The 121896-nt window shown below is 64.8% G+C and overlaps 7 protein-coding genes, 1 long non-coding RNA gene and 1 pseudogene across 9 annotated transcripts; 5 read left to right on the forward strand and 4 right to left on the reverse strand.

The window, feature by feature from the left end:
- Window positions 1–883: 883 nt before the first annotated feature.
- Window positions 884–3580, forward strand: ATP6V1G2 (ATPase H+ transporting V1 subunit G2). 2 transcript variants are annotated; one of them, XM_065415674.1, is made up of 3 exons: window positions 884–965; window positions 2722–2822; window positions 3407–3580. In XM_065415674.1, exons 1-3 carry the CDS (start codon window positions 884–886, stop codon window positions 3578–3580), a joined length of 357 nt encoding a protein of 118 aa, XP_065271746.1. The 2 variants fall into 2 exon arrangements, with proteins under 2 accessions (XP_065271746.1, XP_065271747.1); XM_065415675.1 differs by having other exon boundaries at window positions 2722–2756; window positions 3452–3580.
- An 8335-nt stretch (window positions 3581–11915) lies between these two features.
- On the forward strand, window positions 11916–21915 carry DDX39B (DExD-box helicase 39B). The gene is made up of 11 exons (XM_065415671.1): window positions 11916–11968; window positions 14503–14740; window positions 15690–15817; window positions 16036–16128; window positions 16445–16628; window positions 16818–16936; window positions 18286–18417; window positions 18517–18626; window positions 19303–19447; window positions 20642–20789; window positions 21029–21915. Exons 2-11 carry the CDS (start codon window positions 14530–14532, stop codon window positions 21043–21045), a joined length of 1287 nt encoding a protein of 428 aa, XP_065271743.1. The 5' UTR covers window positions 11916–11968; window positions 14503–14529; the 3' UTR covers window positions 21046–21915.
- A 7061-nt stretch (window positions 21916–28976) lies between these two features.
- On the forward strand, window positions 28977–31830 carry LOC135887890 (uncharacterized). The gene is made up of 6 exons (XR_010561829.1): window positions 28977–29078; window positions 29449–29495; window positions 30213–30259; window positions 30456–30559; window positions 31103–31147; window positions 31592–31830. It is a non-coding gene; the product is annotated as an uncharacterized LOC135887890 (long non-coding RNA).
- Window positions 31831–38846: 7016 nt separating this feature from the next.
- APOM (apolipoprotein M) lies at window positions 38847–42148 on the reverse strand. The gene is made up of 6 exons (XM_065415673.1): window positions 42035–42148; window positions 41602–41756; window positions 40988–41061; window positions 39515–39613; window positions 39211–39309; window positions 38847–38872 (listed from the first exon to the last, which is right to left on the reverse strand). Exons 1-6 carry the CDS (start codon window positions 42146–42148, stop codon window positions 38847–38849), a joined length of 567 nt encoding a protein of 188 aa, XP_065271745.1.
- Window positions 42149–45230: 3082 nt separating this feature from the next.
- Window positions 45231–58980, forward strand: BAG6 (BAG cochaperone 6). The gene is made up of 25 exons (XM_065415925.1): window positions 45231–45308; window positions 46817–46934; window positions 47257–47447; window positions 48133–48186; window positions 48618–48692; window positions 48860–49050; window positions 49128–49257; window positions 49917–50114; window positions 50303–50570; window positions 51010–51096; window positions 51435–51539; window positions 51644–51756; window positions 51968–52076; window positions 52569–52858; window positions 52969–53269; window positions 53854–54023; window positions 55847–55900; window positions 56158–56260; window positions 56477–56601; window positions 57487–57633; window positions 57716–57775; window positions 57931–58065; window positions 58149–58256; window positions 58514–58660; window positions 58818–58980. The coding sequence occupies exons 1-25, from the start codon at window positions 45231–45233 to the stop codon at window positions 58911–58913; spliced, it is 3453 nt and encodes a 1150-aa protein (XP_065271997.1). The 3' UTR covers window positions 58914–58980.
- Window positions 58981–59948: 968 nt separating this feature from the next.
- On the reverse strand, window positions 59949–85722 carry PRRC2A (proline rich coiled-coil 2A). Its single transcript, XM_065415926.1, has 32 exons — window positions 85572–85722; window positions 76941–77113; window positions 76643–76820; window positions 76392–76491; window positions 75577–75649; window positions 74775–74918; window positions 74205–74356; window positions 73867–73946; window positions 73512–73651; window positions 73280–73370; window positions 72755–72959; window positions 72057–72492; window positions 71186–71397; window positions 70654–70990; window positions 68593–68788; window positions 66357–68411; window positions 65781–66016; window positions 64886–65001; window positions 64649–64784; window positions 64447–64532; window positions 63826–64053; window positions 63302–63352; window positions 63040–63117; window positions 62634–62757; window positions 62488–62555; window positions 62324–62400; window positions 61306–61549; window positions 61109–61207; window positions 60828–61022; window positions 60575–60654; window positions 60397–60490; window positions 59949–60083 (listed from the first exon to the last, which is right to left on the reverse strand). Exons 2-32 carry the CDS (start codon window positions 77050–77052, stop codon window positions 59949–59951), a joined length of 6558 nt encoding a protein of 2185 aa, XP_065271998.1. The 5' UTR covers window positions 77053–77113; window positions 85572–85722.
- Window positions 85723–91339: 5617 nt separating this feature from the next.
- AIF1 (allograft inflammatory factor 1) lies at window positions 91340–95719 on the reverse strand. The gene is made up of 6 exons (XM_065416079.1): window positions 95695–95719; window positions 94603–94664; window positions 93797–93863; window positions 93555–93596; window positions 93073–93235; window positions 91340–91427 (listed from the first exon to the last, which is right to left on the reverse strand). The coding sequence occupies exons 1-6, from the start codon at window positions 95717–95719 to the stop codon at window positions 91340–91342; spliced, it is 447 nt and encodes a 148-aa protein (XP_065272151.1).
- A 1037-nt stretch (window positions 95720–96756) lies between these two features.
- On the reverse strand, window positions 96757–109840 carry LOC135887663 (von Willebrand factor A domain-containing protein 7-like; annotated as a pseudogene).
- Window positions 109841–112130: 2290 nt separating this feature from the next.
- Window positions 112131–119612, forward strand: NCR3 (natural cytotoxicity triggering receptor 3). The gene is made up of 5 exons (XM_065415927.1): window positions 112131–112173; window positions 115389–115739; window positions 116678–116800; window positions 118277–118317; window positions 119505–119612. Exons 1-5 carry the CDS (start codon window positions 112131–112133, stop codon window positions 119610–119612), a joined length of 666 nt encoding a protein of 221 aa, XP_065271999.1.
- The last annotated feature ends 2284 nt before the right edge of the window (window positions 119613–121896 follow it).

Consider the following 121896-nt stretch of genomic DNA (forward strand, 5'->3'; position numbering starts at 1 on the left):
CGCAGGGGGGCTGGGCTGGCAGAGGCTGCGGGGGCACGGAGGGGGGGCAGGGCTGGCAGAGGGTTGGGGGGCACGCAGGGGGGCTGGGCTGGCAGAGGCTGGGGGGCACGGAGTGGGGGCAGGGCTGGCAGAGGGTTGGGGGGCACGCAGGGGGGCTGGGCTGGCAGAGGCTGGGGGGCACGGAGGGGGGGCAGGGCTGGCAGAGGGTGGGGGGGCACGCAGGGGGGCTGGGCTGGCAGAGGCTGGGGGGCACGGAGGGGGGGCAGGGCTGGCAGAGGGTGGGGGGGCACGCAGGGGGGCAGGGCTGGCAGAGGCTGGGGGGCACGGAGGGGGGCTGGGCTGGCAGAGGCTGGGGGGCACGGAGGGGGGGCAGGGCTGGCAGAGGCTGGGGGGGACATGCAGGGGGGCTGGGCTGGCAGAGGCTGGGGGGCACGGAGGGGGGGCAGGGCTGGCAGAGGGTGGGGGGCACGCAGGGGGGCTGGGCTGGCAGAGGCTGTGAGGGGGACACGCGGGGGGCAGGGCTGGCAGAGGCTGGGGGGCACGGAGGGGGGGCAGGGCTGGCAGAGGCTGTGAGGGGGACACGCGGGGGCAGGGCTGGCAGAGGCTGGGGGGGGACATGCGGGGGGGCTGGGCTGGCAGAGGCTGGGGGGGGCACGCAGGGGGGCTGGGCTGGCAGAGGCTGGGGGGGGCACGCAGGGGGGCTGGGCTGGCAGAGGCTGGGGGGGGCACGCAGGGGGGCTGGGCTGGCAGAGGCTGGGGGGGGCACGCAGGGAGGCTGGGCTGGCAGAGGCTGGGGGGGGACACGCGGGGGGGCAGGGCTGGCAGAGGCTGGGGGGGCACGCAGGGGGGGCGCTAGGACCCGCCCCCCAGCCCAGGCCCGGCCATGGCGAGCCAGTCGCAGGGGATCCAGCAGCTGCTGCAGGCGGAGAAGCGGGCGGCCGAGAAGGTGACAGAGGCCCGGAAACGTGAGAGCGGGGCCGGGGGGGGGGGGGGGGGGATGCGGGCTGTGGGGGGGGCGGAGGGGGAGGGGAGGGAATGGGGATGGGGGGGAGCGATGGGGTGATGGGGGCAGTGGGGGGGAAGGGGGAGGGATGGGGTGATGGGGGCAGTGGGGGGGAAGGGGGAGGGATGGGGTGGTGGGGTCTGGAGGGGAAGGGGAGGGAATGGGGATGGGGGGAGCGATGGGGTGATGGGGGCAGTGGGGGGGAAGGGGGAGGGATGGGGTGATGGGGGCAGTGGGGGGGGCGGAGGGGGAGGGATGGGGTGGTGGAGTCTGGAGGGGAAGGGGAGGGAATGGGGATGGGGGGAGCGATGGGGTGATGGGGGCAGTGGTTGGGAGGGGGAGGGATGGGGTGGTGGGGTCTGGAGGGGAAGGGGAGGGAATGGGGATGGGGGGAGCGATGGGGTGATGGGGGCAGTGGGGGGGAAGGGGGAGGGATGGGGTGGTGGGGTCTGGAGGGGAAGGGGAGGGAATGGGGATGGGGGGGAGCGATGGGGTGATGGGGGCAGTGGGGGGGAAGGGGGAGGGATGGGGTGATGGGGGCAGTGGGGGGGGCGGAGGGGGAGGGATGGGGTGGTGGGGTCTGGAGGGGAAGGGGAGGGAATGGGGATGGGGGGGAGCGATGGGGTGATGGGGGCAGTGGGGGGGAAGGGGGAGGGATGGGGTGATGGGGGCAGTGGGGGGGAAGAGGGAGGGATGGGGTGATGGGGTCTGGAGGGGAAGGGGAGGGAATGGGGATGGGGGGAGCGATGGGGTGATGGGGGCAGTGGGGGGGGCGGAGGGGGAGGGATGGGGTGGTGGGGTCTGGAGGGGAAGGGGAGGGAATGGGGATGGGGGGAGCGATGGGGTGATGGGGGCAGTGGTTGGGAGGGGGAGGGATGGGGTGGTGGGGTCTGGAGGGGAAGGGGAGGGAATGGGGATGGGGGGAGCGATGGGGTGATGGGGGCAGTGGGGGGGAGGGGGAGCGATGGGGTGATGGGGTCTGGAGGGGAAGGGGAGGGATAGGGGCGGGGAGGGATGGGGTGATGGGAGCTGGATGGGGAGTGGAGGGATGGGGGCTGTGGGGGGGTGATGGGGGCTGGAGGGATGTGGTGGTGGGGGGAGTGATGGGGTGATGAGGTCTGGACGGGGGGAGGGGAGGGGATGAGGCTGTGGGGTGCGGTGGGGGGCTGGGGGGCAGGGAGAGGATGGGGATTATGGCCACGGGGGGGGGGGGCTGATCTGATGAGGCGGGGGGGCTGGGGGCCTAGGGATGGAAAGGGAGGGGCGCTTTGTGGGGTCTGACTGGGGGGGATACGGGGGGCAGGCAGTCAGGCCTGTTGAGGGCCGAAGGGGAGAAGTGATACTTGGGGGGAGGGGAGGGGTTTGGTAGTAGGGAGGGGGGAGGTCCTGGCGCAGGGGTCACAGCTGTGGGGGCGCAGACATGGGGGGTGGGAGACCCCATGAACAGATTCCCCCCACAGAATCCTCCAGGGGCTCGGGGGCATCGGGAAGGGCCACCCCATACCAAGGAGGGGGCCTGGGAGCCTGGTGGGGTGGGGGTGGAGCGCCCGGACTCCTGGGTTCTCTCCAGGCTCTGGGAGGATGGGGGGGTCTAGTGGCTGGATGTGGGGGGCAGCCCAGACTCCTGGGTTCTCTCCCGGCTCGGGGAGGACAGGGGGGCGGGATCTGGGGTCTGGGTGGGGGCTGGCAACCCGGACTCCTGGGTTCTCTCCCCCCAGGGAAGGCCCGGCGGCTGAGGCAGGCGAAGGAGGAGGCGCAGGCGGAGATCGAGGGGTACCGGCTGGAGCGGGAGCGGGATTTCCAGCAGAAGCAGCAGGCGGTGAGGGGGGCTGCGGAGAAGTGTGGGGGGGTTGGCTGTTGGGGGGCAGGTTTGGGGGCAGGATCAGGGCTGAGATTGGGGGGATCGGAGCTATGGGAGGGGAGGTTGGAGGAGCAGTGGTGGCAGTTGGGGGGCAGTTGGAGGGTGGGGGGCATTGGGGGGTCACCACCCCCATCTCAGCCCCATCTCCCGCAGGCTTTGGGCTCCCGGGGGCAGTGGAGGAGGTCGGGGGGCTGGAGAGGGTCGGGGCAGTGGGGGAGGTCGGGGGGCTGGAGGGGGGCAGGGGATATTGGGGGGTCCCTGCCCCGGTCTCACCCCCGTCTCCCGTAGGCACTGGGCTCCTGGGGGCAGTGGGGGACGTTGGAGGGCTGGAGGGGGTCGGGGGAGAGGGCAGGGGGCTGGAGGGCAGGGGGATATTGGGGGGTCCCCGCCCCAGTCTCACCCCCGTCTCCCGCAGGCGCTGGGCTCCCGGGGGCAGTGGGGGACGTTGGGGGGCTGGAGGGGGTCGGGGGAGAGGGCAGGGGGCTGGAGGGCAGGCGGATATTGGGGGGTCCCCGCCCCAGTCTCACCCCCGTCTCCCACAGGCGCTGGGCTCCCGGGGCCACGTGTGCGCAGAGGTGGAGTCGCAGACGCGCCGGCAGGTCCAGGCCATGCAGGGGGGCCAGGCCCAGGGCAAGGAGCGGGTCCTGCGCCAGCTGCTGCGCCTGGTGTGCGCCCCCCACCCCCAGCTGCACCCCAACTACCGCCTGGGCGCCTAGGGCTGCCCCGGCTCCGCCCCCTGACTGCTGGCTCCGCCCCCTGGTTCCTGGCTCTGCCCCGCCCCCTGCCTGCCGGCTACGCCCCCTGCCCCCAGCTGCACCCCAACTACCGCCTGGCCGCCTAGGGGCTGCCCCCTCCTCTGGCTCCACCCCCAGCCCCTGGCTCCACCTCCTGTTCCCAGTTCCACCCCCTGCCCCCCAGCTGCTCCCCAACTGGGGGGGCAGACCTCCCAGCCCCATGCCCCCCCGTGACCTCTTGTGGGTGTGCCCTGATCCTAATGGGCTGATTGCCCCCTGAACCTCCAAACTGCCCCCTCCAGCTGTACCCCAAATATTGCAGCTGTCCCCCCAGCCCCCCCACCAGCCCCCCAGTGTACCCCAACCCCGCATGTCTCTTGCACTGATTGTGCCTGTGAAATGTGGTGAATAAACAGTGACCAGTGGAGAGAGCCTCTTTATTTCACGGGGGGGGGGGGGGGCGGGGCAGGACGCCTGGGTTCTATCCCAGCTCTGGGAGGGACATGGGGTCTATAGTATTGGAGCAACTGGCTCTGGGGCGGGGCGCGGGGGCTGGTTATAGGTTGAGCCCTCGCCCGGGGCTGAGCTGCGGCTGGCTCTGGGGCGGGGCACGGGGGCTGGTTATAGGTTGAGCCCTCGCCCGGCGCTGAGCTGCGGCTGGCTCTGGGGCGGGGCGCGGGGGCTGGTTATAGGGGGAGCCCTCGCCCGGCGCTGAGCTGCGGCTGGCTCTGGGGCGGGGCGCGGGGGCTGGTTATAGGGGGAGCCCTCGCCCGGCGCTGAGCTGCGGCTGGCTCTGGGGCGGGGCGCGGGGGCTGGTTATAGGGGGAGCCCTCGCCCGGCGCTGAGCTGCGGCTGGCTCTGGGGCGGGGCGCGGGGGCTGGTTATAGGGGAAGCCCTCGCCCGGCGCTGAGCTGCGGCTGGCTCTGGGGCGGGGCGTGGGGGCTGGTCATAGCCCTCGCCCGGCGCTGAGCTGCGGCTGGCTCTGGGGCGGGGCGCGGAGGCTGGTTATAGGTTGAGCCCTCGCCCGGCGCTGAGCTGCGGCTGGCTCTGGGGCGGGGCGCGGGGGCTGGTTATAGGTTGAGCCCTCGCCCGGGGCTGAGCTGCGGCTGGCTCTGGGGCGGGGCGCGGGGGCTGGTTATAGGGGGAGCCCTCGCCCGGCGCTGAGCTGCGGCTGGCTCTGGGGTGGGGCACGGGGGCTGGTTATAGGGGGAGCCCTCGCCCGGCGCTGAGCTGCGGCTGGCTCTGGGGCGGGGCGTGGGGGCTGGTTATAGGGGGAGCCCTCGCCCGGCGCTGAGCTGCGGCTGGCTCTGGGGCGGGGCGCGGGGGCTGGTTATAGGGGGAGCCCTCGCCCGGGGCTGAGCTGCGGCTGGCTCTGGGGCGGGGCCCGGGGGCTGGTTATAGGGGGAGCCCTCGCCCGGCGCTGAGCTGCGGCTGGCTCTGGGGTGCAGTGGAGGGGGTTCGCTTTGACCATAGCAACCATCGTTTCTCCCCTCTCGTTCTCCTGTCCCCCCCCGTCCCCATGTTTCCGGGCCCTTTTCGCCAACCCCGCCCGTCGCACTGCGGTTTGACGGGCTGCGCCGCGTGGGCAGGAGGCGGCTGGGCTCTGGGCACCCCAACTTCTGCCGCCTCCCATTGAGCTTGGGGTGGCACGGGTCCGGGGGTGCAGCCGCGGGTGGCGTCCTTCCCTGGCACGGCGTTTGCCGTCGCTTTGCCCCTGTGCCTCTCCACGCGGGCAGTGCCCGACCTGGCACCCAGGTTCTGCTCCGTGCCCACCAGCTGCCGTGTTTGCACGACTGTCCGTACGACCGCCCCCTTGCACTGGGCAGGCTTTGGGGGGCTCTGGGCCAGGCCTCTCTCTCACCAACGCACAAACCACTCCCAGCTCCTCGGCACGACCGGGGCCTTTCTCCACCACCGTCTCTGAGAGAACCCCAGGAATCTGGGGGGACACTGCAAGAAGCAGCTCCAGCACGCACTGAGTAGTAGATACCGGCTCAAAATGTCCCCGCAAACAGGGACTCCCCGCCGAGCCCAGGGTGTCCAGCGGGTCCCTCATGGATCCGTTCTTGGCCCTCCGCAAATTCATATTTTTCTCAACAACTTGGGAGAAAACATCAAACCGTGACGGATAAAACGGGCCGACGACACAAACCCCGGAGAGCGGGACCAGCAAAGAGGCAGGGCCCGGATCCCGAGGGTCCGGTGGGGCGCAGGGGATCTGGGCCAGAGCCAACAATCTGCGTGTCAATCCGGCTCCGTGTGAACGTCTCCATCGAGGAGCAGAGCGTGGCGGCCGCAGGGCCAGGCTGGGGGCCGCAGGGCTGCCGACCCAGGCTGTGGGCGATGGTGGAGAATCAGCCGACGGGAGCTGCCGGGGCGGCGCTGGGGCGAAGGGCGAACGCCGGCCTGGGCCGTGGCCGGGGGGATCTCGGGTAGGAGCCGGGAGGGGGTTTTCCCGCGGCTGGGTCCTGGCTCCCGTTCCGGTGCCCGCGATTCGAGGAGGACGTGGGTCAATCAGGGAGGAGCCCCCAGGACGATGAAAGGGTTAGAAAACCGGCCTCCGAGCGAGACGCCCAGCTCGGTCCATGAGCTGAGCACGGCCGGCAAAGGGGGAGGGGGGGGGGGCGTGTCTGTCGGGTTATGTTGTACGTGAGACTTACAGCTGAGCCTGTGTGAGTTTTACTCTTTGGCATGAAGACTGTGTGCCTCAGTTTCCCTGTGTGCTGCACCAATGCCGGGGTGGTGGGAACGGGGGTGTGGGCAGGTGAGGCGGCTCCAGCTGCCTGCACAGATGCTGTGGCCGGTGCCCTTCGTCCCCTGAGACCCAGGAGGGGGATGCGAACAGATGACACCTTTGCCTGGGAAGGGAGACAAAGAGCAGGAGCAAAGGGGGGTGTGGGAGGCCGGGTGGCTGGAGGCTGGGGGTCTGCGTGGGGGGACTGGAGGGGGGAGTCCAGGGCGTCTGGCCCAGGACTCCCCAAGGTGGACTTGGCTGAAAGTCCCTGATTTCTGTGCTAATGAGCTCTGCCCTACGCCGTGATCCTGTCACCTGATAAACCTGCTGTGTCCCCGGCTGGCTGAGTCACGTCTGACTGCGAAGTGGGGATGCAGGACACTCTGGCTTCCCCAGGACCCCGCCTGGGCGGACTCACTGTGGGGAGCGCACGGAGGGGCAGGGGAAGCTGGATGCTCCGAGGTCAGACCCAGGAGGTGAAGCCGTGTGAGCTTCTTGCCCTGAAGACAGTCTGCTCCCAGAGAGGAGACTTCCCCAGAGTCCTGGCCGGCTTCGCAGGGAGCAGTTCCAGAGCATCACCCGGGGACTCCCTGACGGTGTCCCCAGCTGGAGGCACCGACCGGGGGAACCAAACACCCCCTGGGGTCCTCAGGCCGGCAGGGGATCGAACCCCAGCCCGGCCGGGAGCTGGAGCTGGAGCTGGAGCTGGGCAGAGCCAGCCTGGGAACGAGGCGTCAGCTTGTGCCAGGAGGGGAATTATCCAGGGGGTGATTTCCCCAGGGCCGGCTCCAGGCACCAGCGAAGGAAGGGGGCGGCACGTCCGGGTGTTTGGTGGCAATTCGGCGGCGGGTCCCTCAGTCCCTCTCGGCGGGAAGGACCGGACGCCGAATTGCCGCCGAGGAACGAAGCGGCGCGGTGGAGCTGCTGCCGAAGTGCCGCCAATCGTGGCTTTTAATTATTTTTTTTTTCCCTTCGATGCTTGGGGCGGCAAAAAAGCCTGAGCCAGCCCTGGATTTCCCCGGGGCCGTGGGGAGGCTCCCGCCCCGGCCAGGGTCACATCCCGCCGGGCTGGCTTTCAGAGGGATCTGCGGAGGCTCAGCCGGGGCTCTGGCCCGCGTTAGCCGGGAGCTCGGACTAGCTGGGCCCAGGGGTCCCGTCTGGCCTCGAGATGCAGGAATCTGGCCCCAAAGCCCTGGCCTGGAGCCCGTTGCTAAGACTAAGTGGAGGGGAAGTGGGACGTCGTGGTCCGAGGGGGCGCAGGGCTGGGCTGACGGATCGCACGGTTAATGCACTGGGGACTGAAACGGGCCCAGGACTCCTGGGTTCTCTCCTGGCGCTGGGAACAACTGAAGGCCAGGACTCCTGGGTTCTCTCCCTGGCTCTGGGAGGGGAGTGGGGTCTAGTGGTTAGAGCAGGGGGGCTGGGAGCCAGGACTCCTGGGTTCTCTCCCCGGCTCTGGGAGGGGAGTGGGGGCTGGTGGGTTAGAGCGGGGGGGGGGGGGCTGGGAGCCAGGACTCCTGGGTTCTCTCCCCGGCTCTGGGAGGGGAGTGGGGTCTAGTGGTTAGAGCAGGGGGGCCTTGGAGCCAGGACTCCTGGGTTTCTCTCTTCAGCTCCAGGAAGGAGCCACAAGGGAGGTGGTGCTGGGTTGTGGCCAGAGGGAGACGTGGCATCACAGGCCCGTGGCCCCCTGGTGCCGTGAACCCAGGACAGGGGTTCAGAGGCAAAGCGAAGGGTGAACAGAGAGACCGCGGTTCCCTAATCTGAAAGTGGGACACCGGGCAAGAGAGGGTCAGTGCTCAGGTGAGAAAAAGCTACGGCGGTTTCATATATTGTATATCTGCATTCACCTATTTCACAGTTTCATATATTATACTTCAAATCCAGCCCCTACGGGCCTTGTTCCTCGTCCTGCCGTTCCTGAGGGCGTGAAGGGGCTTGGCACCACTTGTAGTTCTCGGACGGGTTTGCTTGTCTTTCAGCAACTTGTCCTAGAACGCTGGACAGGCGAGAGCAAAGCTGACTCGACGCACGAGACAGCCCGCACGGTGGAGACGTTCCAATGGGATTTCTCAGGAGACCGCACCTCACTCCTCATTGGAAAGACACGTTCGAAGGGGGCCGTGGTCCCAGGCGGACACAGCGCCAATTCCACAGCCTCGGCTCGATCTGCGTAGCGGGCTGTGACGGGCGTTCTCTGAAAGACAGCTGGAGACAATTGATTTTGCACTGGACCACTGGTCAAAGAGACGATTCTCACCCAACGTATTCAAGGTGGGGATTCCGGTGTGGCACTGCTCTAAGTAGGCCTGGCATGGGTTGTAAACATTGCCGACTACATCACAAAACTCCCTTCGTTTGCCCGCGTTCACCAAGAGCGCGCAGTTGTCTCTTCACGTCCATCGGGACAAAGCTTTCCCCGAGCCTCTCCGAGAAGTTAACAGTCAGGGAGCGTATCTGCAGCACAACGCCTGTCACCCACAAACCGTTTTTCTCTCTCGTCTCCGTGACGTTTCGGACCGTGGCAGTGTGTTGGCTGGCAAAGAGAAGCCACAGCTGAGTGGCATGAGCATCAAAGAGTTTTTTTAGCAGCGTCGGGCATTTATCTTGAGAAAGAAAATCCGCGTTAAGCCCATGTCTGAAGGAGGAGAGTCGGCTGCAGTTTGAGGCAGTTATGCACAATGTGTGCACCACACCCGATACTGAAGATCTCTTCCTACGTTGGCCTGGAGCTTTCGCCACCAATTGTTTTTCCCACAACGCCTGGCACCCCCAAAGTAAGTATTGGTGTTGCCTGCACAATTCCAACAATCGTGTCACTAGGAGAGAACTTCTCAATCACTTGCTGGATGAACGCACACTGCAAATCGGATGTTTCTCCTTGTAGAGAGGAAAAGTCAATCATTTTGTGCACACTCCACTCGGCGGGAGAAAATGCGGTACCAGAACAGGGAACAGTTTTTGGCCCTGTTTGTTCGACGCATCCACACTAAGCGTAACAAAGGAACACTTGTCCTACTCACACTGCACTTCTTCGGGGGATAAAGGGGATAGGACGTTGCAAACGTTGCCTTGGATTTTGCGCGAGCAGATGAAACCTTAGGCTGTCAGTTTTGTTTTGTGATGTACAGTCAGTGGACCGGAAACTGTCCGTGCCGGACTGTGTGGTAAGCAAACACCCTCTCGCTGCCAAAACCTTCTTCTGCTGCTGTGTCTTGCCTCAGCAAAAATCCTGAAACGCTTGGAGATAAACACGTTTATCGGCGTCTGTGTTTCCTGCTCTGGAGGTGGATTTCGGCCGCCGTGAGCAATGGAGAAACGTGCTCCGCACGTCTCGCATACCCCATGGCTGTCGGCCAGAGCCGAAGGGCCTTTTTTAAAAACTTTCACTGCTTTTGGAGGTCTTCGTTAAAATGACACAGACGTTTCGGAGACATTTTTCTAGCCAGAAATGACCACAGGCAAACTACTGCTTCTTCTAGGGACACAAAAGAACCAAAGCAACACGGGCAGCAACCCCAGGTGATGATGGAGGGTAGCTGCTTGCCGGGGGCGCCCAGCTCTGAAGACAACGCCCACGGCCGCCGCAGCAGACGTCAGGGCAGTGCGGTGAACACTGGCTCAGCCCAGCATCTGAACACGATGCTCGGCCTGTTCAGCGGGCTCAGGGGGACTTTCGGCTCCCACAGAATATGCAGTTAAAACCCGCTCCCAGGCTAGGCAAACCCTGGAGCGGGGACGAGACCAGCACATGCTGCTTTCGGCCTGCAGCTCGGCTAACCAGCAACCATCAGCGTTTGCAAATCAGATCACAGCCACCGACCTGCGGGCCGACGCTGACAAGCCATTTAGCCAGGTGCCCGTCGCTGACAGGGGTTCCTACCGTCTCCTTGCTGGCCTTGTGCTGAGCTGATCGGAAAACGAACGCTGCGCGTCGACACGGCCTCCCGCTCCAGTTCCTCGCAGCCGGCTGTGCTGAGCCTGGCGGGAAGGACGGCTCAGACTCTGAGGCAGCGCAGACACCGGGGTGGTGATACCGTGCCAGCCTGACGTCTCCACTCGGCCTTGTGGCCGGAGAGCAGCGGCTGCCGCCCAGGGGCACAGCTCTGAAGGCAGCGCTGCTGGCGCAAGTCAGGGACCCATGCCCAGTTTTGGCAAAAGAGTTGGGACGGCCGGGTCAGAGCTGGAAAAGGGGACTATGGTCCCCCTAACTACAGGGAACCTGGCATTATGGGGGCGTGACCAGAGGGGACGTGGCATCACAGGGGCGTGGCCAGAGGGGACCATGGCATCATGGTGAGCATGGCTGGAGGGGACATGGCATCATGGGGTGTGGCCAAAGGGGATGTGGCATCACAGGGGGGTGGCCAGAGGGGAACATGACATCACGGGGGGTGGTCAGAGGGGAGCATGGCCTCAAGGGGGTGTGGCCAGAGGGGGGTCATGTCATCATGGTGAGCATGGCCAGAGGGAACTGTGGGCTCAAGGGGGCGTGGACAGAGAGGACGTGGCATCACAGGGGCGTGGCTGGGGGGACATGGCATCACAGGGGTGTGGCCAGAGGGGAGCGTGGCATCACAGGAAGGTGGCCAGAGGGGGCATGGCATCACATGGGCATAGCCAGAGGGGAGTGTGGCATCATGGAGGTGTGGCCAGAGGGGAGTGTAGCATCATGGAAGCGTGGCCAGAGGGGACGTGGCATCACAGGGGTGTGGCCAGAGGGGACATGGTATCACAGGAGGATGGTCAGAGGGGGCATAACATCACACGGGGGTGGCCAGAGGGGAGCATGGCCTCAAGGGGGTGTGGCCAGAGGGGACGTGGCATCACAGGGGTGTGGCCAGAGGGGAGTGTGGCCTCAAAGGGGGCGTGGCCAGAGGGGATGTGGTATCACAGGAGGGTGGTGAGAGGGGGCGTGCCATCACACGGGGGTGGCCAGAGGGGAGCGTGGCCTCAAGGGGGTGTGGCCAGAGGGGACGTGGCATCACAGGAGGGTGGTGAGAGGGGACATGGCATCACAGGAGGGTGGTCAGAGGGAGCATGGCATCACACGGGGGTGGCCAGAGGGGAGCGTGGCCTCAAGGGGATGTGGCCAGAGGGGACGTGGCATCACTGGGGTGTGGGCAGATGGGACGTGGCATCACACGAGGGTGGTGAGAGGGGAGCGTGGCATCATGGAGCGCTGCCCTGCCCCGTGCCATGGCGCCAGTGACATCAGCCTAGGACAAGGCCTCAGAGGCAAAGTGAAGCCTGAACCAAACTACTCCCAGCCCCTCCCCTCATGGCCACCAATGCCTGAAGGACCCCGTGGGAAAAACAATCCCCCGCCCCGTCTTGCTGCGGGGAGAGGTGCCGTCCTCAGTCGCCTGATCAAAAACATGAACCCGCGAAGCAGCTGCGAATCCGGTGCGCTCGGGTCCGTCCCCGTCGGGAGAAAAAAAGCTACAAATTCCCCCATTTTTGTATGTGTGTGTGTTTTTTCCAATCAGGCGCTGCGTTAGGCAGCCCCATCCGGCGCTGGCGCGGGGTCCTGGCCGGCTCGCGCTTCGCGCCCCGCATCCCGGAAGTGAAGGCGCCGCTCACTTCTGGCCGCGGCCGCCGCTCGGAGGAGACTTGGGCGCCCCTCCCCCCCGCAGGAGGTAAGCGCCTCGGCGAGAATCGGTCGCGCATCGCCGCCATCTTGGGCCATCCGCCCCCCGGCGGGGCCGATACCCCTTCTCCGGGCGATTCTCTCTCCGATGGGCCCGGTCTCGGGGGCCATTTCCCGCGCCCGACCCCCGGTCGTCGGCCTGGAAGGGGCCGGGGGGGCGGGATGGATGGATTCCCCATTGTGCGTCTATATGGCCAGGAATCCAAGATGGCGCCGGCCCTGCTCCCTTGTCCGCCCCCTCGCCCCGCTCCGTCATCCGCGAACATCGGCCCCGTCCTGCCCCCCAGCCCCCGGGGGCCCGGCCGGGTGGGGAGGGGGGACGCCCCCGCCGCCCCCCAGCGGGATATTGGGGGGGCCGCGAAATAAACAAATAAAAAATATGGCGCCTAAGACGCTCCCCCCCCGGCTACAGGGGGAGCCTATGGCGGGCCGCGGGGAATGGGGGGGTGCGGCCCCCTCCAGCACGTGGGGGAGGGGTGCAGTGCATGGGTGGGGGGTGTATAAGGGGGGGCGGGAGGGTTGCAATGCAGGGGGAGGGGGTGTAATGCGTGGGGGATCTCCCCAGTACGGGGGGGGCTGTAGTGGGGGGGACAAGGGGTTGGGGGTGCAGTTAACTGGGGTCCGTGCCCAAAGGGGGGGCAGGGCCCCTCAGTGTGTGGGGGGTGTGGAAGTAGCCCCCCCCCCATTGCAAGCTGCGTGTGGAGACTTGGGGGCTGCGCCCCCCCTCCCCGGCAGCCTGGGAAGCGGGTAGCTGTGGGGTGCGGGCTGGCGATGGTGGCTGGGGGGCGCCTCCGTCTTTCCTGGCCCCACTCCCCAGGGAGGGGTGTGGGGCGCTGGGGCAGCTCCCCCCAGTCCTTGGCATTGGGGGGGGGGGTGGAGTGGAGTTAGGGGGTGCACCTGCCCCGGCTGGTGTTTGCTTTGTACTGCGCAGGGGGAGGCTTTTGGGGAGACATGAGCACCGCAATGTTTGACACACCTGTGTGTCGGGGGCAGGGTAGGAGCACACCCCCAAGTTCTAATCCCCCCCCAAGCTGGCCAGAGAACCCAGGAGTCCTGGCTTTCGCTGTGCGTATGGAGATAATAGGGGGTCTGGGGGCCCCCCAGCATCGCAGGCTGTAGCTAGGGGGCGATTGGGGTCCAGTTTGCTGGACAGCGGTGGGGTTTGGGGGGGCTACGGCTGCACCCCAGCGATTGCTTGTGGCACAGGGACCTCCCCTCAACGTGGGGCTTCTGGGGTGTGGCTGCACCCCATTATCTGCTGCGGGGTTCGGATCCCGCCTGCCCCGTACCCACAGCTTGCATTGGAGGTGAACGCTGGCGCCCCCGGAGCTCACGTGTGTGTGGGATCTGGGGGGGCTGGATTCTACAGAGCCGTAAATGGGGGGAGAAATGTGGGGTGTGAAAACAGCTCCACAGGTGCTGGGAGGGGGGTGGGAGGATGACACCCCAAAACACTTCTGTGTAGCCAGCTTGCACCGGGGTACACATGCGACTCCCCAGGGCACAGTGGGCTCAAGTGGATGTGGGGGTGCAGTGACGCCCCCCAAGTTACAGTCACAGGGTGGCTGGGAGTCGAGTGGCACCCCCTGATTGCACGGCTCCCCGGGGTTAGGAGTTGGGGGGGATCTTGTGTGCTCCCCACGTCTGCAGGGCCAAGGGGTGCAGGACGAAGGGGGGGATTTGGGGTCTTAGCGCCAGTGGGGGATTTGCGAATGACCGAATTTGAACCCCATACTTGGGGGGGCTTTTGAAAGGGACAGGGAGACCTTAGGAGCTGGATAAAGGATTCTCCTAACTGGATTCTGGTCCAGCCCCAGGGCGAGGGCTGGCTGGCTGTGGGGGCGGGGAATGGAGTACAGGGGGGTGGGGAATGGGGTACGGGGGGCGCCGGTCCCAGGGCAGGGACTGGCTGGCTCTGGGGGCGAGGAATGGGGTACAGGGGCCGAGGGCTGGCTGGCTCTGGGGGTGGGGAATGGGGTACAGGGGGCGAGGGCTGGCTGGCTCTGGGGGTGGGGAATGGGGTACAGGGGGGTGGGGAATGGGGTACGGAGGGCGCCGGTCCCAGGGCAGTGACTGGCTGGCTTGGAGGGCGGGGAATGGGGTTTGGGGGGCAAGGGCTGGCTGGCTCTGGGGGTAGGGAATGGGGTACGGGGGGCGCCGGTCGCAGGGGCAGGGCATGGGGCATGGGGGGGGTGTCGGTCCCAGGGCAGGGACTAGCTGGCTCTGGGAGTGGAGAATGGGGTACAGGGGGCGAGGGCTGGCTGGCTGTGGGGGCGGGGAATGGAGTACAGGGGGGTGGGGAATGGGGTACGGGGGGCGCCGGTCCCAGGGCAGGGACTGGCTGGCTCTGGGGGCGGGGAATGAGGTATGGGGGGGCGAGGAATGGGGTATGGGGGGGTGCCGGTCCCAGGGCAGGGGCTGGCTGGCTCTGGGGGCGAGGAATGGGGCATCGGGGGCGAGGGCTGGCTGGCTCCGAGGGCGGGGCAGGGGGCCGGCGCTGGCTGACCCTGCGGCCCCCCCCAGTCTCAGCAGACCCCTCCCGGCGCTGTCATGGCGGAGAACGACGTGGATAACGAGCTGCTGGATTACGAGGATGACGAGGTGGAGAACCAGGCGGCCGGCGACGGGGTGGACGTGCCCCCCAAGAAGGACGTCAAGGGCTCCTACGTCTCCATCCACAGCTCCGGCTTCCGGGACTTTCTGCTGAAACCCGAACTCCTCCGCGCCATCGTCGACTGCGGCTTCGAGCACCCCTCGGAAGGTCAGCCGGACGCCTGGGTCCCACCCCCGGTGCGGGGGGAGGGGGGACTGGGAGCCAGGACTCCTGGGTTCTCTTCCCGGCTCTGGGAGGGGAGGGGCTGGGGGCCAGGACTCCTGGGTTCTCTTCCCGGCTCTGGGAGGGGAGGGGCTGGGGGCCAGGACTCCTGGGTTCTCTCCTGGCTCTGGGAGGGGAGGGGGGGCTGGTGGGTGAGAGCGGGGGGTTGGGAGCCAGAACTCCTGGGTTCTCTCCTGGCTCTGGGAGGGGAGGGGAGGGGGGCTGGTGGGTGAGAGCGGGGGGTTGGGAGCCAGAACTCCTGGGTTCTCTCCCGGCTCTGGGAGGGGAGGAGGGGCTGGTGGGTGAGAGCGGGGGGTTGGGAGCCAGGACTCCTGGGTTCTCTCCTGGCTCTGGGAGGGGAGGGGAGGGGGGCTGGTGGGTGAGAGCGGGGGGTTGGGAGCCAGAACTCCTGGGTTCTCTCCTGGCTCTGGGAGGGGAGGGGGGGCTGGTGGGTGAGAGCGGGGGGTTGGGAGCCAGAACTCCTGGGTTCTCTCCCGGCTCTGGGAGGGGAGGGGGGGCTGGTGGGTGAGAGCGGGGGGTTGGGAGCCAGGACTCCTGGGTTCTCTCCTGGCTCTGGGAGGGGAGGGGAGGGGGGCTGGTGGGTGAGAGCGGGGGGTTGGGAGCCAGGACTCCTGGGTTCTCTCCTGGCTCTGGGAGGGGAGGGGGGGCTGGTGGGTGAGAGCGGGGGGTTGGGAGCCAGGACTCCTGGGTTCTCTCCTGGCTCGGGGAGGGGAGGGGAGGGTAGTGGTCAGAGCAGGGGGCTGGGAGGGGAGTGGGGCCCGGTGGTCAGAGCAGGGGGGCTGGGAGCCAGGGGGGGCGGGGAGGGGAGGGGGGCCCGGTGGTCAGAGCAGGGGGGGCCCCACGCCCCGGCTGACCCCGCCCCGCTCCCCCGCAGTGCAGCACGAGTGCATCCCGCAGGCCATCCTGGGCATGGACGTGCTGTGCCAGGCCAAGTCGGGCATGGGCAAGACGGCCGTCTTCGTGCTGGCCACGCTGCAGCAGCTGGAGCCCGTCACGGGGCAGGTGAGGGGGCGGGGCCACTGGGAACGGCCTGGGGGGTTGGGAGAGCCCGGTTGGGGGGGACAGTTGGTGACTGACTGGGGGGAAGGGGGGTTGGGAGGGACCATTGAATGGGGGTGGTGGTGGAAGGGCCGGTTGGAAGTTGGCTGGGGGGCTGTGAGGGGGGGGGGGGGGCCAGGGCAGGGCTGGGGGGTCCCTGCACTAACGCCCCCATCCCCCAGGTGTCGGTGCTGGTGATGTGCCACACGCGGGAGCTGGCGTTCCAGATCAGCAAGGAATACGAGCGCTTCTCCAAGTACATGCCCAGCGTCAAGGTGAGGGGCGGGGTTCTGGGGGGCAGCCAGGCTGGGGTTCTGGGGGGCAGCCAGGCTGGGGGGCTCGGGGGAGGGAGCCAGGCTGGGGTTCTGGGGGGCAGCCAGTGGGGGGGCTCGGGGGAGGGAGCCAGGCTGGGGTTCTGGGGGGCAGCCAGTGAGGGGGCTCAGGGGAGGGAGCCAGGCTGGGGCACTGGGGGGCAGCCAGTGAGGGGCTTGGGGGAGGGAGCCAGGCTGGGGCGCTGGGGAGCAGTCAGGCTGTGGGGCTCAGTGCGCTGGGGGGCCACCAGTGGGGGTCTCACCCTGCCCCCCCCCCCAGGTGGCGGTGTTTTTCGGGGGCCTGTCCATCAAGAAGGACGAGGAGGTGCTGAAGAAGAACTGCCCCCACATCGTGGTGGGGACGCCGGGCCGGATCCTGGCCCTGGCGCGCAACAAGAGCCTCAACCTCAAGCACATCAAGCACTTCATCCTGGACGAGTGCGACAAGATGCTGGAGCAGCTCGGTGAGCGGGGGGGGGCAGGACAGGGACATGGGGGGGCCTATAGCATAAGGGGGGCAGGTTATCCTGGGGGCAATTGGGTGCCCGGGGCTCACCCCGTTCCTGACCCTGCCCAGCTGGTGGTGAGGGGCAGGTTTCTGGGGGGGGCGTCCCAGCCCCCCCGTAGCTGACCCCGCCCCCTTTTCCCCCCAGATATGCGCCGGGACGTCCAGGAGATCTTCCGCATGACCCCGCACGAAAAGCAGGTCATGATGTTTAGCGCCACCCTGAGCAAGGAAATCCGCCCCGTCTGCCGCAAATTCATGCAAGACGTAATTACCCCCTTCTACCTTCTTAGCCCCCCCGGCGCCCCGCGGCGCCCGGACCGGCCCCTAGCTCAGGCCCCCAGAGCTTCCGGAAGATCACTCGGGTTACGCTAGCTCGGCACCCCCCGGCGCGGAACGCAGGGCGCCCCCTCTTCCCGCCCTCCCCCCTGCCCCCCTTCCTGCCCGGCACCACGGCCTCCGGATCAGCTGGCCCCATACACCCAGGCAAGTGAGTGCTCCGCCTACCACGCACAATGCCAGAGACCCCCACCCCCCTCCCAGCCCCCCGGCGCTCTGGAGACCGGCGGCGCCCCCCTGCGGCGAAGAGCAGCGCAGAGAGCGGAGACGGCCCGGCGGCGGCTCGCGGAGACTCGGCGGCGCCAGGATCCGGCTTATCCTTTTTCGGAACCGGACTGGGGGGGGTTTGGGGCTCACAGTAAATCTTTCCCCCCCCTCCCATCAAGAGCGAAACGGGGGGCAGTGGGGTGTGGGAGGCAAGGGGTTAATCGGAACCCCTCCTCCCCTAGATGGACAAGGGGGGCTTCACCCGGGGCATGCTGGGAGCTACGCCAAGGGGAGGGTGTTTTCCCAGGCTCGGGTTTGCCCTGGAAGACAGGTGCATGCTGGGAAATTTCCCGGTGCACGCTGGGAGCTGTCAAGGGGAGAGGCCTAGAACTCTCACCTTGTGGCTGGAAGCCCAGTGCATGCTGGGAAATCTCACCTGGCACCAGAGAAGGCAGGCAACCTAGCTGGCGCTAGCCCCTTCCTTGCCTTCCATTTCCCAGCATGCTCTGGGTGCTGGCAGATTGGCGTCTGTGCCCTCTGACCTCGCCCTCCCTGTTGGCTGGCTGTGGGTGGAGGGATTATGTCTTGGGGGGCTGCTCCCCCATGATCCCCCGAAGGGGCCATCAGGCCTGTGGCACTGGCTGGGGGGGTCGTGGAAAGTAGTGGGGTGCTTTCCCCACAGGTCCCCCACCCACTGTCTGTGGAGGTGGTGGCACCCCAACCTGGGCGAAGCAATCTAGGGTGAATGGGGCTTCCTAGGGCACTCAGCCCTGGGGACTGAGAGGATGGGACCCAGGCGTTCGGGTGGTACCTGAAGGGCCCCACAGCTCGCAGCCCTGGGGGGTCGGGCTGGGACCCAGGTGTCCGGGCAGGACCCAAAGGGCCCCACAGCTTGCAGCCCTGGGGGGTCGGGCTGGGACCCAGGTGTCCGGGCTGTCAGCGTTGGCTGTGGGAGCAGGGCGGATGGCTGGATATTATCCGGGGGGCCCTGGGAGGAATGTTGGGGTATCTGGGGGCGGAGTCTCTCCCCCAGCGCGGGCGGCGGGGTTCACCCTGCTCTGCCCCCCCAGCCCATGGAGATCTTCGTGGACGACGAGACGAAGCTGACGCTGCACGGCCTGCAGCAATACTATGTCAAGCTGAAGGACAACGAGAAGAACCGCAAGCTCTTCGACCTGCTCGACGTGCTGGAGTTCAACCAGGTAGCGCCCGCGGACCCAGGCGTCTGGGGAGGGGCAGGGACCCAGGCGTCCGGGCGGTGCTGTCTCTCTCTCACCCCCTCCCTCCCTCCCTCCCCCCAGGTGGTGATCTTCGTCAAGTCGGTGCAGCGCTGCATCGCGCTGGCCCAGCTGCTGGTGGAGCAGAACTTCCCGGCCATCGCCATCCACCGGGGCATGCCCCAGGAGGAGAGGTGAGGGGGTGCCGGGATCCCCCAAACTCCCCAGCCTGGGCCGTCTCTCACAGTGCCTGGCTAGTGGCCAGCAGCTGCCCCCCCAGGCCACGTGATCACTCAGCACAATGCGAGTGGAGCCCCCTACCCAAAGCCACTCACCAGCCGAACCCCCCAGCACTGCACCCCAGGAGTACGCCGAGCGGCGCACGGTTATTAATTGGTTCACTGCTTCGTCAGTGGTTCGCCAGACGGTGCAAACCTGAGCAGATTTACTGCACGCTTCGTGCAAACTCACCGGCAAAGAGAAACATGTGAATACCTTTCTTGCTTGCAAACGAAGCAGGTTTTGGATTGTGACTCTGAACCTCCAGCCGGGCACTGGGTACCCCCTGCCGTGGCATGTCCCCGGAGAGCTGGCATCTGGGCACTTCCTGTGCCAGCCGTGCAGCACGTTCCCATGACGCTCATTAGAACAGTGACTTCCAGCTGCTCATAACCGGCCCCCGATACCGCGCGTGGCCTGCTTCATGTGCAAGATCACAATTCTATGTAAACGAGGAATATGGGGTTAGTGTCACAGTGGGGGTGCTTTGCCAATAGGGGGACAAGGCCACCAGGGGGCTCTGTGCTGGAGGAGGGGCTGCCAGGTCAGGCCAGGCAGTGACCCCAGACCCGCCCCCCTCTCCCCCCCCAGGCTGTCCCGCTACCAGCAGTTCAAGGATTTCCAGCGCCGGATCCTGGTGGCCACCAACCTCTTTGGGCGGGGGATGGACATCGAGCGGGTCAACATCGCCTTCAACTACGACATGCCCGAGGACTCGGACACCTACCTGCACCGGGTGAGCCGGACACCTGGGTCCCATCCTCTGGGGTGCCTGGGTTCTGCCCCAGTTCTGGGAGGGGAGTGGGGGCTAGTAGTTAGAGTGTGTGTGTGGGGGGGGGGGCTGGGAGCCAGGACTCCTGGGTTCTCTCCCCAGCTCCGGGAGGGGAGTGGGGACTGGTGGGTTAGAGCAGGGGGGCTGGGAGCCCGGACTCCTGGCTTCTCTCCCTGGCACTGGGAGGGGAGTGGGGGCTAGTGGTGAGAGCGGGGGGGGCTGGGCGTACTCCTGAGGACTTTCTGCGCCAAAAAATTCACATAATATTTTAAAGTTTTGCAAAATTCTGGAAATCTTTTGTCAAATAAATGTGGAGGCTCCAGCCTGGCCATGGGGAGCACAGGCCCCTAGCTGCACCGGGGGGTGGGGTGGGAGATCCCCCTGCAGCCCCTCGGGGCACACAGACTCCGTGGTGAGGCTGCACCCACCCCGACACAGCACAAGGACCAAACCTGCCCCAGAAACACCCCAGGGTCGTCCCGTCCCCCGCCAGGTGTACCAGGTGTGGGCAGGCAGGATCCAAGTGTGGGGGGATCCAGGTGTGGGGTGAGATTCTGTGGGGGGCCGTGTGAGTGCGGGCAGCTCAGTGGGGGATCTGGGTGCAGGGGGATCTGGGTGCACACGGGCTAGTTGGGGGATTCTGGGTGCAATGGTAACAGGACTCTGCAGGGGGTCCAGGTGAAGGTGGTGGTGGTGGGGGGGTGGTTTGCAGATCTTCCTGCAGCTGGGGGAGAAATCTGGGGGTGGGGGAAGAGGAAGTCCCATCCCCCCAGCCCAGCTGGGACTAGCAGCTGATCCCAGCGCGGGGTAAGAGCCACCAGCCAGGTGTTGCCAAGTTCCGCCCCTGTCCCACGGTGATTTACCTCTGCTGGCTGCCCCGGGCACCCAAAACACACCGCTGGGGGGTCGCATGACCGCTCTTGTGGCTTCCCTTTGCTCCCCCGGCAGAGTGTCACTTTTCTGCGGGGAAGCAAAGAAATCTGCGGGGGACGTGAATTCTGCGCTGGTGCAGGATTCCCCCAGGAGTAGCTGGGAGCCAGGACTCCTGGGTTCTCTCCCTAGCTCTGGGAGGGGCGTGGGGGCTGGGTGGCGCGATGACCCCCCCGACATCGCAAAGCTCTGACCCCACCACCACCACCACCACCACCATCCCCGTAGGTGGCGCGCGCTGGGCGGTTCGGCACCAAGGGCCTGGCCATCACCTTTGTGTCGGATGAGAACGACGCCAAGATCCTGAACGACGTGCAGGATCGCTTCGAGGTGAACATCAGCGAGCTGCCCGACGAGATCGACATCTCCTCCTACAGTGAGTGCCCGGGGGGCTGGGGGGCAGATCCCTGGGGAGGAGACCAATGGGGGAAGCCCAGGAAGGGATCTAGGGCTGGGGATGCAAAGACCGAGGGGCTCTTCCTGGGATTCCCCTGTGGGGCCCTGCCCCTGGCAGAGCTGAGGTAGGAGCAGGACGGGGCGTGGGGGGGCCGGACCCGAGGGGGGGGGCTCCCCGGGGCCGCAGCCGTTAACCTCCCTCTCCTCTCCCTCCCGCAGTCGAACAGACCCGATAAGGGGCGTCCTCGACACTCCTCGTCCCGTGTCGTCATCCTTCTTTTGGTGGTTTTAACCCCTCCCCCCACACCCCGTTCCATTTCCACGCGACCCCGAGAGCCGACGAGGAGGATGGAGAAGACGGCCCAGGCCCTGCCCCTGCCCTGGGACCGCAGCCCTGCCAGATTTTGGGGGGGGCGGGACGGGGGCGGGAGAACCATTGGAAGAGTGGACTCGAGCAGTGGGGGGCAACAGGACAGCAGGGTTCACCCTGTCCTGCCCTGCTGTGGGAGGCGGATCCCACTTCACCCACCAGCTGTGGGAAGCATCCCACAGCTGCCACCAATGATCCCTGACCTTTGTTAGCGCCGATGGAAGGATCCCGCTCTCCCACCAACAGTCCCTGAACCCACTTCTCCAGGTGCGGGATCCACCACCGACGAGCCCTGATCCCTGGGCTGGCTTGCGGCACCCGCGGAGGAGGGATCCCGCGCCTGTCGCCAGCGCCGCCCCGCCCCTTTCTCTCCCCGTCCTGTAAGAATTTCAACACTAGCGCGTCCTTTGCTCCCGGCCGGGCTGGCGCGGGCCCCTCCCCCCAGTCCCTGCCACTTGAGGCAAGTTTTTGTTTTTATAGGAAAAAATGAGAAAAGCCTGGAAAAAAAAAAAGCCTTCCCCCCCCTCCCCCCCCGCGTCCTTTCTTTTATACCAAGGTTGGAGCCGGTTTTACCAGCGTCTTGCGGTTTTGTGCGTTTCCTCCTTTTTCGTTGTGTGCATGGAGCGTCCGGGCCGCGCGGTGCCCTGCTGGGCCGGGCCAGCAGGCGCTGGGGGGCACCGTTCGCGGGCAGCTTTGGGAACGTTGCCCTGACGATGGATTAAAAGACTTGTCCGAGCCTGCTGCTGCTTTGTTTGGGAGTGGGGGGCTGTTGTCCCGGACTCCTGGCCCCCGGGAGGAACGCCCTCAGTGTGATCGCCCTTCTCGGGGGTCCGCTCGCTTTCCAGGGCTAGGCCCCGCCGCCCCCTGGGACCGCCCCTCTGAGCCTCCCGCCGCCTGGCTCTGCCGTGGGCCCCGCGGGGTGTTCCCATGTCCTGATCCCCCCACGATCCCTAGCCTGCAGCGTCTCAGGAGGGGTATTGAGTGTCCAGGCCCAGCCCAGGGGGGTCTCGGGGGTCTCCCCTCAGCCGATTGTCCAGAACCGGCTGTTCCCGTGCTGGGGGGGCCTCCCGGTCACCTGTCGCTGGGGCCCCGATCTCCAGGCCGCTGTCTGGGTCCCGGCTGCCAGGTGAGGTCACACCTGGTCCCCTGCAGCAACAACCCCCCCCCACGTCGTTACACAGGGAAACTGAGGCACACACAATACTCCCACAAAACGCAAGAAAATCCCCTGCTTTGTCCCACCAGGCTCCCAGCCCCCCCCCCGGCTCTAACCAGGGGGAACCCCCAGTCCAGAACCCAGGCATCCTGACTCCCAGCCCCCCCTGCTCTAACCACGGGGACCCCCCCATCCCCTCTCAGAGCCAGGGGAGGCCCCCCTGGCGTGTGAAAGGTTGTAAGGGTTCCCCTCCTGCTCAGTGGTCAGGGCTCAGTGGATTTGGGGTTCCAGGAGGCCCCATTGCGGGGGGGGCTCCCTCTCCCTGGGTTGCTTGGGGGGCTGGGCTGCTCCCTCCCCAAGCAGTTTTCCCTCAGCCCCAGCCCGGATCTCCCTCGACCCCACGGAGCAGAGCCTTGTCCCCCAAGCGAGGAGCCGCCTCTGAGTCCCCCAATGGAGCAGCCTCCTGCCCCGAACCCCAGAGGCACCACGGGAGTAAACCAGCCCGGTGGCTCTCAACCTTCCCGGGCGACGGCCCTGTTCAGGGGCCTGCTGTGCCCGGCGTCCCCCCGACTTTCACCGCACGTAAAAACCGCCTGCTTCCACAATCAGACAACCCGGATGCACCACGGCCCCAGCCCTGAAATATTCCTTCCTGCCGCCTCTTACTGTATTGCCCCGCTGCCCCGGCTGTAAACCCGGCCGGCTCTGTCTGGAACGGTGCTTGGTACCGCCGTGGCTGGCGCTTCTGCCGCCCGTGGGAAAACCAGCCCAGTCCCTAGCTGGGCTGCCAGAGCCCCCCGGGGCACGGCCCCCCGAGAACCGAGTTCTCTCACCCTGTAGCAGCACCTGCCGGGAGGTTTGGTGGCAGCCGGGGCAATCTCCCCAGGTGGGGTGGGGGGAGAAATAGACCAGATCCAGCCCCACAGCTACCCAGGGAGGGGGACTGAGGCACCCAGGGGCAGGGGGGAGAAGGGCAGCAGTGGCTAGGAGATGCTCTGCCCTATGGACCCCCCAGGGGCAGGGAGATAGTGGGGGCAGGGGAGGGGATGGGAGGCAAAGGTGGATTTTTAAAATGTTTTATTTGGCTGAAGCTTCCAGCCCAGACAGGGCCTGAATTTCAAAAGCCAGAAAAGGCTTCGGGGCTATTTTCTCCCCCTTAAAGCGGGAGGGGAGAAGACAAGTTGACTGGAGCCGATTTCTCGCTCCCACCCGGACACAGCTCCCCGGTGTCACTGGCCAGCGCGGGAGAGGGCCTTGGTCCCAAAGCCGTATCGACACAGCGCTGCAGGACAAACCCAATCTCCGCTGCTCCGGTCGCCCGGCGGCCGTTCCCGTCAGCAGGATCCACCTGGGACACGAGACGAGGGAATCACCGGTCGGGTCGGGAACACGATGTTCAGCATCTTTGCTTCATTCTGACCCCGTGTGACGAAGTGGGGATGTTCTTAATGTTCTCTCTGAACACTGTGTGGGTGCCTCGGTTTCCCCTATGCATTTTGTAAGTCTCTAGGTGATGGGATCAGGGGGTGTGATTGTTGCGGAGCCCTAGAGGGCGGGCGTGATGGTGTCTGCACAGAGAATGGCCGACACCCTGTCTCCTGATGGCCTGGGCCCCTCCCCAGCAAGGTGCCAGCTGAAGGTGTTGGAGAACAAAGAGATCAGGTGACCTCTTGGCCCGGGAAAGAGACAAAGCCCAGAGTAGGGGCTGGAGAGTTTCAGTTTGGGGCTGGCTGAGGAAACAGAGGGAGGCCCAGCACCGGGGTCCGGGCTCCCCACCCCCCAAGCTGGACCTGACTGAGGGGTCCTGTTCTCTGTACCTACAAGCTCTGCTTTGACTGTGTTCCTGTCGTCTAATAAACCTTCTGTGTTACTGGCTGGCTGAGAGTCCCGGGGAATCGCAGGAAGTGGGGGGTACAGGGCCCCGACTTCCCCACACCCCACGACACCCCTCCCTCCAATTCCTTCAGTGACATCTGAATTGTCCCTACAGAGCCCCGCTGGTTCCCATGCTCCGAGGTCTTTTCTCCGGTAGTAGCAGGCGACTGGTGCTTTCCAGACGTGGACACGCTGTGTTCTCATCACACCACCTGGCCCTGGGGGTGAGCCACGCCATGGCTGGAAGCTGGGCCTCCCCACCCCGCCGTGTAGGGGGTTGTGCCTCGCACGGACCATCCCTTCGCCCACACGTCCCCTCTGCTCGCAACAACCCCACGGGCTCCCTCTCACGGCCCGTCCCTTCGCCCACATAAGAACGGCCATACTGGGTCAGACCAAAGGTCCATCCAGCCCAGTATCCTGTCTACCCACAGTGGCCAATGCCAGGTGCCCCAGAGGGAGTGAACCTAACAGGCAATGATCAAGTGATCTCTCTCCTGCCATCCATCTCCATCCTCTGACGAACAGAGGCTAGGGACACCATTCCTTACCCATCCTGGCTAATAGCCATTAATGGACTTAACCACCATGAATTTATCCAGTTCTCTTTTAAAGGCTGTTATAGTCCTAGCCTTCACAACCTCCTCAGGCAAGGAGTTCCACAAGTTGACTGTGCGCTGCGTGAAGAAGAACTTCCTTTTCTTTGTTTTAAACCTGCTGCCCATTAATTTCATTTGGTGACCCCTAGTTCTTGTATTATGGGAATAAGTAAATAACTTTCCCTTATCCACTTTCTCCACATCACTCATGATTTTATATACCTCTATCATATCCCCGCCTAGTCTCCTCTTTTCCAAGCTGAAGAGTCCTAGCCTCTTTAATCTCTCCTCATAGGGGACCCGTTCCAAACCCCTAATCATTTTAGTTGCCCTTTTCTGAACTTTTTCTAGTGCCAGTATATCTTTTTTGAGATGAGGAGACCACATCTGTACGCAGTATTCGAGATGTGGGCGTACCATCGATTTATATAAGGGCAATAATATATTCTCCCTCTTATTCTCTATCCCCTTTTTAATGATTCCTAACATCCACACGGCCCCTCCGCTCGCAACACCCCCATGGGCTCCCTCGCGCGGCCCGTCCCTTCGCCCGCCCGTCCCCTCCGCTCGCAACACCCCCGCGGGCTCCCTCGCGCGGCCCGTCCCTTCGCCCGCCCGTCCCCTCCGCTCGCAACACCCCCGCGGGCTCCCTCGCGCGGACCGTCCCTTCGCCCGCCCGTCCCCTCCGCTTGCAACACCCCCGTGGGCTCCCTCGCGCGGCCCGTCCCTTCGCCCGCCCGTCCCCTCCGCTCGCAACACCCCCGTGGGCTCCCTCGCGCGGCCCGTCCCTTCGCCCGCCCGTCCCCTCCGCTTGCAACACCCCCGCGGGCTCCCTTGTCCGGCCCGGCCCTTCGTTCCCCGCTCCAGCCCGGCTCCGGCGTGAACGGGAGCCGGGCGTTTCGCCTTGGGGCCTGGCGGAAGAGTTCGGTTCTGGGTGCTCTGTGTTGTGTTACCGGTTCGGGGCAGAGCGGGGGTCACGTACCGCCGAGAGCCTTCATTTCTCAACCCCGTTCCCTTCACGTGTGTAGGCTCCTCGTGTGGAGCAGCACAACCGCGGTTTGGTGCGATAATCACCACTGACGAGGCTCCCCTCCCCCGCAGCGTTAGACACCATCGCATCCTGGCCCTGAATCGCTAACCTCCGAGCACCCGCCCCTCTGAGCCCATCGCTAGCCCCTGCAGCGCCTGGCCGAGCCCCAGAAACCTCGTTTGCTGGATCCCGCCGGGAGTTGTGACAAAGGACAAGGCAGCGGCGCGCTGGCTCCGCCCGAGCCAAGTTCCAGAACAGCGTCCGGCGTCACGGTCGACGCTTCCACGTGCTCTGACGTCCACGCGGCTACTCGGAGTGCCTCGAAACGTGCTGTGCCTCATGGGGCTGCAGGGTACAGCCAGTGAGCCAAGTTTGGGGTCGTTTGGGTTCCTGAGATGCTGTCACCTCCCCCCCAAAAAACCCTTTTCTTCAGGTTGCCCGGTTCTATCAAAACATATTGTGCAGAGCTGGGGATCAAACCGTGGCCCTGATTGTGGCCTGTGTGGTCTGAAGCACGGCACATCTACCCCGGCTAGCGCACGGCACCCACTGCGTGTCCTGGGGAGCAGCCTTGCGAACCGATCGCAGGAAGACATTGGCTCTCCAGCTAGCCGCGTGGCTAACGCTCCTGCACTGAGCAGATACCGGGCCCGTGTTTTCTAGCCGCCTGCGCCAGCTCTCGCTGCAGCTGGGTGGTTTCAGGGGCTCTGCAGTCCAGTGAAGGTGACTCACACCCAGCCGGGGTCAGCATGTGGGGACATGCTCCCCCCACCGTGGGCGCCAGGATCTGGGGAGACCTCGCCTCTCTGCAGGTCTGAGCCCTCGAGCTCCGTCCTCTCGGGAACCCCCTTGCAGGTAGTTGAAAGCAGCTTCAAATCCCCCCTCATTCTTCTCTTCTGCAGACTAAACAATCCCAGTTCCCTCAGCCTCTCCTCATAAGTCATGTGCTCCAGACCCCTAATCATTTTTGTTACCCTCCGCTGGACTCTTTCCAATTTGTCCACATCCTCCTTGTAGTGTGGGGCCCAAAACTGGACACAGTACTCCAGATGAGACCTCACCAATGCCGAACAGAGGGGAACGATCACGTCCCTCGATCTGCTGGCAATGCCCCTACTTATACAGCCCAAAATGCCGTTAGCCTTCTTGGCAACAAGGGCACACTGTCGACTCATATCCAGCTTCTCGTCCACTGTGACCCCTAGGTCCTTTTCTGCAGAACTGCTACCCAGCCACTCGGTCCCTAGTCTGTAACAGTGAATGGGATTCTTCCGTCCTAAGGGCAGGACGCATGTGGCCCACAGTGGTAAACCAGCTGAGATCCCTGCTCTAGGGGTCTGGGAACTGAGTCCCAGCTGAGAGGGACCAGCCTTTGATTTCCTGCCCAGCCACTTGTAACTCCTGGCGGAAAACACCGACGTGGCCATGGAGTGCAGGGGGTTCGGGAGACGTGACCGAGCTGGTCGGGAAGGATTCCCCAGCTGGGATGGGTTTGTCGGGCTGTGAAAGCGTCTCCCAGGGGGGCAGGGCTGGGAACATGCCGGATCAGGCGGGGCCGAGCCCCGGGGTGAGGGCAGGATCCTGCCTTGGGATCGCACAGGGGGTGGGTGAGATGGGCCCGTCGGGGGGATTTTCGTATGTCTGGTTTCTATGGAACAAAGAACCGTCAGAGGGAGGGGCAGTGCCAGGGCTGAGGGGGAGTTTGAGGGCCAAGACAGGGACTGTGGGGGGGAAGGGGAGCTGCGGGTCGGGAGTGGGGGGCACCGGCATTGCTGGGGGGAGCCCAGGGCTGGGCTACGCTCTCTAATATGGGGGGTGCCCCCGGTTCCTGCGCAGAGGAAATCCCAACCCTGTTACCCCACTGCCTCATTGTTACCCCGTCACCCAGTGTCTCCGGCACTGCCAGGGACACCCACAACCTGGACTTTGTCGTGGACTCCCAGCCCCACCCCCGGGCTCTCTCGCCTCCGTCCGTGACGGCCCTTCCCAGGGGGCCGCTGGGGCTCAGGGGCCAGGCCCTTTGGCCCTGCTGCCTCCCGCGACCGCCCCGCTGACCCTGCAGCCGCCTGGCTCTGCCGGGGACCCCGCAGGGAGTCCCCTCGCCCTGACCCCCTCGGGGACCCCCTGAGGGAGCGATGCCCCCCCTGATCTCCAGACTGCAGGGACTCTGCGCCAGTGTCACAGGAGGGCTCGTGAGCGTCTGGGCCCAGCCCGGGCCAGGGGGGCTCCGGGGGCTCCTTGTCCCCTGCCCAGCCGCCCCCCTCCTTCCAGCCGAGCCCCCATGTCCCCTCCCCCGACAGCCCCTCCCCCGCCCTTTGTCCTCAGTCCCAGGCCGCTGCCCCCGCCCTCCTCTCCTTTGTTCCCCCCGGCTGGACCCGAGCTGCATGAGGGGGCCCCCCAGTCACCCGTAACTGGGTCCCCCACCTCCCGGCCGCTGTCTGGGGTCCTGGCACCAACAACCCCCCCTCCCCCCACATTGTTACACATGCAGTGCATGGGGAAACTGAGGCACGTGCACCATGTTGCTGCAAAACACCGAGAAAATCTGCCATGTCCTGACAGGGGGGCCTGGGGGCTGCCCTCGGCCCGTTCTCCCAGGATCTGTGGGGCGAGGGGAGCAGCGGGTCAGGCCTGGCAGCTGCCCCCCACCCAAGTTGCAATTCTGGGTGTGCCCCCTTTCCCCTGGGGAGGGCAGGGACTGGCTGGGGGGGAGAGGGGGAGGGCAGGAAGCCCCCTGCTGCCTGCTCCTCATTCCCGCCCTTAGAAACAGCCCCGCCCCCTGTGGTGCCGCCATCTTTGTTACGGGCACCGCCCCCAGCTGGGCTGCGGCCGCCATGTTGGATGTGGGCAGAGGGGTCCTGGCAGCCCCGCCCGGCCCGGCCCGGCCCGGCGCGCTTGTTATGGGCGGGTCGCGCGGAACCACCGGACACGAGCTGCCCCCCCGGGACACACCCCCCCCCGAAGCCGGTGTTTATTGTAGGGCCGCCGGGGGGAGGGGCGGTGATCAGGCAGCGCGCGGGGCAGCCCGGGCCGGGCAGGACCCGCTATAAATAGCCCCGCAGCGAGCGCACGTGTCTCTCTGCGCGCCGAGCCGAGCCTGGCCGGGCCGGGCCGAGCCATGCCATTGGGGGGGGGGAGCTCGGACGCCTGGGTTCCCTCCCGGGGGGGGGTTTCACCTCACTCCCGACATGCAGCCCCTGTTCTGGGGGGCCGGACCCCGTGTGGGGCGGGACGCTCAGGTGAGGGTCTATGGGGGGGGCGAGATCCGATCAGAGCCTCCAATGGGAACAAGGGTTCGCGGCCACCTGCTCCCCACGGCTGGGAGCCCGGACGCCTGGGTTCTCTCCCCGGCTCTGGGAGGGGAGGGGGGCTGGTGGGTCAGAGCAGGGGGGGCTGGGAGCCAGGACTCCTGGGTTCTCTCCCTGGCTCTGGGAGGGGAGTGGGGGCTGGTGGGTTAGAGCTGGGGGGCTGGGAGCCCGGACGCCTGGGTTCTCTCCCCGGCTCTGGGAGGGGAGTGGGGGCTGGTGGGTTAGAGCAGGGGGGGCTGGGAGCCAGGACTCCTGGGTTCTCTCCCCGGCAGGGGGTAAATGCTCTGTTGGTGATTTGCAGGCGGTGGTGATGTGCGGCGCTGGAGCTGAGGACTTTGGGGCATGTGGGTAAGTCCCGGCCCCTCGCTCCTGGCTGGGCTGGGTCCCCCCTCCCCTGCCTCCTTCTGGGGCCGTTGCGATGATGAATCTGCTAGACTAGAGTCTCCGACCCCCAGTGACGATATTCGCAGCGCCCTGAGCAACGGTGTCCCTCACTCCCGACCCGCAGCCCCTGCTAGCTCAGCCCTGGGCTGTACTAATCAGTATTTTCATTAACGATTTGGCGGATGAGCGGGAGGGTGATGAACTGAGCTGGGGGGTTGCCAGCCCTAGGGAGGCCAGGATCTCGAGCGATTGGAGAATGGGTCTGAATTCAACCAGACGAAAGTCCGTAAAGAGACGTGCAAAGTCCATCCCTTGGGAAGGAGAAATGCCGAACGCGGAGCCGGGCCAGGGGGCCATCCTGCCGGAAAGGGTCTGGGGTCAGAGGGGGCACAAATAGGGGATGAGTCAACAGTGAGATACAGCAGGTGGAGTTCTGCCTTGGGAGGGGGTGGGGTTGGCCTGGGAGGATAGGGGGGTGTCTCTGGAGCTCAGACCAGACTGGAGTGTCTAATGAGAAATCAGGCAGGTCTGACCTGCTCCATACCCTTTGGGGGGGGGGGGGGGCTGGTGGGTTAGAGCAGAGGGTGGGGGGTGCTGGTGGGTTAGAGCAGGGGGGCTGGGAGCCAGGACTCCTGGGTTCTCTCCCCGGCAGGGGGTAAATGCTCTGTTGGTGATTTGCAGGTGGTGGTGATGTGCAGCACTGACGCTGAGGACCCCGGGGTGTCTGGGTAAGTCCCTGCCCCTCACTCCCCTCCCCCTGGCATGTCCTGTGGGGCTGTTGCGATGATGAATCCGCTAGACTAGAGTCTCTGACCTCCAGTGACGATATTCGCAGCGCCCTGAGCAACGGCCCTGCTGGTGCCCCTCACTCCCGACCCGCAGCCCCCTCTCAGGACGCTAACCCTCTCTGCTCTGTTCCCCCAGGGCTGGATTCTCGCCCCATGTCTATCTCTGACATGAGCCCAGCGTGGTGAGACCCCCGGGGTCTCTGGATGGAGAGCCCATGGCCAGAGCAGTGCGGTGGCAGGGTAAGGAGTGGGAAACCAGAGATGGGGTGGGGGCTCTCCCTGGCAGGCAGTGTTGGCGGGACTCCTAGGGTCCTGTGCTTCTGGGAGTAGAGGGGTTGAGCTGGGGGGCCCTGATCCGGGGAGCAGGGGGTGACGATTTGTTCCTCGACAGGAGCTCCCACCTCAAGGTTGGGATTCACATGAAATAACACAACTTAGACTGACCCTGCTCCCTTGGGGATCGGGGGGGGAGTGGGGAGACTGGTAACATGGGGTGGCCAGAACCTGTCTGTCCTGAGCTAACAGGGGTCCCCCCCACCCCAGGGCCTGGCTGGGGGGATCTGACTCTGAGGCCTCCAGATTGGATCAGAGTCACTAATTACGACCCAGCCTGCTCCAGAGACCTGTGTGTGTGGGGGGGGGGTTGTCTGGGAGCCAGTACTCACTGTGGCTGTGGGAGGGGAGTGGGGTCTAGTGGTTACAGCGGGGGAAGGGGGGCTGGGAGCCAGGACTCCTGGGTTTTTTCTTCTGCAGTGGGTCATAACTCACCTGTTTGATTTGCAGGCACTGTGACACTTGGACTCAGCCGGGTGGCTCCTGGGGTGTCTGGTAAGTCCTTCTCCTGGGATGCTGCTCCCAGCTGGGTTGGGGTCCCCCCGTCTCATTCCCCGGGGGGCTGTTGCGATGATGAATCCGCTAGACTAGAGTCTCTGACCCCCAGTGACGATATTCGCAGCGCCCTGAGCAACGGCCCCCACCAGGCCTTCTGGGGCCCCTGAGGTGCAGCCCCTGCTAGCCCAGCCCTGGGCTCCTCCCCAGCTCTGCTGGTGCCCCTGGCTCCCGACCCGCAGGCCAGTTCCAGAATCCTTGGCACATCCCAGTCTCCCCCCCTCCCCCCCCATGTCCTAAAGCCTGGAGTTTGGTCTGACTTCGCTTGGGTTCATGAAGCCTGAATCCTGGCTTAGGGGGTCCCGCCCATTGTCCCGGGGGGAACTGAAAAGCCTCGGTATAAAACATGGATTTTAATCAACTTTTCTATTTGTACTTTGGTAGTTTTCTAAGGAAAGGTGCTTGGTGGATTTTGGCTCCAGCTACTCACCAGCGTCCCCCCGGGCTGCGATGGAGACAGAAATCCAGGGGGATGGGACAGGCTGCTGGATGGGGAACTGAAAGGAGAAGTGGTGGGACTGCAGAGCTCAGGCCTGCCACGTGGACAGGAGCCGGCAGCCCCCAGCAGCACGGGGGGAAGGGGGAGGACTTGGGCCTGGGCTGTCCCGTAAAGAACGGGGGGGGGGGGGGGGGGGGGGATGTCTCATCAATAAACAATTGTGGAAGAAATGGAGGGTCTGAGTGTGTCTCCTCCCTTCTCTCTCCTTCCCCCCCCCCCGTGAGGGCTGATGGGAAGGGGGCTGGTTACCGGGGTCTCCTGGCCTGGTGCCGAGATGCGGCTGGCTCTGGGGTGGGGCAGGGCTGGACTTAGAGGGGCCACCTGCCCATTGGCCTGCGCTGCCTGTGACGGGGCGGGGTGACAGGGTGGGGGGGGGGAGAAGCCAGCAGGGGACCCATGCCCTTTAACCCCTTATGTCTTGATTGACCTCTGACCCCGTAACTTATCGTGGAGGGGCCCTAGGCGCTCCACTTCCTGTCCGTGGGGGACCATTTCCGGTTTGACAAGGTTACTTCCGGTCTAATGAGGTTTTTTGTACGCGGGCAAAATCCCCAAGAACTTCCGGTCCAGCGTGTGGACGTCAGTCCCCGCCGTGGGCGGGCTCCGTGCCCTACTTCCGGTGCGCGCGCGACACGCCCTGGGGTGCGGCTGAGTACGTGGGGAGGGGGAGGGGCGCTCTCAATGCCTTGGCAACGCTAACCGCTGCTCTCCGACTGAGCATGCGCCGCCGCTGGAGGGCCCCGTCCCACCTCTCCCCCTCCCGTTCGGGAATGGGGCTGCCATCGGCGAACGCCTGAGCCGCTCCTGCAGTGCGGGGCTTGCGCTGCTGCCAGGAGTCCCCGCTCTCGCAGAGATCGCCCGGCCCAGCCCGCGCGGATCGGCGTGTCTGGGTCTTCTGAGCCGGCCGGCGGCGGGGTGACTGAGTCCCTCTGAGTCATAATCCGCGCAGGCACTAGGCAAGACACCTACACGAACACGCAGACCCTTTCTTGGGTCTTCCCACTGCCGCACATGCGTATTGAAGGCAGTGGGTGCCATGTTTGCTAAGGGCACGTCTTTTAAATAATATAGGAGCGAAGCCGGGTGCGCAGCCATCTTGGAGGTGGGCTGCGGATAGACCTGTTCCCACCCCCCGACCGCCATCTTTGTTTAGGGCAAAATCTGCCAGCTCCTATGGGGTGAAGCTAAATTGGGGGCCATTTTGGATGTGGTCACGGGCGCTTTTCTCCCTAATGGCGCAAACCCCCCCCCTCCGCCATCTTTGTTGTGGGCAAAGAGACTGGCAGCTTGTTATGGCGAGAGGGTCTCTTAAGGACCCAGGGCTGACCCCACTTCTTTAGTTATTGTAGGGTCTGCCCTGTCCCAGCGCCTGGGAGAGAACCCAGGCGTCCGGGCTCCCAGCCCCCCCCACCCCCGCTCTAACTCACCAGCCCCCACTCCCCTCCCAGAGCCAGGGAGAGAACCCAGGAGTCCTGGCTCCCAGCGCCCCCCCCCCCGCTCTAACCCACCAGCCCCCACTCCCCTCCTGAGCCAGGGGAGAACCCAGGAGTCCTGGCTCCCAGTCCCCCCTCCCCTCCCAGAGCCGGGGAGAGAACCCAGGAGTCCTGGCTCCCAGCCCCCTCCCCCCCCGCTCTAACTCACCAGCCCCCACTCCCCTCCCAGAGCCGGGGAGAGAACCCAGGAGTCCTGGGTCCCAGCCCCCCCACGCTCTAACCCCCAACCCCCCCAGCGGTGGAAAGAACCCAGGCGTCCGGGCTCCCCAGAGGCCCCGCCCCCTGCCCAATCCCGTCCTTCCTGTAACCCGACCAGCTGCTGGATTTTCCCCGTCTAGGGCCGGGCGCGGAGCCTGTCCCGTCCCCCCCCCCCGCCTGCCACGCTCCCGGCCCCGCCGCTCCCCCCCCGGTCCCCCCACACTTCGGGGCGCTCGGTGCGAGGCCGGACGGGAGCAGCCATGGAGCGAGATTTCCCGGGGACCCCCCGCCCCCAGCAGGTCAGAGGGAGCTGAAAACGGGGGGGGGCTGTGTGTGTTGGGGGGGTGATTAAACTGGGGGGAGCGGGGTAGGATTTTGGGGGGGCCACTTCCCCCCCGGACAGTCTGGGGGTGAAATTCGCCCGCTTTGTTGTTTTGTGGGAGCGGGGTTTGGGGTACCCGAACCAGCGATGGTCTGGGTGTATATTTCGGGGATCCCTATTTCGGGGTGTACCCCCCCCTGCCGGAACAAGCAGTGAGGATGGGGCTTTGAAATGAATCCGCCGGCGTTTCAGGGAGGGTTTGATTTTTTTGGGGGGGTGCGAACCTGTGCTGCCCTCCCTGAGAATGGGGGGCTGAAATTGACCCGCTGGTGTTTTGGGGGTGCTTCCCCTGCCAGAACCTGTCAGACTGGGGTATAGTAGCTGGCATTTCAGGGTGAGCCTGATATTTCAGGGGTGTATCCCCCCCCACCATCACTGACCGTATGGGGTGAAATCAGCAAGCTGGTATTTGGGGGAGCAGTACTTTTGGGGTGCATACTGAAGGATTTTTACCATTCAGAGACGGGGTAAAAATGTCGGGGTCCATGAACTGTGCTGTGATCTGCTCTGAATGAGGATGTGCCTGTTTCAGGGGCGCAGTATTTGGGGGTCTCTTATTTCTGCTGCCAGGAGAATTGGTGTAGGACAAAGGGGAAGTATTTTGGGGTGTATCGGTCCTGCTGCGATTGGATCCTAACGCGGGCTTGTCTGTTTCAGGGGGACTCGTGATACTGGGGTGACCCAGCAATGAGGATGTGAGACTGAAACAAACCAGCTGCTGGATCTTTCAGGGGATCAAGGATTTCGGGGGGTTCCTGCCCCAGAGAGTCAGGGGAGTGAAATTGGTGAAGATCGGTATTTTTCCAAGGGTCAGTATTTTGCGGGGGGCAGACAATTCTTGCCATCAGAAGAGACACGTTGGGGTGGATTGAACCAGCCAGTGTGTGTTTTGGGCCCCCCCCCCTGCATTTTGGAGTGAATTAGCACCATTTCCAGTGGCTACAACTCAGGGGGTGAAATTAACAAGGAGCCATATTTTTGGGGGTCTCTGAGCTCTGCCCCCAGCCCAGAGAATTCAGGGGGTGAAATCAACAAGGATTTGTCTGTGTGGGTGGAAAGGACATTTTGGGGTTCTGTTAGCCCTGGCGCCGGTGGATAGAATTGGACCTCGACAACACACCTCCCGACTGGCTGAGGGACCACTGTTTAGGGGTGAAGGACCCCAGGCCCAGCAGAGACGGCTGAGGGAGATTCGGATCTTTGGGTGACAGCAGCTGCCAGCGGGACTGAAGTTAACCCGGACACGAAGGAAATTTGTGGCTATTGTGTGGTGAAGGGTCCCCGATACTGCAAAATCGAGGCGCTGATGTCTGGTTCTGGGGAGCAGCACGGGACCCTGAACTAACCAGGTGTTTGTGGAAGGCGGCTTTAGAGGGGAAAACGCCCCAGAGAGAGTTTCGGGGAGACCGGTGCGTTGGGGAGCTGGCTAGTGCCCCAAGGTCTGGACCCCTCTCACTGCTCCCTCCGTCTCCCCACACCCCAGTGTTGATTTTATTTGGGGCGCTGGATTCTCGCCGGTTTCCCCCCATGTCCCTAAACAGAGCCAAGGCCTGGCTGACAAGACTCCGCTGGTGGGGGCGTGAGGCAGGAAAAGAGGGCGGGCTGACGGAGGCCCCCCGGAAATCGCAGTGGTGGGGCGCCCGGCGCCTCCTGGCTCTGATCGGATGGGGCCGCGCCGGGGATCCGGGCCCTGCCCCGGGACAGGGCCTCTTCTCTAGGGTCTCCCAGGTCCCTCAGTATCTGTCCCCCCATCAGCCGCCGGCCGACATCCCGGAGCATTTCCAGATCTGTTTCAACTTTGCCCGGCACCTCTTCGACCTCTGCGTGGTGACTCTGCTCTGTGCCTGCTCCCCGGCTTTCCGGCTGCTCCTGGATATTTTGGGGTTCAGGGGGCCCCTGAAAGTCTGGCTCCACGGGCTGGCCACCTTCCTTGTCACCACCTACGGGATGTACCTGGCCCTGTGGCTGGTCCAGAAATACCTGCTGCAGTTCGCCTGCCTCTACGGCTTCCTGCAGACGCTGGTGCTGTGCGTGAGCATCCGGGCTGCCGAGGAGGAGGAGGAGGAGAGCGGGGGCGGCCCGGGGGGACTGGACCCCGGCGGTGGGGCAGAGGCAGAGAGGACGGAGTGACACCCCCACCCGTCTGCCTCGCACCTCAGCAATAAACCACAGAGTCACCAGCGTCTGGGTGTGCGTGCGAGGACCGAGCTCCGCCCACTTTCCACATGGAGACACAAGACTCCGGCACTATGGGGGCGAGGGCACCAGGACTTAGCACCGCCCCCCTTGGGTACAGAGACATGAGACTCCGCCCCCAGGCACTTGTGAGACGGGGCGGGGGACTGGCTGGCTCAGGAGTTTGGGGGATGTGTGTGTGGGGGGGGTCAGAACCACTACAGGGAAGGAACCAATCAGAACCGCTGGGATCCAGCCAAGCTGCAAGTGGATCTGCGGGGGGAGGGGAAAGCGGATCGGAACCGCTCCGGGTCAGGGAGGGCAAAGGGATTTGGGACCACAGGGAAGGGAGAAATGGGGGTTGGGCGGGGTCTGGGGGTCAGAACCAAGGGAGTGGATCTAGCTGAGCCATGGGAGGAGGGATTCTGTGTTGGGGGGGAGTGGGAGGGATCTGGGCGTGGGGAGCAATGGGGGGGGGTGTCTCTTCTTAGCAATAACACCCTTCCTTGGTGGCGGATGCCAGGGGAGGGGACCCCCAGGGAGAGGTCTGACAATGGAGATGGGGGGACACCCCCCCCCGCATCCCGGGCTCCCAGCTGGGGTGATCCCATGTTCCCGCTCTAGAACGATCTAGAACGTGGCTTGGGTCTCCCAGCTCAGGTGTGGTGGGGATGGACACTGTCACTCTCTTATAGACCAGCCTCCCCCCGGCCATCGCTTCCAATCTTGCCGCTGGTCTAGAGCGAACAATGTCACTGTGGTGACGTTATCTAGAACTGACCGCCACAGCCAGCCTTCAGGGCGTGAGCCGTGGTCTTTAAGGAACACGACATCCCCTCCCTATGCCAAAGTGATCTAGAACGACCCAGACGGGAAATACAAGGCATGATCCAAAACATTGGTGATCGATCTAGAAACAAGAGGTGCCGGTGATGGTCTAGAACATGCCACCAACCCTACCGGCCCTATAATCTAGAACCCCTCCTGAGGGAGGCCTGCTGGTCTGCAGGCTAGAGCCAGTCCCTGTGGGAAGCCTCTGGCATCTGACCTAGAACAGACCTCTGGTCTCCACCTCTTTGCCATCAGCCATCCCACAAGCTCTAGAACAAAGCCCCTATTTAGACACAATCTAGAGCAAACCCAAGTGCCCGCTTTGCCACACAGTCCAGAGCGAGCCCGCTATCTCTGGGAGACACTCTGTCCCCTTATGACGATGATTCTCACCAGCACCCCTGTCACTCTGCAATCTAGAACGAACCCTCCGGCTCTTGGATGGGATCTAGAAGGTCCACTCCGCTTGCCTTGTGTTCTAGCCCATGCGCTCGCTGCTGAGATATCATCTATCGCAGCCCCCACTACCTCCCTCTCAATCTACACTGCTCCAGACACCCCGTGTGATCTAGAACATGCTCTGGGACACAGTCCAGAACCCCAACCCCCCTTTGTGCTAAAATCTAGAGCACACTCGGCCCTGCGCAGAAATGCCCTAGAATGAGCCTCAGGCTCTGGAGTCTACGGGAAACTCCCTTCTCCCATGTGTGATCTAGAACAACTTTCCCAGCATCCCTGACTGCTCTTCCACCGGATTCTAGAAGAACCCCCACCCCCTTAACCCACCCAGCACAGAGACAATCTAGCATGACCCACCCTGCACCCAACCCAGACCGGTTTCCTGCTGTCTTTTCTCAGCAGCGTGGTGCTAGACAATCATTCCTTGCACTCTCCAGATCACCCTGATCTAGAACGTGTCTGATCTAGAACACAGTTGAAAGGAGTTTTGAGTTGAGAAAAGTCTTTGTACTTGATCCTGCCCCGTTTGCCTACCCGGCCTCCTCCCCCAGCTCTGCTGGTGCCCCTCGATCCAGGCCTGCAACCCCCCAGCTCTGCCCCAAATCCAGTCTGGGGGGTCTAGATCAGCAGTTATGGTGTGAGGCGGGGACCTGAATTTGCTCTGCTCTGGAGCAGCATGGGGGCAGGGGCGGAAATCTGTGACCTTTATCTGTGGATTAATGCAGACCAGCGCTCGAGAGCCGATTCCAGAGCCCGGCTCCTGCGCTGGGTTTTAAACCTGTGTTTTATTTAAATAAAATGGAAAATTTGGCAGTCAGCGAGCGGCCGGCCGGGAATGGTTTTCTTGTGCGTCCCAACCGAGACTGTCCCCCCCCCCCCCCCCAAATCGCATCAGGCCCTGCCCAGACCCTCCGACCTAGATGGGGGACCCCCTGACTGAGCCGAGAGCCCCGTCGCACCAGGCCGCTGCTAGCCCAGCCCTGACCCCCCCCCCCGCCCCGCCGGTGCCCCTCACTCCCGACCCGCAGCCCCCCGCTAGCCCAGCCCTGCCCCCCCACCACTGGCCACGCCCCATGTGTCTGAGTCGAAACCAGCGCTTAGGGACACATTGTCACAGATGCGGCAGGATTGGGATTTATTTGACAGGCTCTGCAGAAATGGGGTTTCTTCCTCCAGGCAAACGAGGGGGTCAGTCTTCGGGGGGGCTGTTTCCTCGGGGCGGGCCAGTCGCAGCAGCTGGGGGGGCTGGCAGAGAGAAACGGAGAAAGGCCTGAGATGGAAAACCGGCTGCGCCTTTAATTGTCAATTTCAGCGTCCGATGGGAAAACCGGGCCCCGCAGAGTTAGCAGTGGGGGGGGGGGACCCAGGAGATCTGCCCCCCCAAACCTCAATCCCAGCCACCCCCGCCCCCCGGAATAGGGAGCTCGGTCTCTGGAGGCCGGGCCGGGGGAGGGGGCCCGGGAAACCCGGCTGAGACTTGGCACACTCCAGCCAGGTCAGGGGGTGCGGGGCCCCTGGGACAGGTGGGGAATGGGGGGGCCCCTGGGGCGGGTGGGGAATGGGCGGGGGCCCTGAGGCTCGGCTCACCTGGCAGTGGGTCAATCAGGAATCCTGAAGCTGGCAGGTGTCTGGGGGGCGGCAGAAGAGGGAGAGGGTTAGGGGGTGCGTGTGTGTGGGGGAGATTTACGGGTGGGGTTGTGCATCAGTGAGCATTTTGGTGACCCCAATAACCTACCCCCAATCCTCTTCCACCCCCCCAAATCTACGCATCCCCCCAACACCTGCCCAACCCTCTCCTGACCCCCCAAACCTCCCTCACCCCCACAACCTCCTTTCTTCCCAGCACCTCCCAACCCCCTCCCCCCAATCTCCTCCCTCTCCCAACCCACCGCCTTCCCGCCAAGCTAATCCCACTGGCCGATGGGGTGGGGGGACCCCCCTAAAGGCTACCTCATCTGGGTGGTACCTTGGCTGCGGGGGATAAGCAGGAATTCTTCCATGTCCAGGCAGTAGGCTTGGCTCCGGAAATCCTCAATGCACTTGTCAGCCAGGTCGGAGGTGCGGGCTGGGGGGGAAGGAGGACAGGGAGAGATACCTCAGAGAACCCAGGAGTCCTGGCACCAAGCACCCCCCTCCCCAAGAACCCACTCCCCTTCCAGAACAACGATAGATCCAGGCGTCCGGGCTCCCAGCCCCCCTGCTCTCACCACCAGCCCCCACTCCCCTCCTGGAGCCAGGGAGAGAACCCAGGTGTCCGGGCTCCCACTCACAGTACAGCAGGATCCTTTGATAGTCTCGGTCGGTTTCCTGGACAATGATGGTGTCTGGACACTTGCTGGAGAACAGCTCGGTCCTCATCCCCGGCCGCCCTGTGATGGGGGAGACAGAGCCAGGAGCTGGGGGCCGCGGGTCGGGAGTGAGGGGCACCGGCAGAGCTGGGGGGGGCAGGGCTGGGCTGGCAGGGGCTGCGGGTCGGGAGTGAGGGGCACCGGCAGAGCTGGGGGGGGGCAGGGCTGGGCTGGCAGGGGCTGCGGGTCGGGAGTGAGGGGCACCGGCAGAGCTGGGGGGGGGGCAGGGCTGGGCTGGCAGGGGCTGCGGGTCGGGAGTGAGGGGCACTGGCGGAGCTGGGGCGGGTCAGGGCTGGGCTGGCAGGGGCTGCGGGTCGGGAGTGAGGGGCACCGGCAGAGCTGGGGGGGGGCTGGGCTGGGCTGGCAGGGGGCTGCGGGTTGGGAGTGAGGGGCACGGGCAGAGCTGGGGGGCGCAGGGCTGGGCTGGCAGGGGCTGCGGGTCGGGAGTGAGGGGCACGGGCAGAGCTGGGGGGCGCAGGGCTGGGCTGGCAGGGGCTTCGGGTCGGGAGTGAGGGGCACCGGCAGAGCTGGGGGGGCAGGGCTGGGCTAGCAGGGGCTGCGGGTCGGGAGTGAGGGGCACCGGCAGAGCTGGGGGGGCAGGGCTGGGCTAGCAGGGGCTGCGGGTCGGGAGTGAGGGGAACCGGCAGAGCTGGGGGGAGCAGGGCTGGGCTAGCAGGGGCTGCGGGTCGGGAGTGAGGGGAACCGGCAGAGCTGGGGGGAGCAGGGCTGGGCTAGCAGGGGCTGTGGGTCGGGAATGAGGGGCACCGGCGGAGCTGGGGGGAGCCCAGGGCTGGGTTGGCAGAGGCTGCGGGTCGGGAGTGAGGGGCACCGGCAGAGCTGTGGGGGGCAGGGCTGGGCTGGCAGGGGGCTGCGGGTCGGGAGTGAGGGGCAGCGGCAGAGCTGGGGGGGGCAGGGCTGGGCTGGCAGGGGCTGCGGGTCGGGAGTGAGGGGCACCGGCAGAGCTGGGGGGCTGGGCTGGGCTAGCAGGGGCTGCGGGTCGGGAGTGAGGGGCACGGGCAGAGCTGGGGCGGGTCAGGGCTGGGCTAGCAGGGGCTGCAGGTCGGGAGTGAGGGGCACCGGCAGAGCTGGGAGGGGCCCAGGGCTGGGCTGGCAGGGGCTGTGGGTCGGGAGTGAGGGGCACCGGCAGAGCTGGGGGGGGCAGGGCTGGGCTGGCAGGGGCTGCGGGTCGGGAGTGAGGGGCACCGGCAGAGCTGGGGGGGACAGGGCTGGGCTGGCAGGGGCTGCGGGTCGGGAGTGAGGGGCACCGGCAGAGCTGGGGCGGGTCAGGGCTGGGCTAGCAGGGGCTGCAGGTCGTGAGTGAGGGGCACCGGCAGAGCTGGGGGGCTGGGCTGGGCTAGCAGGGGCTGCAGGTCGGGAGTGAGGGGCACCACTCACCTTCTGTGGCCAGGTCAGTGCTCCCTTCGTTAAGCAGATAAATCCATGATCTGGGCACGCAGCCCCCTGATTTCCTGTGGGGGAGAGAGGGGGGTCAGCTGGAGGGGCCTTTGGGGAGCCAGGTGGAGGGGGGGTGGCTGGTCCGTGGGGGGAGGGGCAGGGTCACAGAGCGCGGAGGGGCCACGCGAACGTCCCATCCGACAAGCTGCCAGCCCCCCCCAGCCCCGCACCACCGCCCAGCCACTGGCCATCCCCAGAGGGGCCCGAGCCCCCAGCTACGGCCGGGAACCGATTCGGGGCGAGCTGCCTGGCTCATCCCGATGAGAACCCCCCTTGGAGCTGGGGGCGCATAACTTCCCCGCCCCACGTCCAGTGTCTGCGCGGCCTGGGGGGAGCAGGGACCAGCCGGCCGGGATGACGCGCAGAGACACACCCCCCCCCGGCGGCCTTCAGGGGGAGAGGAGTAAACTCCTCCCCGGAGCCAGGGGGGCATCCCTTCCTGACCCTGCCGGGGAGACCCTGAAGCCTGAGTATTGGGCACGTCCAATGGGGCGAGTCCTGCGCCTCAGTGCCGGGCACGCCCTGGATCCGGGGGGTTGGGGGGCCCCACTCACAGGCGGAGGGCGGCGCGGAGCTGCAGACGCTGGGGCTGGGGGCCCTGCCCCATGTGGAAGATGGAGCCGTCAGTGCCCGCGAAGGTCTCCAGGGCAGCAGGGGTGACTGCTGCTGCAGCGATGAAGTGCCAGGTGCCCAAGTACTGCCGGGGGAACTGCGGGGGGTCAGGGCGCTGCAGAGACCCCCCCCGCAGCCCCCCCCCACATCCCCCCGCAGCCCCCACCCCACAGACACCCAAGTACCGGCGAGGGAACCCCACACCCTTCCCTGCCGCCCAGGGGTCCCCAAGCCCACCTCTGGGGGGGCTCATCCCCCAATCCCCATGTGAACACCCCCTTCCCCTGAGTCCCCCCACAACCTTCAGTGCCCCCACCCTTGGGGATCCCCAGACCCCCTGATCCTGGAGAGGGGTTCCCCCCCAGTGCTGGCTACCTGGTCCCGGTCCAGCCCGCTGGCTGGCAGGGGGGCCGGGGGGGTACATGGGCTCAGGGCGCTGATCAGAGCCCCGTACAGGTACAGCAGGTAGGACCACGTGCGCTGGAGCATGGCCGGTGCGGGCCGGGTTCGGGGCCGTCTGCCGGCCCTTGTCCCTCTGTCCGGCTCACCTTTGCCCCCCACCCACCCCCGGGCCACGTTAATCGGTAACTCGCCCGAGTCCAGAGTCCCGTGGGTGGGAGCTACCCCACGCCCACTGAGGCGGGGGGGCCAATGGTAAACAGTGCAGTGGGGGAGGGGCTCTGGGGGCCTCCAGGAGATCCTACAATAACAGGGTGTGTGTGTGTGTGGGGGGGATGGAGCTTGCAGGAGACCCTACACTAATAAACCAGTGTGGGTAGCTGGGTGTTTGCAAGGGACCCCCTCCCCCCAATAACACTGAGCCTCAGGGCGGGTGGCTGATGCTGGTGAGGGACCCTACAATAACAAACCCCTCCAAGAACAGGGCTGGCGCCCGTAGGGTTGTGGGGGGGGCCCTACAATAACATGATCAGTTGGGAGACACACACGCGAGCGAAGGGTGAGAAAACCCAAGCTCGGGGGCCAGGGCCATTTCGGCCGGAGATTAGGAGACACTTTCTAGCTCTCGGGGGCGTTCAGCGCTAGAGTCGGCGTCGTGGGATCCCCGTCCCGGGACGGTTTAAGAGCAGGTTGGACAAACCCCCTCAGGCCGGGCCTGGGCTGACCTGGTCCTGCCACAGCGCGGTGCGGGGGGGGGGCCCTCCCTGCCCAGAGTGGCTCTGGTTTGGCAGTAATGGGGGGGGGGGCGTCCTTAGTAGTAATAAAGGGAAGGGATAGCTCAGTGGTTTGAGCATTGGCCTGCTAAACCCAGGGTTGTGAGTTCAATCCTTGAGGGGGCCACTTAGGGATCTGGGGCAAAATCAGTACTTGGTCCTGCTAGTGAAGGCAGGGGGCTGGACTCAATGACCTTTCAAGGTCCCTTCCAGTTCTAGGAGATGGGATATCTCCATTAATTTATAATTTTATTTATAACAGCAACATGCCTGGGGCCTCTAGTGTTTTGAGGAGACCCTACAATAACACGAGCAGGGGGAGGCCCTACAGTAACATAAACATGCCTGGGGCCTCTAGTGTTTTGAGGAGACCCTACAATAACACGAGCAGGGGGAGGCCCTACAGTAACATAAACATGCCTGGGGCCTCTAGTGTTTTGAGGAGACCCTACAATAACACGAGCAAGGGGAGGCATGTTCACCATTTGGGGGAGGCCCTACAGTAACATAAACATGCCCGGGGCCTGTAGTGTTTTGTGGAGACCCTACAATAACACAAAGAGGAGTGGGAGACCCTACAATAACAACCTGGCATTCTCTGCCTAGCCAAACTCATTGCCCATAAGAAAGATGGCGGGTGAGGGGGTTATTCCCCCCTCCCATTGGGGATAAAGTACAACATGGCCGCCAATCAGGAGTGGGAAAATGTGCCCTCAACAAATATGGTGGCAAGTCAGGTGTCATAAGTCTGCGCCCATAACCAAGATGGCCGCCGCTTTGGCTTCGGCTCCTTGGAGCGCCAAGTGTTGCCCTCAAAAGATCTGTCGGGCCGGGGAATTCGCGTCATCATTTCCACGCCAACCTCCAAGATGGCCGTCGCGCTGCCTTCACCGCATACACAGCCGCATGGGCCCGCCCAGAAGAAAGATGGTGGACAAAGGCCTTAGTACGCAGGCGCGGGCTGGGGAGGCCCCTCGAGCCGGGTATAGGAACTCGAAAGGTGCCTGGACAAAATCTTCGCGATCGGAGGCGAACAAGCGGCGTCGCCGCCACAGGGCGAACAGACCCGGCAGCTCGGAGCCAAGGAGCGATCAAGGAACGAGCGGCGGGAGCGGGGGAGGGCGACTAGGTCGGTTTCACGGTGTATTGAGTCAGGCGCCTGCCCGGACAGCTTCGAGGCGAAGGACCGGTAGTGGGAAGGCGGGGGCGCGCGCGCAGCTCTCGCGCATGCGCAGTTGGGCGCAGCGGCGGCGAGAGGCGGCTGGAGGGAGTCGCTCCAAGGAGGCGCCGGGTCCCGCGGCCGCTTCGCCCCGTTCCGGGCCCGCAGCGTCTCCCCGCCCGGGGGGGCCCCGAGGTGTTCCCCCCGCCCCGCGGGCGCCGGACCCCTGCAGGGGACCGGAAGTTGCCCCCTGGGGCTTGGGCTGCACCGGAAGTGGCTCCGGCTTGACCGGAAGTACCCGCCTGGGAGGCCGGGGGGCGGGGCCAGCTGGACTTGGCGCCCCTCCCCCACCCCCAGCCGAGAGCGGCCCCTGGAGCGGGGTGAGCGTCGGCGCGACCGGGGGGGGGGCGGGTCCGAGCTGCGCGTGCCGCCCCCCCCCCGGGATAATGTCGGGTGGGGGAGGGGCGTCGCTGGGGGGGTGTAAGGTGGGGGAGGGGAGGAGGATGGCAGGAGGGGTGGGAGAGGGGAGGAGTGTGGGGGGCAGGGAGGGGTGTGGGGGGGGGAAGTGGGGGCCAGGGGTGTAAGGTGGGGGAGGGGAGGAGGATGGCAGGAGGGGTGGGGATGTGGGGTGGGAAAGGGGAGGGGTTTGGGGGGCAGGGAGGGGTGTGGGGGGGGAAGTGGGGGCCAGGGGTGTAAGGTGGGGGAGGGGAGGAGCATGGCAGGAGGGATGGGAGAGGGGAGGAGTGTGGGGGTAGGGGTGGGAGGGCCAGGGGTGTAAGGTGGGGGAGTGAAGGAGCGTGGGGGCAGGGAGGCGGGGGTATAACAGTGGGGGCAGCGGTGGGTGTAAGGTGGGGGAGGAGCGTGGGGGGCGGGGAGGGGTGTGGGGGGGAAGTGGGGGCCAGGGATGTAAGGTGGGGGAGGGGAGGAGCATGGCAGGAGGGGTGGGGATGTGGGGTGGGGAAGGGGAGGGGTTTGGGGAGCAGGGAGGGGTGTGGGGGGGAAGTGGGGGCCAGGGGTGTAAGGTGGGGGAGGGGAGGAGGATGGCAGGAGGGGAGGGGAGGAGTGTGGGGGGGAGGGGTGGGAGAGGGGAGGGGCGTGGGGGGCAGGGGAGGGGTTTGGGGGCAGGGAGGGCCAGGGGTGTAAGGCGAGGGGGGGGTTCAGGACACCCAGGGGCAGCTGATCTGGAGGGACGAGGGGACCCGCTCGCGTAACCCGCTGTCCCGTGACAGGAGCCGGCGCCATGGCGGAGCCGGAGAACCTCGAGGTGATGGTGAAGACGCTCGACTCGCAGACCAGGACCTTCACTGTGGAGGCGGAGGTGAGAGGTTGGGAGGCTGCTGGGTGTGGCTCGATACGGGGCCGTTTCCCTTGGGGGTCTGTACCGGCCCCATCTGGCGCCAAGGGATGCTGTGCACCGGCCCCATTCGGCTCTTTGGCAGATCCTGCGTCCCACCCCAGAGCCAGCCGCATCTCAGCCTGGGGTGGTTGGTCCCCGACCAGCCAGCTCCTGCACCCCACCCCAGAGAAGTTGTCATGGGATAAAAGGGAAGGTCCTTTCATGGATTGAGAACTGGTTAAGAGACAGGGAACAAAGGGTAGGAACAAATGGTAAATTCTCAGAATGGAGAGGGGTAACTAGTGGTGTTCCCCAAGGGTCAGTCCTCGGACCGATCCTATTCAACTTATTTATAAATGATCTGGAGAAAGGGGTAAACAGTGAGGAGGCAAAGTTTGCAGATGATACTAAACTGCTCAAGATAGTTAAGACCAAAGCAGACTGTGAAGAACTTCAAAAAGATCTCACAAAACTAAGTGATTGGGCAACAAAATGGCAAATGAAATTTAATGTGGATAAATGTAAAGTAATGCACATTGGAAAAAATAACCCCAACTATACATACAATATGATGGGGGCTAATTTAGCTGCAATGAATCAGGAAAAAGATCTTGGAGTCATCGTCGATAGTTCTCTGAAGACGTCCACGCAGTGTGCAGAGGCGGTCAAAACAGCAAACAGGATGTTAGGAATCATTGAACAGGGGATAGAGAATAAGATGGAGAATATATTATTGCCCTTATATAAATCCATGGTACGCCCACATCTCGAATACTGCGTACAGATGTGGTCTCATCTCAAAAAAGATATACTGGCACTAGAAAAGGTTCAGAAAAGGGCAACTAAAATGATTAGGGGTTTGGAACGGGTCCCATATGAGGAGAGATTAAAGAGGCTAGGACTCTTCAGCTTGGAAAAGAGGAGACTAAGGGGGGATATGATAGAGGTATATAAAATCATGAGTGATGTGGAGAAAGTGGATAAGGAAAAGTTATTTACTCGTTCCCATAATACAAGAACTGGGGGTCACCAAATGAAATGAATGGGCAGCAGGTTTAAAACAAATAAAGGGAAGTTCTTCACGCAGCGCACAGTCAACCTGTGGAACTCCTTGCCTGAGGAGGTTGTGAAGGCTAGGACTATAACAGCGTTTAAAAGAGAACTGGATAAATTCATGGAGGTTAAGTCCATTAATGGCTATTAGCCAGGATGGGTAAGAATGGTGTCCCAGCCTCTGTTTGTCAGAGGGTGGAGATGGATGGCAGGAGAGAGATCACGTGATCATTGCCTGTTAGGTTCACTCCCTCTGGGGCACCTGGCATTGGCCACTGTGGGTAGACAGATACTGGGCTAGATGGACCTTTGGTCTGACCCGGTACGGCCATTCTTAGGTGTCCGCATGCCCAGGGTGGCGACCCGAGCGTGTGAGCTGAGAAGAGGTGATGGGGGGTGGGTTTGACCCCACTGGTTCTTGCCCCTTTCCCCTGTAGGTGACGGTGAAGGAGTTCAAAGAGCACATTGCGGGCTCAGTAAATATCCCCGCGGAGAAACAGCGTCTGATCTACCAGGGACGCGTCCTGCAGGACGACAAGAAGCTTAAAGAATATAGTGAGTGTGGGGGGCTGCGGTTTGGGAGTGAGGGGCACCGGCAGAGCTGGGGGCGGTGGGAGTCCAGGGCTGGGCTGGCCGGGGCTGTGGGTCGGGAGTGAGGGGCACCGGCAGAGCTGGGGAGGGTGGGAGTCCAGGGCTGGGCTGGCCGGGGCTGCATGTCGGGAGTGAGGGGCACCGGTAGAGCTGGGGGGGGTGGGAGTCCAGGGCTGGGCTGGCCGGGGCTGCGTGTCGGGAGTGCGGGGCACCGGTAGAGCTGGGGGGGATGGAGACCAGAGGTTTGAGGTTCTGATTTTGCCCCCCTTTGTCTCTTCTTTCCAAGATGTTGGGGGCAAAGTGATCCACTTGGTAGAACGTGCCCCTCCCCAGACTCAGTCGCCCTCTTCTGGGGGTCCCTCTGGAGCCAGTTCGGCCTCAGCCCCCCACAATGGCATCGGGGGACGGGGAGCCGGTGCCACCGTCCACGACCGTAACGCCAACAGCTACGTCATGGTCGGGACCTTCAATTTACCAGTCAGCATTATGGACCCGCAGCCGCCCTCACAGGTGAGTTCCTGCGGGGGGCGCCGTGCTGCGGGGGCGGGGGGGGCTCTCTCCTGCCGGCAGCGCTAGCCCCAGTGGCCGCCGGGGGTGGGCTCCTGGAAGAGGCAGGTTCTCGCTTTCCTCTGGCAGTTTGCTTCGGTTTATTCTCTGTGTGGTTCTGTGACGGGTGTGAGATCGTCTAGCCGGTGTGTGATGGACGGGTGGGAACTCAGGACTCCTGGGTTCTCTCCCCGGTGCTGGGAGGGGAGTGGGGGCTAGTGGTCAGAGCAGGGGGGGCTGGGAGCCAGGACTCCTGGGTTCTCTCCCCGGCTCTGGGAGGGGAGTGGGGGCTGGTGGTTAGAGCAGGGGAGGTGGGACCTAGGACTCCTGGGTTCTCTCCCCGGCTCTGGGAGGGGAGTGGGGGCTGGTGGGTTAGAGCGGGGGGGCTGGGAGCCAGGACTCCTGGGTTCCATCCTGGCTGGGGGAGGGCAGGAGGGGTCCAGTCTCTATCCACCTCCCACTTGTGCTGAGTGTCTGTGGCCCCTCCCCCCTTTCTCTGTTTTTATTTATTTTTCTCTTTCTTTTCCTGTTTTTCCTCCTTTCCTCCTTTTTTGTTTCCTTTGGTTTTCTCCGTCTCTTCCTCCTTCACGCCCGTCTCCTCCCTCCTCCCCCTAAGATCGACGGATCCTCTGTGGATGTTCATATTAATATGGAACAGGCTCCCATACAGGTACTGGAGGGGGGTGGGCGCGGGGGGTGGAGGGGTGAAAGGTCAGCAGGGGGTTGGGGGCGGGGGGGGGCCTGGGAAGGGTTAGAGAATTGGCAGAGCACAGGGGGGTTCTGGGTCTGAACCCGTGAAATTGGGGGGGCAGGGCTAGAGAGGACAGGCAAGAGCTCAGTGGGCCCATGGGGCTGATCATGGGGTTACCTGGCAGGATAGTTTGTGGGTCTCATCGGGGGGGTGGGGCAGGCAGGGCCATGGATCTCATCCAGGAGGTGGGGGTCCCAGGCTGGACGAGCCCAGGGGGTGTCCTGGGGAGTCTGGACTGGGGGTCCTGGGCTGGCTGGGCCTGGGGTCTGGTCCGGGTTAGTACCAGGCTGTCCCCTTGTGAGCTCCACTCCCAGGCCCAGCCCTGACCCGGCCCCGCCCTGTCGTTCCAGAGCGAGCCCCGCGTCCGCCTGCTGATGGCACAGCACATGCTCCGAGACGTGCAGGGCATCCTGGGTCGGCTGGAGGTGAGTGCCGTGGGGCTGAGCCCTGGCTGGGGGTGGGGGTGGGGGGGCGGGAGTGCCGTGGGGCTGGGGGTGGGGGGGGGGAGGGCGGGAGTGCCGTGGGGCTGAGCCCTGATGGGGGGAGGGGGCGGGAGTCCCAGGCTCTGAGCCCAGTGTCTCTTTCTCTCTAGGGTCGGGCCAACGGGCAGCCGCAGCCCACGCCGGAGAATGCCCCCCCGGCCCCCGACGAGCCGCCCCCCTCCACCAGCCCCGGCCAGCGGGAGCCCATGGAGGCAGCTGTTTCGGAGTCCCCAGCCGCGCCCGCCGAGGAGAGCCCCCAGCCTGGGCCGGAGCCGCCCCCAGCTGCCGAGGGGGCCCCCAAGTAAGGACAGGGCTGAGCGGGTGGGGAGGGGAGCGGGGCCCTGGAGCCCACTGAGCCTCTCTCCGGTCTCCCCGCAGCCACCCGGCGCCGGCCGAGTACGTGGAGGTGCTGCTGGAGCTGCGCAGGGTGGAGGAGCAGCTGCAGCCCTTCCTACAGCGATACCAGGAGATCCTGGCCACGGCCAGCACCACTGACTACAACAACAATGTAAGGGCTAGTTACCCCCCTCCTCGGCCCGGGGTAGTGAGAATGGGATGTGCCAGGCCTACCCCCGTCACAGGGAGAATGGCATGTTCTGAATACCTCCCCCCCCCCCCCCCTTGCGCCTCTGAGATTGGGATGGTCCAAGTCTCCCCCCTGCCCCCTCAGAATGGGATATTCGGAACATTCCCACCAAGCCTGAGAGACTGAGATGGTCCACATCTCACACACCCCCCCCCCCAACCCTGTGAGATTGGGATGGTCTAAATCTCTTCTCTGCCCCACCCCCCATGGGATATTCTGAACTTCCCCCCCATCCTGGTGAGAATGGGATAGTCCAAATTCTGCTCTCCCCCCAAGTCTATGAAAGGATGGCAGGATCCAAATCCCCCCTCCCCACAAGTCAGTTCTAACCCGTGGGGATGGTCCAGGTTCCTGCCCCCTGCTGATTCATTTTGGGGAGTAGGGGTGTGAAGAGCATTATGGGTGATACCATGAAAGGGGATTATTTGGGCTCTGAGATGGGTGATACCATGAACAGGGGGATGGGGACCCTGAGCTGGGTTGTACCATGGATGGGATGGTGGAGGGGGGGAGGCGGGTGATACCACGGGCGGCGGGGGGGGGGGCACTGTGGGAGCTGACCGTGACCCCTGTGTTGGCAGACAGAGGGGCGCGAGGAGGACCAGCGCATCATCAACCTGGTGGGGGAGTCCATGCGCCTGCTGGGGAACACCTTCGTGGCCCTGTCCGACCTGCGCTGCAACCTGTCCTGCAGCGCACCCCGCCACCTCCACGTGGTCCGGCCCATGTCCCACTACGCCGCCCCCATGGTGCTGCAGCAGGCTGCCATCCCCATACAGGTGAGCTGGGGCACGGGACCCAGGTGTCCGGGACGGGGCCCGCCCCTAGGGGGCCTCGCAGCTCTTGGGGAGGGAGGATGGACCCAGGTGTCCGGGATGATGCGTCTAGGGAGGGTCACAGCCCCAGGGAGGGAGGGGATGGACCCAGGCATCCGGGATGGGCCCCCTAACTTCTCATCTGTCCGCAGATCAACGTTGGGACCACAGTGACCATGACGGGGAACGGTGCCCGCCCCCCCCAGCCTGGCCCCGAGGGACCTGCCCCCACCCAGCCCTCCCCCCCGGCCCCAGCCGGAGCCCCCAGCCCCGGGGAGCCAGGCCGGGGCCTAGAGAGCCAGCTGGGGCCCGGGGCGGCCCCGACTCAGACCCAGGGCTCCCAGACCAGCCACCCCCGGGTCATCCGCATCTCCCACCAGACCGTCGAGCCCGTCGTCATGATGCATATGAACATACAGGGTGAGTAGGAGCCCCCCGAGGGGTGCTGGCTTGGGGGGCAGGGGCCCTGTCCCCCCTAGAGGGCACTGGCTGGCTTGGCGGGCGGGGAATGGGGCAGGGCCCTGTCCCCCCTAGAGGGCACTGGCTGGCTCGGGGGGCGGGGAATGGGGCAGGGCCCTGTCCCCCCTAGAGGGCACTGGCTGGCTCGGGGGGCGGGGAATGGGGCAGGGGCCCTGTCCCCCCCTAGAGGGCACTGGCTGGCTTGGGGGGCAGGGCCCTGTCCCCCCCCAGAGGGCACTGGCTGGCTCGGGGGGCGGGGAATGGGGCAGGGGCCCTGTCCCTCCTAGGGGGCACTGGCTGGCTCAGGGGGCGGGGAATGGGGCAGGGGCTGTTCCGCTCCAGGACTCCTGGGTTCGATCCTGGCTCAGTGCTGGGCCAATCGTCTGTTTCTTATTCTCAGACTCTGGGTCTCAAGCGCCAGGAGGCAGCTCCGGGGGCACCGTTCCCACGGGCACCGCTGGACCAGCCGGGCATGGCCCGGGCATAGGTGAGATGTGCCCACCCTTAGAGCCCGGTGGGCTGCGGGTCAGGAGTGAGGGGCATCGGCAGAGATGGGGGGTGGCAGGGGCTGCAGGTCGGGAGTGATGGGTGCTGGCGGGGCTGGCAGGGGCTGCGGGTCGGGAGTGAGGGGCACCGGCAGAGCTGGGGGGTGGCAGGGGCTGCGGGTCAGGAGTGAGGGGTGCTGGCGGGGCGGGGCTGGCAGGGGCTGTGGGGTGGGGCTGGACTGGCAGGGGTGGGGCTGGAGCTGTTGCGGGGCTCCCCAGCAGGGGGCGCTGCGCTGTGATGCCGCCTGGTGACCCGGCTGTTCCCCTCCCCCTGCAGGAGGCGCTGCGCACGTCCCCCTGCCCAGCCTGCCCCCGGAGCTGATGCAGGCCGTGGCTCACCAGATCACCCAGCAGGCCATGGCGGCCGCGGCTTCTGCCGCCACAGGTGGGTGCGGCCAGCGGGGGGCAGCGGGGGGCCGCTCCGCCCCAGAGGTGGCTGCGTTCCCGCCCCGGCGGCTCGTTGTAACCCGGTTCCTTCCTCTGCTGCAGGCCAGCAGGTCCCTGGCTTCCAGTCGGCCCCGACCCGCGTGGTGATCGCCCGGCCCTCGGCCCCGTCCGCCCGGCCCACCCACCTGGGGGCCCCCCAGGCGCCAGGACCCGGGGTGAGAGCCCAGCGAATGGGGCATGGGGCACTGGCTGGCTCGGGGGGCAGGGAATGGGGCCACGGGGCCTGTCCCCTCTAGGGGGCGCCGGGTCCCACCCGGCCCCAGGATGGGGACTGGCTGGCTCAGGGGGCTGGGGAGTGGGGAGTGGGGCAGGGGCCTGTTCCCTCTAGGGGGCGCCGGCTCCGAGGTAACGTCGGTCTCCCCCCAGACTCCCGGCGTAGGGGGCAATGCCTCCCTGGCACAGATGATCAGCGGGCTCCTCGGGCACCTGCTGATGCAGCCGGTTCTCGTGGGTAAGTCTCTGCCCCACACGTCTCCTTTGGGGTGGGGTGGGGGGCAGGAAACTGGGGCTGGGGGGGGGCTGTTCTCACCCCTTGTCTCGCACCATAGGAGTTGGGAGGGGCAGTGGTGGTGTGAGGTGCTGGGGTCACGTGTGGGGCAGGCTATAGGAAGGGGCCTGTGGGGCAGCGTGTGTGTGTGGGGGGTTGCTTCGGAGGATGCAGACAGAGGATTATGGGAGGGGGCGGTGGAGTGGGGAGGCTCCAGGGGGAGATTGGGGGGTGAGGCAGGGGGCATTATGGGAAGGTTTGGGGTAAATTGGGATGACAGGGCAGGGTTGGGGGGCAGGGGGCATTATGGGAAGGTTTGGGGTAAATTGGGATGACGGGGCAGGGTTGTGGGGCAGGGTTCGGGGGCAGGGCCTTGAGTGCTAATTCTGCCCCTCCCAGCTCAGGGCAGTAGCTCCTCTTCGGCGTCCTCTTCCTCCTCCTCCTCCACCACCACCACCACCTCGTCGGCCTCCTTCCCGGCCCCAGCCTCCCCGCCCACGGCCTCGGCCAGCGCTGCCACCACCAACACGGCCACCACGGCGGCGGGGGGCAGCTCTGCCGGTGCACCAGGGGGCTCCGTGCCCTCTGCCTCCTCCTCGGCCCAGCCGCCTCCACCTGCCGACGATCTCCACTTCTCCCAGCTCCTGGGCAACCTGCTGGGGGCAGCGGGCCCCGGCATGGCCGGCGTGGGCTCCCCCACCATCACCGTGGCCATGCCCGGCATGCCTGGCATGCCCGCCTTTGTGCAAGGCATGACAGACTTCCTGCAGGTGAGCACTGCCCACCCCGTGGCATTCTGGGTAAGGCCAGTTTTCCCCCCATGTCCTTGACCTGACAGCCCGCCAGAGCCGTCCTTGACTACTGTCTTCCTCTTCTCCAGGCCACGCAGATGGGGGCTGCCCCCCCACAGGTGCCAGAACAGGCTCCTGCCCCTCCCCCGCAGCCAGAGGCCCCTCCAGCCCCTGCCCCACCCCTGCTGTCTGAGCGGGGGCGGGGCCGCCCCCCTGGGGGCCCCGAGGCCCTGGCCCCCGAGTTCTTCCTCAGCGTGGTGCAGGGGGTGCTGTCGTCCATGATGGGCTCGCTGAACGCCCAGCAGGGCAGCGCCGAGAGCATCGCCACCTTCATCCAGCGCCTCAGCGGCACCAGCAACCTCTTCGAGCCGGGCACCGAGGGCGCCATCGGTGAGCCCCGCCTCCTCTGCCAGGCCCTGCCCCGCCTCCTCTGCCGGGCCCCGCCCCTTCCGAGTGGCCCTGCCCCGCCTCCTCTGCCGGGCCCCGCCCCGCCTCCTCTGCCGGGCCCCGCCCCTTCCGAGTGGCCCCGCCCCACCACCTCTGCCGGGCCCCGCCCCTTCCGGGTGGCCCACCCCACCCCTTCTGGGTGGCCCAGTCCCGCCTCCTCTGCTGGGCCCCACCCCTTTCGATTGGCCCCGCCCCACCCCCTCTGCTGGGACCCGCCCCTTCCGGGTGGCCCCGACCCGCCTCCTCTTCCGGGCGGCCCTGCCTCTGCTGCTGGGTCCTGCCCCTTCTGGGTGGCCCCGCCCCACCTCCTCTGCTGGGCCCCGCCCCTTCCGGGCGGTGTCCTCGACTGTTCCCCCTCTGGGCTGCTGGGCCCCGCCCCTCTGGCCCATCCCCCAGCACCCTGCCAGGCCACATTACTCTTGGCTTTCCTCACCCCGTCCTGGCTGGGCCCCCCCTGGCCGGGATTCCCGGCCCCCCAGCGCCCCCCGGGGGTGTCCCGTTGCCCCACTGTCCCCGTCTGTTCCCAGGCTTCTTCGGGGACCTGCTCTCACTGATCTGCCAGAACTTCTCCATGGTGGACGTGGTGATGCTGCTCCACGGACAGTTCCAGCCGCTGCAGCGCGTCCAGCCCCAGCTGCGCCGCTTCTTCCACCAGGAGTACCTGGGGGGGCGGGAGCCCTCGGACCACAACGTGCGGGTGAGGGGCCCCTGATCCCTCCCTGAGCCCCCCGAATCCCCCGACCCCATCACCCCCGAACCGCCCTGAGCCCCCCGAATCCCCCAACCCGGCCCCAGAATCCCCCGACCCCATCATCCCCGAACCGCCCTGAGCCCCCCGAATCCCCCGACTCCATCCACCCCCGAACTGCCCTGAGCCCCCCGAATCCCCCAACCCGGCCCCCGAATCCCCCGACCCCATCATCTCCGAACTGCCCTGAGCCCCCCGAATCCTCCGACCCGGCCCCAGAATCCCCCGACCCCATCACCCCCGAACCGCCCTGAGCCCCCCGAATCCCCCGACTCCATCCACCCCCGAACTGCCCTGAGCCCCCCGAATCTCCCAACCCGGCCCCCCGAATCCCCCGAGCCCATCATCCCCAAACCGCCCTGAGCCCCCCGAATCCCCCGACCCGGCCCCCCGAACCGCCCTGACCCCCCCCGAATCCCCCGACACCATCATCCCCGAATCCCCCGACCCCATCATCCCCGAATCCCCCGCTCGCTGCTTCCACCAGGAGTACCTGGGGCGGCGGGAGCCCTCGGACCACAACGTGCGGGTGAGAAGCCCCTGATCCCTCCCTGAGCCCCCTGAATCCCCCGACCCCATCATCCCCGAACCGCCCTGAGCCCCCCGAATCCCCCGACCCCATCATCCCCGAATCCCCCGACCCCATCATCCCCGAACCGCCCTGAGCCCCCCGAATCCCCCGACCCCATCATCCCTGAACCCCCCGAATCCCCCGACCCTGCCCCCCCAAATCCCCCGAGCCCATCATCCCTGAATCCCCCGCTCACTTCTTCCACCAAGAGTATCTGGGGGCCTGGAGCCCTCGGACCACAACGGGCGGGTGAGGGGCCCCTGATCCCTCCCTGAGCCCCCTGAATCCCCCGACCCCATCATCCCCGAATCCCCCTGAGCCGAATCCCCCGACCCGGCCCCCCGAATCCCCCGAGCCCATCATCCCCGAATCCCCCGAGCCCATCATCCCTGAATCCCTCGCTTGCTGCTTCCACCAGGAGTACCTGGGGGGGCGGGAGCCCTCGGACCACAACGTGCGGGTGAGAAGCCCCTGATCCCTCCCTGAGCCCCCCGAATCTCCCGACCCCATCATCCCCGAATCCCCCGACCCCATCATCCCTAAACCGCCCTTAGCCCCCCGAATCCCCCGACCCCATCATCCCCGAATCCCCCGACCCCATCATCCTCAAACCGCCCTGAGCCCCCCGAATCCTCCGACCCGGCCCCCCGAATCCCCCGAGCCCATCATCCCCGAACCGCCCTGAGCCCCCCCGAATCCCCTGACACCATCATCCCCGAATCCTCCGCTCGCTGCTTCCACCAGGAGTACCTGGGGGGGGCGGGAGCCCTCGGACCACAACGTGCGGGTGAGGGGCCCCTGATCCCTCCCTGAGCCCCCCGAATCCCCCGGCCCCATCATCCCCGAACCGCCCTGAGCCCCCCGAATCCCCCGAATCGGCCCCCCGAATCCCCCGAGCCCATCATCCCCGAATCTCCTGCTCGCTGCTTCCACCAGGAGTATCTGGGGGGGCCGGAGCCCTCGGACCACAACGGGTGGGTGAGGGGCCCCTGATCCCTCCGAGCCCCCTAAATCCCCTGAGTCCATCATCCCCGAACTGCCCTGAGCCCCCGAATCCCCCGGGCCCATCATCCCTGAATCCCCCATCCGTGCTCCTTGTGGCCCCCGGCTCTTCTGCTGGTGCCCCTCACTCTCGCCCCCCAGCCCTGGCTGCCCCCCTTCTCTTCCCCCCCCCCCCACTAACCTGTGGTTCCTCCCCCAGGTGGCCACCCACAGCCTGATCACCGGCCTGCAGGAATACATCCGCGAGAGCTTCGTAAGTGTCCCCCCCGGGCTGGGGGGGCCCCGCTCTCCCCTAAACACCCCCCCGGCTGCGGGCTGGGGGGGGCCCCGCTCTCCCCTCAGCCCCCCCTCGGCTCTCCCCCAGTTCTGTTCAGAGGTGGCCCGAGTACAGTGGGGGGCAGGAGGGAACAGCCCCCCCGTAATGGTGTGTGAGGGGCTTCCCGGGGGTGGGGGCATTGGGTGTGCCTGGGGGGGTCCCCGATGTCTCATGGCTGCCCCCCTCCCCCCCAGGCCTCGGTGCGGGTGCAGGACGGGGTTGACATCACCCGGACCAACCTGGAGTTCCTGCAGGAGCATTTCAGCCGCATCGCCACCCACATCCTGCGCTGTGCCGGTGAGGGGGGGGCTCCGGGGGGGGGCTGGGGGGATCCCTGCAGGCGGGGTTCTGGGGGGGCTGTGGGAGATCTCTGGGAGGTTGGGGTCCTGGGGGGGGTTGGCTGGGAGGGTTCTGGGGGGGCTGTGGGGATCCCTGTGAGGTGGGGGGAGGTTGCTGAGGGAGGGGGTTTGGGGGGGTGTCCCCCGGCCCACCTCTCACTCCTTCCCCCCCCAGACCCCACCTTTGGGTGCCGGCTGCTGGAGCTGTGTAACCAGGGCCTGTTCGAGTGCCTGGCATTGAACCTGTACTGCCTGCGGGGGGAGCGGGCCGCCCTGACCGCCGTCATCAACGACCGCATCGTGAGTGCCCCCCGGGGCCCCCACCCTGTCTGGGGGGACCCCCGCATAGACCCAGGGGCCCCACCAGGGACCCTCCCTGTCCCCACAGCCCCGAGGGGCCCAGCCAGGATCGTGTAGCTGCATTGGCGCGGGACTGGGGAGGTCTGGGGGTGGTGGTGCCGCGGGGGGTTCCGGGGGCGCCGCTGACCCCCCGTCCCCCAGCGGCGGCTCTTGGCGGACGTGAACCCCTCGCTGGTGAGCTGGCTGCCGCGGGGAGTTGGGGGGGTGGTGCCGGCCGGCAGGGGGAGCAGGGGGGTCCGGGGGCGACACTGACCCCCCTGTCCTGCAGCGACAGCTCTCGGCGGACGTGAACCCCTCGCTGGTGAGCTGGCTGCCGGGGGGAGTTGGGGGGGCGGTGCCGGCCGGCAGGGGGAGCTGGGGGGTGCAGGGGGGTCCGGGGGCGACACTGACCCCCGTCCCGCAGCGGCGGCTCTCGGCGGACGTGAACCCCTCGCTGGCTGCCGGGGGGAGTTGGGGTGGCGGTGCTGGCCAGCAGGGGGACCCAGGGGGTGCATGGGGGTTGCCGGCCGGCAGGGGGACCCGGGGGCGACACTGACCCCCCTGTCCTGCAGCGGCGGCTCTCGGCAGACGTGAACCCCTCGCTGGTGAGCTGGCTGCCGGGGGGAGTTGGGGGGGCGGTGCCGGCCGGCAGGGGGACCCGAGGGGTGCAGGGGGGTCCGGGGGCGACACTGACCCCCCTGTCCCGCAGCGGCGGCTCTCGGCGGACGTGAACCCCTCGCTGGTGAGCTGGCTGCCGGGGGGAGTTGGGGGGGCGGTGCCGGCCGGCAGGGGGACCCGAGGGGTGCAGGGGGGTCCGGGGGCGACACTGACCCCCCTGTCCTGCAGCGGCGGCTCTCGGCGGACGTGAACCCCTCGCTGGTGAGCTGGCTGACGGCCATGATGGGGCTGCGGCTGCAGGTGGTCCTGGAGCACATGCCCGTCACGGAGGAGCAGGTGCTGCCCTACGTGCGCCGCCTGGGCGAGGCCCCCCAGGTATGGCCCGGCCGGGGGGCGCGGGGGGGTGGGGGAGCAGGGCGGCCCCCCGTGTCCCCTCTGACCCTCCCCCTCTCTGCAGCCAGCACCGGACGAGCCCATGGAGGTGCAGGCGGCCGAGCAGCCCCCCGAAGCCGCGCAGGTACCGGGGGGGGGGTCCCTGCTGTAAGGGGGGGGGAGGCTGTTGGGGGGGGGTCCCTGCTGCCAGGGGGGTCCCTGCTGTGAGAGCGGGAGGGCGACTGTTGGGGTGGGGGGGCTGTCGGGGGTCCCCGCTGTCTCTAACCCCCCCGGTTGCAGCGGGACAGTGCGGCCTCGCCGGCCCCGGCCACTACGGCGGAGGAGGCCCTGGCGCGGTGCCCGGAGCCAGAGCAGGGGGAGCTGCCGGGGGAGCCCGCGCCCGACGCCGAGCCCTGGGCAGCGGCTGTGCCCCCGGTGAGTGCCGGGGCTGGGGGGGGGGGGGGCCGGGCCGGGGTGTGCCTGGGTCCCCCAGTGTCTGACCCCCTCTGTCCCCCCAGGAGTGGGTGCCCATCATCCGCGAGGACATCCAGACCCAGCGCCGCGGGAAGCAGCAGCCGCCACTGAGCGATGCCTACCTGACGGGAATGCCGGCCAAGCGCCGCAAGGTGAGCCCCCCAACTGCGCCCCCCGGCTTGCCCCGACTGCCCAGCAACACCTACCTGCCAGACATCCTGGCCAAGCGCCGCAAGGTGAGCCCCCTGCCTGCCCCCCCCGACTGCCCAGCAACACCTACCTGACGGGAATGCCGGCCAAGCGCCGCAAGGTGAGGCCCCAACCGTGCCCCTGAACTGCTAAGCAATGGGCAGCGCACAGGCCAGCCCTCTCCTGCCCGCCAACCGCGCTCTTCTCCGCTGTCCCCCAGACCATGCGGGGTGACGGCCCCCAGCTGCTCCTCTCCGAGGCCGTCAGCCGCGCCGCCAAAGCCGCCGGCGTCCAGCCCCTGAGCGGCAGCGAGAGCCTGAACCGGGAGCTGGCCGAGCCGGCGCTGCAGGAGGGCTACCGGCAGCAGGTGAGGCCCCCCCACCCCTCCCAGGGTCCCTCCTGCACCCTTCCCTGGGTCTGCCCGCTGGCTGTCCAGCAGCAGGGGAGCCCCCTGGGCCCCCACCAATGGGTATGTGGGGGGCTCCCCCTGTGTCCACGCTCACCGCTCCCCCACTCTCTTCCAGCTCCGTGCCGACCTCCAGAAGCGGCTGCAGGAGGATCCCAGCTTCAGCCCCCAGCGGTTCCCCAACGCTGACCGCGCCTTTGGGGATGAGGCCTAGGGGTGCCTGTGCCCCCTGCCCCCTATTTATCCCCTGACCCCCGTCTCCAATAAAGCTGCTTGGTGTCGGGCTGCGTGTCCTGTCTGTGCCGGGGGGCACTCTTGCTCCAGTGACTGAGGCTGCCTGTACCTCAGTTTCCCCTGGTCCCTCCCTGCAGAGGGGGGTGAGTGCTGGCGGAGAGGCAAATGGGGGGCTCCTTCAGGGCAGGGTGGGAGAATAAGAATCTCCTGTTCCAGGGCGCAGGGCCGGTTTGTTTACCTGCCGTTCCAGGCCAACGGGGGCTGCAGCGACCCACCAGGGGGCTTTCCCTGGATCACTGTGGGCAGAGCCGGTCGCCCCGATTGGGAAAAGGGTCAGTGAGATGGGCCCAGATCTACACAAGCTCCACGAATAGCGTTGCTGGCAGAGGGATCAAGTTGATCCCCTCTCCACTAGCCGGGATAAATCAAGCCCTGCCCAGCGTGATGGGGGAGGATAGTGAACGAGAGGTCACCCAGTGCCATTAACAGGCAGCACATTTAACACAACCCCAGGCACCGTTAATGTGGGGAACTCCTCGCCACGGGATGTTGTGAAGGCCAAGACTAGAACAGGGGTCCATCCCTGACTAGTAGCCACGCTGGGCTGGGGATGCGATGAACTGACACCTGTAGTATAGACCCAGCCCCGCTGCCCCCAGAACAGACCATGAACCACAGCCAGGGGGTGCACAGCCCCTTCACACACCACAGCCCCCCCACATTTGCTTTTAACCTTTTATTCATTTTTTTTAAACAGTTTTTCAGTTTATTTTGTAACAAACTTGCTAGAGCCCCCTGCCCATCACATATATTTACACACACCCAGGCAGGGGACCCCAACTCCTGCCCCCCCAAATTAATTCAGGTGAATCAAAAACAAACCCAACTCCAGTTACATTCAGTGGGGTAGGGCAGCTCCGCTCTCACCCCTGCCCCCCGGGGATTCCCCACCCTAGAAATTAAACAGGGGGAAGGGGTCAGCCCCTCCCCACTCACTGAGGGGGAGGGGGTCGGGCTAGCGCTGGTGGGCGAGGCCAGGCTCCTGCTTGTCACTCTGGCTGGGGGGCCGGCGGGCGGGGGGCCCCTCGCGGGCTGGGGGGTGGCGCTCCCAGGGCCTGGGGGTCCAGCAGAGAACGTCCGACGGGGAGACCTGGGGGGAGGGAGAGTCAGACACGGGGTGCAACTTACCCCCCCACGTGCAGATCGGGGCAGCGCCCCCCAGAGAAGAGGGGCCCCAGGGGCCGGATCGGGGCGGCGCCCCCCCAGAGGAGAGAGGCCCCAGGGGCCGGATCGGGGCGGCGCCCCCCCAGAGGAGAGAGGCCCCAGGGGCCGGATCGGGGCAGCGCCCCCCCAGAGGAGAGGGGCCCTGGGGCCGGATCGGGGCGGCGCCCCCCAGAGAAGAGGGGCCCCGGGGCCGGATCGGGGCGGCGCCCCCCAGAGGAGAGAGGCCCCACCCCACTCACCGGCAAGCCGCCATCCGGGCGCTGGCTGCGGCTGCCCCCTGCGTAGCTGGATCCTGGAGCCCGGAGGCGGGAGCTGAAGGGGCCCACGCAGGCTCTGTGGGGGGAGAGGAGAGTAGGTGAGGGGGCCCCAGTGGGAGGGGCCCCCCTAGAGCTCAGCCCCCCCCCCACTCCCACTCACCTGCCCACCGCTGGGGCTCGACCCCCAGGACTGCTCAACTTCCGGTACTCGGGGAAGGGCTTCATCTCCATGGGGTGCAGCTGTGGGGAGAGGGGGACAGGGATCAGCCGGGGCTCCTCCTGCCCCCCACCTCCCTGGGCCAGCCCCCCAATCGGGGACACTGCCACCCCTCTGGCCCCCCCAGCTGAGTTCCCCCCAGCCCCCCACCTCCCTGAGCCAGCCGCCCAGCCAGGGCCCCTCCCGCCCCCTTTACCTCCGTGCGCCCCATGCCATGGGGGAAGGTGCGGATGGCCGAGGGGACCAGGCGCCCGGCCAGCTGCCCCGGGGGCCGCAGGGCCGGGGTGACGGGCACCAGGGGCAGTGGCGGGGGGGCAGCTGGTGCCCCCTGCTGCAGGGAGCCGAAGTTCACCACCGGGGGCAGCTGCGACTCCACCATGGGCAGCAACATCTGCAGGGGGGGATAGGGGTCAGTGCATGGGGCGGGGCCAGGGGCAGAGCCAGGGGCGGAGCCAGTGAGCTGGGGGCAGGGCTCACCTGCTGGGCGGGGCCCGGGCCCTGCAGGAAGCTGCTCTGGTTGGCCTGCGGCAGGGAGCCGGGGTAGAAATCCGAGGGGGGGTTCAGCTCCTGCCGCATCTGGGGGGAGAAGGAGGAGGAGCCTGGGATCAGGGGGCGGAGCCAGGTACAGGGAGCCCCGCCCCCTTCTCCCCCCCACCCCCAGAGGACCCCCGTACCTGGAGCAGGGGCTGCTCGGGGCCCAGCTGGCTGGTGCAGAAGGGGGGGCTGTAGAGGAAGGGGGGGGCCGCCTGGTAGAGCAGCCCCGTGGCCGGCAGCTTGGCCAGCTCGGCCGCCTGCAGGGCCGAGAACTCCACGTACTGCCCCTTGAGGGCCACCCCCGAGAGCAGGGCCGAGCCAGGCAGGACGGGGGCCGCCGGGGAGCCGGGGGCCGGGCCAGGCTGCAGGTACAAGTGCTGGGATCTGCGGAGACAGACGGGGTCAGCGGGGACGCGGACAGGAGACGCGGCTGGCTCTGGGGCGGGGCAGGGGGTTGGTTATCTGGGGACCCATTGCCCGACAGGCGGCTGGCTCTGGGGCGGGGTGCGGGGGCTGGTTATCTGGGGACCCCTCGCCCGACAGGCGGGTTGCTATAGGGGGCGGGGGCTGGTTATCTGGGGACCCCTCGCCCGACAGGCGGGTTGCTATAGGGGGTGCGGGGCCTGGTTATCTGGGGACCCCCTCGCCCGACAGGCGGGTTGCTATGGGGGGGGCTGGTTATCTGGGGACCCCTTGCCCGACACGCGGCTGGCTCTGGGGCGGGGGCTGGTTATCTGGGGCCCCCTCGCCCGACAGGCGGGTTGCTATAGGCGGTGCGGGGGCTGGTTATCTGGGGCCCCCTCGCCCGACACGCAGCTGGCTCTGGGGCGGGGGCTGGTTATCTGGGGACCCCCTCGCCTGACAGGCGGGTTGCTATGGGGGGGGGCGGGGGCTGGTTATCTGGGGACCCCTTGCCCGACACGCGGCTGGCTCTGGGGCAGGGGCTGGTTATCTGGGGCCCCCTCGCCCGACAGGCGGGTTGCTATAGGCGGTGCGGGGGCTGGTTATCTGGGGACCCCTCGCCTGACAGGCCGGTGGCTCGGGGGGGCAGGGCAGGGGGCTGGGCACAGGGGGACCCCTTGCCTGACGCTGACATGCGGCTGGCTCTGGGGCAGGACCCCTCCCCCGACAGGCTCTGGAGACCCCCACTCCCCTTACCTGTACGGATGCAGCGAAGGGGTCCCCGGGCGGAAGCTGCCGTTGAGCTGGGACTCCACGGGGGGGCTGGGCACCTGCTGGGGGGGGCAGAGGGCGCGGGTCAGACAGAGGGCCAGCCCCCCCCGCCCAGCCCCCCGGCCCCGCCCCGGCCAGACGGAGGGTACCTGGGCCACGCCGGGCTGGCTGCCGTAGAAGAGCTCGGGGTAGGGCCGCTGGCTCGGCCCCCTCTCACCTGTAGGGGGAAGCAGTGAGCAGTGAGACCCCAGGCCGGCCCCACGGCCCCCCAGCGCCCCATGCCGCCCGCCCCTACCTGAGTACGCCGAGGGCTCCGCAGGGGGGCAGGCGGCCGGCCCCAGGGCCAGGGCTCTGGGCTGGGGGGCCAGGCTGGGTCTGGGGGGCGGGAGCAGCTCCCACTCCCGGGACATGCCCACCAGCTGGGGAGAGAAGAACAGCAGGTGAAAAGCGCCCGGCCCCCTCCCCCAGCCGGGACAGGACCCTGGAGTCCTGGGATGCCCCTCCCACTCCCACTCCCCCTCCCGGGTCAGGACCCCGGAGTCCTGGGACGCCCCTCCCACTCCCACTCCTGGGACAGGACCCAGGAGTCCTGGGATGCCCCCTCCCCCAGCCAGGACAGGACCCCGGAGTCCTGGGACTCCCCAAACCCGACCCCCTCCCAGAGCCAGGACAGGACCCAGGCATCCGGGCCCCTCACTCACCCCCTCCGTGAGGCCCGGGGCCGGGGGCTCCTTGCCAGGTTTGTTGCCCTCGCTCACAAGCAGCCCCAGGTCAGTGTCCTGCGGGGACGGGAGCCAGGTGAATAGAACCCAGGCGTCCTGGCCCCCAGCCCCCCCAGAACCAAGCCCCCCGGCTCTAACCACTAGACCCCACTCCCCTCCCAGAGCCAGGGGAGAATCCAGGCATCTAGGCTCCCATCCTCCCGCCTCGGGTCAGGACCCAGGCATCCGGGGTGCTGCTCACCTTGTCGCTGGCCCCGAACTGGATGGGGGGGCCGGTGCTGGGGGTTGCTGGCTCCGGGCCAGGCTCGGCCCCCCCCCCCGCTCTCCCTGGCCATCTCGGCTCGCTGGGAGCGCTCCGTCCCAATGGGGCCCGGGCCGGGAGGGGCCCGGGGGAGGGCCGGGGGGCTGCCGGCCTGCTGGGGAGGGGAGAGGTAAGTCACGGCCCCCATCCCCGCACCCCAGCCGTTCCAACCCCTAGCCGATCAGCCCCCGCCCCAGCTGTTCCCCCCCAAGCCGATCAGCCCCCGCCCCAGCTGTTCCCCCCGAAGCCGATCAGCCCCTGCCCCAGCTGTTCCCCCCCAAGCCGATCAGCCCCCGCCCCAGCTGTTCCCCCCCAAGCCGATCAGCCCCCGCCCCAGCTGTTCCCCCCCAAGCCGATCAGCCCCTGCCCCAGCTGTTCCCCCCCAAGCCGATCAGCCCCCGCCCCAGTTGTTCCCCTCCCCTGCGCCATTCCCCCCCTCTCCGGGCCCCAGCCCCCACTCCTACCTTCTTGTCCTTGTGAGGGCTGGCGTCGGCGGGCGCCGGCCTCCTGCCCTGCTCCTGGGGCGCGGCCCCCTCGGCTCCGGGGGCCACGGACTCGGTGCCCCGTGTGCCCCCCACGCCAGGCTCAGGGGTCGCCTTCAGCCCGCCGTCGGGGGAGCTGCGCTGGCTGCAGCTGGCGGACGAGACCTGGGAGTCGCTGCTGAGATCCACCCCGCTGTCCGACTGGCTCATCTGGGGGGGTGGGGGGGTTAGGGGGCAGCCTAGACTGCCAAGGGAGAGCGCCCTGCTGCCCAGCCCCATAGAGCCACCCTGGGGCCATGGGGAGCCCTGACGGCCCGGGGAGAGCCCCCTGCTGCCCCCGCCCCACTCCCTGCAGCCCAGCCCCTAGCGCCGCCCTGGGGCCATGGGGAGCCCTGACTGCCCGGGCAGAGCCCCCTGCTGCCCCCCCGCCCCGCTCCCTGCAGCCCAGCCCCTAGCGCCACCCTGGGGCCATGGGGAGCCCTGACTGCCCGGGGAGAGCCCCCTGGCTGCCCCCCGCCCCACTCCCTGCAGCACAGCCCCTAGCGCCGCCCTGGGGCAATGGGGAGCCCTGACTGCCCGGGGAGAGACCCTTGCTGCCCTCACCTCCGTGCTGACGACGTCTTCAAAGGCATTTAACGGGTCGATCCAGGGCTCCACGGATCTGGGCCGGTAGCTTTTCCTGGGGGCACCTGGGGGGCAGAGCTCGGGTGAGGGGATCTATCAGCAGCCACCCAAACTGCCCCCTGCCCCCAGAGGAGGATCCAGCGCCCCCAGCGCGACTGGGTCCTGCCCCTCAGCTCCTTACTGGATTGCAGCCGGCTCCAGATGTGGGGCGCCAGCCCCTCGGAGGAGCTGCTCCTGCCGCGCTGGCCCAGGTGGGCACCCGGGGGGTCCTGCTTGGGGCTGGGGAAGCCGGGGCTGTGGGAATAGCCCAGGGGGTCCTGTGGGGGACAAAGAGGAGAAGTGTTAACGCCGGGGGGGGGGGGGGGGAGTGTGAGCGCTTGGGGGAAGGGCCCCCCCGGTTCCCACCGTCCCCACTCACCTCCTGCTTGTGGGGCCGGTCCCGGCGCCGGGGGAGGAAGCCGTTAACCCCGGGGACATCGCCCAGGGCCCTGGCGCCCGACTGCAGCAGCTGGGCCTTGGCCATGAACAGAGGCTCTGAAACCGAGAGGTGGGGTCAGTGTGTCCCTGCCCGCTAGGGGGTGCCGGCTCCCACCCAGCCCCACGGGCGGGGACTGGCTGGCTCCGGGGGCCAGGGAATGGGGCCCAGGGTCTATGCCCTCTAGGGGGCGCCGGCTCCCACCCAGCCCCACGGGCGGGGACTGGCTGGCTACGGGGGCCAGGGAATGGGGCCCAGGGTCTATGCCCTCTAGGGGGTGCCGGCTCCCACCCAGCCCCACGGGCGGGGAATGGGGCCCAGGTCCTATGCCCTCTAGGGGGTGCCGGTTCCCACCCAGCCCCACGGGCAGGGACTGACTGGCTCGGGGGGGGCAGGGAATGGGGCCCAGGGTCTATGCCCTCTAGGGGGTGTCGGTTCCCACCCAGCCCCACGGGCGGGGACTGGCTGGCTCAAGGGGTCAGGGAATGGGGCCCAGGCTCTATGCCCTGTAGGGCAGTGGGCTCCGACCTTTTTACACCCAAGATCACTTATTGAGTTTAAGGGCAACCCAGGATCTACCCCGCCCCTTCCCTGAGACCCCGCCCCCGTGTCCGTCACTCCCTCTCCCCAGGGGTTCGGGGTGTGCGTGCGGGCTCTGGGCTGAGCCTGGGGCAGGGGCTTGGGGTGCAGGAGGGGACATGGGGTGCAGCCCTCTGGGAGGGGGCTCTGGCTACCCCACCTCGCTCGCCCCCTGCTCCCATCCTGGCTGGGTTGTGGCCGGTGTGTGGGTCTCAGGGCAGTTCCCCACAGCCCGTGGGGAAGAGAGCGGGGCCGTTACCTCGGCTGTAGCCGCCCGGGTGGGCGGGGAAGGGAGCCGGCGGTGTGGGAGCCGAGGCGGGGGCGGTGCCGGGTGGCGGTTGCTTGGCGCGGGCACCGTGACGATTGCTCAGCTCGGCCAGGGCCTGTTGGATGCCGGCCGGGTCGCTGGGCACCACGTGGTCCAGCCGGTAGACGGCGCTGGTGGTGGGCCCGGGCGGCAGGCTCAGGCCCGGGGGGCGATCCTCCGCCGGGCGGCTGGGGGGAGAGCGAGTTAGGGAGGGTAGCTGGGTGCCCCCCAGTCCTGCCCACCTGCAGCCCCCCCAGAAATGTGTCTGTGACCCTTGGCCCTGCCCACCTGTGTCCCCCCCCAGTAACGGTCCATTGTCATTAATGACCTGTGCCCTCGTTATGAGCCCACAGCTCATCAGTCCCCATTAGTGCCTCCCCCCATCTCTGGCCCCCACCCCCCCGGGCCTGCAGGCCACTGGCAACACTGCCCCAATCCCCTCCCTCCCCCCGACCACCCCCCCATGTGCCCCCCGCTGTCCCTATGTCCGCCCCCGTTAAGTGTCCCCCTCCCCCGCGGCCCCCACACCTGCGGTTCCTGGGCGAGGGCCAGGTCCTCTTGTCCCCGCGGCCGCCGCCAGGCCCCCCGCGGCCCCCGGCCTTGCCCCCGCTGCCGGGCCCGGGGTTGGGGCGCCGGTTCTGCCGGTCCATGCCGGGCCGCTGGCTGGAGAAGCTGCGCTTGGACATCTCCTTGCGCTGGGCAAGGGTCAGGTCGGTGCTGGCCCCCCGGCCCCCCAGCGACGGGGCACCGCCCCCACCGCCCCCCTTCAGGAAGGCTTGGGGCGGGGGGCCCCCCGGCTCCTTCTCGCCCGGCCCACCGCCCCGGCGCTCGGTGAAGTCGCTGCTCTCCGAGGCCGTCTCCCACTCCTCGTTGGCCTGGTCCGAGTTCTGGTTGGACAGGTCGGGGGACTTGGCGCCGGCTGGGCGCCGGGAGGCCGTTTCCTCCGCCGGGGCGGGGGGTGGCGGGTATGCTGGGGCCCCCGGCCCGCCCCGCTGCTCCCCATTGAGCCGGGCCGCGTTGTCCCGCTCCTGCTTCAGCCGCCGGAAGCGGGGCGGCTTGTCCTGCTGCTGCGAGCGGCCGTGGCGCCGCCGGCGGGGGGGCCGCTCGAAGCTGCGATCCACCGCACCATTGGGGGGCGGCCCTTGCTGCTTGGGGGGAGCCTGGAACGCGGCCAGATCCTCTGGCCCCGGGAGAGCCGGCCCCAGCGCCGCTTTCTCCTTGCCGGGCGAATCCGGCGCTGCCTCCGGCTCCTGCTTCTCCGGCTTCTTCCCGGGCAGGGGCTTGGCCGGGGGACTCCAGGTGCTGGCTGGGGGGCGCCCCCCGCCACGGCCACGCCGAGAGGGCACGCCGCGGGGGGTGAAGATGCGGCCACCGCGGGCTCCCGGCTCCGAGAGGCGGGGCGGGATCTTGTCAGCGAAGCGGGGCAGGGCAGCTGGGCCCCGGTGCCGCTCCTCCTTGGCGGGCTGGGGGGCCAGCGGGGGCGGGGCCGCCTCCTTGTCCGAGTGGGCCACATCGCTGGCGCTCTCGTGGGTCTCGCTGCCGGTCTCCGAGCCGCGCTGGCGCCGGCGCTTGGGGATCTCCTCGTACTCGGAGCCCTCGCTGCGCGTCTCACTGGCGTTGCGGGGCCGGGCGCCACCCCCGCCGCCTGGGGGCCCCGGCCCCTCCTCCAGGCGGTAGAATGGCTCCCGGTAGCTGCGGAACTCCCTGCTGCGGCCCCGGCCCCCGCCACCCCGGCCGCGCCCGCTGTAGGCGCCCCGGAAGCCGCGCCCCCGGGCGAAGTACTCCCCCCGCCCCCGGGCGCGCCCGCGCCCCATGTAGCCGCCGCCCCCGCGGTCGTAGGGGCACTCCCGGCGTCGGCGGGTGGGCGACAGCGCCCCCTGTGGCTCCTTGGGGGGCCCCGCCACGCTGCCGTTCACCAGTGCCTTGGCTTTGGCCTCCTTGCCTGGCTTGGGGGGCTCCTTGGGGCCGGGCTGTGGGTCCGGTTTGGCGCCCGCTGGCTCGGTGCCCTCTTTGGCTTTGGGGCGCGGCTCCTCAGCCTCCTCCTTGGGGGGCGCAGGTTTCTTGATGGGCCCGGCTCTGCGTGGGGGCTTCTCGCCGCTTGGCGGCTCATCCGCCCGCCGGCTGCTGCCCGGCCGGGGGCCCCAGCGTGTCTCTGTCTTGGCCTCGCGCCGTGGTGGCCGGTGGAAGTCGTGCGGCTGGCGCGAGGGGCGCTCGGCCCGGCGCGGCGCCTCCTCCTTGGGGGGCAGGGCCGGCTCCTCCTTGGGAGGCAGGGCCGGCTCCTCCTTGGGGGGTTTCTTGGGCGCCGCCAGGGGCTCCTTGGGCTCCTCGGCATTGGGGGGCTTCTCATCCGGCTGGCGCTGGGGGGGCTGGGCCAGGGGCTCGGGGCGCCCGTTCCTGGCCAGCTCCCCTGGAGCGTTGGGGGGCAGGGCGAGGCTGGCTGGCCAGGGCCCCCCCGGGCGGGGCTCATCTCCCGGGAAGCGGTGCAGGGGGGCCGGGGCGCCATTCTCAGCGAAGGCCGGGTAGCTGCCCACGTAGGGCTGGGGGGTGGCGGCCTCCCGCAGGCGGACAGGGGGCGTCTCACTCCTGGGGGGAGAGAAGGGGCGTCATGCCTCAGCCCACCAGCCGGGCCCTCCACTACCTGCCCCAAGCCTGGCCCCCTACCTCCCCTGCCCCGCGCCCGACCCTCCTGCCCCCACCCCATCAATGCCCTCTGCTCGGCCCCACAGCTCCCCAACCCCCCACTGCCCCCATCCCCCCCACTCACCGCAGGCCTTTCTCCTCCTCATCTGGCTGCCGGAGGGGCGAGGCCAGGGGCCGGGGGTCGGCGGCAAAGACGTCTCCCCCCCAGGCCAGCTTGGGGTCCATGGGCGGGGTGCCCCGCTCCCGCAGGATCTGGGGGTGGCGCTCAAACTGCTCCGAGCTGGAGCCCCCGCTGTCCGAGCGCTCGCGGGGCAGCAGGCCTGGAGGGGGGCAGAGAGCACAGGTCAGAGGTCCGGCACCCCCGGGTTAGAACCACGGGCCCCCCGGCTCCTCCCCCCACAATGCACTTGGGGACCGGCCAGGGCATGGCAGCAGTCACATGACCCAGGAGTAGGTGGGACCAATGAATCACAGGACAGGCCAGAGCAGAGGGGAGGTGGGACCCAAACCACTGCAGCGGGCTGGGTCACATGACCCAGACCAGGAAGCTGAGGGGGGAGCATGGGGGCCTGATCATGTGACCAGGTGTGGGTGGGGCCCACAGGTCATCTGGCATCACAGACCAGGAAGGGACCTCGCCAGGCGTCCGGTCCGGTCCCCTGCACTCAGGGCAGGACTCAGTATTATCCAGACCATCCCTGGCAGGGGTTTGTCCAACCTGCCCTTAAACCTCCCCCGGCAACTTATCCCAGTGCGAACCCCCGACAGGACGTTTTTCCTCATGTCCAACCTAAACCGCCCTTGCTGCCATTGAAGCCCATTGCTTCTTGGCCTGTCCTCAGAGGTTAACGAGAACAATTCTTCTCCCGTCTCCTTGTAACCACCTTTCAGGTACTTGAAAACTGTGATCCCGTCCCCCCTCAGTCTTCTCTCCTCCACACTACGCAAACCCAGAGCTTTCAATCTTCCCTCACAGCTCATGGTTTCTAGACCTTCCTCATTTTTGTTGCTCGTCTCTGGACTCTCTCCAGTTTGTCCAACATCTTTCCTGAAATGTGGGGCCCACAACTGGACACAACACTCCAGCTGAGGCCGTATCAGCGCGGAGCAGAGCGGAAGAATTACTGCTCGTGTCTTGCTCACAACACTCCTGCTAACGCAGCCCAGAAGGATGTTCGGTTTTTTGGGAACAGCGTCACACTGTTGACTCCTATTTAGGTTCTGGTCCACTCTGACCCCAGATCCCTTTCCGCAGTACCCCTCCCTAGGCCGTCATTGCCCATTGTGTCTGCAACTGATTGTTCCTTCCTAAGGGGAGAACTTTGCATTTGTCCTACTAAATTTCATCCTGTTGACTTCAGACCATTTCTCCAGTTTGTCCAGGTCATTTTGAATTTTAATCCTGTCCTCCAAAGAACTCGCAACCCCTCCCAGCTCGGTATCGTCCGCACACTTTATCAGTGGACTCTCTCTGCCACTATCTAAGTCACTGATGAAGATATTGAACAGAACCCAGAACAGATCCCTGCGGGACCCCACTCGTTATGCCCTTCCAGCCGGACTGTGACCCACTGATCACTACTCTCTGGGAACGGTTTTCCAACCAGTTCCGCACCTTATAGTAGCTCCATCGAGGTTGTGTTTCCCTAGTTTGTTTAGGAGAAGGTCATGCGAGACCGTATCAAAAGCCTCACTAAAGTCCAGATATACCACGTCTCCCGCTTCCCCCTACGCACAAGGCTTGTGACCTTGTCACAGAAAGCTCTCAGGCTGGTCTGACACAACAAACCCACACTGACCGTTACTGATCTTTATCTTCTAGGTGGTTGCAAATCGATTGCTTAATGATTTGCTCCATTATCTGTCCGGGTACAGAGTGAAGCTACTGGGCTGTAATTCCCCGGTTTGTCGTCCTTTCCCTTTTCCCGTCTGCCAGGGCTTCTCAGAGAGAATCGCGAATGGCGCCGAGATCTCCTAGGCTGCATTTCAGCCGGCCCTGGTGATTTGAAGGCCTCTAACTCGTCTAAGTCATTTTTGACTTGTTGTAGACATGACCCAGGCCACAGGAGGGGGTTGTCAATGGGTGATCATGTGACCCAGGTCTAGCCCAGTTAATGTGTCACACCCTGGGCCAGGCGTGGGCGGGGCCAGCGGGTCACATGACCCAGGCATGGGCGGGGCTTACCAGAGGGGTGCACCCCGGGCGGGTAGAAGTCCATGGGCGGCCGCCCCTGCATCATGCGCGGGTCCATGTAGGGCGGGATCACCATCCAGCGGGGGTCAAAGTTCATCTGGGGCATGGGTGGGGGGCGCCCCATGGAGCCCGGGTACATGGCCTTGGGTGGGGCCTGCTGCTGGGGGGGCGGGGCCTGCTGCTGCCCCGCCCCCTGTGGAGGGTGGATACCGGGCGAGGGGCCCAGGCCCGCCAGGGAAGCCGCTGCCACCTGCTGCTGGGGGGAGGCGGGCACCGGGGGCGGCCCGTGCTGCTGCTGCCACTGCTGCTGCTGCTTCAGCAACTGCTCCTGGGGGGCACAGAGGGGTTAGGGACCCCCCGCGCCACTCCTCACCCCATAGCGAGCCCCCCAATGGCTCCCCCATGCCAGGCTGCAGCCCCCCCCACGAGGGCCCCCCCATGCAGGGCTGCAGCCCCCCCCCCCCGCCCCCAGCGAGGTCCCCCACAGTCCCCCTCCTCCAGCCCAGCGCCCCCCAGCTGTTACCTGCTGCTGCCGCTGGAACCGGGGCGGCAGAGACTTCTGGTACTTGGAGTAGCCCAGGTTCTGGGCCAGGGGCGGCTGGCGCGGTGGCACCACAGTCTCGCCCTTGGGCTCTGTCTTGGGCATGGCAGGGGCCACAGGGGGGGCCGGCACCACCACTGGCTCATCCGGGACCTCGGGCACCTCCTTGGGGGCGGGCGCCACAGGGGGCTCGGCTGGGGGAGAGCAGGGGGGTCAGTCGCTGGGCACGACACGGGAGCGGAGAGGCCTCACCTGGCAGCCACAGCTGAGAGGCGGCCCCTCTGGGGCGGGGCAGGTTACCCGGGGCCCCCGAGAGGCGGCCCCTCTGGGGCGGGGCAGGTTACCCGGGGCCCCCGAGAGGCGGCCCCTCTGGGGCGGGGCAGGTTACCCGGGGCCCCCGAGAGGCGGCCCCTCTGGGGCGGGGCAGGTTACCCGGGGCCCCCGAGAGGCGGCCCCTCTGGGGCGGGGCAGGTTACCCGGGGCCCCCGAGAGGCGGCCCCTCTGGGGCGGGGCAGGTTACCCGGGGCCCCCGAGAGGCGGCCCCTCTGGGGCGGGGCAGGTTACCCGGGGCCCCCGAGAGGCGGCCCCTCTGGGGCGGGGCAGGTTACCCGGGGCCCCCGAGAGGCGGCCCCTCTGGGGCGGGGCAGGTTACCCGGGGCCCCCGAGAGGCGGCCCCTCTGGGGCGGGGCAGGTTACCCGGGGCCCCCGAGAGGCGGCCCCTCTGGGGCGGGGCAGGTTACCCGGGGCCCCCGAGAGGCGGCCCCTCTGGGGCGGGGCAGGTTACCCGGGGCCCCCGAGAGGCGGCCCCTCTGGGGCGGGGCAGGTTACCCGGGGCCCCCAAGATGCCTCCTACCTAGCCCGGCGTCGAAGCTGCCGCTGGTGCTGCTGCCGGGTTTGCTGACCGGGGCTGGCTCCTCCTGGTCTCTTGTCTCCTCTGGGGGGGCAGGGGCCGGGGGGGCGGCAGCGGCCGGGGGGCTGGCGACGGCCGGGGCAGGGGGCGGCGGCGGGGGGGCGGGCGCTTCCTTGGGGGGCTCGGCTTTGAGGCGCTTGTCGGGGGCCCCAAACTTCTCGTCCAGGCGCTTGAGCTTCTCGGCGCAGGCGGCCCGGCGCTCCTCCTGCATGCGGCGCTCCTCCTCCTCCCGCCGCCGGCGCGCCCGCTCCACCGCCGCCGAGATCTCTGAGGAGGACTGCTTCCGCCGCTGGCGCCACGCCTCATCCTCGTCCTCCGGTGCCGGGGGGCGCGCCTGGGGGGAGGTGGGGGTCAGGGGGAGACGGGCACCTCCCACCGCCTCACAGCCTGATCCCTGGCCCGCAGCCCCCCCATGTCCCCTCACCCCCCCGCAGATCCCTGCCCCACAGCCCCTATATCCCCCCAGGCCCAGACTTTTCCTCTATACACCCCCTAAATCCTATTCTATCCCTCCAAGGTCACATCCCCCCAATCCCACACCTTATGAATGCTCCATCCTCCCCAGGGCTCACGCCCCACTGCCCTCAGATCCTTCCCGGAACCCCCCCAAAGTGAACCCTCCGCCCCCCCCCGACACTCACTGGGAAGTCGTTGGGCTGCCCCCAGTTGCCCCGGTTGGGGGGTGGGGGTGGCGGTGGCGGGGGGCGAGGTGCGGGGGCGGCGGGCGGTTCCTTGGCCCCCTCCGGGGGGCGGGAGCCCTCGGCCCAGGCCGCCTTGACAGGGGGCAGCTCCTCCTTGGGGCTGCTGGCCTTCTTGCCCTCGGGGCCCGGCCCCTCGCTGTCCTGGCTGGGGGGCAGAGGGCAGAGATCAGCAACAAACGCAGTGAGATGGGCCACGGCTGAGATCGGGGTGGGTGGGGCCGGGGCAAGCCCGGGGGTCTGATGCGGGACTGAACCAGGGGGTGGGGCGGACGGGTCAGCAGGACTGAGCTGGGGGACTGGATCCAGGGTTGTGGGGCTGGGCAAGCTGGTGGGTCTGATCCAGGGGGCTGAGTTGGAGTTGGGGGGAGGCAGCGATGTGGGGCACGATGGGCCGGTTCCGGGGGCCTGGATGGGCCAGTAAGTCTGAGGTGGGAGGGGTCGGGATGGGGCCGGGGTCCCTCTTACTGTTTCTCGGCCCCTTCCTCGTCAGACTCTTTGCCGTCCTCTTCGTCGCTGAATTTCAGCTTCTCGGTGTAATCCACCTCCTCGTGCGCGCCTGGCCAGACAGAGACAACTGGCGTCAGAGCCTGCCCCACAGCCGGACGCGGGGGCGCCCCGGGGCTGTGTGTCGAGGCCAGGGGGCAGCGGAGGAAAGGAGCTCCCCCCCACCCCCCGGATCCCCAGCGGGGGGCGCTACCTGCCCAGCCTTCGTCGTTCTCCTGGTCCAGCTCGTCGAACTCCTTCAGATCGTCCTGCCGGAGCACGGGCGGGCGGCTCACCGGCTCCGCCGCGCGCTGGGGGGGCTGCGAGGGGCGGGGCCCAGCCAGCCGCGGGAACCTGGGGGGAGGGAGAACCATGGAGGGGCTAGGGACAGAACCCAGGAGTCCGGGCTCCCAGCCCCACCCCCCTGGACCGCACTCCCTCCTCCCCCCTCTTCCTCCGATCCAGGGACAGAACCCAGGAGTCCTGGCAACTGGCTGCAACCAGTAGACCCCACTCACCCCCAGAGCTGGGAAGAGAACCCAGGCGTCCTGACAGCCCCCCCAACTCACCTCTGTGTGTCCGGGGTGGGGTAGCGGTAAGGTCCCTGCGGCCCATACGGAGGCGGGAACGGGAGGTACGGGGGGTACATCTGTGGGGAGACGGGCCGTTAAGGGGGCCCCCCAATGCTGGGGGGGAAGAGTTCAGCCCCCACCTGTCCCCCCTTGAACCCCGATCTGCTGAGCCACCTTCAGTCACGGAGATGGATCACTCCCTGGATAGGTGTCCGCCCCCCACCTCTTCCCTCCCCCCCACTCCCCATGGAGCAAACCCCCCCACCCTGCCCCTCCCCACAGAGAATCCCCCCCGCCCTGCCCCTCCCCACAGAGCAACCCCCCCCGACACTCACGAATGGTGGCATCATGCCCCGGTAGGGAGGGAAGTGGGGCGGGGCGGAGGCCTGCATGCCCACCCCGGCCCGCCCGTCGGGGGCTCCGGGGTGCTGCTCGGGCACCTCCCCGTCAGTGCCCCGCCCGCCTCCATCCCGCCAGCTCGTCGCATCTGCAAAGGAAAGGGGGATGAGGTAAGGCAACGCGCTGCCGGGGGGCTGGTTATCCAGGGACCCCCAGCCCCTCTGGGGCGGGGCACGGGGGCTGGTTATCCGGGGACCCCTGGCCCAGCACAGAGATGCAGCCCCTCTGGGGTGGGGCGCAGAAATGGGGGAGCAGCTGAACAGAACAAGGTCATGGCCCGCAGAGAAGGGGTCTCCCCAGTCCGGTTGCCATGCGCGGGGGGGACCGAGGGGACACACCCTGGGGCAGGCAGGGGCTGGCCAAGGTTTGGCTGGCATAGCCGGGTTCAAGGCTCAGTTAGGGGGCCCAGCACTTTGGGGTCTTTGATGTCACAGGCCCCCAGTGCCGCCCTGGGACACCCCTGCCTGGGAGGGGGGGCGCCCCTGGAGGGGAGGGGCGGGGCTCACTCTGGGGGCGGAGGTTTGGTCCGGGCCCATACGACGCATCGGTAGTGTCCTTTTCTTTGCCAGCTTTGTCCTGGTCTCCAGCCGCCTGCAGGGTCGGAAATTCCTCGCGAGAGAATCGCGACAGTAGGCTTGATCCCTTTCCACCTGCGGAGAGAGGGAGGCTGACTGACTAGCCCACCTCTATGACCCCGGAGGACCATGGAACAGAAAGAGTTGTCCCCTCTATGACCCCGAGGACCAATTATCTTCCAGCTCTATGACTCTTCAGGACCAAAGGGGTGAGAATTGCTACGTCTATGACCCTGGTGAACCGATCAGCCTCCACCTCTTTGTAGCTAGACGCAAGAGGCTGTGACGTGCCAACTCGCCAACCCCTGAGGGCCAATGTCTTTCATTTCTATGACCCTGGAGGACCAAGCCAGGGAACTGCCTGGCAGAATGAGACTGGGGCCCACCTAGCCTGTCTCTGAGTGGTCAGGGCCAGCTGCTTCAGAACCCAGCCCGTGGGTGGTGCCCAATGGGGGTGGGCGTGTCCTTCCTGATCACTGGCTCAGCAGCTGGCTCATGCCCTGGACAGTTGGTGGTTGGGGTTCGAGCCCTCACGTCTCATCCCCTCTAACTGAGCCTGAGAGCTCCCATCAGCCATTGAAGTGTCTGAGCCTGCTAGGCTCTTTGACTCCATGACATCAAGTGGCAGAGAGTTCCCCGGGTTAACGTTGTGTTTGACATTAGAGCATCCCCCTAAGAAGCCCCAGCTCCCTGCCCCCAAGCCCCACTCCAGGGGATCGGTAAACGAACTCACCATCTCCTTGCGCTCCATGGGTAACGCTGGCCTGTGCCCAAGACTTTACCCCGCTTGCTACTGTAGGGGGATTCTGACAGAACAAAGGAGGGGGAGGGGTTAGTTTGACTCTGGGGACTGCAGCCCCCTTACCAGCCTCCCAAGATCCACCCCCAGCCCCACGTTCCCAGCTGCTCATTGAACAGCTCCCACTGGCTGATTCTCAGATCCTGCCGCCAAGGCTGGGAAGCTCCTTTGGCAGAGAGCGGTTACAGGCCGCAGCACCAACCTCCAGCACTAGCGCCCCCTGTGGCCCTAGGAAATGCCAGCGGGGTCTAGGGGCCAGTGACATGGACGCAGGCTGGTTGCAAGAGAGAGAAATCCTGAGTTCTCTCCCCGGCTCTGGGAGGGGAGTGGGGGCTGGTGGGTTAGAGCAGGGGGGCTGGGAGCCGGGACTCCTGGGTTCTCTCCCCGGCTCTGGGAGGGGAGTGGGGGCTTAGTGGGTTAGAAAGGGGGGCTGGGAGCCAGGACTCCTGGGTTCTCTCCCCGGCTCTGGGAGGGGAGTGGGGGCTGGGAGCCAGAACTCCTGGGTTCTCTCCCGGCTCTGGGAGGGGAGTGGGGGCTTAGTGGGTTAGAAAGGGGGGCTGGGAGCCAGGACTCCTGGGTTCTCTCCCTGGCTCTGGGAGGGGAGTGGCGTCTAGTGGTTAGAACGGTGGGCTGGGTGTCAGGACTCTCCTTGTTCTCCATCCTGGACACTGTTTGGGGAGTTACCCTAAAGGCATCCCCAGGATCTTGATCTCTGTCAAGGGAGACACCCCCCACCCCAATGTCTTCACCTCGGGTGCTGTTGGGGGTCGTTTCGGTGGGTTTGAGGCAGACGTCTGTGAAGCCGGCGGCGACGGCGATTCCGGCGGCTGAGCTGTCGAGGCATCGGTACTGAGACGGAGGGAATGAATGAGGCAGAGAGAGAGAGAGAGACACAGACTTCAGACCTGGGGCCTGATGGGAGCTGGCGCCCCCTAGAGGGGAAAGGCCCCGTTCCCCTGAGCCAGGCCCACACCCACTCCGAGGGGGGACGGCTCCTCACCTCTTTGGGTCTGACTGTTCCTGCTTGCTTGCCCATCCTGTCCCGTCTTTTGGTACTAGTGAGACGTTGGGGTCATTGCCTTTGTTTTCCGCTTTTAAGCTTGGCAGGTTCGCAGGGGGTGGCATACGCCGGGCAATGGCAACTTTCCCGAGACTCTGCAAGCCATGGCGAGGGGCTACTGTAGGGGGAGAGAGGTTAGGGCCTGTTCTGACCCCCCGCCCTGCTCCCTGCAGCACAGCGCCCACTACAGCCCCCTCCACCCGCCTCCCTGCAGCACAGCGCCCCCTCGTGCCTGTACCTGTTGGTTTCTGAATCTCTAAGGACTTTCCCTTGTACGTATCAAACAGGTTGAGCGACGAATACTTTTTTCCATCCTTCCCCTTTGCTGTTTGCCCCAAACGATCTGACATCGCGCTGGAAGGTCATTGAGTACGTTGGTTCCTCCTGGCGCCTCGCGAAACGTGCCTCTGTCTGCAGGGAGGACAGTGGTGAGAACCCAGGTGTCCTGGCTCCCAGCCCCACCCCCTCTAACCCCACCCCCCAGCTAGAGCCCAGGACAGGACCTGGGAATCCTGCCATTTTTCTGCCCTTCCTAGTTTCCTTGTCACCTTTACAAATTTGCCTTTTCGCTGAAAGTGGGTGTTTCAAGGGGAATTGGTTTGAAGCTCTGTGTTCATGTTAGGTCCCACACAAACCACCTCACCCACTTCCTACAAGAGACCATTTTAAAAAAAGAAAACGACAGAGACAGCATCAGACAAAGTGACCCTTTGTTTTTTTATGAGAGTGGTTGAGTCCCGTATGGTTTTTATTTTAAGTCCAGGAACGTGAGGGTTTGTTATAACAATAGATCAGCCAATCCAGCATCCCTGGGAAAGGTTTTGCTGCAATTTTGCTTTGGATTTCAAACTTTCCCCTTGCAACATAAACAACAACAGGGGGGTGAAGGAGATCTGGCTCTGAATGCAGTCCATACTTCCTCAAGGCCACACAACAGGGAACCAGGAATGAGGGGGTATTTCTGTAGTTCCAAACAAACAAGAGAAGATGAAACTGACGGGGCCATTTGCGTAATGTGGCCCTGAGGCAGTTGGTGTTTTCCTTCCAGGTCAGACCCGGGGCAGGGAAGGGAAGTGTTTCTAACCCCTGGGGTTAGTTTCACTCCATCCTCAGTGCCTGCGCCTGCCCCTTTAAGGACACATCCTTGACTCACCCTCTGAGCCTGAGCTCAGCACAGCTGAGACGCCTGGGATCGCAGGGTCTCCCTGACAGCTGGGGTCCAGCTCAGCGCTGGGGTCACATGAGGACATGGGATGGGGCTGTCTTGGATTTCAGGAGGGGCAGCTCACCCCAAGTGCCTGGCGATGGGGAAATCCAGCCTAAAGCTGCCTGGAGTCAGCCATATGAAATCTCAGCCCCCCAGCTCTAACCCACCAGCCTCCATTCCCCTCCCAGAGCTGGGGAGAGAACCCTCTGCTCTAACCCACCAGCCCCCACTCCCCTCCCAGAGCCAGGAGAGAACCCAGGAGTCCTGGCTCCCAGCCCCCCCTGCTCTAACCCACCAGCCCCCACTCCCCTCCCAGAGCCAGGAGAGAACCCAGGAGTCCTGGCTCCCAGCCCCCCCTGCTCTAACCCACCAGCCCCCACTCCCCTCCCAGAGCCAGGGAGAGAACCCAGGAGTCCTGGCTCCCAGCCCGCCCCCCCCCCCAACCCACCAGCCCCCACTCCCCTTCCAGAGCCGGGGAGAGAACCCAGGAGTCCTGGCTGCCAGCCCCCCCTGCTCTAACCCACCAGCCCCCACTCCCCTCCCAGAGCCAGGGAGAGAACCCAGGAGTCCTGGCTCCCAGCCCCCCCCCCCCCCGCTTTAATCACCAGCCCCCATTCCTCTCCCAGAGCTGGGGACAGAGCCCAGAGTCCTGGCTCCCAGCCCCCCAGCTCTAACCCACCAGCCCCCACTCCCCTCCCAGAGCCGGGGAGAGAACCCAGGAGTCCTGGCTCCCAGTCCCCCCTGCTCTAACCCACCAGCCCCCACTCCCCTCCCAGAGCTGGGGACAGAGCCCAGAGTCCTGGCTCCCAGCCCCCCAGCTCTAACCCACCAGCCCCCACTCCCCTCCCAGAGCCGGGGAGAGAACCCAGGAGTCCTGGCTCCCAGTCCCCCCTGCTCTAACCCACCAGCCCCCACTCCCCTCCCAGAGCTGGGGATAGAGCCCAGAGTCCTGGCTCCCAGCCCCCCTGCTGTAAAGCAGGACCGGTGTCTCGCCAAGGGATCTGCAGCACTTTCCAACCGAAAGCTAAATCTGTGCGCTCGCTCTCTGAAATCACCGCGCCCGATTTCCCCATACTTCCTGGCTGAGCCAACACCCCCAGCCCGGAGCCGGAAGACACAGCCGGGCAGAGAGGCTGCAGCTGGGAGGAATTCTCCAGAGCCCAGCCAGGCTGCAAGCGCTCCCTTGGGAGGGCCTGGGAAAGGGAGGAATAAAACTGGCCGCTTTTAGCAGCCATGAGGGGGAAAGGGAGGGGTGGTGGGAAAAGAACCAGGGATGTCTCTCCCCTCCACCCCCAGCGCAGACCGATTTAGGGGAGGTTTGGGGAGGACAGAATCCATGGCGCAGAGAGATGGGATTTGGAAATCACAGGCCATGGGGCGGCTACTGTCAGGGAAAGAATAACGGAACAGCCGACAGAATTACACACCCTGTCGTTTGGGATTTCCAGCCTGCCAGGGGAACAGGTGAGATTCCCTCACCTGGGTGACACAGGAAAACTCAGAGCAGATGATCTAATGGTCCCTGAAAACCCATGACTCCACTGCCCCAAACCGACAGGTGATAATGTTACAGCCACACCCCAAGGAGGTCCTCCTGATATTGATGGCTGGGCTTATTTTCACAGATTAAGGCCAGAAAGGATAACTCTCAGCCTGGGCTACGTCTTCACTACCCGCCTGAATCGGCGGGTAGAAATCGATCTCTTGGGGATCGAATTATCGCGTCTCGTTGGGACGCGACAATCAATCCCCGAATCGACGCTTGTACTCCACCAGCACAGGTAGGAGTAAGCGCCGTCGACGGGGGAGCCGCGGAGGTCGATTTGCCGCCGTCCTCACAGCGGGGTAAGTCGGCTCGGATATGTCGAATTCAGCTACGCTATTCGCGTAGCTGAATTTGCGTATCTTAAATCGACCCCCCCCCCCCCCCCCCCCCGTAGTGAAGACGTAGCCTCAGTCTGACCCCCTGTACAACAGGCCACTGCTCTGCCCTGAATTAATTCCTGGCTGGATTTTCAGAAGGTGGGGAAGGAAGCAGAAGGACAGGAACCTGTGACAGAGAAAATAAAAGCAGAAACACAATCCACCCCGAGAACAACCCCTAAAATAGCCTAAGAATAAAGAGGGGGGTAAATCAATCCTTACAAAGAACAATTATCCAATCTGGACGGAGTAAGTAACAAATAATATCGCTAGCAAAAAACCATCCTGCTAATGGAGAGGTGTAGCCAAAGCATCCAGAATTATCGCTAACAAAACTACTATTAACAAAGGAAGGGCACAAACAAATCCACATGAAAACTAGGCAATCCTCTTACAATCTACCCAGAATAATCAACCGCTGTTAAACGAGGAGGGATGGAAGGAATCAAGAAAAAACGACTGGTCAAGAACAGGAGGGGGAAAAAAAGCCAGAATCTTAATAAATACAAAGATTGTAAATAACCCACGCAGCGCAAAGACACCGGTACGAGCCTCTGTGTTCCTAATGGCTACCAATATTAATTCATTTCTCCGGTGGGTTATGTACGCTGCTCTGTAGTCGTAAAGACCATCCTGCATTTTCTTTCCAGAAAGGCAGCCGTGTGGCCTAGCAGATAACGTGCTGGACAGGGACTCAGGACACCTGCCTTGAACTAGCTCCATCCTGGCCTCTTGGGTGACCTTAGGGGAAGTCACTTCCCCGTGACTCAGTTTCCCCATCTGTAAACTCAGGAGAAGGACATTGACCCTTCTTATGAGAGCTAGCCATGGAAAGTGCTAGGTAAAAGCTAAGGGTCATTATCGCGGGGTGGGGCCCAAATCTTAACAGCAGCTTTTTTTGTCTCAAGAGCAGTACACCTCTACCCCGATATAACGCGACCCGATATAACACGAATTCGGATATAATGCGGTAATGCAGTGCTCCGGGTGGGCAGGGCTGCGCGCTCCGGCGGATCAAAGCAAGTTTGATATAATGCGGTTTCACCTATAATGCGGTAAGATTTTTTGGCTCCCGAGGACAGAGATATATCGGGGTAGAGGTGTACCTGTATTTGCAAACACTTTAATTCTTATTGTGTATGTGGATTGTTCACACCTCTCTATTTGTTAGCAAGACATCCAGAGCCACAAAGATTGTTAAGATTTAAAGGGGAAACAATCCAGTCATGGCGTAAACACTTAACGAAAACACTTAACAATACTATGCATGCCTCTTATCGGCTGGCAGTACCTTGTGTTAACAATGTCACACCAAATATGGCTAAGAAATACAAGATATTGTTAAGAAATATTGCTAAGAAAGAAAGAGAATACAGGATATTCTTAGGAACAAAGGTTAAAATGCACCCAGAATAAATATCCTGTTAAATATTGTTAAACGGAACGTTAGCAATACACACACACAATATACACGGTTAACAAACGAACAGGGGATACAACTACCACAGAATGACAGAAACGTAGGCCTGGAAGAGAGAATCTAGCCCATCCAGGCAGGATTAAGTGTACCTGGTACATAACACCACAGTGAAATACAAATATTGTTAGATAAACAGGACGATCACATCATAAAGTGAGGAGTAAACAAGACAATATTAATAACTGGTCCAATTCACAGCTGTGTCCACTAGATCCCGAAAAATACAAAACATTAACATGATTTATATATAATTAAAGGGTGAATGATACAGCACGGGATTAACACGTATCGTGTGAATGCCCATCTTTGAAATCCTGTGTTAAAATTGTAACGCCATGACAATTATCTCCCACAAATGGCTGCAAGTTACTTAGAGATCAAGGGGCAAAACACCTTTTTTTGGGGGGGTGGGGGAGAACCTTTATTTTACAGATATTTGATTGGCAGATGGAAGGAAGCTGTCGGAGAAGGAAGCAGAGAGGTTGGGTTTCTTTAAGCACCAATCCCTCTACATCTGAAGTATCCAGGAACAGGGCAGCATCCACTCGAACTCGCTGGGAAAGTGACAATTGATACTGTGTTTTAATCTTGTTTTGGGACCAGGCAAACCCTCGCTATTCAGGTGTCCGGTTCTTTGCACAAATTTTGATCATTCAAATGATGGATTTTCTTTTTAAAGGGCCCATTCCAGTCACATGTAACATCGGCTGCCCCTCGAACAGTGTATGGAGCTTTAGAATAAGTGTAATTTTGGGGCCTAAGAGAGATGATGCATGCTAATATTCGTGGATTATTTATCTAGTAATTAAAGGGAAGGTTTAACGATCTCTCCTGGCCTTACTTACAGGTAAATCAGAATTCTTCCTCCGGTCTCTTTGCAGCGATGGTATACATTTAGTTCCCTACCACGAAACGTAGAAATTTGGCTACATTACGGATGCTCCATCATGAGCACTGAAGGGAGACGAAAATAAAGATTCCCCTAGGAATAATTTTCGCGTCACCCCCACAAAAAGGGGATCCATTCACAACTCAGCAAAACGTACTGGTGTCGTCGGGTAACAATAAGTGTACAGAGAGCCGGTTATTCTGAATATCACTGCAGATGGAATTAATAAACCATTCGGATCTGGCATTCATCAGCATAACCAGGGTGGTCCCTGATGTCAATACACAAATACAGCTCTACCGGGGGGTTAGTTCATTATAATGTCTGTTCATTTAGAATGGTTTATTAATTTAGCATTGTCTTTGGTAGAGTGCCACCGGCATACTCCTGGGGAGGCCTCTTAAAACCTTTACAATGATTGAATTCATGAATGTTTTTGCATCATAAATTCCAGGGGGGTAAGAGACCCCCAGCCTTAATCTGAGAGTCGCCATGATACACAGATACGGACTGACTATTCAATTCATCATTAGATGTCAAAGACACCTCACCGATGTCGACATTGCCTGGACCATGCAAATCAGAAGACCCCACCCATAATTTTAGCTGCTTCCTTTCCCCCCATTCCTAATTTTCTTGTAACCCTAAGCATGCTGCCAAATTAACCTCGATTCTTCGGTTCTGTCCCAGCCCTCCAGATTTTCACGAGAAAGACAACACAAAATATGGTGATAATTTGCACCGACTGTGCACACCCACATTTTAACGAAAATAAAATAGCGAGGGATACCAACCCCACCTTCCCCCCTTCACTCCCCCATCTTTTAAACACCCACATAATGGTCAGGAATTTCTGTTCAATCTGTATTATTAGTCCTACAGTACACACAGCACGGTATGCATTCTTTATTATATTCTCTCGTTTTTATTTAAATTACCAACTCCACAGCCCCAAAATGTAATGGCTTTCTAAAGCTAAATGGATATTTATTAATAATTCACACAGATCTCTTATTTTACTTCTTTCCTAGTTTAAAATAAAAAAATCAAGACCGAATCCCCTCCACACCCCAAATTTCACTTTCAACATAATTTTAAAAAAATAAATCAGATAATGACTTAATATAAATAATGTAGCTGCTGAAGCCTGAGTTGGCATTATAAAGGGGTGGGGTAGTATTTCGATTCCACCTCGTATATACCTCCCCAAATTCAATGGTATTAGCCCTAAACGTTCTTTATGAGAAAAGGATAATTACGGGGTAAGAAAGAGAAGTAAAATAAGAATCCAGCCCCCAAAACCAACACAAACCCGCTGATTCCCACCCTAATCACAGACTGATAATGAATCTGTGATTGCTGCCTTCAACTGGTAGGTGTAGGGCGGTGCTGAAATATAGGGTAGAGTTCAAATTGACCACCCCAAAACGGCAGCACCCCCCCTCCCCAAATAAACATCCATGTGGATTTTTTATTTTTTTTGGTTATTGGGGCTTATTTCTGTGGGGGGTGATACCCAGACCTTCCTTCATCCCGTCACCACACCCCAAATGTGAATCACCCCGATATCATTTTAAAGGAGGGACTGACGGGTTTGTAGGGGTAAAGCTACACACCACCACCAAAATAAACCCCCAAATCTCCACACCACCATGATTATCATTTAAATTGCCAATGGTTTATTTTTTTAGGGTGGTATCAAACTACTGGCTAATTCACCCCCTATTCTACTATGAGCACCCCATATTTTCTCCTTCCATTGCAATGGAATATTTGTAGGATGGGGAAAATTAGGAAAAGCTCCCCCCTGCTTCATAATCACCTTCCCCTACCCAGATTTCAGCAACACCCCGATTTCCAGCAGCCTGAAAATGTGGGACTGGATTCCCCCCCCCCAGTAATTTAAAAATACGAGGGCGCTGCCAAGAAAGGAGGGGGTTCATTTAGATCCACCCCCCTGCTGTGTCCTAAACCAACACCCCAGAATGAGGAAAGTTGTCTATTACCCCAAAATTGGGGTTTAGTTGTATTTTTTTTTTTTTTTTTTACAGCGGTTTAAGATTTTTCTCAGGTGTGGTTAAAAAGAAAAGGAGGTTTCCACGAGATCAACAGGCATGCACCCCAAATTTCAGTACCATCTCACTAGCGTAGATGGGGTTTTTCAGATGAATTCAGGGTGCCACTTTAAATAACAGGAGGGAAAGAGAGAAATTAAATGGCACCCCTGTTCTGCCACCAGCATGCACCCCACATTTCAATGACAGACCATTATTTCCATGATAATTTCGTCTTACCCCCCGCAAAAGTGGGCTGGGTTTTTGGCAGTGACTTAAATACTTTAGGGTGCTATAGAAAGAATGAAAAGGGATTTAATTAGCCCTGATTGACTCCCCCCAAATCTCAATACCCCAATACATGAAACAATGCCACCCCAGAAATACAGATGAGGTTTTTACAGTGGCTTTGATTTTTTCCCCCAAAGCAGCGGGTTCACTTAGACACAGCCCTGTTCTGGCATCAACGTGCACCCCAAAATTCACAGTCACCCCAATAGTAGCATCAAAAGCCCACCCAAAATGAGCGTTGAGGTGTTCCGTGGGGTTGATTTTTTTTTTTTTTAATAGGGAAACAGAGAAAGAACAATGAGATTCACCCCTTGCCCAGACATCCCCACGGACCCCAGATTTCTGTGGTACCCCAAGACCGCTCCTACAAATGTGCCGGGACCCCACAAAGAGCGGGCAGGATTTTTCCAGTGGGTTGAATCGTGGGGGTAAAATTGACAGCCATGGGGGAGAAGGGGGTGACAGCAGCCTTCACCCCGTCTCTCCCCACCTGCCCAGCCCCCCCCGATACCCTCACCCCAAAAACCCCATTAACCCCCCATTCCCCTTTAAACTTGTGGGGTAGCTTCAGTGGCTTTGAAATTCTGGGGCCAAAAGGGGGGTGCAAGGGGATCCAGGCCCCCCACTGCATACACCCCATGGTGACCCCTCATGGAGCCCACACCCCAGGGGGGACAAGTTTTGGGGAATTGTGGGGGCACTACTCCCCCCTCAACAGTCACTTGAACCCTCCGCTCTGAGGCTCTGTATTGGGGTGGGTTAGTGACCCCAGACGCCCCCCCATGGGGCAAATGGCCCCTGGAGGTGGTAGTGGAAGCGATTTGGGAGGGGATGGGGGGGTCCAGGGGGGAGGATGGGGGCCCCCGAGGGGCGGATGGATGTGGATGAAGATGGGGGGGTAGGGAACAAGATGGCGGAGGCCTGAACGTTCTACCGGCTCGAGCCGAGCCGAGCCGTCTCCCCCCCCGCCCCCTTTCCAGGACTGAGAGCCGAGCCCAGCGGGTCGGAACCGGGTCGATACCCACCTCTTCGGATCGGGCTCGGTCCGCTCTATCCGGATACGGGCTTCCCGAGAGCGGATGGGGGCGCCAGGCGGAGGATGGATGCGGATTACGGCGGGTCCCCCCCCCCTTGTTTTATTTTTTTTTCCAGGGCCCGATGTGGGAGCCTCGGCGTCTCGGCACCGACTAAACGGCCATCCGGGTCCCAGGCCCCGGCGGCGCAGGAGAGGCCACGCCCCCACGCTGCGTAAGGGCGGGGCTAGGGTCTGGGAGGGGGCGGAGAAAGGTCAATAGCAAGGGGGCGGGGCTTCCCAGGGCCACAGCATGGGCACGGGGCTGAAAAATTTGCCTAATTTATGCAGAAGCGGTGGGGATTCTTGCAGGATGGAATAGTGGCCTTTAGGGGGTTGTTTGTGATTTGCATAATTTATGCAAAAGGGCGGAGCTTTTGGATTGCGGCTGACGTTTCGGACGCTTTCTCTTTTTATGCATAATTTATGCAAAAGAGGAGAGGTTTGTGGTCCAGCAGAAGTCTTGTGAGTTTGTCTCTCATTTGCATTATGCCTGCGAAGGGAAGGAGGTTCCTGGTATCAAATTAAGCTCTTTTATATTTGCATAATTTATGCACTAGGAGAGTGGCTATTGATAAAATAAAACGAGGTGTGCTTAAGGGCTTCTGTTCATTTGCATAACTTCTACAAGGCAGCCTAGGCTAGTGGTGTAATTATAATTAACCAGGGTTATTTAGTGGTTATGTTCATGTACCTAACGTGCAACCCACCCACACTAAAACTGGATTATTTGGAGGGTCTGTTCATTTGCATAAACAGAGATGTAATGAACTAGGGGCATAGGGAGCTCTTTGCTCATTAGCATAATGTATGCAAAATATAAGAGGCTTCTGGGCTAATACCTGGAGATCCTTCTAATTTGCATAAATCCTGGATTGTGATGTAATGCCATTGAGGTAATTTAATGTCCTCATCTGCATAAGGGGCGTGGCTTCTGGCATAATAAAATCAGTTGATTTGAACAATTTATTGGAAAGGAGGCGGGGACCGGCTGGAATGCAGTGTGCGTGTGGGAGGGCCTGTAATTAACATGGGTTTTGAAAAATCAAAGGGGGCCATTAACAGTTTTTTCTATCTGCATAATTTATGTAACAATGGGGGCGGTGTCCTAAGGCAAATTATGTAAATAAGAGAATCTTTGTTTGCATAATTTATGCAAATATGCACCTTTCGGAGAGGGGCAGTATCATTTGCATAATTTATTCCCAAGAGGAGGGTCTCCTGGAAAAGGAGGAGGTTTATTAGGGCATACTCCACTGAACGGGGTGGGGGGTGCAGAATCCAGGGAGGGGAAGGCTGAGGGGGGGTTTATGTATTGTAGACTAATCCTGACCAGGCCATAGACACCTGCCCTGCCATCATGAAATGTCCCACTGGGAGACCCCCCCCGCACCCACATAGTACAATGGGATATTCCAACCCCCCCTCCAATAATGATAAAGGACTATTTCACCATGACACTCCCCTTCGTTATTATAATGTGATGTTCCAATCCCACCTGCTATAATGGACCATTCCACCTGGAGAGGCACCTCCCCATTACAATGAGAAGTTCCAACCACATTTACTTACAAATATAATGGACCATTCCACTGGGAGACTCCCCCTCCATATAATAATGGGATGTTTCAAGTCCACCTGCTATAATAGACAGTTCCTCGCAGTGGCACCCTCCCGGGATTGCTGTAATGGGCCATTCCACCATTCCGCCTCCCCATTAAATGGACTGTGCCACTCTCCCTCATCTGGGTCATGCCATCAGGAACTAGCCCACCTCCCCGGAGATAATAGGCCCTTCCACAAGGAGACACCCCTCTACCCTCCAAAATGGAATGTTCCACCTATAATGGGCCATTCTAACACCCCCATCCCCGCTATAATGGAACATTCCAATGCCCCCTATAATTCACGACACCCGCATCCTATCATGGAATGTTCTATTCCCCGGTTATAATTGAGAATTGGAACGTGGACGTGATCCTGGAATGGTCGAGTTGGTGATTCGTAGGCGGGAGAACAGCACAATACAGACCATGGGTTTCAAGGCGGCAGGCATTAGCAAACTCAGGGAGTTGGCAGGTCAGATCCCACGGGAAGCAAGTCTAAGGGGAAAACAACTGAAGACAGTTGGCAGTTTTTCAAAGAGACATTACTGAGGGCACAAGAGCAAACTACCCCACCGCGTAGGAAAGACGGAAGTATGGCAAGAGACCAGCCTGGCGTAACCAGGAGATCTTCAGTGATCTAAAACTCAAAAAAGAGTCCTTCAGAAAGTGCAAAATAGGTCAAATTGCAAAGGAGGAATATAAACAAATAACACAAGTCTGTAGGGACAAAATTAGAAAGGCCAAGGCACAAAAGGAGATCAAACTAGCTAGAGACATCAAAACATTCTACAAATACATTAGAAGCAAGAGGAAGACCAAGGACAGAATAGGCCCGTTACTCAGTGAGGGGGGAAAGACAATAACAGAAAATGTGGAAATGGCAGAGGTGCTTAATGTCTTCTTTGTTTCGGTTTTCACCAAGAAGGTTGGTGGCGATTGGACGTCTAATATAGTGAATGCCAGTGAAAATGAGGTAGAATCAGAGGCTAAAATAGGGAAAGAACAAGTCAAAAATTACTTAGACAAGTTAGATGTCTTCAAATCACCAGGGCCTGATGAAATGCATCCTAGAATACTCAAGGAGTGACTGAGGAAATATTGAAGCTATTAGCGATAATCTTTGAAAAGTCCTTGAAGGTGGGAGAGATTCCAGAAGACTGGAAAAGGGCACATCTAGTACCCAGCTATAAAAAGGGAAATAAAGACAAACCGGGGAATTACAGACCAGTCAGCTTAACTTCTGTACCCGGAAAGATAATGGAGCAAATAATTAAGCAATCAATTTGCATACATCTAGAAGATAATGAGGTGATAAGTAACGGTCAGCGTGGGTTTGTCAAGAACAAAGCGTGTCAGACCAGCCTGAAAGCTTTCTGTGACAGGGTCACAAGCCTCGTGCGTAGGGGGAAGCGGGAGACGTGGTATAGCTGGACTTTAGTGAGGCTTTTGATACTGTCTCGAGTGACCTTCTCCTAAACAAACTAGGGAAATACAACCTCGATGGAGCTATTATAAGGTGGGTTTGGAACTGGTTGGAAAACCGTTCCCAGAGAGTAGTTCTCAATGGGTCACAGTGAGGCTGGAAGGACATAACGAGTGGGGTCCCACAGGGATCGGTTCTGGGTCCGGTTCTGTTCAATATCTTCATCCGTGACTTAGATAATGGCAGAGAGTCCACTGATAAAGTGTGTGGACGATACCGAGCTGGGAGGGGTTGCGAGTGCTTTGGAGGACAGGATTAAAATTCAAAATGATCTGGACAAAATTGGAGAAATGGTCTGAAATAAATAGGATGAAATTCAATAAGAACAAATGGGCAATAGCTGCCTAGAAAGGAGTACTGTGGAAAGGGATCTGGGGGTCAGAGTTGGCCAAGAGCTAAATATGAGTCAACAGTGTAACACTGTTGTAAAAAAAGCGAACATCATTCTGGGCTGTATTAGCAGGAGTGTTATAAGCAAGACATGAGAAGTCATTCTCCCGCTCTACTCCACACTGATTAGGCCTCAACTGGAGTGTTGTGTCCAGTTCTGGGCGCCACGTTTCAAGAAAGATGTGGACAAATTGGAGAAAGTCCAGGGAAGAGCAACAAAAATGATGAAAGGTCTAGAAAACATGAGCTGTGAGGGAAGATTGAAAGAATTGGGTTTGTTTAGTCTGGAGAAGAGAAGACTGAGAGGGGACATGAGAACAGTTTTCAAGTACATAAAGGTCATTACAAGGAGAAGGGAGGTAAATTGTTCTCATTAACCTCTGAGGACAGGACAAGAAGCAATGGGCTTAAATTGCAGCAAGGGAGGTTTAGTTTGGACATTAGGAAAAACTTCCTAACTGTCAGGGTGGTTAAACACTGGAATAAATTGCCTAGGGAGGTTGTGGAATCTCTGTCATTGGGGATTTTTAAGAGCAGGTTGGACAAACACCTGTCAGGGATGGTCTTGATCAGGGGTGGGCAAACTTTTTGGCCCAAGGGCCACATCTGTGTGGGGAAATCGTATGCAGGGCCATGAATGTAGGGCAGGGGCAGGGGGTTGGGGTGTGGGTGGGGTGCAGGAGGGGTCTCAGGGCAGGGGAGCGGGGTGCAGGAGGGCCTGCAGCAGGGGGTTTGGTGCAGGAGGGGTTCGGGGTGCAGGCTCCGGCCCGGCACTGCTTACCTGGAGTGGCTCCGGGGTGGCAGGGCGTGCAGGGGGGCTAAGGCAGGCTCCCTGCCTGCCCTGGCCCTGTGCCGCTTCCGGAGGTGGCCAGCATGTCCGGCAGTGGCCCCTGGGGGTGGGGTGAGGCCCTCGCCTGCGGGTACCACCCCCGAAGCTCCCATTGGCCGCAGGTCCCCATTCTCGGCCAATGGGAGCTGCGGGGGCGGTGCCTGCAGGCGAGGGCGGCGCACAGAGCCCTCTGTCCCCTCCCCCCTGGGCCGCAGGGATGTAGTGCCGGTTCGCCGTCCCCTGGTCTAGATAATACTGAGTCCTGCCCTAAGTGCAGGGGACCGGACCAGACACCTCTCGAGGGCCCTTCCCATTCTATGTTGCTATAATGGACCTTTCCATCAGGAGATACCTCCCACCCTTCTATAATGGTACATTCCATCCCAACCCACCGCCCCCCCCCGGCTATAATGGGCCATTTCACTGGAAGGCACCCCCACTTCCCCTCTATAATGGGACATTCCCACCTCCGCTGCTAATGGATCATTCCACCCGGGCGGAAAAGCCCAACTCACCCACTTCCTGGCCAATCAGAGACTTCTATCCCCATCGCGCCTGCCTGGAGGCTCCTGATTGGCTGGGGATGACATCATGCTCCCCCCATGATCAGTGACCCCCCCATAGAAACCACCAGGCAACAGCAGGGTCATTAAGAGGCCTTTATTGACAGTGCCGCACGTATGGGTCACCCCCTGTGACCCCCGACCTTTCACCCCTCACACCGACCCCATGAGTGCCAAGGGGCTCTCGACCTTTAACCTCCCCCGCCTTGGCTGGCCCAGAAACCTTTGTGGGCTTGGCATGAGTCTGGCATGGGGGGAGGGGCAATCCCAGAATCCTTTGCAGGCTTAGCATATGTCATGGGGGGGGGGGGGGGGGAGTCTGTGTGTGACAAGGTCTATCAATCCCAGAATCCTTTGCAGGGTTGGCGGGAGTCATAGGGGAGGTGTGATAAGGTCTGATAATCCCAGAATCCTTTGCAGGGTTGGCGGGAGTTAGGAGCTAGGGCCAAAGAGGGCGCGGGGGGGGGGGGGGGGGGAGAGGTCACGATCCTCAGCCAGGGGACATGTCGAAGTGAACTGAGGGGGGGCTCAGCTCTGGCCCCCAGGGCCCCCCTGCAAAACCAGCCTCCCCCAGGACCTGCCCCCCAGCCTCCCCCGATGTGCTGCCCCCTAGTGGGTCCGGCAAAACTGCACCCCCCAGCCTGGGGGATGCCCCCCAACCCTGCCACCCCAGCCTGGGTGCCGCCCCCTGCCCCCCAGCCTGGGTGCTGCCCCCCTGCCCCCCCATGGACGTTGTTAGTGGCTTGGTTTCCAGCAGCGACATGAACCAGGGGAACCCCAGAGCAGGGGTGCAGAAGCTCTCTGCCCGGGGCCCCCACCAGCCCCCCGGAGGGGGGGCGCCGGGGGCAGCTAGGGGAGGTCAGTGATGGCCCTCTTGGCGGGGGGGCCGGCCGGCTTCTCGTCCTTCTCCTTGGCTTTGTCTTCATACATCAGGATCCTGCGGGGGGAACGGAGACGGGGTGAACGACAGGGGGACCAAGGGGCTGCGGGTCGGGAGTGAGGGGCGCCGGCCAGGTGGGGGATACAGGGGGGACCCAGGGGCTGCGGGTCGGGAGTGAGGGACGCCGGCTGGGTGGGGGATACAGGGGGGACGGGGACGGGGGCTGCGGGTCGGGAGTGAGGGGCGCCGGCCGGGCGGGGGTCCCGGGGGATGCAGGTCGGGAGTGAGGGGCGCCGGCCGGGCTGGGGGGACAGGGGGTCCCGGGGGCTGTGGGTCGGGAGTGAGGGGCGCCGGCTGGGCGGGGGTCCCGGAGCTGCGGGTCGGGAGTGAGGGGTGCCGGCTGGGTGGGGGTCCCGGGGCTGCGGGTCGGGAGTGAGGGGTGCTGGCTGGGCGGGGGTTCCAGGGCTGCGGGTCGGGAGTGAGGGGTGCCGGCCGGGCGGGGGTCCCGGGGGATGCAGGTCGGGAGTGAGGGGCGCCGGCCGGGCTGGGGGGACAGGGGGTCCCGGGGGCTGCGGGTCGGGAGTGAGGGGCGCCGGCCGGGCGGGGGTCCCGGGGCTGCGGGTCGGGAGTGAGGGGCGCCGGCCGGGCGGGGGTCCCGGGGCTGCGGGTCGGGAGTGAGGGGCGCCGGCCGGGCGGGGGTCTCGGGGCTGCGGGTCGGGAGTGAGGGGCGCCGGCTGGGCAGGGGTCCCGGAGCTGCGGGTCGGGAGTGAGGGGCGCCGGCTGGGCGGGGGTTCCGGGGCTGCGGGTCGGGAGTGAGGGGCGCCGGCCGGGCGGGGGTCCCGGGGGATGCAGGTCGGGAGTGAGGGGCGCCGGCCGGGCTGGGGGGACAGGGGGTCCCGGGGGCTGTGGGTCGGGAGTGAGGGGCGCCGGCTGGGCGGGGGTCCCAGAGCTGCGGGTCGGGAGTGAGGGGCGCCGGCTGGGCGGGGATTCCGGGGCTGCGGGTCGGGAGTGAGGGGCGCCGGCTGGGCGGGGGTCCCGGAGCTGCGGGTCGGGAGTGAGGGGCGCCGGCTGGGCGGGGGTTCCGGGGCTGCGGGTCGGGAGTGAGGGGCGCCGGCTGGGCGGGGGTTCCGGGGCTGCAGGTCGGGAGTGAGGGGCGCCGGCTGGGTGGGGGATACAGGGGGGACGGGGGCTGTGGGTCGGGAGTGAGGGGCGCCGGCCGGGCGGGGGGGACAGGGGGTCCCGGGGGCTGTGGGTCGGGAGTGAGGGGCGCCGGCTGGGTGGGGGTCCCGGGGCTGCGGGTCGGGAGTGAGGGGCGCCGGCCGGGCGGGGGTCCCGGGGGATGCAGGTCGGGAGTGAGGGGCGCCGGCCGGGCGGGGGTCCCGGAGCTGCGGGTCGGGAGTGAGGGGCGCCGGCCGGGCGGGGGTCCCGGGGGATGCAGGTCGGGAGTGAGGGGCGCCGGCTGGGCTGGGGGGACAGGGGGTCCCGGGGGCTGTGGGTCGGGAGTGAGGGGCGCCGGCTGGGTGGGGGTCCCGGGGCTGCGGGTCGGGAGTGAGGGGCGCCGGCCGGGCGGGGGTCCCGGGGGATGCAGGTCGGGAGTGAGGGGCGCCGGCCGGGCGGGGGTCCCGGAGCTGCGGGTCGGGAGTGAGGGGCGCCGGCTGAGCGGGGGTTCCGGGGCTGCCGGTCGGGAGTGAGGGGTGCTCACAGTTTGAATATGGCCGAGCGCTTGCCCAGCATCATGCGGACGAAGTCCCGGTAGCTGATGGTCTCTCCCTGGCCGCCCGTCACCTCCGTGATCATTTTCTTCAGCTCCAGGTGGGTCTTGGCCGCCCCCAGCTTCTCCAGCATCCGCTTCAGAGCCATGATGTCTGGGGGGAGCAGAGATCAGGGGGCCAGCGGGGACACGCCCACGCTCGCACACACACACTCGCACACGCACACATGCTCACTCGCATGCATACACACTCGCGCACACACACAGTCGCACACACACATGCTCGTTCGCACACACACCCATTCTTGCATGTGCACACACACACTCGCACACGCTCCCACACGTTCGCACAAACACGCTCGCACACACACTCGCACACACACGTCCGCACGTGCTCATGCTCGCACACACATGCTCGCACGCACACACGGTTGCACACGCACGCACGCACACGCTCGCACACGGGAACTCACCGATGTCCCCCTCCCCGTTGAGGTCGAACTCCATGTATTTCTCTGCAGGAGGGACGGACGGACAAGAGGATTAGACAGAGGCACTCGGGGCCCCCGCTCCCCCCACACTCTCAGGGGCGTTGCCCCATCACCAGCCCCCTGGCACCTGCTGCCCCCCACCCCCAGGGGGTCTCCCCCTCAGCCCTCAGGCGACTTGGCCCCACCCCAAATGAGCCCCCGTCTGCCCCTCGGGCATCACTCACTCTTGAAGGCTTCCAGCTTCTCCGGCAGGTCTTCGTCTGTACTGTATTTGGGGTCATCCAGGAATTCCTGGGGTCAGAGAGACAGGGCTGGGTTGGGGGCGGAGCTGGGTGGTGAGAGGGGGCCGTGTTGGGGGTGGAGCTGGGGGCAGAGAGCGGGGGCTCGGTTGGGGGCGGAGCTTGGGGGGCAGCCCCATGGTGGTGGGCAGTGGTGTGGGGGGGTCAGAGGACCTCAGTGGGTGATATCAGTGCCCTGCTCATGACATCACCATTATCTGCGGGTGACCTCACAACCCTGACATCACAGCAGTCTGAGTATGACATAACAGGAATCCGTGTGTGACATCAGAGCCTGCTGACATCACCCCGGCTTATGACATCACACCCCTGTCACCTCGTAATGACTGGCATGTGAGGTCACAAGAATCCCGGGTGGGTGACCTCACAGCCGTATGACATCACAGCCCCCTGTGTATGACATCACAGGGTGCCGAGCGTGACATCATCACGCACCGGGGTGATGCTGCCTGGCTCAGGACATGACATCACACGTCGCAGTGACATCACAGCCCGCGGTGAGTGACACCGGAGCCTCGTAACATCCCCCCCCGACATCACTGCCCTCCCCAGGGTGACATCACGAGCTATCAGCTACCATGACAACGGGGAGCTCTGCCCCGGGCACAGCAAGCTGGGGGTGATCCAGGGTCTGACACACCTGGGCCGGGGGGGGGGGGGGGGGGGCTGTGGGGCCCATTCCCCTCCCCCATCCCTGGGGCCCCCACAGACCCCCGGGGGGGGGCGTCTACCTTATTGAGAGAGTCCAGAACCTCCTCCTGCTGGGCCTTCAGCGCCCCGAAGGCCTTGCCCCCTGGTGGGGGGAACAAAGGGTTAATGGTGCCCCTCACTCCCGACCTGCAGCCCCTGCTAGCCCAGCCCTGCCCCCCCAGCTCTGCCGGTGTCCCTCACTCCCGACCCGCAGCCCCTGCCAGCCCAGCTCTGCCCCCCCCAGCTCTGCCGGTGCCCCTCACTCCCGACCCGCAGCCCCTGCCCCCCCCAGCCCTGCCGGTGCCCCTCACTCCCGACCCGCAGCCCCTGCTAGCCCAGCCCTGCCCCCCCCCCAGCTCTGCCGGTGCCCCTCACTCCCGACCCGCAGCCCCTGCCCCCCCCCAGCTCTGCCGGTGCCCCTCACTCCCGACCCGCAGCCCCTGCCCCCCCCAGCCCTGCCGGTGCCCCTCACTCCCGACCCGCAGCCCCTGCCAGCCCAGCCCCCCTTTCAGGCTCTGGGTTTCCTCTTTCTCGGGCCCGGCTGGTTTCCCCTTCTGGGGTTAGCCTGAGGTAGTTTCGCTTTTGCTGCCTTTCCCCGCCCGGCAGGAGGAACTGAGAGAAGGATCGGGAGCCCGGGGGATGTGAGAGGAGAGAAACACCCCTCCCCCCACCCCCCAGGGGGGGTAGGGGACCCCGCAGCGCTCCCAGCCCCTGTGCAGCGAGGGAATGGGACCCAGGCATCCGGGAGGGCACTCACTCCCAGGGGACCCTGCGCTGTGCTCAGCCTGTAGAGAGCAGGGAGGATAGTGAACAGGACCCAGGCATGTGGGGTGGACTTGGAGACCGGTACAGGGAACGGGACCCAGGAGTCCAAGGAGGTGGGGGGAGGGAGATGAGGACTGGAAATGAGACCCAGGCATCCGGGGTGGAATGTGGGGGAAACCAGGATGGGGAATGGGACCCAGGTGTCCGGGGAGCAGGAGAAGGGGACCCAGGACTCCAAGGAGGTGGGGGGAGGGAGGTCAGGATGGGAAATGGGACCCAGGCATCTGGGCTGGGATGTGGGGGAGACCAGGATGGGGAAGGGGACCCAGGCATCCGGGGAGCTTCGGAGCAGGAGACTGGAACGGTACCTTGTGGATTCTTCTGGGAGCTCATGTCTGCTCCGGTCTCGGCCTCCCACGCTGGACCCCGGAGTCCGGGCCGATGCCTCAAGGCCACTTCCCCCTTCCGCAGCTGGGGCCCGGCCTTTATAGACACCGGCCACTTCCCCTTCTGCCGCCTCAAGGAGCCGTTGACTCCGGGGGGGAGGGGGTGTCACCGTGCTGGGGGGCCAGGGCTGCAGGGGGGCAGCAGGGGGCGCTCTCCCCAGCAGTCGGTGCCAGCCCAGAGACCCCAGTCTTGTCCCACACGTTTTGTTCTATTTGGTGGTCCCCCACCCCAGAGCCAGCTGCATCTGAGGGCCGGGCAAGGGGTCCCCGGGTAACCAGCCTCTGTACCCCTCCAGAGTGGGGCTGTGTCTCGGTGCTTAGTGAGGGATCCCCCTATAACCTGCCCCCCGCAGAGGGGCCGTGTCCCAGCGCCGGGCCAGGGGTCACCACCGAGCCCGGCTCCGTGGCGATGAAATGATCACAGAGACGCCTCGACCTGCTGGGTGCCTGCGTTTATTGAAAGCTTAAAGCCCCCGAAGACCTTTTGCTGCGTCGGTGCCGTTTACAGGGGACCATTTTGGTCACTCGGCGGGAACTGGGGGTTCCCCTCCCCTGCTGAGCCATGGGGTGAGCACAGGACCCCCACTCACCTGTGGGGAGAAAGAAAGCCACATTAAGGATGAGAACCCAGGAGTCCAGGCTCCGAGCCCCCCCTGCTCTGACCCACGAGCCCCCACTCCCCTCCCAGAGCCAGGGAGAGAACCCAGGAGTCCTGGCTCCCAGCCCCCCCTGCTCTAACCCACCAGCCCCCACTCCCCTCCCAGAGCTGGGGAGAACCCAGGAGTCCTGGCTCCCAACCCCCCCTGCTCTAATCCACCAGCCCCCACTCCCCTCCCAGAGCTAGGGAGAGAACCCAGGAGTCCTGGCTCCCAACCCCCCCTGCTCTAACCCACCAGCCCCCACTCCCCTCCCAGAGCTGCGGATAGAACCCAGGCGTCCGGGCCCCACCCCCGCTCATGGCTAGGCCCGTGGGGGGAGGGGGGGTTACCATGCTGCGGTGGGGCTGGGTGTCCGATAGTCCATAGTGAAGGCGTCTGTGTTTCCGTTCCCATCGCTGACCAGCACCTCCGCGTACGGGAAGCAGCACATCCAGCTGCGTCGGGCAACAGAGACAGGACGGATAAGCAGGGGCTGCGGGTCGGGAGTGAGGGGCACCGGCAGAGCTGGGGGGGGGGCTGGGCTGGCAGGGGCTGTGGGTCGGGAGTGAGGGGCACCGGCAGAGCTGGGGGGGCAGGGCTGGGCTAGCAGGGGCTGTGGGTCGGGAGTGAGGGACACCGGCAGAGCTGGGGGGGCACGGCTGGCCTAGGAGGAGGCTGCGGGTCGGGAGTGAGGGGCACCGGCAGAGCTGGGGGGGAGCCCAGGGCTGGGCTGGCAGGGGCTGCGGGTCGGGAGTGAGGGGCACCGGCAGAGCTGGGGGGGGAAGGGCTGGGCTGGCAGGGGCTGCGGGTCGGGAGTGAGGGGCACCGGCAGAGCTGGGGGGGGGCAGGGCTGGGCTGGCAGGGGCTGCGGGTCGGGAGTGAGGGGCACCGGCAGAGCTGGGGGGGGAGGGCTGGGCTAGCAGGGGCTGCGGGTCGGGAGTGAGGGGCACCGGCAGAGCTGGTGGGGGGCAGGGCTGGGCTAGCAGGGGGCTGCGGGTCGGGAGTGAGGGGCACCGGCAGAGCTGGTGGGGGGCAGGGCCGGGCTAGCAGGGGGCTGCGGGTCGGGAGTGAGGGGCACCGGCAGAGCTGGGGGGGGGCAGGGCCGGGCTTGCAGGGGGCTGCGGGTCGGGAGTGAGGGGCACCGGCAGAGCTGGGGGGGGCAGGGCTGGGCTAGCAGGGGCTGCGGGTCGGGAGTGAGGGGCACCGGCAGAGCTGGGGGGGGGGCAGGGCTGGGCTTGCAGGGGGCTGCGGGTCGGGAGTGAGGGACACCGGCAGAGCTGGTGGGGGGCAGGGCTGGGCTAGCAGGGGGCTGCGGGTCGGGAGTGAGGGGCACCGGCAGAGCTGGGGGGGGCAGGGCTGGGCTAGCAGGGGCTGCGGGTTGGGAGTGAGGGGCACCGGCAGAGGTGGGGGGGAGCCGAGGGGGCTGCGGGTCGGGAGTGAGGGGCACCGGCAGAGCTGGGGGGGGCAGGGCTGGGCTAGCAGGGGCTGCGGGTTGGGAGTGAGGGGCACCGGCAGAGGTGAGGGGGAGCCGAGGGGGCTGCGGGTCGGGAGTGAGGGGCACCGGGACTATTACCCACCGATAGTCACACACGAGGCCCTTGTCCGCGCTGGGTCCCCGCGGGCGGCAGCTCAGCCCAGAGGGGTTGGCGCCGACCCGGACCGTCACCGGACTCTCCGCATCGACCGCGTGAAATCTCATGGTCCAGACGTGCCGGGCGCAGTCGGGGTCGTGCTGGATGCTGCCCGCGCAGGGCATGGAGAGCTCCAGCAGCGTGTGGGCCGGCGGGTTCTCATCCGTCACCTGTCGGGAGGGGGACAAAAAATCCGCCCTCAGCACCCGAAGAGCAGGGAATCGAGATCAATAATCACTAGCCAGGGAGGGACCCAAGTAGCCCTGGAGAACTGGGGTCAGCCCCCGCTGCGGAGAAATTGGGGACTGCGAATCAGCCACCAGTAACTGGGGATCAATAATCAATAGGCGAAGATTGGGGACTGCGAATCAGTTGCCAATAATCAATAATCAGCCAGCCGCGAAATACGATGCGGGAGTCAGAGCAGCCAGCCGGGAAAGTCAGCAGTGCCGACGTCAACAATCGACCGTCCTCCGGCGAGAGGAGAATCCGGCATTAACTGCGGTGACTCGTCATCAATACTCATAACTGGCCATCGGTGAGCAGGAGCCAATGGCCAGTGATTCTTGGCCACCACCAATCAGCCAATAGTTCACGATCGCTGATTAATGCCCGATAACCGGCCGTCCATTAGCCATCGTTAATGATCATCAATTGTCATTGGCAGTGACGCATGATTGGCCAGGAGTTGTCAATGCTAGCCAGGGAGCGATCATTTAGAGATCATCGATTATTGGCAATCGATAGTCGATTATTGGCAAGCGATGAGCGGGGGACGCCAGCGACCCAACGCAACGCCGTCGGAAGGGAGAGCGCGGGCTGGCTCTGAAGCCAACTCACCACGGCGTCTTCTGGCACCACCATGATGGGGATTTTCATGTAATTATGAGCTGACGAACTTTGTGCCATAAACGTCGCGATGCTGGGGAGAGGCGGGGGGGTGTTTGGGTTAGAAGATTGCGCCCGAGCTGGGTGTTACGTGAAACACTGCGGCTGCCTAAAACTCCCATTAATAATGGTAATTAATAATTATGGATCCTCGTAATTAGAGCTGCGTTGAAGTTGGGATGAACATTTTGGACATTCCCCGTTTGTGGATCTGGGTTTTTTGGGGGCGTTTTATGGAATTTTGAAATTCCGTTGCGAATTTCAGTCCCAGTGTTTTGGTTGCAAAGCTGACGATGTTGCTGAAAACTGAACGTCGTCAAAAATGGCAGCTGAAATTTTAAATTTCATAGAACGTTTTTGAGCAAATGACACCGAACATTTGCAGGTGGTGTTTTTGGCAATCGAAATGTTTGGGGTTTCATCCAAAGCTGTCGTGGAACTAGCTGAATTTCATCAACAATTTCAGCCGACCGGTCGCTGAATGGTTCAGCTGAAATTTCATGGAAAATTTTAGTTGATATTTTTTGGAATTCAATCAAAGAATTGTTGTTGAAACGTCTGGGCCGGCATTCAAAATTGTAGTTGTTTTCTTTACTTTTTGAAATTTGTTTTAATTTTGCAAAAAGTTCCAGCGTGAAATGTTTGGCATTTCAGGAACATTTTCAACGGTTCAAATTCTGCCAAAAATGTGATGCATTTGGTTTGAAAAACGTTAAGTGGAAATTCCCTCCTCCTCCAAAGTTTTGAGCTAATTTTTTTTTTAATTCACCAAAACTTTTAGCTGGAATTTTGACTTTGGCGGAACATTTGAACTTTTAAAAATTTTAACATTTGAATGTTAACGTTGAAATTGTAAAAAGTTGCCTCAAAAATTGTAGTGGAAATTTTGACACCCACCCACCCCCCGAAAAATCAGTGCGACTTTCCCGCAGCATCCCTCCCATTCGTCCATGACACACGACGGAATGGGCCGGCGTCCTTTGCAGCCCCGAAACGCCGTCGCCGAAATGTTCCACATTTTCCAAACGGTGCTGAAAGTTTTCGTTGCCGCATTTGGGATTCCGGCCACACGGTTCGTTGCGATTTCAAACAGCAGCCGAGATTTGAGCTGAACATTTCTGAGCCCCGGCCTTGATGTTTTTCAAACCTTTTGGCCAAAACGCCAAACGTCCCTTCGGATTTTGGTTCCCTGCCCCCCAACGTCAGTGAAAATTGTTTAATTTTTTTTCTCTTTTGGGGCCAATTTCAGCGCAGATTCCTCGTGAACACCCCCCCCCGCCCCCGCCGCACTGGACAAGTCGAATTCCGTTCCCCTTTTACCTTCTGCAAATTCTCCCAAATGCCCCCCAAACGTGTCAAAATGTTGCATTTCGGCCCCTTGAAATGGGCGAGATTCCCCCAGGTCCCGGCCCGGCCCCGCGAGGGCTTGGGGGATCCCGCAGGGGGCTTGGGGGCCTCACCTGGAGGAGAAGCCGGCGTGGCTGGCGGGGGCGGCGAAGGTCCCGCTGAGGACGACGCTGGCACCGGGCCCTAGGCGCCCCCCGGGGGGGTCGTAGCCTTGCAGCAGCCCCAGTTCGTCAGTCACCGAGAAGGTGAACGTGGCCTCGTCCCCGTCGTTCACAACCAGCACCGCCAGCCGCGTCACCGCGCCCGGCAGCAGCGTGCCTGGGGGGGCCACGGAGCGGGTGAGCGAGGGGGTGGGGGGAGAAATGGGGCGGAGCATTGGAGAGGGGGAGGGGCTATGGCAGAGAGGTGGGCCGGAGCATTGGGGAGGGGCGGGGCAGTGGATGGGGAGGGGCTATGGAGGAGAGAGGTGAGGGAGGGGGTGGGGGCAGGTCTTTGGGGAGGGGGGCTGGATGAGGCAGCTGGTGGGGGGAGGGGCAATGGGTCTGGTGGGATAGAACCAGGCCGGGGTCAGGGAGCTGGGAGCCAGGACTCCTGGGTTCTCTTCCTGGCTGGGAGAGGAGAGGAGAGGGGAGGGGAGTGGGGGCTCTAGTGGGTTAGAGCAGGGGAGGGGCTGTGGGGGCGCAGGGGGGCAGTTGGCAGTGGGGTGAGCGGCGGGGGGGCAGGATGGCGGGCGGGGGAGGGGCGTGGGGTGGGGGGGGCGGGATTAGTTCCCCCCCACACACACACAGTCACCGTTCTGCCCTTCCAGGGCCTGGACCTGCACCGACTCGGTGGCCAGGGGGTCGGGGCGGAGGCGGGCGAAGGGGAGCCCGGCGCCCGTCAGCCCCTCCACGCCCAGCACCGTGGCCTGTGGGGGGGCAGAGAACAGAGCTGAAGTGGGGGCCCGGCTTGGCGGGGGGGGGGGACATCAGGGCGCCCCACGGCGGGTCCTTACCGGCAGCTGGAAGCTGATGGGCGCCAGGGCCAGGAGGTTCCCGCTGGCATCCGTGCTGTGGTTCAGGGGCGCGGTGCCCACCGGACCCCCGGCACCGTTCAGGGCCAGGAACCGGAGCAGCCGGGCGCCACGTGCCTCCCCCAGCAGCCGGGCCGAGACGGTGTAATTCGCCCCTGCGGGGGGCACAGAGAGACGAGAGTCAGCACAGAGCCCCCCGGCACTCCCTGGGCGTTACCTGGTGTGACGAACTGGGACTGTTCTTACTGGGGTCTGTGAATGCTGACAGGGGAGTGTGGCTGGGATAGTCTGCATTGGGGGATGGGAGACTGACTGAAAATACCTGAGCCTGTAACATGAGAACCCAGGAAGGGGCTGGGGCCAGGTGACACCTTTGCCCGGGAAACTGAACAAAGGCTGTGGGAGGGGTCGCTGAAGGGGAGTCTGGGGAGCTGGCTAGTGACCATGGCTGGGAGGCAGACAGGGCACTGATCTCCCAGTGGGGCTAGGGTGCCCAGGGACCCCAAGATGGACCTAACTGAGGGGGTCCTGTTGTCTGTGCCTGCAAAACCTGTCTCGGACTGTATTCCCGTCGTCTAAATAAACCTTCTGCTTTACTGGCTGGCTGAGAGTCATGGTGAATCGCAGGAAGCCGGGGGGTGCAGGGCCCTGAGTCTCCCCTTACTCCGTGACACCTGGCACGGGCGTTACCTTGCACAGATGTTACCGCCCCTGGGCATTACCTTGCACGGATGTTACCTCCCCTGGGCGTTACCTCGCTCGGGTATTACCTCGCACGGGCATTACCTCCCCTGGGCATTACCTTGCACGGATGTTACCTCCCCCGGGCGTTACCTCGCTCGGGTATTACCTCGCACGGGCATTACCTCCCCTGGGCATTACCTTGCACGGGCGTTACCTCCCCTGGGCATTATCTCGCTCGGGCGTTACCTGGCACGGGTGTTACCTTGCACGGGCGTTACCTCGCACAGATGTTACTGCCCCTGGGCATTACCTCACTCGGGCGTTACCTGGCACGGGCGTTACCTCGCACGGGCTGGCCCTGGATGGGCAGCACCAGGTCCTGGCGTCACTCCAGGATCTGCAGGGTCACGTCCAACAGGCTCTTGCCCCCGATCTCCACCTCGTAGCTGCTGCTGGGGGTCAGTGCCACCGTCCAGGTCCCCACGGCCTCCACCAGCCGCAGCTTCAGCACCTTGTGCAGGGCCGTGTTGATCACCGGCTCCACACCGGCCGGTGACCCGCCTGCGTGGGGGCGACACGGCACCGGGGGCGCTGAGACCTGGCTCCCTCACCCGGCGCTGAGCCGCGGCCCTCTCGGGGGGGGGGGGGGGGGGGCTGCTTATCTGGGGCCTGAGGTGCGGCTGGTTCTGGGCTGGGCGCAGGGGCTGGTTATACAGCGACCCATCGCCCAGTGTGGAAATGCAGCCACCTCTGGGGTGGGGCGCGGGGGGGCTGGGAAAACAGCCACCTATAACAACCCCGCAGAAGGGCAGCCCAGTGCGCAGGGGATGGGGGGAGAGCGCCCCCTACCTGAGGGCTGCAGGAGGGAGACGGCGAAGCTGCTGCCGGCCAGGCTGCGCACGGACACGGAGAGCTCGCTCAGGGCGTCATCCACGGGGAAGGGGAAGCGGGAGCCGAGGAGCCGGGCCCGGGTCACCGTGATGGGGGCCGCGTTGAGGGCCAGCTCCATGACCCCCAGCACCCCCGAGAGCTCAGCCTTCGACGTCAGCACATAGTAGCCCCCCGAGAAGGCTGCCAGCTCCTCAAAGACGTTCACGGCTGGGGGGACAGACGGACGGACAACAAGGGTGAAAGGCCCCATCCCCCGTTCCCAGCCCCCCAGAGCCAGCCGGTCCCCCACCCTGGGGACGGATCAGAGCTAGCGCCCCCCTACCCCATTCCCCGCCCCCCCCCAGCCAGCCAGTCCCCGCCCTGGGGCCGGGTGGGAGCCGGCGCCCCCTAGAGGGGACAGGCCCCTGCCCCATTCCCCATCCCCCTGAGCCAGCCAGTCCCTGCCCTGGGGCCGGGTGGGAACCGGCGCCCCCCAGGGGTCCCAGCCCTGCCCCCACTCGCCGCGCTCACCCCGGGCGCCGTGGGGGGCGCAATACCCCGTCAGCAGGGCGTTGACTTGGCTGCGGGTCGATTCCACCAGCACCTTGACCTGCTCCAGCCGGGCCTCGTCCTTCGCCCCCGCGTCCGAGAAGAGGAAGATTTTCGAGCTGGCGGGCGGGGGGCAGGGGACAGAGGTGAGGTGGGGGCCGGGGCTCGTCCTGGGGGGGGGCATGGGGCTGGCCTGGGAAGGGGGGCTGGCAGGATGGGAGGACGTTGGGGGGGTCAGGCGGCAGTGTGGGGCTCCGGGGCTCCAAGCTGGGGGGAAGTTGGGGATGGGATTTGGGAGGCTTGGGGCAGTGGGGGGCTTGGGGGTGTGGGTGGGCTTTGGTGGGGTTCAGGGTTAGTGGGGGGCTCGGGGGGTTGGGGATGTCGGAGGCAGTGGGGGCAGTGGGAGGTCAGGGGGCAGCAGGGGGCTCGGGGGCAATGGGGGGCAGTGGGAGGTTGGGGGGGCAGTGGGGGGCTCACCGGGGCTCGCTCACCCGCAGCGCCATCTCCAGGCCGGTCAGCGCCAGCTCGGGACAGTCCCCACCACCCTTCACCACCAGCCGCGCGATGGCCGCCTCGAACTGCTCCACGTCCTGGGTGGTGTAGACGGGCCCCACGTCTGGGGGGAGAGGGGAGGTGAGTGGGGGGCAGGCGCAGGGGAAGGAGGGCGCAGGGGCACCGGGGGTTCGGAGCCGTACCCGGGTCACTGAAGGGCACCAGCATGTAGCAGTGGGGTGTGGGGGGATCGGGGCCATACTGGGGGATCGGGGGACAGGGGGATTGGGGCGCAGGGAGATCGGGGCCGTACCCGGGTCGCTGACGGGCACCAGCACATAGCTGTGGGGTGCGGGGGGATCGGGGCCGTACCGGGGGATCGGGGTGCGGGGGGATCGGGGCGCAGGGGGATCGGGGCCGTACCGGGGGATCAGGGCGCAGGGGGATCAGGGCGCGGGGGGATTGGGGCCGTACCGGGGGATCGGGGCGCAGGGGGATCGGGGTGCAGGGGGATCGGGGCCGTACCGGGGGATCGGGGCGCAGGGGGATTGGGGCGCAGGGGGATCAGGGCGCAGGGGGATCGGGGTCGTACCAGGGGATCAGGGCGCAGGGGGATCGGGGCCGTACCAGGGGATCGGGGCGCAGGGGGATCAGGGCGCAGGGGGATCGGGGCCGTACCAGGGGATCAGGGCGCAGGGGGATCAGGGCGCAGGGGGATTGGGGCCGTACCAGGGGATCAGGGCGCAGGGGGATCAGGGCGCGGGGGGATCGGGGCCGTACCAGGGGATCGGGGCGCAGGGGGATCGGGGCTGTACCTGGGTCGTTGAACGGCACCAGCACGTAGTTGTGGGGCGCGTCGGCAGAGCCCACGTGCTGGCGGATGAGCTCCAGGCAGACGCGCTGGACCTGGGCGATGTCGGAGCTCATGCTGCCCGTCGTGTCGATGGCGAAGGTCAGCGAGTAGCCGGCCAGGTTGAAGAGCTTCCGGAAGGCGGCCGAGCCCACCCGGGCCAGGAGCCCCGAGCCTGCGGGACCCAACACGCCTCAGGGGGGCGGGGGCTGTGGGTCGGGAGTGAGGGGCGCCGGCCGGCCGAGGGGGCTGTGGGTCGGGAGTGAGGGGCGCTGGCCGGCTGAGGGGGGCTGCGGGTCGGGAGTGAGGGGCACCGGCTGAGGGGGCTGTGGGTCGGGAGTGAGGGGCACTGGCTGAGGGGGGCTGCGGGTCGGGAGTGAGGGGCGCCAGCGGAGGAGGGGGCTGCACGTCGGGAGTGAGGGGCGCCGGCCGGCCGAGGTGGCTGTGGGTCGGGAGTGAGGGGCGCCGGCTGAGGGGGGCTGCGGGTCGGGAGTGAGGGGCGCCAGCGGAGGAGGGGGCTGCAGGTCGGGAGTGAGGGGCGCTGGCCGGCCGAGGGGGCTGTGGGTCGGGAGTGAGGGGCACCGGCTGAGGGGGCTGCGCGTCGGGAGTGAGGGGCACCGGCTGAGGGGGCTGCGCGTCGGGAGTGAGGGGCACCGGCCGGCCGAGGGGGCTGTGGGTCGGGAGTGAGGGGCACCGGCTGAGGGGGCTGCGCATCGGGAGTGAGGGGCACCGGCTGAGGGGGCTGCGCGTCGGGAGTGAGGGGCACCGGCCGGCCGAGGGGGCTGTGGGTCGGGAGTGAGGGGCGCCAGCGGAGGAGGGGGCTGCACGTCGGGAGTGAGGGGCGCCAGCGGAGGAGGGGGCTGCAGGTCGGGAGTGAGGGGCGCTGGCCGGCCGAGGGGGCTGCGGGTCGGGAGTGAGGGGCACCGGCTGAGGGGGCTGTGGGTCGGGAGTGAGGGGCACCGGCTGAGGGGGCTGTGCGTCGGGAGTGAGGGGCACCGGCCGGCCGAGGGGCTCTCACCTGGTCCCACGAAGAAGTCCCGCGTGGCCCGGGTGGCCAGCTCCGCGGCCTGGCGGTGCAGGTGGTGGTGGGGCGAGAGCTGGGGGTCCGAGGTCTCTTTGTTGATGCCGCCGGTCGGGGAGAAGTTTTGGGCCACGTCGTTCCGCCCCCCCATGGCCGCATTTCCCTGGGGCCGAGGCGGGAAGGTGAATGGGGGTGGGGTGGGGACGGGGGAGGCAGCTGGCGTGGGGAGGGGGTGATGTGGGGGAGGGGAGCGGTGGGGGGTGGGGGGGGCTCTGCTCACCTCGGGGTTTGCTCCGGCAGGTGCCCGACAGCTTGTACCCGCTGGTCACCATGTCACTCACCAGCATGTTCCCCTGGCAGAGATAGCGCCCCCTGCCGGAGAGCCGCGGCGTTACACTCGGGGGGGGGCATGCCCCCACTGACCCCCTGCTGCCCCCAGCCATCCCCCAGATCAGCGCCCCCTGCCGGAGAGCCGCAGCGTTACACTCGGGGGGGCATGCCCCCACTGACCCCCCGCTGCCCCCAGCCATCCCCCAGATCAGTGCCCCCTGCCGGAGAGCTGCGGCGTTACACTCGGGGGGGGCATGCCCCCACTGACCCCCCGCTGCCCCCAGCCATCCCCCAGATCAGCGCCCCCTGCCGGAGAGCTGCGGCGTTACACTCGGGGGGGGGCATGCCCCCACTGATCGCCTGCTGCCCCCAGCCCAGCACCCCCTCCTGTCCCCCACCCCCACTGACCCCCACCTACCCCCAAGATCAGCGCCCCCTGCCGGACAGCTGCGGCGTTACACTCGGGGGGGCATGCCCCCACTGATCCCCTGCTGCCCCCAGCCCAGCACCCCCTCCTTTCCCCCTCCCCCACTGACCCCCACCCATCCCCCAGATCAGCGCCCCCTGCTGGAGAGCCACGGTGTTACACTCGGGGGGGGGCATGCCCCCAGACCCCCCGCTGCCCCCAGCCCAGCACCCCCTCCTGTCCCCCACCCCCACTGACCCCCACCTACCCCCCAGATCAGCGCCCCCTGCCGGAGAAGCGGAGCGTTACACTCGGGGGGGGGCCATGCCCCCATGGACCCCCCCAGTCCACCCAGCCCAGCGCCCCCTGCTGCCCCCTACCCCCCCAGCCCAGTGCCCCCCACTGACCCCCACCCCGCTGCCCCCAGCCCAGGGCCCCCTGAGGTTGGACACACGGGTCCCCCCATCTCCGCCCCAGACAGTGTCGGGGGGTCACCCCGGCTCCTTGGCACAGTCCTTGCACGTCGGCTTGTCCGGGGGCGCTGTCGGGACGGCCGGGCTGGAGGCGTTCACTGCGGGGGGTGGAAGGGGTGAGAATAGCCAGTCCCTGCCCCATTCCCTGCCCCCCAAGCCAGCCAATCCCTGCCCTGGGGGGCTGCATGGCTGGTGGGTGCTGAGCCGATGGGGCTGTGCTGGGAGGGTGAGCGGAGGGCGATGGGGTGACGAAGTGGGCGATTTGCTTGATTGCATGTGGAGGGGGTGGGACTCAGTTTCCCTGGGGGTTACTGGTTTAACGAGGTGAGGGGAGAGGGAGTTTGTGGGTACACAGGACCGGAGAGGGAACTTGGGACCCCAGCCAATGGCCTGGAGGATGGAGACCCCAGCGACCGGTGACCTGAGACCCCGACCCGGAGACCCAGCTCAGGAATCGCAGCCGGTTCTGGCCAGTGGGAGGACAATGGGCTGTGGGGAGAGGACCTAGTGACCTAACCAGCCGGTTCCAGCCCGAGGGGCCAGAGGACAGAAGAGGGGAGAGGGGGCCCAGTGACCCTGTTTCCCTGGAGAGAAGACAATGGCCAGAGGGGGCTTGGGGCCGGTGATCTCAGATGCCCAGCTGGGGAGTAGGGGGGTTCGGGGCTGGAGAGGGGGAGCAGGCAGAGCCCACCTGGATGCAGGGAGACTGGGATGTGCTGGATTGAGGGAGGCCAGGCCTGAGGCCCTGAGAGTTTCCTGTGCTGGGTTCAACCCTCAATAAACCTCCTGTGTGACGCTGGCTGAGAGTCGCTCCGGGCTAGAGAACAGGGCGGGGGGGCGGGGGGGGGGGCATCGTCCCTTTGGGGGTGGAGGCCCCGGGGGTCCAGAGCGAGTGGACTCCCTGGGGGGGCCCACGGCAGAGACAGACGTGCTAAGGCTCAGAGAGGTGCGGCTCCAGGCGGTGGAGGGTCCTGACCCCGAGAGAGAGTGGCCCCCCGAGAAGGGCTGTCGCACTGAAAGGGGCACCCCCCACGGACCGCACGGGGCCACGAGTGGGCACGACCTGGGAGTCCGTGACAGACGGGGGCACTGGGGTGGGGGGGCTGAACCGATGGGGAGCTGGGGGGCAGGATTAACAGCTGGGCAGGAGCCAGGCAGATGTGGGGGGAGAGCTCCTGCCCCCCACCCCCGGGGAGGGCCCCAAACCCCAAGAAGAGCTTTGCAAAAAATCGTGAGATTCTGGGAGCCAGTCTCGGGATTTGGGGGGGCCAGTCTGGGGATTTCAGGGCCCGTCCTAGGGCTGTGGGGGGGTCCGAGCGGGGGGTTTGCTCTCTGGCAGGCCTGGCCGGGGGCGGGCGAGCGGGTTCTGGCCCCGGCGGCGGCGCTTACCCAGGTGCCCGCAGGGCTCGGCCTGGCCCAGCTCGGCCCAGTTGCTGTTGCTGCAGGACGTGCAGGGCTTTCCCGGCGCTGAGCCGAGCCGACTCCAGCCCCCCCGGGGTCCCGGCGCCGCCCGGCGCCCCCACGGCCGCGTCCCGCAGGAGCCGGAGCCGGGTCGCCCCTGCAACGCCAGCGCGGGGCCTGTGTGAGCTCCCCGAACCCCCCGAACCCCCAACCCCCTGAACCCCCAAACCCCCTGACCCCCCGAAACCCCGACCCCCTGAACCCCCGAAACCCCGACCCCCCGCCTGCAGCCGGGTCGCCCCTGCAAAGCCAGCGCGGGGCCTGTGTGAGCCCCCCGAGCCCCCCAACCCCCCAACCCCCTGACCCCCCCAAAACCCCGACCCCCTGAACCCCCGAAACCCCGACCCCCCGCCTTCAGCCGGGTCGCCCCTGCAAAGCCAGCGCGGGGCCTGTGTGAGCCCCCCGAACCCCCCGAAACCCCAACCCCCTGAACCCCTGAACCCCCCGAAACCCCGACCCCCCGCCTGCAGCCGGGTCATCCCTGCAAAGCACGGGGCCTGTGTGAACCACGCCGGGTGCTGCAGGTGGGTGCCCCCGGACCCCCTGAACCCCCCGAGCCCCCCAAGCCCTCGCCTGCAGCCGCGTGCCCCCGACCCCCCCTGAGCTCCCCGAACCCTCCGGACCCCCTGAACCCCCCGACCCCCCTGCCTGCAGCCTGGTGCCCCCTGACCCCCCCGGACCCCCTAAACCCCCGACCCCCCCGCCTGCAGCCGCGTGCCCCCGACCCCCCCGAGCTCCCCGACCCCCCCGGACCCCCTGAACCCCCCGACCCCCCTGCCTGTAGCCTGGTGCCCCCAAGCCCCCTGAACCCCCCCGCCTGCAGCCTGGTGCCCCCCGAGCCCCCCGCCTGCAGCCCAGACCCCCCCCACCCCCCTGCCCAGCTCCCTGAAGTGCAGCACCCCCCAATCCTCCCAGCCCCCGGCCCGGCCCCACCTCGGGCCATCTCCGTCCAGGTGGAAAATCTCCACCTGGTTGTTCCCCGCGATGATTTCCTGGATCGCCTCGGCCAGGCGCCCGGCGGAGACCTCGGCTGCGAGAGACAGTCAGTGGGGGGGGGGGGGACCCCGGACTCCTGGGTTCTCTCCTGGCTCTGGGAGGGGAGTGGGGGCTGGGGGGTTAGAGCAGGGGGGCTGGGAGCCCGGACGCCTGGGTTCTCTCCCCACCTTGGAAATAGGCCTTGAAGAGCCCGCTGGCCGTGAGCGGCTCCATGTTCTCCAGCGTCCCGGGGGCCATGGGGGGCTTCCCGGCGGGCGGGTTCCTCTCCAGGAACCAGGCCACGGCCCGCAGGGCGCCCATCTCGGTGATGTCGGCGTCGGTGAAGTCGCCGGGGGCCAGGCCCCCCGACTCGGGGTTGGGGCGGAAGGCACCAGCCAGTGCCAGGAGGAGCACCCAGGGGAGGGCGCGGCCGGGGCCCATGGTCTGGGAGTGTGTCGCTGGCCCCAGGGATGGAGGGGCCCAAGGGATGTCGGTCGCCTTATAACCCCGCGGGTGGGCGGGGCCGGGGTTCCCCACCCAGCTCTGAGATTGATCCACTTCCTCCTGGCAAAGCCCCCTGGCCTCCTGCCAGCCACTCCGAAGCCACTCCCAAAGGGGGAAACTGAGGCACGAGGAGCCCTGACTCCCCCTTCCCCCCACCCTGCTCTAATCACTGGACCCCACTCCCCTCCCAGGGCAGGGGAGAGAACCCAGGAGTCCTGGTGGGTCGGGGGTGGGACATGGGGCCTGGGGTTCTAGGCCAACGCCCCTCCCCCACCCAAGCGCATGATTTTTTACTTTTGCCCCATTGAAATATTTTTTATTTTGACGCTTCCTGGAGCAACTCGGTTCACACGGAACAAAGTCCAAGTGCTGAGAAATGAGTCTGGTGCAGAGAGACCCAGCCCTGCCCCCCCCCCCCCCGCAGTGCCCCTCACTCCCGACCCGCAGCCCCTGCTACCCGGCCCTGCCCCCCCCGCAGTGCCCCTCACTCCCGACCCGCAGCCCCTGCTACCCGGCCCTGCCCCCCCAGCCCCCCTATGCCCCTCACTCCCGACCCACAGCCCCCCGCCAGCCCAGCCCTGCCCCCCCCAGCTCTGCCGGTGCCCCTCACTCCCGACCCGCAGCCCCCTGCTACCCGGCCCTGCCCCCCCCCCCCGCAGTGCCCCTCACTCCCGACCCGCAGCCCCTGCTACCCGGCCCTGCCCCCCCCGCAGTGCCCCTCACTCCCGACCCGCAGCCCCCTGCTACCCGGCCCTGCCCCCCCCCCGCAGTGCCCCTCACTCCCGACCCGCAGCCCCTGCTACCCGACCCGCAGCCCCTGCCAGCCCAGCCCTGCCCCACCCAGCCCCCCCGTGCCCCTTACTCCTAACTCGCAGCCCCCCCCAGTGCCCCTCACTCCCAACCCGCAGCCCCTGCCAGCCCAGCCCTACCCCCCTAGCCCCCCTATGCCCCTCACTCCCGACCCACAGCCCCCCGCCAGCCCAGCCCTGCCCCCCCCAGCTCTGCCGGTGCCCCTCACTCCCGACCCGCAGCCCCCTGCCAGCCCAGCCCTGCCCCCCCCCCAGCTCTGCCGGTGCCCCTCACTCCCGACCCGCAGCCCCCTGCTAGCCCAGCCCTGCCCCCCCCCCCCAGCTCTGCCGGTGCCCCTCACTCCCGACCCGCAGCCCCTGCCAGCCCAGCCCTGCCCCCCCCAGCTCCCCTGTGCCCCTCACTCCCGACCTGCAGCCCCTGGGCGCTGGTCGAGGCTGCAGGTGCCGGGCAGCTGCGAGCCGGGGATTGTGGTTACAGAGGAAACGCCTCGCGGCCGTGCTGAGCCCAGCAGGTTTGTGCGTCAGCCTGGAGCCCACAGGGGCCCTGTCGCCCCCCAGCCCTAGAGCCGCTGGCGGCCCCAACCCCGACCTGCACAGACAGCGAGAGGCCCTGCATCCCCCACCCCCCATGTGGTCAGCGTCTCCGCTCCGGGCTGCTGACCCTGGCCCGGTCTGGTGCCAGATGCTTGATACCACAGAGACAGCTCACACGCAGAGCCCTGAGGCTGCGGGTCGGGAGTGAGGGGCACCGGCAGGGCTGGGGGGGGTAGGGGCTGCGGGTCGGGAGTGAGGGGCACCGGCAGGGCTGGGGGGGGCTGGGGGGGCAGGGGCTGCGGGTCGGGAGTGAGGGGCACCGGCAGGGCCGGGGGGGGGGGCAGGGGCTGCGGGTCGGGAGTGAGGGGCACTGGCAGGGCCGGGGGGGCTGGGGGGGCAGGGGCTCCGGGTCGGGAGTAAGGGGCACTGGCAGAGCTGGGGGGGGGGGCAGGGCTGGGCTAGGAGGGGCTGTGGGTCGGGAGTGAGGGGCACCGGCAGGGCTGGGGGGGGTAGGGGCTGCGGGTCGGGAGTGAGGGGCACCGGCAGGGCTGGGGGGGGCTGGGGGGGCAGGGGCTGCGGGTCGGGAGTGAGGGGCACCGGCAGGGCCGGGGAGGGGCAGGGGCTGCGGGTCGGGAGTGAGGGGCACCAGCAGGGCTGGGGGGCACTGGGGGGGGCAGGAGCTGCAGGTCAGGAGTGAGGGGCCCTGGCAGGGCTGGGGGCAGAGGGGCCTGGCCGGGGGGGAGGTTTCCGGCCCAGCGTAGGCGTCGCTCTCTGGGCCCCGCTCGCTCTGGTTTCTGTGACTCACGTCCGGTGGGTGCTGCCTGGATCCTGCCGCCCCGTGGGGTCGGGGTCTCACTCCGGGACCCCTGCAGCCCCCCGGCGCCATGGCTCTGCACCGGCTCTGCCTTTACCTGCTCAGCTGCTCCGGTAAGGGGGCCCTGCCCCTCCTGCCCCCCACCCAGGGGTCCTGCAGCCGGGGATGGGCCCGGGGTACAATCGTCCCTTCCCCCTCCCTGGAGTGGGGTCCCACCTCGGCCCCCCCCGGGTGCGGGGAATTCCCCTGATCCCCTCCTGGGTTATCGCTTCACCCCCCCTTCTGTCCATCCCTCCCCCACTCCCCTCCGCCCGGGGGGGGTCCAGCCGTGCCTGGCCCATCGCCCCATCAGCCCGTTGGAGCCAGGACCCCCGGCCCGGCATCATCCCGGCTACGATCTCGCCAGAGCCCCGTCCGCAGGGAAGTCGCCCTCCCTGGTCTGACGTGACCCCTCCCAGCCGCTCTACTCCCCTGGACACCCCGAGTAGGTCCCGGCGCGGCCGCCACTGACGGCTGTATTGACACGTGGAGCCCGGCGAAAAGAGACCAAAAAACCTCCCATTTTTCTGGTTATCATCTCACTGTTTTTTTGATATTTCCCCCTTTTTTTGCTCCCCCAAAATCATATTTGGCTTTTTCAAAGTCAGACACACCGGGCAAGGTAAAAGCTGTTACGGGACCGACCGGGAGACGCTGCCGAGGCCCTCGGGGCATTCGGGGCGTTGTCTTTTGGGTGGAAACCCCCCAGAATGTTTCCTCAAGGAATCTAGGGAAAAAATGAACCGACCCACCCCACCAAGCAGTGAAAATCGCCCAAAGCCGCTTAAATATTCCCTCCTTGGCTGTTTCCAAAACCGAGAAAACCCCAAATAATTCTGTAAAAGGGTTTGATGAAAAACCCAACATTCCCGCCCCCTCCCCACTTTTGAAAACCCCAACGTTGTCCGCCGAAAAATGTCCCTGGAAAATCCCTTTTTCTGAACAAGGTTTTTCATTTTGGAAACCAGATGTTTTCGGGGTGGGGATAAAAAGTAACAGAAGTTGACAAAGCCCCCCAAATGATTCCCCTAAAACGTGCCTGGAAAAGACGGACCAAGTCTAACGTTAGCCCCATGAGCCCGCGTTTGCAGAATCCAGCCTGCGTGACTTAATCTTAATTTAATCTGGATTCTTTCATCTTTATTTAATCCACATTTTCTTGGGTTTTGACCGACGACAGTCACTGAATGAGAAATGGAACCATCTTGCCGGAAACGAACAATTCTCCCCTGCCAATTTTCAGGGCGGCAAAGAAATCGCCATTTTTAGTTTCAACTTGCCAGCTCACGATTTGGTTTGGACGCTATTCGGTGTTTTCCTGAACACGCCGGCTTCTGCAGGTCTACAGGGAACGGTCAGTTTTTCTTTTATAAAAACCCAGCAAGTTCCCAGCATTTTGTGTGGTGGAGAAACCTTCAAAAATGGGAATTCTGAACCTGGAAAAGGTAGAAAGACAAAGATTTCCTCTTTCCCCCCCCTAAATCTTGTGAATTTTAGGCAAATCTCATGAGTTTTTGGGGAGGTTAAATCGTGGCCGGGGTTAGCAATGCTGCTGACTGAATTCGACGGGGCAAATTGTGCTGTTAAATTGAAGATTATGCCTCAGTGTTTGCGTGATAAGAGCCGTGAGCAAGCGAAGCTGCTTCCAACGGAGCTGGTTAATAACCCTGGTTTTTTAAGTGGCCAATTCCAATGTGCAAGCACAAGTCAGGCTCCGCCGTGAATCACGAGACGGACTTTGAAAAAAATCCCGGTTGTAAAAAATAATCCACCTGGGAGTTGTCTGTCTTTGCCTCTCCTTTTCCAGGCCGCGAGGTTCCATAAAAACCTTCTGTCAAAACGGTTTTTGGTGGGAAAAGGCTTTTCCGTGACATTACATTCTCAGCCCAGATTTGCGGGTTCTCAGCAAGGAACCCCTCGTTTGTGGCGAATGCCGCAAACCTGAACGAGGCCCAAGCAAAGCGTTTCTGTTCCCGTCGAAGATTTTCCATTGGGGAAAAAATAGATATTTTCGCAGTCGTGTTCGCTGGGTTTTCTCCACAACTCAAAGGGCTAGAAACCGTTTTGGGGGTTTTTTGGTAAACAAAAGCTGAACGTGTGACGTATCCACACAACACCGAGACCAGGAGCTGCAGAAAAACACCAGCTACCGGGATAAAATCGCCAGCATTGGCACCAACCTCACGGGAGCGTCTTGTGCGCGTAATATGGAGACTACGTGTGAGTGACGGAAGGACCAAAGCCGGGCATTAAACGTGTTTTTATCCGAGGGAAGGCGACGATGGAGGGAGAAGATTTCTGATATTCGAGGGCTCCTCCGTTCGGCAGACAGCAGCTGAACCAGCTCCAAGCTGAAGCCAGACAAATTCAGACCGGGAACCCGACTAACAGTCGAGGGGTAATTAACCGTCGGAGCAGCTTCCCGACGGCAGTGGTGGATTGGGCAGCGCTCGGACCCTGCACCTCACGGCTGGGGATTGTCCGACAAGACCCAGATGTGGAGACCTTAGAGACGGCCGCCACACGAGGGGTTGAAGGGTGGGAGAAACGCCCAAGAGAGGGAGACGTAAGGAGCTCCATCCGTTCAGCGCCCCCGGCCGAAGATCCAGAGGGGACCCTCTCAGGGCGAGATACGCGGCCCCGAACGGCTCTTTCTCCCACCGGAGAAGGGCCGCCCAAAGCCCGAAGGGGGAAATGAAAGCCAGACGCGTTCCCATTAGAAAGAAGGCTCCAATGTTTCGGAGTGAGGGGGATGGGCCATTGGAAAGACCCACCGAGGGAAGCGGTGGGTTGTCCAGCTCCAACCTGGAGGCCGTCCTCGAAGCCGCGTTGGCCAAGGACCAGCCGGAGGCAGCGGGGTGCAATTGAGTGCTGGGGGAGACCAGGCTCGAGGGCCGAATGTTGTGACTACTTAGCGTCGCCCCTAAGAAATGCGAGTGAAGTGGGCGAGGGAGGCCGGGCGCTTGGACAATCGCCTTTGGCCAACCCCCTCTGCGTTCCCTCCCCGGCTCTGGGAGGGGAGTGGGGGCTGGTGCGTTAGAGCAGGGGGGGCTGGGAGCCTGGACTCCTGGGTTCTCTCCCCGGCTCTGGGAGGGGAGTGGGGGCTGGTGGTTAGAGCAGGGGGGGCTGGGAGCCAGGACTCCTGGGTTCTCTCCCCGGCTCTGGGAGGGGAGTGGGGGCTGGTGGTTAGAGCAGGGGGGGCTGGGAGCCAGGACTCCTGAGTTCTCTCCCGGCTCTGGGAGGGGAGGGGGTCGTCCGTCCTGCTGACCCTTGGCCTTTGATCCGCCAGGCTGCCGGGCGCAGGGCCTGTGGGTCTCCCAGCCCGGCTCCGTGCAGGGCACCGAGGGCGGCTCCGTCACCCTGCCCTGCTCCTACAACAGCACCCGGGAGCCCCGGCTGGGCAGCTACACCTGGGTGAAGGAGGTGGCGGGCGCCCGGCTGGAGCTGAGCGACGGGACCCAGGAGTTCAGGGGCCGGGTGAGCCGGGCCCAGGACCGCAGCTTCCTGCGGGAGCGGAGAGCCGACGTGGAGCTGCGGGACCTGAGACCCTACGACACCGGGACCTACCGCTGCCTGGTGAAGATCCCCACCCTGGGCGAGGGGGCGGGGAATGGGACGTGGCTCCAGGTGCTGAAAGCGGGTGAGTCCGGGCAGCCCAGGACGCCTGGGTTCTCTCCCCAGCGCTGGGAGGGGAGTGGGGGCTGGTGTGTTAGAGCAGGGGGGGCTGGGAGCCAGGACGCCTGGGTTCTCTCCCTGGCTCTGGGAGGGGAGTGGGGGCTGGTGCGTTAGAGCAGGGGGGGCTGGGAGCTAGGACTCCTGGGTTCTCTCCCTGGCTCTGGGAGGGGAGTGGGGGCTGGTGCGTTAGAGCAGGGGGGGCTGGGAGCTAGGACTCCTGGGTTCTCTCCCTGGCTCTGGGAGGGGAGTGGGGGCTGGTGCGTTAGAGCAGGGGGGGCTGGGAGCCAGGACTCCCGGGTTCTCTCCCCGGCTCTGGCAGGGGAGTGGGGGCTGGTGGTTGGAGCGGGGGGGGGGGGGCTGGGAGCCAGGACTCCTGGGTTCTCTCCCTGGCTCTGGGAGGGGAGTGGGGGCTGGTGGGTTACAGCAGGGGTGCTGGGAGCCCGGACTCCTGGGTTCTCTCCCCGGCTCTGGGAGGGGAGTGGGGACTTGTGGTTAGACTGGGGTGGTGGTTCTGGATTGAAAAGGGGGAAGTGGGGCCGTTATTGTTATTTCTGGGGTGTTCTTAGCGGCTGGTTTTGGGGGCGAGGCTGATGGCAGGTGTGGTGGGCCGCGAAGGACGGCGGGGGGAGGCAGAAACGCAGCCGAGGAGCGCGCGAAGGACAGCCTGGAAGGAGGAGCCGGGTCACGAACAAACGAAGGGAGGAGTGAAAAGCCGAAGGAGGGGACGGAAAGGGAGAGCCAGGGAAGGCTGCGGGAGGAAAGAACGAAGGGAGGAAGAAAGGGATGAATGAAGAGGCGAAAGGAGGGGTGCAGAGAGGCGCAGGGAAGGAGTCGGCGCCGGCTTCCACCCCTTCTCCGGCCACTTTGTCTCATTGCCTCTTTTCTTCTCTCCCTGCCCGCCAGTCCCCCCATCATCGCCCCCCCTGGCGCTGGGCGCGCTCGGCTTGGGCTTGGGCGCGGGCGCCGCCGTGGGGGTCGCTGGCGCAGCCGCCGCCCTGGTTTTGATCTGCCACAAGAGGAGACGAGGTGAGTGGGACGGATCCCCCCTGGAACCGGGGCCGCACCGAGCCCCCCGACCCGCCAGCCTGGGCTCCCTCTCACACTGAGCTCCCCCCCCGCTGCACTTTCACCAGCGTTTCACACCGGCAGGGACACGCCCAGCTGCCGTTACACGCAGGGTCTCTGCCACCTGCCTCCCGGCTGCACTTTCACCAGCGTTTTCTCAGTGAGCCGTTAGCCTTGTTTGGCCTTTTCACGATTGTACCCGAAAGGCTGCTTGTGGGTGTTCTCAACCTCACACCGTGTTTCAGTAACACACGCAGACAAACTCCATAACATCGCACCCGCCGGTAGCGCACACAATCCGACGAGATGGGCCTGTCGAGCAGATCCAGACTTTTACAATGACACCTTGCAAGGCGCACTTTGCACAAAACGTGTCCTAAATACACGACAGTGGTGAATAGTGAGGTGACCAGGTGTCACAGTGAGATTGAGGGGGGGCTGCCAGAGACACCGACCCTCAGCCCCAGACTTGACCCGAACCCCAAGCTCCAACCATGGACCCCAAACCCTGACCCCAAACCCCATCCCTATCCCTAACCGGGGACCCTGACATTGACCCTGACCACTAACTGGGGACCTTATGAGCTACTGATTGATAATTGGCTCCTGGTTATTGATTATTTGCTATCATTAGCTACTGATTGGCTATTGACTCCTTATTATTGATTATTGGCTATTGTTTATTGGCTATTGATTACTGGCTTCTGGTTGGCAATTGGTTCCTGGTTATTGATTATTCACTATTATTAGCTACTGATTAATTATATTGATTATTGGCTATTGATTACTAGCTACTGATTGATAATTGGCTATTGGCTATCGATTATTAGCTACTGATTATTGATTGCTGGGTACTGAATATTTAATATTATCTGCTGATTACTGGCTACCAATTATCGAGTTTTGGCTCCTGGTTCCTGGCTAAAGATTCTTGCTAGATTACTGGCTACCAGCGATTGACTAATGGCTACTGATTATTGTCTAAAGGTTATTGACGACTGGCTACTGCCCATTGGCTAACAGCTTCTGCTTATTGGCTTCTATGCATAGTTGTCTATTGGCGACTAATTATCAATTCCTGGCTACCAGTCCCTGACGTCTTCCGTCGGCTGCCAGTCACCACTTACCAATTAATGGCCACAGACTGCCGGCTCCGTTAGCGATTATCGATTACGGGCTGGCTACGGATTCCTGCTGAGTGGCTACTGGCGAGTGTTGGCTGCGCTGGGTAGCCGCTGATCCCTGGTTATTGGCGGCTGATTTATGCTGATGCCAAGAACTGATTATTGGCTGTTCCTGAGAACTGATTAGGCCAACGAACTTGATAATTGGCTACTGATTATTCTAATTGGCTATTGGCTGAGCTGTGATTCTGGGCCGCTGACTAGCGATTTCTGGCTCCTGCTGGTTAATTAATTACATGAATGATCCCCCTAGACCAGCGAGAAGTAGGACCCCAGATGGAAGCCCCAATGCCGGTGAGACCCCGCTGGGGGGATGAAGGGAGGGGTGTGTGGGGGGGATGGACATAGGGGGGATGGAGGGATGGAGTGAGGGGTGTGTGGGGGGTCTGGAGTGAGGCGTATGGGGGGGGATGGGGGATGGAGTGAGGGGTGTGGGGGGGATGGAGGGATGGAAGGATGGAGTGAGGGGTGTGGGGGATGGGGGATGGAGTGAGGGGTGTGGGAGGGATGGAGGGATGGGGGATGGGGGGAGGGGGGCAGAGGGGTGTGGGGGGGATGGAGGGGCATGTGCAGGGACAGGCAGCGCGGTACCTGGGGGGGTGGATCTGTGAGTCGGGGGCTCCCCTGCCGGAGGTGCCTGGGGTGGGGACAAGGCTGGCCTGGGAGGTGGCTTGGGAGGTGGGGCTGATCCCGGCTGTGGAGGGCGGATCACCTGGGGGAAGAGCTGAGGGGACAGTCCTGGCTGGGATGGCCGTGGGGGGCTGACAGGGCTGATGGGGCCATGGGGGAGGGGTCTGAGGGGTCGGGGGGGGGGAGCTGCCAGGCTGTGGAGAGGCTGTGGGTTCGATGGGGGGGGAGCTGAGGGGTCTGTTGGGTCTATGGGGGGCTGACAGGGCTGAGGGGGGGCTGACGGGTCTCTGGGGGGGCTGACAGGTCTCTGGGGGGGCTGATAGGTCTGTGGGGGGGCTGAGGGGTCGGTGGGGGCTGACATTTCTGTCGGGGAGGGGTATGTGGGGTCTGTGTGTGGGGGGGTCTGTGGGGGGCTGACAGGTCTGTGGGGGGCTGATGGGGCCGAGGGGGGGCTGATAGGTCTGTGGGGGGCTGACGGGTCTGTGGGGGGGGCTGACGGGTCTGTGGGGGTCGGTGGGGTCTGACAAGGCCAAGGGGGGGGGCTGACGGGGCTGTGGGAGGGCTGAGGGGGTCTGTGGGGGGCTGATGGGGCTGTGGGGGGGTCTGAGGGGGTTTGTGGGGGGCTGACGGGGCTATGGGGGGGATGATGGGTCTGTGGGGGTCGGTGGGGTCTGACAAGGCAGAGGGGGGGGCTGACAGGGCTGTGGGGGGGCTGAGGGGGTCGGTGGGGGCTGACGGGGCTGTGGGGGGGCTGAGGGGGTCGGTGGGGGGGCTGACGGGGCTGTGGGGGGGCCTGAGGGGGGCTGATGGGGCTGTGGGGTGATGGGTCCGTCTCTGTCCATCTCGCCCAGGCCCCAGAGCCAAGCTACGCGGAGCTGAGGGTGAAGCCGGGTCGGCGCCCGGCGCCCGCGGGCGAACTCGTCACCTACGCCGCCATCGGGGGCAGCCTCCGGGGCTAGGGGCTCAGCTGGGGGGGACGGAGACCCCCATATTCCCCCCTCACCCCCCACACACACGCCTCCCACCCCCCCCATGCTCCCCCCCACACGCACCCCACACATGTCCCCCTTCCACATGCCCCCTGCCCCCTGCATCTCACACCACATGTGCACCCCCCCACGCACTGCCCCCCCACAGCACCGCCAGGAGGGGGCAGCTCGGACCCCCCCAGTAGGGGGACACATTCACACCCCCTAAACCAGCCCCGCTGCATTTCTCCATCCTCCCAGCAGGGGCTGCAGTTCCACCGTCCGCCACCAGGGGGCGGCCTCGCCCTGCAGTATCACTCCCCCCCCCCCCCCCAGCACAAGCTACTCTGGGGCTCCCGGGTCCCTGCTCCCCCCCCAGCCCCCCCTCCGTGTGTCCCGCCCCAGCCGTCCCCTCCCGCCCGTCTCCGGCCTGCGATGCTGAGTCTGGGGTGGAGCCTGGCCGGAGCTGGGACCGAGCGGCTCCAGGAACCGGGTGTTTCCAGGCCCGGCGTCGCGCTGGGAGGGAGCCAGGCCGGGTAACCGTCCCCGGCTCCCGCAGGGGGGCCCGGAGACGCTGCGAGACGCCGTAACCCCCCCACCCCCCCTCGCCAAAATGGCTAGAAAAATCCACAGAGCGGCTAAGCAAAGCCTGGGAGACCAGCTAGAGAAACCCGGAGCTGGGCTAGTGAACCCGGAGCTGGGCTGGCGAAACCCGGAGCTGGGCTGGCGAAACCCGGAGCTGGGCTGGCGAAACCCGGAGCTGGGCTAGAGAAACCCGGAGCTGGGCTGGCGAAACCCGGAGCTGGGCTAGAGAAACCGGAGCTGGACTGGCGAAACCCGGAGCTGGGCTGGCGAAACCCGGAGCTGGGCTAGAGAAACCGGAGCTGGGCTGGCGAAACCCGGAGCTGGGCTGGCGAAACCCGGAGCTGGGCTAGAGAAACCCGGAGCTGGGCTGGCGAAACCCGGAGCTGGGCTAGAGAAACCGGAGCTGGGCTGGCGAAACCCGGAGCTGGGCTAGAGAAACCGGAGCTGGGCTGGAGAAACCAGAGCTGGGCTGGAGAAACCAGAGCTGGGCTGACCGCCCAACACGGCGAGAGAAAAGACTGTGGGTTTGGCCGGGCCGCAGGCAGGGGTGAGGGGCCGGCAGCAGCCCCCAGGCCCGTGAGCTCCGTCATGAGGGGTCGTGTGTTTAGATCCGGAGGTTCTGTGGGGCGGGGGGAGCCCGGAGCTCGGGGAGCAGGGGCTGCGGGTCGGGAGTGAGGGGCACCGGCAGAGTCTAGTCCTGGGCTCCCCCCACGCCACAGTTCTGCCGATGCCCCTCACTCCCGACCTGCAGCCCCTGCCAGCCCAGCCCTGCCCCCCCCCAGCTCTGCCGGTGCCCCTCACTCCCAACCCGCAGCCCCTGCCAGCCCAGCCCTGCCCCCCCAGCTCCGCCGGTGCCCCTCAGGCCTGACCCACAGCTTTTGAAGAGGTCCCAAGACACCCACCCAGTGGCCAGTGCTGGACTCACTGTCCCTTCCTGACCCCTAGTTCCCAGCGCTCACTCTCCGCCTTGGAGCATGAGGGTTAACTGCTGCTGCGGTGGTTTTTCAGGCGGTAGAGGACGCGGCCGGCGTCTGTTTCCTCCCACAGGCCGTGAGAGCCGGTGACCCAGTTTTTCCACCCCCCCGGCCTCTCGAGAGCCGCTTATGCAACCCGGCCTCCAGCCCCGCTCAGGAAACAGGCCCTGGGCTGGGCGTGTGGTCGTCTGAGCGCTCGGGCGGCCACGTGGGGCTGAACCACGCACGTCACCAGCGGCTGATCCGGAGCGGGGCCGGCTCCCCAGGGAGGAAAGGAACGAAGGACCCAGGACTCCGGCTCCCCAGATCCCTGGTCCCCCGTTAGTTCCCCCCGGGCAGACCCTGGGCAGCTCCGTCTCCAGCTGGACAGGGTGACGGGCGAACGCCGGCCTGGGCCGTGGCCGGGGGGATCTCGGGTAGGAGCCGGGAGGGGGTTTTCCCGCGGCTGGGTCCTGGTTCCCGTTCCGGTGCCCGCGATTCGAGGAGGACGTGGGTCAATCGGGGAGGAGCCCCCAGGACGATGAAAGGGTTAGAAAACCGGCCTCCGAGCGAGATGCCCAGCTCGGTCCATGAGCTGAGCACGGCCGGCGAAGGGGGGACATGTCCCCGGCTGGAGGCACCGACCGGGGGAACCAAACACCCCCCCGGGGTCCTCAGGCCGGTAGGGGATCGAACCCCAGCCCGGCCGGGAGCTGGAGCCAGAGCTGGGCAGAGCC

The sequence above is a fragment of the Emys orbicularis genome, chromosome 13 (genome assembly GCF_028017835.1).
Source record: "Emys orbicularis isolate rEmyOrb1 chromosome 13, rEmyOrb1.hap1, whole genome shotgun sequence".
NCBI lineage: Eukaryota > Metazoa > Chordata > Testudines > Emydidae > Emys > Emys orbicularis.

What these genes read in the sequence shown, in the direction of transcription:
- AIF1 (XM_065416079.1), bottom strand. Translation starts at nt 95,719, where the DNA reads ATGAGCTCCCAGAAGAATCCACAAG. An exon ending in CTCCCAGAAGAATCCACAAG is followed by an intron (nt 94,665 to 95,694) that starts GTACCGTTCCAG and finishes TCCCCCCACCAG; the next exon opens with GGGGCAAGGCCTTCGGGGCG. An exon ending in GAAGCTGGAAGCCTTCAAGA is followed by an intron (nt 93,597 to 93,796) that starts GTGAGTGATGCC and finishes TCCCTCCTGCAG; the next exon opens with AGAAATACATGGAGTTCGAC.
- PRRC2A (XM_065415926.1), bottom strand. Translation starts at nt 77,052, where the DNA reads ATGTCAGATCGTTTGGGGCAAACAGCAAAGGGGAAGGATGGAAAAAAG. An exon ending in GAACGACGAAGGCTGGGCAG is followed by an intron (nt 73,371 to 73,511) that starts GTAGCGCCCCCC and finishes CTGTCTGGCCAG; the next exon opens with GCGCGCACGAGGAGGTGGAT. An exon ending in ACCGGCCCCACAAGCAGGAG is followed by an intron (nt 64,785 to 64,885) that starts GTGAGTGGGGAC and finishes TGTCCCCCACAG; the next exon opens with GACCCCCTGGGCTATTCCCA.
- NCR3 (XM_065415927.1), top strand. Translation starts at nt 112,131, where the DNA reads ATGGCTCTGCACCGGCTCTGCCTTTACCTGCTCAGCTGCTCCG. An exon ending in TTACCTGCTCAGCTGCTCCG is followed by an intron (nt 112,174 to 115,388) that starts GTAAGGGGGCCC and finishes TTGATCCGCCAG; the next exon opens with GCTGCCGGGCGCAGGGCCTG. An exon ending in GCTCCAGGTGCTGAAAGCGG is followed by an intron (nt 115,740 to 116,677) that starts GTGAGTCCGGGC and finishes CCTGCCCGCCAG; the next exon opens with TCCCCCCATCATCGCCCCCC.
- BAG6 (XM_065415925.1), top strand. Translation starts at nt 45,231, where the DNA reads ATGGCGGAGCCGGAGAACCTCGAGGTGATGGTGAAGACGCTCGACTCG. An exon ending in GCATCCTGGGTCGGCTGGAG is followed by an intron (nt 48,693 to 48,859) that starts GTGAGTGCCGTG and finishes CTTTCTCTCTAG; the next exon opens with GGTCGGGCCAACGGGCAGCC. An exon ending in GATGCATATGAACATACAGG is followed by an intron (nt 50,571 to 51,009) that starts GTGAGTAGGAGC and finishes TCTTATTCTCAG; the next exon opens with ACTCTGGGTCTCAAGCGCCA.
- ATP6V1G2 (XM_065415674.1), top strand. Translation starts at nt 884, where the DNA reads ATGGCGAGCCAGTCGCAGGGGATCCAGCAGCTGCTGCAGGCGGAGAAG. An exon ending in GGTGACAGAGGCCCGGAAAC is followed by an intron (nt 966 to 2,721) that starts GTGAGAGCGGGG and finishes CTCTCCCCCCAG; the next exon opens with GGAAGGCCCGGCGGCTGAGG. An exon ending in TCCAGCAGAAGCAGCAGGCG is followed by an intron (nt 2,823 to 3,406) that starts GTGAGGGGGGCT and finishes CGTCTCCCACAG; the next exon opens with GCGCTGGGCTCCCGGGGCCA.
- APOM (XM_065415673.1), bottom strand. Translation starts at nt 42,148, where the DNA reads ATGCTCCAGCGCACGTGGTCCTACCTGCTGTACCTGTACGGGGCTCTG. An exon ending in GCGGGCTGGACCGGGACCAG is followed by an intron (nt 41,757 to 42,034) that starts GTAGCCAGCACT and finishes GACCCCCCGCAG; the next exon opens with TTCCCCCGGCAGTACTTGGG. An exon ending in CACTGACCTGGCCACAGAAG is followed by an intron (nt 39,614 to 40,987) that starts GTGAGTGGTGCC and finishes CCCCCATCACAG; the next exon opens with GGCGGCCGGGGATGAGGACC.
- DDX39B (XM_065415671.1), top strand. Translation starts at nt 14,530, where the DNA reads ATGGCGGAGAACGACGTGGATAACGAGCTGCTGGATTACGAGGATGAC. An exon ending in TGGAGCCCGTCACGGGGCAG is followed by an intron (nt 15,818 to 16,035) that starts GTGAGGGGGCGG and finishes CCCATCCCCCAG; the next exon opens with GTGTCGGTGCTGGTGATGTG. An exon ending in AGTACATGCCCAGCGTCAAG is followed by an intron (nt 16,129 to 16,444) that starts GTGAGGGGCGGG and finishes CCCCCCCCCCAG; the next exon opens with GTGGCGGTGTTTTTCGGGGG.